This window comes from Hypanus sabinus, chromosome 3 (genome assembly GCF_030144855.1).
Source record: "Hypanus sabinus isolate sHypSab1 chromosome 3, sHypSab1.hap1, whole genome shotgun sequence".
Lineage (NCBI taxonomy): Eukaryota > Metazoa > Chordata > Chondrichthyes > Myliobatiformes > Dasyatidae > Hypanus > Hypanus sabinus.
In genome coordinates, this window is record NC_082708.1 from 18,153,706 (window position 1) to 18,297,884 (window position 144,179).

The 144,179-nt window shown below is 45.5% G+C and overlaps 1 protein-coding gene across 1 annotated transcript; it reads right to left on the reverse strand.

Annotated features, from left to right (window-relative positions):
• Positions 1-6,507: 6,507 nt before the first annotated feature.
• Positions 6,508-83,582, reverse strand: LOC132391075 (interleukin-5 receptor subunit alpha-like). The gene is made up of 9 exons (XM_059963799.1): positions 83,331-83,582; positions 76,866-76,999; positions 50,667-50,787; positions 50,159-50,331; positions 46,756-46,889; positions 41,746-41,890; positions 22,670-22,766; positions 11,233-11,323; positions 6,508-6,602 (listed from the first exon to the last, which is right to left on the reverse strand). The coding sequence occupies exons 2-9, from the start codon at positions 76,951-76,953 to the stop codon at positions 6,531-6,533; spliced, it is 921 nt and encodes a 306-aa protein (XP_059819782.1). The 5' UTR covers positions 76,954-76,999; positions 83,331-83,582; the 3' UTR covers positions 6,508-6,530.
• Between the last annotated feature and the right edge of the window lie 60,597 nt (positions 83,583-144,179).

Here is a 144,179-nt window from a genome sequence, read left to right on the forward strand (position 1 = left end):
AATGCTTCGGAGCCTTTTCCCAGACAGCAGGAGGGAGAAGTTTGTATGAGGGGTGCGTGGGGTCCTTCATAATACTGTTTGCTTCGCGGATGCAGTGTGGAGTGTAAGTGTCCCTGAAGGCGGGAACATGCCATGAAGTAGATCTGTTTTATAATTTGAATTTTATTGGTTAGAACCTGTAAGGAGAAGAATCTCAAGGCTGTATGTAGAATCTCTACTTTGACAATAAATGCACCTTGAACTTTGAGGTTTTACTGGCCACTTACTGTCCCTTTTTCTGATTAGTAACGGGTACTGTAGGTGGAACTCCAGACAGTATCACATTAATTTGGAAGTGTAAAACATATTCACCTTAAAAGCTAATGATGCTGGGGATCAACTGAAACATTTAAGGTTTGATGGAATTTTTCAATGCATGAGTACGAGTACTTAAAGAGCACCAAGATTGTACATGCAGTGGCCACTTCGTTAAGTAGAGGAGTGGAACCCAATGTGGTCTACTGCTGCTGTAGTCCATCTGCTTTAAGATTCAACATGTTGTCCATTCGGAGATGCTCCTCTGTACGTCATTGTTGTAACACGTGGATATTTGAGTTACTGTTACCTCGCTATTGGCTTGAACCAGTCTGGCTTCTCTCCTCTGACCTCAGGTTGTCTAGAGTTGTTCGGGTAGGTTTAAACTAATTTGGAAGGGTGATGGGAGTTGGAGTGATAGTGCTGAAAATGAGGTAGTTTCTTTACAAACAGAGGCAATGTGTAGTAAGACTCCGAGCAAGGAGGGGCTGATGATAGGGCAATACAGGACTGAAGGCATTATATTTGAATGTGCACAATTTATGGAATAAGGTTGATGAACTTGTAGCACAGTTATGTTTTAGCAAGTATAATGTTGTAGGCGTCGCTGAGTCATAGCTGAAGGAAGATTATAGCTGGGAGCTTAATGTCCAAAGATACACATCATATCAAAAGGACAGTCAGAAAGGCAGAGGGGGTAGTGTCGCTATGTTGATTAAAAACAGAATCATTAGAAAGGGGTGACATAGGGTCAGAAGGTGTTGAATCATTATGGATAGAGCTAAGGAACTGTAAGGGTAAAACTTCCTGAAGGGAGTTGTATACAGACTCCCAAACATTGGTACGAACATTATACAAACATTGGATGTGGTCTGCAAATTGCAAAGGCTGGCAGAAAAAGCATGCCAAAAGGGAAATGTTACAATAGGCACAGGGTATTTCAATATGCAGGGAGATTGGCAAGGTCAGGATAGAGCTGGATCCATGAGGGGAAATTTCTAGAATGCCGATAAGATGGCTTTTTAGAGCAACTTGTGGTTGAACCCATGAGAAGATCAGTTATTCTGGACTGGGTGTTTTGCAATAAACTGGAATTGATTGGCAGGCTTAAGGTAAAAAGAAAACCTTAGGGACAAGTGATCATAATACGATCAAATTCACCTTGAAATATGAGAAGGAGAAGCTAAAGTCAGATGTATCAATATTACATTGGAATTATAGAGACACAAGAGAGGAGTTGGCCAGAATTAATTGGAAGAGAACACTGGCAGAGTTGGTAGCAGAGATGCAATGGCTGAAATCTTTGGAAGCAATTTGGAAAGCACAGGATATATACATCCCAAAGAGGAAGAAGTATTCTATAGAAAAGATGACACATCCGTGGCTAACAAGAGAAGCCAAAGCCAACATAAATGCCAAAGAGAGAAATATTCAAAATATTAGAAAAATAGAAGGCTATGGGTAACCCTAGGTAATTTCTAAAGTAAGTACATGTTTGGCACAGCTTTGCGGGCTGTCTTGTGCTGTAGGTTTTCTGTGTTTCTATGAGAGGGCATATTATAGAACAAAAATAGTGGGAAGTTAGAGGATCGGGGAGCTTTTAAAAGCCAACAAAAGGCAACTAAAAAGTCATTCAGAATATAATCATAGAATACGAAGGTAAACTTCCAAATAATACTAAAGAGGATACCAGAAGTTTCTTCAGATACATAAAGAGTAAAAGAGAGGTGAGAGTGGATATCAGATTACTGGAAAACGATGCTGGAGAGGTAGTAAAGGGGGAGAACAAAATGGTGGAAGAAGTGAATAAGTATTTTGCATCAGTCTTCATTATGGAAGACACCAGCTGAATGGTAGAAGTTCCAGGCGTCAGGGATCATGAGGAGTGTGAAGTTACCATAACTATAGAGAAGGTCCTTGGGAAACCGAAAGGTCTGAAAGTAGATAAGTCATCTGGACCAGATGGTGTACACCCCAGGTTTCTGAAAGAGGTGGCTGAAGAGACTGTGGAGGGATTAGTAATGATCTTTCAAGAATCAGTAGATTTTGGAATGGTTCGTGAGGACTGGAAATTGCAAGTGCCACTCCACTCATCAAGAAGAGAGAGAGGCAGAACAAGGAAACCATAGGCCAGTTAGTCTGACTTAGTGGTTGGGAAGATCTTGGAGTCGGTTTTTAAGGATGCGGTTTCAGTGTACTTGGAGCACATGATAAAATAGGCCATGATCAGCATGGTTTCCTCAAGGGAATATCCTGCCTAGCAAATCTGCTGGAATTCTTTGAAGAAATAGCTAGCAGAATAAACAAAGGAGATTCGGTTGATGTTGTGAACTTGCATTTTCAGAAGGCCTTTGACAAGGTGACACACATGAGGCTGTTTAACAAGCTATGCGCCCATGATATTACAGGAAAGATTCCAGCAAGGATAAAGCAGTGGCTGTTTGGCCTGTGAAAAAGTGTGGGAAGTACAGGAGCCTTTTCTGGTTGGCTGCCAGTGACTAGTGGTGTTCCGCAGGGGACTGTGTCAAGACTAATTCTTTTTACAGTATATTTCAATGATTTGGATGATGGAATTCTTACCTTTGTTGCAAAGTTTGCAGAAAATATGAAGACAGGTGGAGGGGCAAGTAGTTTTGAGGAAGTAAAGAGGTTGAGTCTGTAGTGTGGAAGGAAAATGTGACATTTTCATTCATTTCAGGAGGACTAGAATGTAAAAGCAAGGATATAATGTTAAGACTTTATAAAGCACTGGTGAGGCCTTACCTGGATTATTGTGAGCATTTTGGGGCACCTTATCTTAGAAAGGATGTGATGTGCTGAAACTGGAGTGGGTTCAGAGGAGGTTCTCAAAAATGATTGCAGTATTGAAAGGCTTGTCATTTGAAGAGCATTTGATGGCTCTGGACCGGTAACAACTAGAATTCAGAAGAATGAGGGGGTGACCTAATTGATATCCATTGAATAGTGAAAGGCCTAGATAGGGTGGAGGTGGAGAGGATGTTTCCTTTGGTGAGGGAGTCTAAGACCAAAGGTCACAGCCTGAGAATAGAGGGCATCCTTTTCGAGTGGAGTGAGGAGGGATTCCTTCAGCGAGAGAGTGGTGAATCTGTGGAATTCATTGCCAGAAGCAGCTGTAGAGGTCTGGTCTTTATGCATACTTATGGCTGACATTGATAGATATTTGATTTGTTGGGGCATGAAAGGGTGGGGGGGGGGAGTGGCAGGAGATTGGGGCTGAGAGGAACAATGGATCAGCCATGATGAAATAGTGGAGCAGACTCAGTGGGCCAAATGACCTAATCTGCTCCTATATTTTATGGCCATCATTAACAAGGCATTTTCACACACAGCACTGCCGCCCACTGGCTGTTTTTGTTTGTCCCTTGCACCGTTCTCTGTAAATTCTAGAGACTATTGGGTGTGAAGATCCCAGCAGTTTAGCAGTTTCTGAGAGACTCACATCACCCAGTCTTGGCACCAACAATCGTTCCATGGTTAAAGTCATTTAGATCACATTCCTTCCCTATTCAAGTGTTTGGTCAGAACAACAACTGAACCACTTGACCACGTGACTAGCATTAGAAAGGAGACGTACAGAGAAACCAAATACTGTGGTCACTGAGTGTAAATGTTGCCCAGAATACCAGGCATTTGCCTTTCTCTTCCTTTGAGCTCTACCATGGATCATTTACAACAACTGAGAGAAAATATTCCCGTGGGATGGAATATTAGAGAACAAATTCTACTTCAGTTTTTTTAAACAAAATAAACTTTATTTATAATAGAATTATTTACACAAATAAACCATACAGTGCCTTTTTGTTCTTATTTTCATAGTCAATGCTTTCAAGTACTGTTCTATTACAATCCATATAAACACAAGGAGTGTTGTCACTCTTGTGGTGGTACACAACAATTTGAGGGGCTTCCTCACCCAACCAGGCCCCTTCCTATCCAATCGTGGATGTAACTTCTCCTGTGGCCCTTTCCCACGGAGCTCCTACAGTGGCTGGTCAGGCCTCAGTGGATCCCTCAGCACATACTCCTGCAGCCTGGCATGTTGTAGTCAGCAGCATTCCTCCACGGATGTCTTAAATTGATCCACTGCGCACATGGTTAACACCTATTTGTTTAGGCTATGGTTGTTTTGTGTCCCTTCTATGTGAGATACAGGTATTCCTGTGTCAAGCTGACCCACTTTACTGAAAACTGCAGCCCATAGCGAATAAGGAAGAGTGGTATAATTCATTTTTGCAGCCAAAATACAATCCACATAACAGGAAAGTAAGTAACTAAGTATTAAATATATAAAACTTAAACACAAGAGATTCCACAGTTGCTGGAAATCCAGAGGAACACACACAAAATGCTGGAAGGACTCAGATCTGTTGTTTACAATTCTTCTCTTGTACAGCAAATGTTCTGGCTCCAACCCATCCACAACTTGACACATGAACTTCTGTGTATTAATTGTACACTGTGCATAGTGCCAGGACCAAATATGGGAGGAGCGGAGGCGGTCTGCAAAAATTGAACTTTGGAGTTGGGATGTCTGGTCTTTAAGGAGTCACTTTCACTAGCTGGTCAGCTCCCAGAAATGCCAAAGCACTTGTGGTTATAGGGAGCAGTGGCCAGTTGAAATGTGCTATTCACACATGCCTGTTGGGAAGATGGTCAGCTTTACCAAAGTTCATTTTCCATGACAGCCACACAGGGAGCAGCGGGTTGTCGTGGAGAAGTGGGGATGATGTAATTGGGATGGGAATGGAGGAGGGACTACATATTGTGTGAGGGGTTAGGGTGAAATGCTTTTGATGAGGACCCCATACCATGGAGCTACTAGATTTGGCCCCACGTTGTAACCACATGACTGTCATTTGAATAACGGAAGGCATAGTCACTATAAGCAGTAAGTGGAAAGAGAAACAATTTTAGAACATAGACTATAAAACAAAGATCATGGAACAGTACTGGTCACTCAGCCCACAATATTGTGCTGAACTTTCAATCTACTCTAAGATGGATCTAAACTTTCCCTCACACATAGTCCACATTTTCCTTTCTCAGGACCCTTACCACATACATCCGTGCTTCTGTCGCGGGATTGGTACTTTTTTTCAACTATAATGATTTATCAACTTTTAAAGATGCAAATTTCCCCAATAAATCATTTCTTGCTATATTTATCATTACATATATGAATTCCCCCAAACATGTATTCTAAGATTTACACATAGGACAGAGAACACAGTGCAGCCCTCCGGCCCACGATGTTGTACTGGACTTTTACCTACTCTAAGGTCAATCGAACCCTCCCCTCCTACATAGCCCTTCAGTTTTCTTTCTCAGAAATTCTGAGTAATCTTCTCAGAATTACTTAGGTAAAAGAAAGAGCAAAACAAATAAGTGGGTAGGGAGGACACAACAAACATCCGTAAGGTCAACGGTGAGCAGGAACACCTCAAGGTTTCTCACATGGTGCTTGATTTGGTTCCTGTTTTAAGAGGAGGGGAACAACAAAAGCTGAAGGTCACATTGATATTGATACCACTATTGATACAAATCCTCAGGCAAGTCAGAAACCTATGCCAAGACATCTTGAGAACGAAGTTGATCGAAGCAATGACACCTGGGTAACACACACACAAAATACTGGAGGAACTCAGCAGGTCATCCAGTACCTATGGAGAGGAATAAATGGTCGATGTTTTGAGTTGAGACCTTCCGTCAGATCTGGAAAGAAAGGTGAAAGAGGACAATTCAACACATGCAAGCAAGCTGGATGAACTCCTCAGGTCGGGCAGCATCCGTTGATGCTTTTCAACGGACGCTGCCCGACCTGCTGAGTTCATCCAACTTGTTTTCATGTGTCGATTTGACCACAGCATCTGCAGCGTACTTTGTGCAAGAGGACAAAATACCTACAGCCCTAATGAATGGTCTCAACCAGAAATATCAACTCCTTATTCCTCTGCATAGATGCTGCCAAACCTGCTGAGTTCCTCCAGCATTTTGTGCGTGCTACCTTGTACTTCCAGCATCTGCAGAATCTCTTATGTAAATGACATCCGAGCTAGGGCAGAGGGAGACGACAATTCCTGGCCCGATTTCTCCAGAGGGCATCTACCTGGAGTGGTACAGATGCTTCAAATTCTTTTACATGTTAACAAAAATCAGCACATTTACTATCTCTCCAATTCGACATTCGAGATTCCAACATTCCAACATTCGAGATTCTAATCTTCAACAATAGCTATGTCACATTCTTTGGGATCCATTGTCTCCGGGTGAGAGGCATTAATCCATTTCTGTAGAAAATAAAAAGAAATTGTATTACATATTGTCGTGAGACAAAGGGTGTGTCACTAACACACCAAGCTATCCATTACAGGGAGGAGATTTACAGCAAAATTTTGTTTCTGTGGATGGAATTGTTATTTATTTTTATCTTAGACACACTCAGTGGCCACATCTGTACACCTGCTCATTAATGCAAATATCTAATCAGCAAATTAATGCAAAAAAACATTAAGATAAGGTTAAGACGTCCAGTTGTTGCTCAGACCAACCATCAGAATGGGGAAGAAGTGTGATCTAAGTGACTTTGACTTTGGAATGATTGTTGGTGCTAGACAGCATAGTTTGAGTATCCCTGAAAATTCTGGGATTTTCGCACACAGCAATATCTAAAGTTTACAGAGAATGGTTCAAAAAGCAAAAAAAATCCAGAGAGTGGCAGTTTTGTGTATGAAAGTGCATTATTAATGAGGGAGATCAGAGGAGAATGGCCAGGCTGGTTCAAGCTGACAGGAAGGTGACAATAACTCAAACAACCTAGTGGATGGGCTACAGCAGCAGAAGATCATGCACATACACCCAGTGGGCATAAAATGTCAGTGTTACAGAGCAATACAGCGCAGAAACAAGCCCACTGGCCCAAATCATCCATACGGACAAAAGTGTCTACTCCCCCTGCCTGGCTGATATCCCTCTACCCTTTTCCTATTCATATACCCGTTCAAGTAGGGTTTAAATGTTATAATCATACCTGCATCAACCACTTTCATTTAATCAGTTCAATATGCACTCAGTGGCTACTTTATTAGGTACAGAAGGTACCTTTTAAACTTGAATTGAACTGAATTAAATTGACTTTCTTTTTTAAATCTTTCACATACATGAGTAAAAATCTTTACATTATGCCTCCATCTAAATGTGTAATTTATAGTAATTTGTAATAAATAGTATGTACAACAGGACAGTCAATGTAGCATAGAAATGCAATTGTATCAGGGTGAATTAATCCGTCTGATGGCCTGGTGGAAGCGTCTCAGAGCCTGCTGGCCCTGGCGTTCATGCTGTGGTAGCGTTTCCTGGATGGTAGCAGCTAGAGCGGTTTATGTTTGGGGTGACTCAGGTCCCCAGTGATTCTGTGGGCCCTTTTTAAGCAGCTGTCTCTGTAAATGTCCTGAAGAGAGGGAAGTTCACATCTGCAGATGCACTGGGCTGTCTGCTAAGTGTACGTTGGTGGTCTACTGCTCTAGCCCACTCACTTCAAAATTAAAACATGTTGCACACCACTGTTGAAGTGCATGGTTATCTGAGTTACTGTCACCTTCCCGTCAGCTTGAAACTCTGACCTCTGTCATTAACAAGGCACTTTCACTCACAGAATTGCTAATCACTATATGTTTTTTTTTGTTTTTCTCACCATTCTCTATAAACTCTAGAGACTGTTAGGTGTGAAACCCCAGGAGATCAGCAGTTTCAGAGGTACTCAAACCACCCCATCTGGCATTTTTGCTTCCCCATTCTGCTATTTGGTGTGAACAACAACTGAACCAGGTGTATCTTATAAAGTGGTCATTGACTGTATATACTGTCTGTCCTCTGTAGCTGCATCACCCACTTCCTTTTCCAGTTTGCTCCACATACACACCACCCTGAAGATGCCCCTCCAATCCCTGTGGTTCAGTAGCGTTGTGGTTTTTGCACAGTACCAGGGGCCCAGGATTATTTCTTGCCACTGCCTGTCAGGAGTTTCTGCGTTCTCCAACAACATACCGTGGGTTTCCTCCTGGTGTTCCAGTTTCCTCCTATGGTCCGAAAATGTACCAGTTGATAGGTTGTTCGGTCATTGTAAATCATCCTGTGACTAGGCAAGGTTAAATCAGGGGTTGCTGGACTGTGTGGCTCAAAGGGCTGGAAAGGCCCATTCTGTGCTATATCTCAGTAATAAATAAATACATCTTCCACTCTTATCTTAAACCTATGTCGTCTGGATTTCGACTTCCTTTCTCCGCGAGAAACTAATACATGTGTTTACTGTCTCTATACCCATAATAGTCAGTTCTGTGTGGTTCTGCAGAGCACAATGGGCATGCTCTGTTGGCGCCAAAAAGTTTGGCAACATCTGCAAGATGCCCCCAGCACATCCTTGGGTGAGTTGGTTGTTAATGCAAATGGTACTTCATGGTACATGTCCATGTATATGTGATAAATAAATCTAAATGCGAATCTATTACACCTGAAAATATCACCCTTACCTCACCTGTGCACTGATAAACATAATCCAGGCCAACCCAACATCTCCCTATAACTGAAGTCCTCAAGTCCGACAACATTCTTGCAAAGAAGCTTTGCACTCTTTCCTGCTTAATGACATATTACCTATAATAGGATAATCAAAACTATACTCCATTTGATTATTGATTAACATACACAAAATGCTGGAGGAACTCAGCAGGTCTGGCACCATCTATAGAAAGAGTCAACATTTCAGGCTGACAACCTTCATCCCGATCTGGACTAGCAGATGTAGGGTCCTGATCCTGAAGAAGGATCTCAGCCCAAGATGTTGGCTGTTAATTTCTTTCCATAGATTCTGCCTGACTGCTGAGCTCCACCAGCATTTTGAGTCTGTATGTTACTCTGGAATTCAGAATTTCATCTTTTGTTTTTCTGTTTTGTTGGTCATTGGTCCTCTATGTTTTTATGTTATTTAAAAAAGCATATTCAAAAGAGACGATTATGCAAAGTTCATGCTTCCTTTCCACAAAGTCTAAGCAAGTTCTCAGTGCATTCCCCACATTTATTTCCCAATCGCTGCACATTCCCCTCAGAATAGAGGGAAGTCCGTTTAGAACAGAGGTGAGGAAGGATTTCTTTAGCCAGAGGGTGGTGAATCTATGGACATCATTGCCACCGATGCTTGTGGAGGTCAAGTCATTGGGCATGTTGAAGCTAAAGGTTGATAAGTTCTGGATTAGTAAAGGTGTCAAAGGTTATAGGGAGAAAGCAGAAGATCGGGGTTGAGAGGAATAATCAGCCATGATGGAATAGCAGAGCAGATATGACAGACTGAATGGCCTAATTCTGTTCCGGTTACTTATGTTGTCAGACAATACAAATAAGATCCCTTTATTCTATGGGTAGTCTTTAAGTTAATTGTCCGACTTTACGTCGCCTCTTTACTTTTTAATAAACAATGTTTCACCTGTAATTCTCTTTTTTTAAGGATAAACAGCATTAACGTAAAATGCAGGAAAAATAAATCAAATGAACAATTGTCACACACAAAAAATGGTGGTGGAACACAGCAGGCCAGGCAGCATCTATAGTAAGAAGCTCTGTCGATGTTTCGGGCCGAGACCCTTCGTCAGGACTAACTGAAAGGAAAGATAGTAAGAGATTTGAAAGTAGGAGTGGGAGGGGAAAATGAGAAATGAAAAAAGACCGGAGGGGGTCAGGTGAAGCTGAGAGCCAGAAAGTTGATTGGCAAAAAGGGATACAGAGCTAGAGAAGGGAAAGGATCATGGGATGGGAGGCCTAGGGAGAAAGAAAGGGGGAGGGGAGCACCAGAGGGAGATGGAGAACAGGCACAGTGATGGGCAGAGAGAGAAAGAAGAAAAAGGAAAAAAACAAAAAACAACTAAATATGTCAGGGATGGGGTAAGAAGGGGAGGAGGGGCATTAACATTAGTTAGAGAAGTCAATGTTCATGCCATCAGGTTGGAGGTTACCCAGCCGGTACACAAGGTGTTGTTCCTCCAACTTGAGTGTGGCTTCATCTTGACACTAGAGGAGGCCATGGATAGACATATCAGAATGGGAATGGGACATGGAATTAAAATGTGTGGCCATTGGGAGATCCTGCTTTTTCTGGTGGACAGAGCGTAGGTGTTCAGCGAAACGGTCTCCCAGACTGCGTCGGGTCTCACGATTATATAAAAGGCCACACAGGGAGTACCGGACGCAGTATGCCACACCAGCCAACTCACAGGTGAAGTGTCGCCTCACCTGGAAGGACTGTCTGGGGCCCTGAATGGTCATGAGGGAGGAAGTGTAAGGACAGGTGAAGCACTTGTTCCGTTTGCAGGGTTAGGTGCCAGGAGGGAGATCGGTGGGAAGGGATGGGGGGATGAATGAACAGGGAGTCGCATAGGGAGCGATCCCTGTGGAAAGCGGGGGGGGGGGGGGAGGAGGGAAAGATGTGCTTGGTAGTGGGATCCTGTTGGAGGTGGCGGAAGTTCTGGAGGCTGGTGGGGTGGCAGATGAGGACAAGGGGGACCCTATCCCAAGTGGGGTGGCGGGCGGATGGGGTGAGGGCAGATTGCGGGAGATGGCCTATCAGCATTTTGTATGTGTTGCTTGAATTTCCAGCATCTGCAGATTTCCTCGTGTTTGCCAAATGAACAATTGTATCCACTATCACATTTCATGTCAAAATCTTCAGGGACGTCATTGCTGCTAATGTCCACAACTGTGCTGTGCCTCTGCACAAATACAAATTAATTAAAAATGTGTTTTCAGACTTATTTTGAACAACACTTGAAATTCTCTGTTCAAGTTTGTTTTAATAAAAATACATTTTTACCAGCCGCATTATTATTCTGGATGCAGGAATCAAAGATAAATGGGATTTCTACTATTGATTACCTGAAAATCTCCATTATAATTTTCAAACAGACCATGAAATTTCTGTTTCGGTTCAGGAATTTGTTGACCCAGACATCTCAGTGTCTTGCACCTAGAAGAATAGAAATATCTAAATGGAGTGATATAATAACATTTCTTCCATCCAGCCCTACTGCTTAAATAGTTAGAGAAAGCACAATCTATATAAAATTTGCTCTCTGCCCTCCTTTGCTGTGGCACACTTATTTCTATACAGGGGTGCTCGGTATTTGTAGATACAATATCCATTTGTGGAAGTTGTCCTAAAGAGAGCACATAGGACCTAGGAGAAGGATAAATTAATCTCTGGGTGGCACAGTACTGTGCAAAAATCTTAGGCACCTTAGACTTTTTAATATGGTTTCAGTTGGCGTGGCCTCCGTGTGGTATACCACACCAGCCAACTCACAGGTGAAGTGTCGCCTCACCTGGAAGGACTGTCTGGGGCCCTGAATGGTCATGAGGGAGGAAGTGTAAGGACAGGTGAAGCACTTGTTCCGTTTGCAGGGTTAAGTGCCAGGAGGGAGATCGGTGGGAAGGGATGGGGGGGGGGAAGAATGAACAGGGAGTCGCATAGGGAGCGATCCCTGTGGAAAGCGGGGGGGGGGGGGGGAGGAGGGAAAGATGTGCTTGGTAGTGGGATCCTGTTGGAGGTGGTGGAAGTTCCGGAGGCTGGTGGGGTGGCAGGTGAGGACAAGGGGGACCCTATCCCAAGTGGGGTGGCGGGCGGATGGGGTGAGGGCAGATTGTGGGAGATCGGAGCATCATCACGCTGTCTGGGATTACCTGAACAGACAGAAACAGTGAGGCAGCCAAAGTCTGCAGTGGAACTCTGGCAAATTCTCCAAGATACTTGGGACAACCAACGAGCGAGTTTTTCTTATAAATCTGCATGACCTAAGAGAATTGATGCAGTTTTAAAGGCAAAGGGTGGTCACACCAAATATTGATTTGATTTACTTTTTTACTGTTTACTGCTCTCTGCAGAATTTTTTTGATATTTAGGAACCTTACAATTCATTCTTTTTGAAAGTATTCTTGCTTGACAGAATTCTTTTACGTGTACTCAAGACTTTTCCGTAGTATTGTGTATGGAGACATATGTGTAGTTTGGTTATAAATGTACTGTGAAGCTTGACGTTTGAACCTATCTGCTTTTTCAGCATAACCCTTAGCTCACAAGGATCATGGAAGGAAGCTATTCATCTCATTGTAACTCTATTCGGGATTGGTTCAAGTAATCTCAATTTCTTACTCTCTCTCTCTGCAAATCCTTTTCCTTTTCGTACATCTCCAAGCTTCATTTTGAAGTCTGTAATTGAACCTGGCAGTGCAATCCACACCCTAACTGCAAAGTACGTTAGAAAACATGTTCATTGTGTAACCATTGGCACTCTGTGTTTGTCAGGCCATTGCCAGGGAAAAACACTGAAAGAAACATCAGCCATTTACTGGACACAGCTCTGATCTCGATACTATAAGGATGCCTTTGTGCTGGAGAGAATGCATAGGATATTTAGTAGTGGTGTAATCACTCAAGTCGAGCCATCTTCTTCCAAAGGATTATTCCCTTAATAGAGAATACCTATTATTTAACAAGGGGAGGCTGATACATGAGCAGCCACCACACAGTCCTTGACAGATCAGGGTCAGGGTCCACTGGCATGGCATCGAAGACATCTTCACTGCTGCAGCCTTCCTCCATCTTTATTGCCATTGAGATGCATCACCATCTTCTGCCAGGTCCTCCGTTGAGATCTTGGCTCTATTGCTCTTTATCCTGAACCTCCTGCTTGACCTTACCACAATGGAAGATCTATCAGGAGCTAGGCTCCTGATGGCATTGCTCTTAGGATCTCTAGATCTCACAAGCCTCTCCACTACGATAAGGTGACGATCCTCAGAGAAGTAAATGGGATACGTAGCAGGGCGTTGCCTGGTTAGGAGGGCTTTCATTAGGGTGAAGAGATTGAAAGAGACTGCGTTTGTTTTCCTTGGAGCAAAGGAGGCTCCATATATCAGATTATGAGAGGCGCAGATAGGAGAGATAGGTCAAATCTTATTCTTTAAGTCTACCTGAAAACAAGAGGACATTGATTTAAGGTGAGAGGAAGGAGCTTCAAAAAGGATTTGTAGAGCAAAAAATGGAGGGCAATGTGAGAGGAAAGAGTTAGATTGACCTGGAAGTTAGAACAACATCATGTGCCAAAGGCTTGCACTGGGCTGTAATGTTATATGTTGTATGCTTTAAGTTTTTTTTCCGACACAGGGAGTAGTTGCTGACTGGAATGTTATATAGCCATAGAAAAGCACAGCACTGAAACAGGCCCCTTGATCCATCTAATCTATGCCGAACCACTTAACCTGCCTAGTCCTATCGACCTGCACCCAGATCCTAGCCCTCCATACCCCTCGCCGTCCATGTACCTATCCAAACTTCTCTTGAACACCAAAATCAAGCTCGCATGCATCACTTGTGCTGGCAGCTCATTACACACTCCCACAACCCTTTAAATGAAGAAGCTCCCCCTCATGTTCCCTTTAAACTTTTCACTTTTAAGTTCTGCAAGAAGGGGTGAAGGAAGCAGATATGATTACTATTGTTAAGATGAAAACACTTAAACACATGAGGCTTATGATCTTAATGAGAGCAGATAGAATTAGTATACTCTAGGTCATCATGGAAATAGAGTACTAAGGAGACCATTTCTGTGCTCGGTGACTGTGCTGGAAGATTATAAACATGTTATTCTCCTCACTAGGAAAGCCCAGCAGAGGTTGTTCATTCTACGCCAGCTTAGGAAACTTAACTCAGGGCGTATCCTGATGAATTTTTACACAGCCATCTTTGAGAGTGTTGTGATCACCTCTATCATCGTTTGGTTTCCTGCAGCCTCCAAGTCCAGGTGGCAGTGAGTGGCTCACTCAGTGAAAAAGATCATTAGCTGGTAGCTACTGAGATTAGAAGACATAGAACATAGAAAATCTACAGCACAATACAGGCCCTTCGGCCCACAATGCTGTGCCGAACATGAACTTACTTTAGAAATTACCTAGGGTTACCCATAGTCCTCTATTTTTCTAAGACCTGTTCTTTGCCAGAGCGAAGTGAAGAGCTGAAAAAATTACGGCTTAGTCCACGTCCACCTACCCTAGCTGTCACTTATTCACCAAATTGCCATTAGGAGAAGCCAAGTCACCACCAGGAGTACACATCATCTCTGATGTTTCCTTTCTGTAGCTATCCAACTTCAACAAAACTCACTCAAGTGTAACACCCAAAAAGTCCCTGCACAGCACCTGTTAAATGGTCTCTCCTGCTCTCTTTGTTCTGTTGATAATTATTTAGCCTGTTCATAAGTTCACATTTAAGTTTGATTATTGATATTTTCTCTATTTGTTGATAGCTTATGACTGTTTAGACCAATGCCTTGTAAATTGTTGGTTGCTATTGTGCTGTCTGTTATTGTATTTGTGTTATTGTGTTTTATGCTTGGCATTGAACCACTATCAATTCTGGTGTGTTTCTCATACTGGCGATAAAGTGATTCTGCTTCTCAGTGGAAGATGCTTGTTTCCAACACAAGAAGCCCACCTTAACTCAGCGTGGTAGATTGGAACATTCCATGCACTGAGATCAATAACTATAAAGCCTCAGTGAAGACAGAAGACCACTTTTACTTAACAGGAGGGGAACCTGTGTAAAACAAACCTTGGACAGTTTGGTTGAGGTGATTATGTTGACAAAAAGTATATCCTAAACCATAGAACTATAGAACCATAGAACATTACAGCACAGAAACAGACCTTTTGGTCCTTATTGGCTGTGCCGAACCATTTTTCTGCCTAATCCCACTGACCTGCACCTGGACCATATCCCTCCATACACCTCTCATCCATGTACCTGTCCAAGTTTTTCTTAAATGTGAAACGCGAGCCCGCACTTACCACTTCATTTGGCAGCTCATTCCACACTCCCTCCACTCTCTGTGTGAAGAATTCCCCCCTAATATTCCCTTTAAACTTTTCCCCCTTCACCCTTAACCCATGTCCCACCACTAATAAAAGTGATCCTGCAGGTAGGCTCTAGATATCTTTAGGAAAGCACACAAAGTGCTGGAAGAACTCAGCACATCAGGCAGCATCAGTGGAGGGGAATAAATAGTGGATATTATTGCCCTTCATGAAGCCTGCAAGAAAATATCCTGTTATCATTTGTATCTTGTGAATCAATAGAGTCCTACAGCCCAGAAGCAGTCCATTTGACTCAACTGATCTATACCTACCAAGTTCCCAACTGGTCCATGCTCATCAAGATTCCCAGCTGACCCATATCCACCGAGATTCCCAACTGATCCATGCTAACCAACATTCCCTACTGAACAGCTTGCACTTCCAACAGTACAGTGTTCCTTTAATTTGTTATGAGGTATTTCTCCTGGCCTGACATTTGAACAACCTCCCTGCTCAAAAGCAACATCAAGAGCTGGAGGGCCTCTACTGTGTCGCTCTGTGTTAAAAATGGGATTATGTGAGGTTAACTACCCTGGAACGGGTGTTTCAGCTCCTGTCCTCTGGGGGGTGGGGGGAGGCTTATTCTGAGTGTCAAAAGTCATTTCTGTCGTGATTGGTTAATTTAGAAACTCTAGCTGCTTTTCCCATTGGTTAGATGCCTGGTGTCCAGTTTCAACTATCCTGGGTATCAAGAGAGCACATGTGGGAAGTTCTCTCTCTCCCTTCACTCTCCCAAATGGAACACATGATCATTGAGAAGGTATGCTCTGTGTACACTTTCCATTAAGTATATTTGTTGAATATTCATCCTTGTAGTGCCTGTAACATGGGGAACATGAATGTTTGGTTGAATTTTTACAGTTTGCAGATAAATTATTAATATACAAAAACAAAATGCTGGCAGAACTCAGCAGGCCAGACAGCATCTATGGGAGGAGGTAGTGACGACATTTCAGGCTGAAACCCTTCATCAGGAGTGAAGTAACATGGGATAGTCGAGGGGGGATAAGAAGTGGGGGGAGGGATAAAGTAGAGAACTGGGAAGTGATAGTTGGAGGGAAATGGGCTAGGGGGAAGGTGGAGAATTATAGGAAATAAAAGAGAAAGGTAGGGCTGGGGGGAGATTATAGTGGGGGGGGGAAGAGAGAGAAAGAGAACCAGACTGAAATAATAGATAGGGATGGGGGCAAGGGTGGGGGGCAGGGGTATCAACGGAGGTCTGTGAGTTGGATGTTCATGCCGGCAGGTAGGAGGCTACCAAGGCGGGAGATAAGGTGTTGCTCCATCGACCTTTTCCCTCCAACCTATCGCTTCCCAGCTCTCTACTTCATCCCTCCCCCCACTTCTTATCCCCCCTTGACCATCCCATGTCACTTCACTCCTGATGAAGGGTTTCAACCCGAAACGTCGTCACTACCTCCTGCCATAGATGCTGTCTGGCCTGCTGAGTTCTGCCAGCATTTTGTGTTTTTATTTATTTCCAGCATCTGCAGATTCACTGGTGTTGTAAATTATTGACATACCTATTCACAGACAGTGCTTTCTGTCTCACTTGTGAGACCGGTGAACCTGATTCAACACTGCAGCTCCTAATCCCCAAGAAATGTTTTTTTTTTAAACCAGCCAGTAATTTGGCCCATCAAGTTAGCTCAGTCATTCCATTATGACTGGTTTATTATCCCTCTGAATTCCATTCTCCAGCCTTCTCCCTGAAACCGTTGATGCCTTTACTTATCAAGAACCTATTAACCTCCCTTTAAATATACCCAATGATATTATCTTCACAGTCAGCTGTGGCAATGAATTCCATAGATTCATCACCATCTGGCTAAAGAAATTCCTTCTCATCTCCGTTCTAAAGGGATATCCTGTGGCGACCCACTACCTAACACACTCGAACCGGCTCACAAATAGCCAGCGCGCCGGCATAAAGGCCAATCCCAAAAGGGCGCCAGGTCTGCTTCACCAACAAAGGGAAAAGCTCGCGTGGGACTGTGAGTACGTGCCCCCTACAGCATCCACGCGTGGGGAGGGTGGGATCAGGGAGGCTTTAAAGAGAAGCCGCGAAGTTCGAATAAAATCTTCTTTAACTGCAGTTTACCAACTCCGTGTCGTTATTTCAGCGCTGCGTGTAGCACACCGCTGCAATTGGTGACCCCGATGGTCCAAACGATATTTGGACCGGAGATGAACGACGCTGCATCTGTTCATGCAGTTTCGTTGAAACTGCCAAGCTTCTGGACGCTGCGACCTCACCTGTGGTTCCAGCAAGCAGAAGCCCAATTCCATGTTCAGCAGATAACCTCAGATGCCACACGTTACTACTACGTGGTGAGCTCCCTTGACCAGGACACAGCGGCCCAGGTTGAGGAGTTCGTACAGTCTCCCCCAGCGGATGACAAGTACACGGAATTCAAAGCCCTGCTCATAAGGACTTTCGGACTCTCACGGTGCGAGCGAGCTGCCCGCTTACTGCACCTGGATGGTTTGGGGGACAGACCTCCATAGGCTTTAGAGAATGAGATGTTGTCTCTGGCCGGAGGACACAAGCCCTCCCTCATGTTTGAGCAGGCATTCCTGGAGCAGTTGCCTGAGGACATACGCCTGCTGCTGTCCGACGCGGATTTCAGCGACCCCCAGAAGGTGGCAGCCCGGGCGGACTTGCTGTGGAAAGCCAAGAAGGAGAGTGGGGTGTCCCTCACACAGATCACCAGGCCACGGTCCCAGCAGCAAACCAGACTTGGCCCGGCTGCAGAGCCCGCCAACCCCTGGCCCAATGAACAATGGTGCTTCTACCACCAGCGGTGGGGCGCAGAAGCCCGCCGCTGTAGCCCGCCCTGCAAGTTCTCGGGAAATGCCAGGGCCAGCCACCGCTGATGGCTACAGCAGCTGGCCATCGGGATAGCTTCCTGTATGTGTGGGATAAGCGGTCGGGACGCCATTTTTTGGTCGACACCAGTGCCAAAATCAGCCTCTTACCTCCGACGAGTTACGACACCCGCAACAGGGCACCGGGTTCTCCCCGAGGACCGTGAATGGCAGCACAGTAAGGACCTATGGCACCCGTACGGTGCAGCTACAGTTCGGCTTCAGCCGGTTCACGTGGGACTTCACACTGGCCGCCGTAGCCCCACCGCTTCTGGGTGCGGATTTTTTGTGGGCTCACAGCCTACTGGTCGACCTGCCCAGGAAGAGAATGGTCCTCGCCGAGACCTTTCAGACGTTCTCCCTGGGTGAAGCCCAGTTGCCAGCTCCTCACCTCGACTCCATCACGCTGTCCGACAACGACTTCACCAGGATCCTGGCGGATTTCCCATCGGTTCTGGCACCGCAGTTCACAGCGGCCATGCCCCGACACGGCGTACAGCACCACATCCCGACCCAGGGACCACCCCTCCACGCCCGCGCTCGGCGGCTTCCCCCGGACAAGCTCCGACTGGCGAAGGAGGAGTTCCAGAGGATGGAGGAATTGGGGATCGTACGGAGGTCCGACAGCCCATGGGCCTCCCCCCTGCACATGGTGCCCAAAGCGACAGGGGGCTGGAGACCATGCGGCGACTACCGTAGGCTGAACAAGACTATAACACAGGACCGCTACCCTGTGCCGCACATTCAGGATTTTGCAGCAAACCTGCACGGCGCACGGATCTTCTCCAAGGTAGAACTCGTCCGGGGATACCATCAAATCCTGATGCATCCGGACGACGTCCCCAAAACGGCTCTCATCACCCCATTCGGCCTTTTCGAGTTCCTCCGCATGCCGCTCGGCCTGAAGAATGCCGCACAGACGTTCCAGTGGTTAATGGACGTGGTGGGACGTGACCTGGACTTCGCTTTCATCTATTTGGATGACATCCTTATAGCAAGCAGCAGTTGTCAGGAGCATCTGTCCCATCTCCGTCAACTCTACGCCCAACTGAGGGAATACGGCCTGACAATCAACCCGGCCAAATGCCAGTTCGAGCTCGACACCATCGACTTCCTGGGCCACAAGATTACTAAAGACAGGGCAACCCCTCTGCCCGCTAAGGTAGATGCAGTCCGCCATTTTCCCCGACCCACCACAATCAAAGGCCTTCAGGAATTCGTGGGTATGGTAAATTTCTACCACCGCTTCCTCCCTTCAGCTGCCCGAATCATGGGCCCCTGTTCGCCCTGATGTCGGGTCCAGGCAAGGACATTACCTGGGACGAGGAGTCCACCACCGCTTTTATTAAAACGAAAGAAGCCTTGGCAAACGCTGCGATGCTAGTGCACCCCAGAATGGACGTCCCTACCACCCTCACAGTGGACACATCTAACAAGGCAGTTGGTGGGGTGCTGGAGCAACTCATCGACGGTCGCTGGCAACCCCTGGCATTTTTCAGCATACACCTGCGACCACCCGAGCTCAAATACAGTGCTTTCAACCGGGAACTGTTGGCGCTACACCTGGCAATCTGGCATTTCAGGTACTTCTTAGAAGGTAGGCCCTTCACCGCGTTCACAAACCACAAGCCGTTTACCTTTACGTTCATGAAGGTGTCCAATCCCTGGTCGTCCCGCCAGCAGCGCCATCTGTCCTACATCTCTGAATGCACGACGGATGTCCGGCACATCTCGGGTCAGAACAATGTCGTGGCGGACGCGCTCTCTCGCCCTAACATTCATGCCCTTTCCCAAGGGGTAGACTTTGAGGCGCTGGCGGAGGCGCAGCAGGCAGACGAGGAGATCCCTAGTTACAGAACCGCAGTCTCTGGTTTGTAGCTCCAGGACCTCCCCGTAGGCCCAGGTGAGAGGACCTTACTCTGTGACGTCACCACCGGCCAACCCCATCCCGTTGTCCCGGCAAACTGGCGGCGCCGTGCTTTCGACTCCATTCATAACTTAGCACACCCCTCCATCAGGACAACCATCCGGATGGTCTCCAGCAGGTTCGTTTGGCACGGACTCTGCAAGCAGGTCAGTGAATGGGCCAAAATGTGCATGCACTGCCAAACTGCCAAGGTGCAACGGCACACCAAAGCTCTGCCGCAGCAATTCCACCCCACCCACCGGCGTTTCGATCACATTCATGTGGATATCGTGGGCCCCCTGTCAGTGTCGCGTGGAGTGTGGCACCTCCTCACTATCATGGACCGGTTCACCAGATGGCCAGAGGCGGTCCCACTCACCGACACCACCTCCGAATCTTGCGCCTGGGTGTCCCACTTTGGTGTACCGGCCCACATTATCTCCGACAGAGGTGCCCAGTTCACCTCCAGCCTGTGGTCAGCTATGGCCAGCCTTTTGGGGACTCAGCTGCACCACACAACTGCCTACCACCCACAGTCGAACGGCCTGGTGGAGCGTTTCCACCGTCACCTGAAGTCGACTCTCATGGCCCGCCTGCGAGGAGCCAACTGGGCGGACGAGCTTCCCTAGGTCCTACTCGGCATCCACACGGCACCCAAAGACGATCTGCACACCTCGTCGGCCGAGTTGGTGTATGGCGCACCCCTGGTCATCCCCGGGGAGTTCATACCAGCCCCAAGGGGGCAAGAGGAAGATCCCGCAGCAGTCCTGGGCAGACTACGCGAGAGGCTCAGCAACCTGGCCCCCATACCCAATTCGCAGCATGGGCAGAACCCGATCTGCGTACCCAAAGACCTGCAGAACTGTAAGTTTGTGTTTGTACGAAGGGGCGGGCATCGGCCACTGCTGCAACGGCCCTACGAGGGGCCATTTACGGTGCTCAGGAACAACGGGTCCACGTTTGTGCTGGACATTGGGGGGAGAGAGGAGGTTTTCATGGTGGACCGACTCAAACCAGCCCATGTGGACCTGACGCAACCAGTCAAGTTTCCGGCACCGCGGCGCAGAGGCAGACCTCCCAAACAGGGTCCAGCCCAGACTGTGGACATTGGGTGGTGTCTCGCCGGTTCTGGTGGGGGGAGTTATGTGGCGACCCACTTCCTAGCGCACTCGAACCGGCTCACAAATAGCCAGCGCGCCGGCATAAAGGCCAGTCCCAAAAGGGCGCCAGGTCTGCTTCACTAACAAAGGGAAAATCTCACGCGGGGCTGTGAACACGTGTCTCCTACAGCATCCGCGCCTGGGGAGGGCAGGATCAGGGATGCTTTAAAGCGAAGCCGCAAAGTTCAAATAAAAACTTCTTTAACTGCAGTTTACCGACTCCGTGTCGTTATTTCAGCGCTGCGTGTAGCACACCGCTGCAATCCTTGTATTCTGAGGATGTGCCCTCTGGTCCTAGACTCTCCCACTATAGAAAACATTCCTCCTATGAGATCATCCCGATTGTTCTAGACTCCTGTCAGTACAGCCCCAGAGCCCTGGAAACCTTCGCATATGCTAATCAGTGAGCCAGTGCCAGCAGTGGGCTTAAAATAATCACGAGCAGGTCAGGCTGCATCTGTGAGGAGTAAAAGAGAGTTAATGCCTCAGGTCAAAGAGTATGGCAAGGTGTCTTCAGCCTGAAATACTGAGACAATAACTGTTGCCATGGCAAGTGCTCTGCCTGAGACAGCAAGAAATGCAGTGACTTGTGGATACAGCTCCCCTTCATAGTCTGTCCACACTTCTCGCTGCCTCAGTAAAGCAGTCAACATCTCCACCTTCCAACAGGCAGAAAAAGCATGAGCCTGGATGCACCTACCGCCAGGCTCTAGGTTATTGTCACTCAACCGCATGCATCTATACAGCTAAATGAACCATCGTTTCTCTGGGACCAAGGTTCAAATAACAGCACATATAGTTATGATTCAGCACATAGTCATGAAATAATATTGTCACGTCATCTGAATGGCATGGCCTGAAGATTGGCAGGTTGACATAAAGAATGAGGTGGATGTTTATGTAAGACACTGTATGGGGTGGCATGGTAGCATAGTGGCTGGCACAGCACTCTACAGTACCAGCGACCCCAGTTAAACTGCTGCTGCTGTCTGTAAGCAGTTTGTACATTCTCCCCATGACCACGCAGGTTTCCTCCGGGTGCTCCATTTTCCTCCCTGAGACCAATGACGTACCTATTGGTAGGTTAGTTGGTCATTGTAAATTGTCCCATGACGAGGCTAGGATTAAATCGGGGGTAAGGCTAGCATTAAATCAGTACTGCAAGGTGTTGTGCTGACCACTGGGCTACTGTGGCACTCTGTACTGTATCTCAGTAAAAAGGTAAATAAACCCATTTACCTTTCCGCAGATGCTGCCTGACCTGCAGAGCTCTTCTACTGTTTTGGTGCTTTTTTTTTTATTTTTGAATTCCAGCATCTGCAGTTTGTTAATTTTCCACTAACAATGAGTTTGCTTATAGAGAGGGACCTGGCATTAGAAATGATTCCAGGGAGCTCCTCATTTAGCACAGTCAATTCAGTCCTCTCCTGCCCATCAGTGAGTAACAAGCAGAAGTCAACATGAAGCTCACCTTATATAAATGAACATCAGCAGGACCACCAACAGAAATATAATAACTATGGTCACGATAAAGCTTTTCAAAGTTGTGGAAATTGCCTGTTCTTCTCCTGCAAATAATAAAACAGACATCTGTCATTGATTATGTTAACTCATTGCCACATTTCCTTGCAAAGATCAGACAATAGTACAGCACATGAAATGTTTTTTAAGACTATAAGAGCAAGGATGTAATGCAGAGTCTTTATAAGCTGTTAATCAGACTGCACTTGGAGCATTGTGAGCAGTTTTGGGACCCTTATCTAAGAAAGGATGTGCTGGCGTTGATATGCATCCAGAGGAGGTCTACACGAGTAATCCTGAGAATATAAAGGTTTACACATTTAGAAATGTTTGATGGCTCTGGGCCTGTACTTGGAGTTGAGAAGAATGGTGCCGGGGATTTCACTGAAACCCATGATATATTGGAAGTTGAGCTTCAATGACGCTGTTGAAGTAGTCTTGGAGAGTAACTGCAGTGCACTTTGTAGATGGCGTACACCAAGTCGGAAGGAGCGAACGCTCGCGGTGCTTCATGGGATGCCAGTGAAGTGCGCTGTGTCCTGGATGGTGTTGGGACTATTGAGAGTTCTTGGCACTGCACACAACCGGTAAAGCACCCCACTTGAATATACCATAGTCTGAAATGGTAACTGCTCTGCCTGAAACTTCAGAGAGCTCAGCACATCACGGAAACCAGACTCTCCTCCGTGGACTCTGTCTATACTGCTCACTGTCACAATAGCAGGCAGCATAATCAATGACTCCTCCCACCCTGGACATTCTCTCTTCAACTCCCACCCACTGGGCAGAAGGTACAAGATTCTGAAGTCTCTGGACTAGAGGACAGTTTCTATGCTGCTGTTATATCCCCCGGGTCCAAAATATTGATTCAATCACAAAGAAGGCATGCCAGCTGTCATACTTCATTCGGAATTTAAGGAGATATTGAATATCAACAAATGGTCTTACAAATGTCTCCGGATAAACGGTGGAGAGCATTCTGACTGGTGGCATCACTGCCTGGTATGGAGGCTCCAATGCACAGGATTGAAAGAGGCTGCAGTGGGTTGTAGACTCAGCCAGCTCCATCAAGGGCACAGCCTCCCCACTACTGAGGATATCTTCAAAAGGGGGTGGTTCAAGAAGGCAGAATCGATCTTCAAGGACTTTCGCCATCCAAGACATGTCCTCTTCATATTCTAGTACTACCATTAGAGAGAACTAGAGGAGCCTGAAGACACACACTCAATGTTTTAGGAACAGCTTCTTTATCCTTGACATCAGATTTCTGAACAGCCCATAAACCCATGAAATTATCACAATATTCCTCTTTAGCACTATTTATTTATTTATTTATTTGCTTATCTATTTATCTATGTATCTTTCTATCTATCCATCCATCTACCTAGTTATTTATTATTTAACTGATAGTGGTTTTCTATATCTTGCACTGACTGAACTCTGCCATGGTCCGTCCCAAACCGAGCCCTGAGGAGGAGGAGGAACTGGGGTGTTCACCAAACAATAAGAAACAACACAGAAGCAAAAATTGAAGATGTGGTGGTGGCTCTCTCTCCTGACCATAGGAAAGAACCCCATTGACACGCAAAGCCCATACCTGAAATACTTCCATTTCATCTGTAGACCATAGAAAGTAGAGCACCGCTTCTGCCAACAATGTAGTGCCCAATGAATTAAACATAGCTAAACTTATTTCATCTGCCTAAACAATGTCCAAATCCTTTATTCTAGCATATCCACTTGCATATTTGAGAGCCCCTTAAGTGCCTCAATTGTAGTTACATTCATCACACACTGTATAAATAAACTTGCCTCTCATATCTAACTTTTAGCTTACCCTGTCTTTCCTTAAATGCATATTCTCCAGTATAAGATGTTTTGTTCCAGGAATAAATATTCTGTCTACTCTTTCTACTTTTTCTATTCTCTCATAATTATGCGTACTTCTATCAGGCTCCTATTCAACCTGGACTGCTCCAGAGGAAACAGCCAAGCTTGTCCAACCTCTGATCAGCAAATCTTAAGCCAAAGGAGGAAAAATTAACCTAGAGAAGTCGTCATGCTGATGGCTATTTTTTGTTTGCAGTTATGTAGAGATGTGCATAGATAATGAGTAGGCAAATTTCAAGGGCAATAAATATTGAGGTTGAGGTTCTATCTATCATTGAGTTTGGTAGACATGGGTCTGGTCATGGTACCCTTGGTTGCCAGGAAATTTTCCTTTCCATTCGATTCCACTGAACCCTTGTACAAAAGTTTATGATGATAAACACCCAAGTCAGTCAGGCAGTGTCTCAACACCCTGTGAGAAAAGCAGATGCTGGATCCTATTCCCTGAGAAGACCATCAATGCCAATTGGCAAAAGTCCTGAAAAATCAACTATATTTTCCCTCCTTACTTTCTGCTTGACCTGCTGAATTTCTCCAGCATTTTATTACTCCAGATTTCAGCTTTTACAGTCTCTTGTGTCTTTGTCTGGCAAGATATCTCATCTGGTGAACTCTCTTCCTTTTTCAATCTTTTTATTGAATCTTTCAAAAGCAGATACACAAGTCATAATAGTACAAAGGGAGTGAGATTACATTGTTAATAGTTAACACATGAGTAAAATCTATAGGTAACAGCATATAATAGACCTCCCAAACCCTAAATATAAACAGGATACCAGAGAAGAAAAAAATAAAAAGATAGGAAAAAAACCCCAAATTGAAAAAAAACAAAAACAAAATATACTGAACTAAACACAACTAAACCTAAACTAAAAGAAAAGCAAGATGGGCTATTCTATTACATCAAAAAAAAATTATTAGTGTTGTCAACTCCGCTCCACCCCTCAAATTAATGAAAGATGAAGGAATTGGAAAAGGTCAAATCATATTCTGTGAAAGTATTGAATAAAAGGCCTCCAAGTTTCTTCAAATTTAACCAAGGAATTAAAGGTACCACTTCTAATTTTTCCTAAATTTAAACAGGATATGGTTTGAGAAAACCATTGAGATGCAGTTGGAGGATTTATCTCTTTCCAATTCAATAAAATACATCTTCTAGCCATTAAAGTAGCAAATGCAGTCATCTGCAGATTAATCATTCGTAAGCCAAGAGTTGCAGTAGTAGGGTGAGGTTGTAAATCAATATGCAAAACTGTAGAGAATGTATCAAAAATATCTTTCCTAAATTTTTTCCAAAAAAAGGACAAGACCAAAACATATCAGGTGAACTCTCAAACAAGCACAAGACTATGATTCTTCTTCTTCGGCTGTCCATCGATTTCGATGTTGACTGTGCTGAGAGTTCAGTCTCTGCAGGCACGTTTATGGGCCACAAGACCAGCATTGGATCAGCACTGTCCAGAAACTCTACTCCAACATGCCTTGCACAGTAATAAGACAGACAGTGTCGTGCCCCCACCATACAGTCTCTCTGGGCTTCCAAGTCTGATGCTAAGTGGTACACAGGAGTGTAACAAACTTAGCGGATCAGGAAGCTGCCCCGCAGTGACAACTAACCAGTCTGGTGATGCCATCCGTTGACCAGCACTCCGGTTCCTCCGCGTGCCACCAAGGTGGCTGTACCGTTGAGCCTTTTGGATTCATCTGCCACAGACACCATCAGATATGCTGCTGCCAAGTGTCCTCGCTGGGTGCAGCCTTTGCCTGAAGAGGCATAACCTACAAAGTAGCAAAGGCATGACTTAGCCAGCCACGGTCCTACTACTAAATCTAGTCTAGTAGTATACCGATGGAACATCTCCTTCATGGCTAGGTTAGACCTGCCAGAGAATGAATCTCCTACAAAATCCTACCTCGGCGCCTCACTGTGGCGTAGGAGTGACACTGGCCGAACACAAGACTATGATTAGATCGTGGTGAGAAGGGCCCTCCCTATCAGACTCAATACACAAGGATGGAATCTCAATCTCACTGCTCACTACCCTCATGGTGGCTCCATTGTGGATGAGGCCTGCCACTGATCTCCCTCTCAAATGTGCATTTATCAATATTATCTGATATTGGTACTATTATCGGTTTATCGTTGTCACGTGTACTGAGATACAGTGAAGAGCTTTTGAGAGTGTGCCGTCCAGGGAAGATCATTCCATTAAGTACATCGAAACAGTAAAAAGAAAACAGACTGAAGAATATAGCGTGGTGGCATCAGAGTAAATGTACTGCAGGTCAACAAATAAAGTGCAAGGACCACAATGATATTCGGATAATTACAAATTCATTTTTGGTATTAGCGAGGTCTGTTCGAGGGTCTGATAAGATAGGTAGATATTTCATTGATCCCAAAGGAAATTACACTGTCCCAGTAGCATTACAAGTGCACAGATGCACAAATATTAGAAGAGAAGTAAGAAAGAATTAAAAAAAGTTACCACAAGCAGCCGAACAGGGGGGGGTCATCATTTTCCCAGCTATTGGTTGACATTATAGAGCCTAATGGCTGAGGGTAAAAATGACCTCTTATAGTGGTCTTTGTCTTAGTCTATTACTGAAAGTGCTCCTTTGTTCAGCCAAGGTGGTATGCAGAGGGTGAGAAATGTTGTCCAAAATTACCAGGATTTTCCGCAGGATCCTTTGCTCTACCATAGCCTCTAGTGTGTCCAGTTTGACTCCTAATTACAAAGCCAGCCTTTCTAGTAAGGTTATTGAGCCTGTTGGCATCACCCGTGTTGATGCCATTGCCACAGCACTCCACCACATAAAAGATTATACTGGCAACAATAGACTGGAAGAACATGTGAAGGAGAGGCCTGCACACTCCAACGGACCTCAGTCCCCTCAGGAAGTAGAGGTGACTGACAATTCTTGTACACAGCCTCTGTGTTGGTGCTCCACTCAAGTCTGTCATCCAGGTGCACCCCCAGGTACTTGTAGGTTCTCACCACATCTATGTCCTCACCAGCAATATAACAGAAAGCAGTGCAGGCCTCAGCTTCCTGAAGTCCATCATAATCTCCTTTGTCTTACTGATGCTGAGCTGCAGATGATTCAGCTTGCACCGTTTGACAAAGTCCTCCACCAGGGCCCTGTATTCATCCTCCCGTCTTCCCTTTATACACCCAAGTATTGGTGAATCGTCAGAGAATCTCTGCCGATGACATGACTCAGTGTTGTAGCTAAAGTCTGGGGTATACTGGGTAAGCAGGAAAGGAGCCAGTACCCTGAGTGGCCCCAGTGCTGCTTATAACCATGTAGAACAGAGTGATCTAGGAATAATGGTGCAGAGTTCCCTGAAGGTGGAATCTCATGTGGATAGGGTGGTGAAGAAAGCTTTTGGTATGCTGGCCTTTATAAATCAGAGCATTGAGTATAGGAGTTGGGATGTAATGCTAAAATTGTACAAGGCATTGGTGAGGCCAAATTTGAAGTATTGCGTACAGTTCTGGTCACCAAATTATAGGAAAGATGTCAACAAAATAGAGAGTACAGAGAAGATTTACTAGAATGTTACCTGGGTTTCAGCACCTAAGTTACAGAAAAAGGTTGAACAAGTTGGGTCTTTATTCTTTGGAGCGTAGGAGGTTGAGGGGGGACTTGATAGAGGTATTTAAAATTATGAGGGGGATAGATAGAGTTGACGTGGATAGGCTTTTTCCATTGAGAGTAGGGGAGATTCAAACAAGAGGACGTGAGTTGAGATTTAGGGGGCAAAAGTTTAGGGGCAACTCGAGGGGGAACTTCTTTACTCAGAGACTGGTAGCTGTGTGGAACGAGCTTCCAGTAGAAGTGGCAGAGGCAGGTTCGATATTGTCATTTGAAGTAAAATTGGATAGGTATATGGACAGGAAAGGAATGGAGGGTTATGGGCTGAGTGCAGGTCGGTGGGACTAGGTGAGAGTAAGCGTTCGGCACAGAATAGAAGGACCGAGATGGCCTGTTTATGAGCTGTAATTGTTATATGGTTATACGGTTATGTCCGACACACAGCTCTGAAGCCACACAAACTGGTCTGCCAGTCGGGTAGTCCATTATTCATGACAGAGGTTCCAACCTGCATTGTGCGGAGCATTTCCCCCAGCAATGTGGGCTGTGTGGCAGGGGTCACCAACCTTTTTTGCACCACGGACCAGTTTAATATTGACAATATTCTTGCAGACCGGCTGACGGGGGGGGGGGGGGGGGGGTGGGGGTTGTTAATCATGACCAGAATATAGGCCTCTATATTTGACTATAAGTCACTTATAAGTGGCTAATACACTCAATTTCATTTCTAAATGTGTTTATCTAATGAATTTAATATTAAACACAGTGATAAGCATATAGTGATAAGTCAATTAGAAGTCACTTATAAGTCAATAGCATCATAACATTTTAAGTAACGTTTGGATATTATACACACTGCGCACATTTTCCTCATATGAACATATTAAATCATTGCAACACACCAATATTGCTGCATCAGTGGAAGCCCTGGGCTTGTTTCCCTGCATCACCCCTCCCATCGAGGGATGATGGGAGGCAGCGATACTTGAAGGGGGATCCTTATGCCCAGTCTATTCCACAATTTAGTTTTCGTGGCTCTTAGCACTTGCTTGCTGACATTTTTTCAGCTCAGAAAACTCAACGGGTCTGTCTTTACATGCAGGGTGCTTGGACTCAAGGTGCTGAAGCAGTTTTGAGGGCTTCATTGCCTTATTAGACAGCCTCCAGGCCCGAACTCCAGCCTCCCACCCACCACCAGACACCTTAGCCAGGTGCAGCTGGTTGTGGGTGGCGTGAGAGGACAAGGTAAGGGCCGGAGGTCCCCGTGCCTGGGCCGTGACAGTCGCAGTCCGGAGAGAGCGACTGACCGAGCGAGGACTGCGACAAGGCGCGTGCCCGCCCCACTTGTAGGTTGGAAGGATCTATCGGCCAACAAAAGTTTGGCTCGAGGGATGACCTTCAGTAGATCGCAGCGAGGTAGCTGCTCTGCTACTTACGAAACCCTGAGCCCGAATTAGGTCGTCAGTGAATATTTTAGCCCTGGGTTCCCCACAAACATTCGTTGTGCTGAACAGGTTTAGAGGCGGCGCCCATCTGTCCACACTCCAGGCCAGTAGCAATGGCACTTCTCGCCAGCCACATGAGGTGGCTGGTTACCTGAGGCCAACCAGTGAAATCTGGCGTGAGGGTATCACTGTGTTTAGGTGACTGATGACCTTGTGTGCGGTCAAGTTCAACAGTGGGTGTGACAGGAAATGAGGAAAGGTGCAGCTGATTCGTAACGTTAAATATCGCCAAATCATATCATTTTCTTGTGGCCTGGTAGCACGTGCTTTGTGGCCTGGTACCGGTGTGCGGCCTGGTGGTTGTGGACCACTACTGTATGGTATTGAAGGCACTTGGGAAAATCAAGAAATAAGCTGCCTTGCTTATCCAAGTGGGAGTAGGCTCTGTTCAGCTGGTAGATGTCAGCATCTTCGACTCCACTGTGCTCCTGGTAGGCAAACTGCAGGGGATTGCATACTGGGTTTTTAAACAGTCTTCTTTTCATTTTAAATGGGTTCTTTTGGGTTTCTTTGTTTTATGACTGCCTGTAAGGAGATGAATCTCAAGGTTCTAGGATGTATCCATACTTTGATCATCAGGATCAGGTTCATTATCACCGGCATGTGATGTGAAATTTGTTAACGTAGCAGCAGCAGTTCAATGCAATACATAATCTAGCAGAGAGAGAAAATAATAAATAAAATAAAACACAATAATAAATAAGCAAGTAAATCAATTGCATATATTGAATAGGTTATTTAAAAATGTGCAAAAACAGAAATACTGTATATTAAAAAAGTGAGATAGCGTCTAAAGCTTCAAAGTCCATTTAGGAATCAGATGGTAGAGGGGAAGAAGCTATTCCTGAATCACTGAGTGAGTGCCTTCAGGCTTCTGTATCTACTGCCTGATAGTAACAGTGAGAAAAGGGCATGTCCTGGGTGCTGGAGGTCTTTAATAATGGATGTTGCCTTTCTGAGACACCATTCCCTAAAGATGTCCTGGGTACTTTGTAGGCTAGTGCCCAAGATGGAGCCAACTAGGTTTACAACCATCTGCAGGTTCTTTCAGTCCTGTAGAGAAGCCACTCTTTACCAGACAGTGATGCAGCCTGTCAGAATGCTCTCCACAGTACAACTATAGAAGTTTTTGAGTGTATTTGTTGACATGTCAAATCGCTTCAAGCTCCTAATAAAGTATAGCTGCTGTCTTGCTTTCTTTATGACTACATCAATTTGTTGGGACCAGGTTAGATCCTCAGAGATTTTGACACTCATAAACTTGAAGCTGCTCACTCTCTCCACTTCTGATCCCTCTACGAGGATTGGTATGTGTTCCTTCGTCTTACCCTTCCTGAAGTCCACAATCAGCTCTTTCGTCTTACTGACATTGAGTGCCAGGTTGTTGCTGCGGCACCACTCCACTAGTTGGCATATCTCACTCCTGTACGCCCTCTCATCACTACCTGAAATTCTACCAACAATGGTTGTATTGTCAGCAAGTTTGTAGCAGGTATTTGGGCTATGCCTAGCCGCACAGTCATGTGTATATGTGGGCTCTATTCTCTGTACTTTGAATCCCTGCCATTGCCTGTAAGGAGTTTATACTTTCTCCCTGTGGATTTCCTTCATGTGCTCCGGTTTCCTTTCTCACTCCATGGATTTCTGGGGTTAGCGAGTTGTGGCACGCGATGTTGATGATGGACGCTTGGCGACACTTGTGGGAACCCAGCACAATTCCTTGCTGATTTTCTTTTGACATAAACTACGTATTTCACTGTAAAATGACTATTATAAAAGCAGCAAATAGATTAGCACAATTCAAGATTAAGTGTAAAGGAGAACAAAATAATAATTGTTACTCCAGATCTGATGCAGGACAACGATATAAAAGCAAAGTAAAAAAAAACATAAAACATAAATACATAAGATAGCTTATAAAAAAAAGATATAGTCTATGTAGATAAAGTGATCCTAGGCACAGGAGTGTCTGTACATAAGGTGACTGACAGGAAACGATGAAGCAGTGGTGATTGGGGCTTGTGTTGGGTTGGTTAGGTTGCCATGTTAACCAGGTAAAAATACTACAGGGAAGTGTAACATTATGATTTCTGAACAGAATTCATGACATTTTTGAACAGCCACAAACTCATGAACACTACCTCTTTATTCCTCTTTTGCACTTTTTTCCAAATTTTATTGTAACTTTTGGTAATTTTTGCACTATATACTAAATCAGAATCAGATTTAATATCACTGGCATATGCTGTGAAACTAGTTAACTTTGTCACTGAGTAACACATTTTACGACTTATGGCAGTGATAAAAAAACCTGATTTTGAATCGAAATTGGCTTGTTAGGTAATGAAATGTGATAATTCCTGTTTTCTCCATTCTAGGCCCTTCAAAATTATGTCTCAATGGTTAGTAGGTTAATTGGTCATTGTAAATTAGCTTGTTATTAGGCTGGGAGAAAATGGGGTGTTATTGGGTGGCATGGCTCAAAGTGCTGGAAGGGTCAGTTCTGCGTTGTATCACAATAAATAAATAATTACTCAGTATCCACTTCATTAGGTACACATGCACACCTGGTTGTTAATGGAAATATCTGATCAGCCAATCATGTGGCAGCAACTCAAGTTCAAGTTTATTGTCATCTCTCCGTATGTACAGTCATAGGCCATAGCAAGGGTGCCCAAGCCTTTGTCACAGTATTGTATTTGTCAACATGGAGTGAAGAGTGAGTTTGTAAATCTGGCAGGGCAAAGGATATTGGGAATGGTGTGGGACGTGTGTTGCAGGAGAGGTATGGGACAGGTGGCAGAGAAGAAATGTCAGGGCCAAGGATGGTGAAGGTGTAGACACTCCCAGTCCTGAGGCACCAGGAAAGATCATTAGATTCCAAACTATTAGTTTATTAATCATTACAGAATATGTCCCTGGTGCTTCCAGCTCACTTCCCTTTTTCCCAACCATGATTCCTCACTCCTTATCGCTTCCTACTCTGAGTGCACAAAGAAGACCCATAGCAGAGTCAGGTTTATCATCACGCACGTATGTCATGAAATTGATTGCTTTTTGTGGCAGAAGTACAGTGCAATGCATAAAATTACTACAGTACTGTGCATAAGTCTTACGCCCCCTAGCTACAGTGCCTATAAAAAGTATTCACCCCCTTGGATATTTTCATGTTTTATTTTTTTACAACACTGAGTCACAGTGGATTTAATTTGGCTTTTTTGACACTGATCAACAGAAAAAGACTCTTTCATGTCAAAGTGAAAACAGATATCTACAAATTTGTCTAAGTGTATTACAATTATTAAACAAAAAAATTGATTGCATAATTACTCACCCAGTTCAAGTCATTTTTTTAGTAGAAGCACCCTTGCAGCAAATACTGCCTTGAGTCTGTGTAGATAGATCTCTATCAGCTTTGCACATCTGGACACTGCAATGTTTCCCATTCTTCTTTACAAAACTGCTTAAGCTCTGTCAGATTGCATGGGGATTGTGAGTGAACAGCCCTTTTCAAGCCCAGCCACAAATTCTCAAATGGATTGAGGTCAGGACTCAGACTTGGTTACTCCAGACATTAACTTTGTTTTTTTTTAAAGCTATTCCTGTGTAACTTCAGCTTTATGCTTGTGGTCATTGTCTCACTGGAAAATTAACCTTCCCCAAGTCACAGTTCTCTTGCAGACTACATCAGGTTTTCCTCCAGGATTTCCCTGTATTTTGCTGTATTCATTTTACCCTCTACCTTCACAAGCCTTCCAGGGCCTGTTGCAGTGAAACATCCCCACAGCATGATACAACCACTACCGTGCTTCACAGTAGGGATGGTGTGTTTATGATGATGTTCGGTGTTTAGTCTGATGGCCAAAAAGCTCAATTTTGGTCTCATCAGAGTACAGACTTCAGAGTCTCCCAAATGCCTTCTGGCAAACTCTAGCCAAGAATTCACCTGAGATTTTTTTTTTCTAAACTGCTGCTTTCTCTTTGTCACTCTCCCATAAAGCTGTGATTGCCCAGGCAACAGTTGTTGTACGGGCAGTGTCTCCCATCTCAGCCACTGAAGCTTGTAATTCCTCTAGGGTTGTCATTGGTCTCTTGGTGGCCTCCCTCACTAGTCCCATTCTTGCTTTTTGAGGACAGCCTGCTTCAGGCAGATTTACAGCTGTGCCATATTCTTTCCATTTCTTGATGATTGACTTAACTGTACTCCAATGCATATTTAGTGACTTGAACACCTTCTTGTATCTATCTCCTGATTCCCTCCATACCTCTCCATTACTTGAAATCATTCCAATATTATGTTTTTTTTTTCTGTTTGCCAGATCTAGATTCAACTTCATTCCAGCCTCCTCTCATCAACCTGCACTCACCCAAACCCTGCATTTCTGGTTCCCTTTCCAGATCCTCCTCACTACTTAAACCTACACTATTTCCTAACACACCAACCAACAGTTCAATCTCAGCCTAGGTCCACAGTTGGACCTTCCAGATACAGGTGTATTTTTACTCTATTCAATTGAACACCTTGATTGCACACAGGTGATCTACATTTAACTAATTATATGATTTTGAAAACCAATTGGCTGCATCTTTGATGATTTGGGCGAATACTTTCACAATCAATTATTTTGTGTTTTATATTTGTAATTAATTTAGATCACTTTGTAGAGATTTGTTTTCACTTCAACACAGAAGAGTCTATTTCTGTTAATGTGTCAAAAAAGTCAAATACAATCCACTGTGATTCAATGTTGTAAAACAATAAAACATGTTAAGCCCCTGTTTACTGGGCATCTTTGTGAATGCAGCTCGTTAGCCCCCTACAAACAGCCACTGGACTCCATGGTGAAGAAACCACCTTTCTCAGGCTCCATGCATCTAGGGTGTAAATGACTTTGGTCCCACCAAACTCATGAAATTGGGATTTCTTGTCCACCCAAAACCAGTCTGTGTGAATGCTGTGTAATTTACTGCCCCCCTACAATTACCCGTCAACAAGAAATAACAGATTGTACACCGCATGCAATTATAAAGAAGTATATTTAAAAATGTTAATTTAAGTAGCTAGTTATTCGTGGAAAGAATGAAAAAAGCAAAAAGGGCCCATTATACTTAAACAATGACGTGTGCACGGTGGAGCTCAAATCTTCCAGAAGCCACCATTTTCGATGTACACATTGCACCGACTCCTATTCACCACTTCCCAATAAAAGATCACACATTCCCGCCGGACTGAATCCTATGGCCAGTTCTCTCAAGCTCCTTCTCCCTCCATCTCCCACTGAAAATGATCTCGACCCACCTTAGTGTCCATTACAACACCTGTCCCCCAGCGTCCTGATTGGATGGCACACATTTCTAAGCATCCCTTATCTTTAATGGTAACCTAAACAGGTTGAAAGCAGAACAGACTGCTCTTACAGAAATGCTGAAATGAAATACATACAGCATAGTCCTCAGTAAAAATCTGAACCAGGGTGTTACATATGAAAACTTCCAAGTAGGGCTGAATACTTTTTATGGGGGGGGGGAGGGTGTGTGTGTGTGTGTGTGTGTGTGTGTGTGTGTGTGTGTGTGTGTGTGTGTGTGTGTGTGTGTGTGTGTGTGTGTGTGTGTGTGTGTGTGTAAGTACTGTTTGCACAGTACTGGACGCTGTGAACTCTTGTTCTGTTAACAGATACACATCCCGGATTTGAAAATACCGTGACTATAAAATTAAAGCTTGTGAAAGTGCTCTGTGGCTTCAAATGACATTCGGTGACACATTGTGAAAATGATATATAAACATTGAGACATTTACGAGTCTGGGAAGATGACGAGGAATCTTGGCACCTCACCCAACTCTGCTTTGCATTCATTCATGAGCTGCTGACAATGCCAATGTTTAGTACTCATCTGTCATTCTGTCCTCGCCCAGGATATATAAACACCAAAGAGGAAGGAATATTCTAAAGGCAGTATGACATAACTGTGGCTGACAAGAGAAGTCAAAACCAACATAAAAACCAAAGAAAGGGCATACACTCTAATAGAGCAAAAATTAGTGGAAAGTTTTGGAAGCTTTTAAAAACCAACAGAGAAAGAAAGAAAGAATGCCTGGTGGTTGGAAGATCTCCACATGCTCCATGGAGTTCGTAATAATTTTAATATGTATATTTATTTCTTTCCCCTAATAACCAATTGTTTCATCTTAAAAGCATCTATATATTTAATCCTGTCTTTTGTAAATAAGGGCTCCAAATTTTCAAAAATGATTCATGTTAGGGGGGAGGGGTTAAGGGGAGGGGGTATGGGTTATATACATTGTTTTTTCATACTTTGTAATCATTTAAAAATGCAATAAAAAATTATTAAATAGTGACACAAAAAAAAAAAAAAAAAACCAACAGAGGTGAGTGTATTTGCACTCGCTTTGCTTGGGAAACTGAAAGGACCGAAGCAGATAAGTCACTTGCACCAGATGGTCTACACCCCAAGGTTGTGAATGAAGAAGCTGAAGATATTGTGGAGGCATTAGTAATGATCTTTCAAGAATCAATTGATTCTGGCATGGTTCTGGAGGAATGGAAAATTGCAAATGTCACTCCACTCCTCAAGAAGGGAGAGAGGAAATTGTAGGCCAGTCAGTCTGATCTCAGTGGTTGGGAAAATGTTGGAACCAATTTTTAAGGATGTGGTTTCAAAGTACTTGGAGACGCATGATAAAGTAGGCCGTAGTCAGCATGGATAGACGAAGAAGAATCCATGGATGTGTAGTGTTCTTGAATTTTCAGAAGGCCTTTGACAAAATGTCACACATGAGGCTGCTTAACAAGTTAAGAGCCTGTGTTCCTATCTTAATCTTTTTATGTTTTTGTCATTGTTTTGGATAATGGAATGGATGGCTTCATGGCCACATTTGCAGATGATACAAAGATAGGTGGAGGGGCAGGTAGTTTTGAGGAATCAGAGAGGCTATAGAAAGACTTAAATAGGTTAGAAAATGGACAATGAAATGGCATATGGAATAGAGTTTTGGGAAGTATTTGGTCAGCCACTTTGGTAAAAGATCTAGAAGTATAGACTATTTTCTAAATGCAGAGAAAATTCAAAAACCTGAACTGCAAAGGGACTTGGGAGTCCTCATGCAGGATTCCTTAAGGGTTAATTTGCAGATTGAGTTGGTGATGAGGAAAGCAAATGCAATATTAGCATTCATCTTGCGAGGCCTAGAATATAAAAGCAAGGATGTAATGTTGAGCTTTATATGGCACTGGTGAGGCCTCATTTGGAGTTTTGTGACCAGGTTTGAGCCCTTTATCTAAGAACAAATATGCTGACCTTGGAGAGGGTTCAAAGGAGGTTTCATGAAAATAATTCCAGGATTGAAAGGTTTGTCATATGAGGAGTGTTTGATGGCTCTATGCTTGTAGTCACTGAAATTCAGAAGAATGAGGATTGATCTAATTCAAACCTATCAAATGGTGAAAGGCTTTGATAAGGTGAATGTGGAGAGGACATTTCCTACAGTGGGGGATTGCAAGACACAGCCTCAGAACAGAGGGGCATCCTTTTAGAAAGGAGATGAGGTGGAATTTCTTTAGCCAGAGAGTGGTGAATCTGTAGAATTTGTTGCTGCATCTGACTGCAGAGGTCAAGGCATTTGGATATATTTAAGCCAGAGGCTGATAGATTCTTGATTAGTCAGGGCACGAAGGGAGATAGGGAGATGTGCAGAAGGCAGGAGATTGGGGCTGAGAGGGAAAATGGATCAGCCATGATGAAATGGCAGAGCAGACCTGTTGGTCCAAATGACCTAATTCTGCTCCTGTATAATATGGTATATATCAGAATCAGGGTTATCATCACTCACATATGCCATGAATTTTTTTTTGCAGCTCCAGTACAATGCATACATAAAATAGGTACTGTGCAAACATCTTAGATACTTGTGCCTAAAACTTTTGCACAATACTGTATATACAACCAAATGAAACCACATTCCTCTGGATCCCAGTGCAACCATAAAACACATAACACAGAGAACATAAACCAAAATATTACCATAAATAAGTTAATAAAATATAACTACAAAACATGCAGTGCAAGTGAACAGTAAACTATAAACATCTTGCTGTCCTCGTGATGAGACCTTAGTGGTAGCAGAGTATTCAGTCGTCTCATGACCTGGGGGAGAAAGCTATTACTCAGTCTAGAAGTCCTAGTCCTGTTGCTCCAGTACCTCCTTCCTGACGGTAGATAGTCACAGACCATGTGGGGATGGATAGTAGGGATCTTCAGCAATAGTCTAGGCCCTTTGTCTGCAACACTCCCAGTAAATGTTGCAAAGAGGCGGGAGCATGACCGAAACGATCCTCTTGGCGGTTTTTACTATTTGCTGCAGAGTTTTGCGGTCTGATGCCTTGCAGCTTCTGTACCACACAATGCAGCCAGAGAGGACACTCTCAATGGTGCCCCAGCAGACAATTGTTAGAATGGGGTGGGAGGCCCTGCACACTTTCCTCAGAAAGTGTAGTTGTTGCTATGCCTTCTTGACTAGTGAGGTGTTGTGGGTCCAGATTAGATTGTCCATAACGTGCACACCAGGGAACTTTGCGCTCTTCACTCTGTCTACGACAGCCATTGATGTGCAATGGAGAGTGGTCAACCTGTGCCCTTCTGAAGCCCACAATGATCTCTTTTGTTTTGTCCATGTTGAGGCTCAGGTTGCTGTTCTCACACATTTGACAAGGCTCCCTGTCTCCTCCTTGTGTGTTGATGCCTCCTTGTTGCTGATGAGGCCACCCGCTGTAGTACGGTATCAGCAGCGAACCTGATGATGAGATTTGACCTGAATCTGGCAGTGCAGTCATGGGTCAGCAGTGTGAGCAGCAGTGGGCTGAGCACAAAGCCCTGAAGAGCACCAGTGCCCAGTGTGATGGAGCTTGAGATATTGCTATTAACTTGGACTGACTGGGGTATTTCCATTAAGACGTCCAGGATTCACTTACAGAGAGGGTCCTAATGAGAACAGTTTACCCAGTTTACCCACCAGTTTCTGAGGAATGATCAGGTTAAGCTCCAAGCTGAAGTCAATGAAAAGCATTCTGAAGTATGAGGCATCATTTTCTAGGTGGGACGAGACTGAGTGGAGGACAGAAGCTATGACATCATCAGTGGATCGGTTTAAGCAGTAGGTGAACTGGAAGGGTCCAACGTTGCTGGAAGATGGCATTTTATATGATCCATTACCATCCACACATGATTATTGAAGTCAGTACCAATGGATGATAATTGTTTAGGGTAGAGAACATTGTTCTTTTGGGCACTGAAATAATGGTGGCTATCCTGAAGCCTGCAGGGAGAGTGGACTGCTTCAAAAAGATGTTAAAGATGTCAATTAAGATCTCTGTTAGTTGATCTATGCATTCCTCAACACCTCCAGGTATGCTGTCCAGCCCTACAGTTTGCTTGGGTTTACCCTGGCTGTGAACCTCCTCACCTCTGCTGAGCTGGTGAAGTGTCTATTCTTCATGGGGAGAGGGGGCTTTCCTCAATGTCCCAATGTTCAATGCATCAAATTGTGCATAGTGCATAAAAAAAAACACGGGCAAGAGGTTCAGTTGTTGTTCAGACCAGACATTAAAATGGGGAAGAAATGTGATCTGAGTGATTTTGACCGTGGAGTGATTGCTGGTGCCAGATGGGGTGGTCTGAGTATTTCAGAAACTGTTGAACCCCTGTGCTTTTCTTGCACAACAGTCTCTATGTCCAAATACTGTTACTGCATTTCAGTTCACCATTCAGCACGATTGTACTATAGACCTTGGTGAACAAAATCCTATTCCTCAGTTTAAATGCACCACTGTGCAACTGGGTGCTGGACTTCCTGACGAACAGACCTCAGATAGTCAGGATGTACAACTGCCCTTCCCTCTTCTTCATGCTCAGCATGGGTTCTCCCCAGGGCTGTGTGCTCAGCCCATTGCTGAACACTCTGCTCACACTTGGCTCCATGGCCAAACACCCGAACAATCACATTGTCAATTTCGCCAGCGACATAACCTATCAGAAACAATGATGAGACGGGTACAAAGAGGAGGTGGCTGAAGGCCTGGTGCCTGTCAAATAACCTCTTCCATATTGCCAACAAGACCAAACAGGAGAACTCATACCACTCACACCCCTTCCCCCCACTTCACTTCAGTGGTACAACAATGAAAATTGCAAGCAGTTCCAAACTCCTGGGAGTGCACATCTCACACAGCCTCACAGAACACATCCTACACAGTCAAGAAAGCTCACCAATGCCTCTACTTTTTGAGGAGGCTGAAGATATCTGGACTCTGCATACCTATACTCATGTCTTTCTACAGATGCACAGTAGAGAGGATTCTAACAAGCTGCATCATGGCTTGGAACATAAACTGTACAGTGGCAGACAGGAAGGCTTGACAAAGGGTAGTCAGAACCGCCCAATGAATCACCTGCACAGGCCTACCCACCATCAAGGACATACGTACAAAAATCAGCCAGAAAAGAGCCAGAACATCAGGAAGGATGGACTAAAAAACACAAAATGCTGGCAGAGCTCTGCAGGCCAGACAGCATCTATGGGAGGAGGTAATAACAAAGTTTCAGGCCAAAACCCTTCATCAGGAGTGAAGTAACATGGGATGGTGGAGAGGGGATAAGAAGTGGGGGGAGGGATGAAGTAGAGAGCTAGGAAGTGATAGGCTGGAGGGAAATGGGCTAGGGGGAAGGTGGAGAATTATGGGAAATAAAAGAGAAAGAAAGGTGGGGCTGGGGGGAGAGATTATAGTGGGGGGGGAAAGAGACAGAAAGAGAAACAGACTAAAATAATAGATAGGGATGGGGGTAAGGGTGGGGGGCAGGGATATCAATGGAGGTCAGTGAGTTGGATGTTCATGCCGGCAGGAAGAAGGCTACCTAGACGGGAGATCAGGTATTGCTCCATCATCTTGACGGTAGAGGAGGCCATGGACAGACAGGTTGGAGTGGGAGTGGTCTGTGGAATTGAAGTGTGTGGCCACAGGGATGGACTGTTTTTCCCACTTTCAACAGGGAGGAGGCCATGTATCATCCATGTCAGGACCATCAGATGCAAAAAGAATTGCTGTCCCCAAGCAGTGAGGCTGATCAACACCTCCACCCAGTAACCCCTCTCTCCGTGCCCCCCAACCGCCACAACTTTATCATTTCCTGTCAGTACAGACACTCCTGTGCCTCATGTCACTTAATGCACGTACTGTCAATCTATGTGTAAAAGTGATCTTATGTATTTAAATTTATTGTGGCTTGTCATTTTGTGTCCTTTAACTTTTGTGTTTCTTTTTAGCAATACGGGATCTGGAGTAACAACTATTTTATTCTTTACACTTATGAACTGGTAATATCAATGAAAAAAATCTTGAATTCAGAGCTTACAGAAAATGATGCGAGAGACAAAAACAATCCAGTGAGCATCATTTCTGTGGTTGAAAACACCTTGTTAATGAGAGAGGTCAGAGGAGAATAGGCAGACTGGTTCAAATTGACAGGAAGGTGACAGTAACTCAGTTAATCATGTGCTACAACAGTGGTGTGCAGAAGAGCATCTCTGAATGTGCAACACATCGAACCTTGATGGGCTACAGCAGCAGAAGACCATAGTCAGTGGCCATTTTGTTAGGTACAGGAGGTAGCCAATAAAGTTGCCACAACGAGTATTTAGCTTGTGTTTTGACCATCTAATTTTTTATTTTAATTTTATTAAGATATGCATAGAACAGGTCCTTCTGGCCCTTCGAGCCATGCCTCCCAACAATCCCCTGATTTAATCCTAGCCTAACCACGACACAATTTACAATGACCAATTAACTTCACAACCAGCAGGTCTTTGGATAGTGGGAGGAAACTGGAACTCCCAGAGGAAACCCACACAGTCAAGGGGAGAATATATAAAGTTGTCCTTACAGGTAGCGACAGGGTATTGAACCCGAGTCACCTGTACTGTCAAACGTTGTGCGAGCTACTATGCTAGCATTTCTGTTACCTGTAGTGACAGAATCAGTCCAGTCACTCCATACAAAATCCTTCGCTTCTTGTTCAAGAAAGTGCTCAATTCTCGCTCTCACTTGCACAGCATAGTTTCTAGTCAGATCTTTGATGGCCCATTTTGCCAGATGCAGATCTTCAACCTAAAACAGTACAACAATCATTAGAAGAACTGGAGGGCCAGTCAGGTAGAAAACAAGATCTGAATATAAGGAGGCTAATGTTGGCAGTGTGATTAAATAAATGGGCTGATATTTTGCTTAAAATCATACAGCCCAGAAATAGGCCCCTTGGCTCAATGTGTCCATTACAATCAAGATGCCGTTTGCTTGCAATTGGCCCTAATCCCAAATAAAGCCAAATAACTTTTTAAGTGTTATTAGTGTGAGTGTGTGTGTGTATATATATACATATGCACAGTAGTTGGGCTGCCTAAGACTTTTGCACAGTACTGTACTTGTAAACATAGAGCAGACAGCGAGTTTGTAAATCTGGTGGGAGCAAAGAATGTTGGGAATGATATGGGTGGAGCGCCACAGGAGTGGTGTGGGGGCAGAGAAAGAGCGCCAGAGTGGGGGGGTTTGGCGTGGGTGCGGATACATCCAGCCCCCAGACACCAGGCAAGATCATTTGATTCAAGACCATTGGTTTATGCAGAACTGGGCTGTGAAGTGTCAGATGAAATTCAACCTAGATAAGCGTGAAGTGGTTCATTTTGGTAGGTCAAATTTGAAGGCAGAATATAATAGTAATATAACCAAATAATCATATAACAATTACAGCATGGAAACAGGCCATCTCGGCCCATCTAGTCCGTGCCAAACGCTTATTCTCGCCTAATCCCACTGACCTGCACTCAGCCCATAACTATCCATTCCTTTCCTATGCTTAAAAAATTTCTTTTTAAATGACAAAATCGAACCTGCCTCTACCACTTCTACTGGAAGCTCATTCCACACAGCTACCACTCTCTGAGAAAAGAAGTTCTCTTTCGTGTTACCCCTAAACTTTTGCCCCTTAACTCTTAACTCATGTCCTCTTGTTTGAATCTCCCCTACTCTCAATGGAAAAAGCCTATCCACGTCAACGCTATCTATCCCCATAATAATTTTAAGTACCTCTATCAAGTCCCCCCTCAACCTCCTACACTCCAAAGAATAAAGACCGAACTTGTTCAACCTTTCTCTGTAACTTAGGTGCTGAAACCCAGGTAACATTCTAGTAAATCTCCTCTGTACTCTCACTAATTTGTTGACATCTTTCCTATAACTCGGTGACCAGAACTGTACACAATACTCCAAATTTGGCCACACCAATGCATTGTACAATTTTAACATTACATCCCAACTCCTATACTCAGTGCTCTGATTTATAAAGGCTAGCATACCAAAAGCTTTCTTCACCACCCTATCCACATAAGATTCCACCATTATTCCTAGATCACTCTGTTCTACTGCATTCCTCAATGCCCTACCATTTACCATGTATGTCCTATTTTGATTAGTCCTACAAAAATGTAGCACCTCACACTTATCAGCATTAAAATCCATCTGCCATCTTTCAGCCCACTCTTCTAACTGGCCTAAATCTCTCTGCAAGCTTTGAAAACCTACTTCATTATCCACAATGCCACCTATCTTAGTATCATCTGCATATTTACTGATCCAATTTATCACCCCATCATCCAGATCATTAATGTACATGACAAACAACATTGGACCCAGTACAGATCCCTGAGGTACACCACTAGTCACCGGCCTCCAACCTGACAAACTGTTATCCACCACTGCTGTCTGGTTTCTCCCATCCAGCCACTGTTGAATCCATTTTACTACTTCAATATTAATGCCTAACAATTGAACCTTCCTAACTAACCTTCCGTGTGGAACCTTGTCAAAGGCCTTACTGAAGTCCATATAGACAACATCCACTGCTTTACCCTCGTCAACTTTCCGAGTAACCTCTTCAAAAAAATTCATTAAGATTTGTCAAACATGACCTTCCATGCACAAATCCATGTTGACTGCTTCTAATCAGACCCTGACTAACTAGATAATTATATATACCATCTCTAAGAATACTTCCCATGAATTTACCCACCACTGACATCAAACTGACAGGCCGGTAATGGCTAGGTTTACTCTTAGAACCCTTTTTAAACAATGGAACCACATGAGCAATATGCCAATCCTCTGGCACCATCCCTGTTTCTAATGACATTTGAAATATTTCTGTCAGAGCCCCTGCAATTTCTACACTACCTTCCCTCAAGGTCCTAGGGAATATCCTGTCAGGACCCAGGGAATTATCCACTTTTATATTCTTTAAGTGCTCTGGTACTTCCTCTTCTTTAGTCATCATAGTTTCCATAACTACCCTACTTGTTTCCCTTACCTTACACAATTCAATATCCTTCTCCTTAGTGAATATTGATGAAAAGAAATTGTTCAAAATCTCCCCCGTTTCTTTTGTCTCCACACATAGAAATTGGTCCATCTCTAAGGGATGAATTTTATCCCTCACTATACGTTTGCTATTAAAATAACTGTAGAAACCCTTTGGATTTATTTTCAACTTATTTACCAAAGCAACCTCATATCTTCTTTTAGTTTTTCTAATTTCTTTCTTAAGATTCTTTTTACATTCTTTATATTCCTCAAGCATCTCATTTACTCCATGCTGCCTATATATATATTGTAGACCTCTCTCTTTTTCCGAACCAAGTTTCCAATATCCCTTGAAAACCATGGCTCTCTCAAACTTTTAACCTTTCCTTTCAACCTAACAGGAGCACAGAGATTCGGTACCCTCAAAATTTCACCTTTAAATGACCTCCATTCCTCTATTACATCCTTCCCATAAAACAAATTGCCCCAAATCCACTCCTTTTAAGTCCTTTCGCATCTCCTCAAAGTTAGCCTTTCTCCAATCAAAAATCTCGACCCTGGGTCCAGTCCAATCCTTCTCCAGAATTATATTATGATAATATAATGATAAAACTCTTGGCAATATGGAGGAACAGCGAGATCTTGGGGTCCATGTCCAGATGACTCTCAAAGCTGCTGCACAGGTTGACAGTGTGGTTAAGACAGTATGGTGTGATGGCATTCATCAGCTGTGGGATTGAGGTCAAGAGCTGTGAGGTAATGTTAAAGCTATATAAGACCTTAGTTAGACCCCACTTGGAGCACTGTGTTAGGTTCTGGTCACCTCACTACAGGAAGGATATGGATACTATAGAGAGAGTGCAGAGGAGATTTACAAGGAAGTTGCCTGGATTGGAGAGCATGCCTTATGGGAATAGGTTAAGCCAACTTGTCCTTTTCTCCTTTGAGCAACAGAGAATGAGAGGTGACCTGATAGAGTTGTATAAGATAATGAGAGGCATTGAATGTGTGGATAACCAGAGGTTTTTTTCCCAGGCTTTTTCCCAGGGAGCATAGTTTTATGGTGCTTGGAAGTAGGTACATGGGGGATGTCAGAAGTAAGTTTTTCACAGAGAGAGTGGTGGGTGCCTGGAAAGCATTGCCAGCAATGGTGGTACAGACTGATACAATTGGGTCTTTTAAGAGACTCTTAGATAGGTACATGGAGCTTAGAAAATAGAGGGCTATGTGTTAGGGTAATTCTAGGCAGTTTCTAGAGTAGGTTATATAGTTGGCTCAAAATTGTGGGCTGAAGGGCCTGTAATGTGCTGTAGATTTCTATATTCTATGTTTCCTACTCCCCTCCCCTTTTCTCAACCATGATTCCCCTCTCCCTGCCCCCTTTCTACTCGCAGTCCATGATACAGACCCATATCAGAATCAGGTTTATCATCACTCACATATGTACCATGAAATATGTTTTTGTTGTGGCAGTATTACAGGGCAATACATAAAATTACTAAGGTATTGTGCAAAAGTCTTCGATACGCTCAACATATATATGTGGCTAAGACCTTTGCACCTTACTGTACCTGATCAACTATTCCCTCTGGCAGTTCATTCTATATACAGAGCACTCTGAGGATGAAAAAGTTACCCCTCAGGTTCTTAGTAACTATAACCCATGTTCTCATTAATATTTACGTGCTTTGTTTTGTTTGCAAAGTTTGTCTTCTTTTGCACATTGTTTGTCAGTCTTCGTGTGTAGCTTTTTAGTGAACTTACTGCAGAAAATGAATCTCTAGGTTGTATACAGCATACATACTTTGAATATAAATAAACTTTGACTTTGACCTGCTTTTGTTCACATACATCTCTCTACCCCATCCTACTGCAGGGCCCGAATATCTGCACCACAGTATACCTCCCACCTATGTTTACCAAAGCAACACACAAGAAAAGTACGAGGAACTCAGTAGATCTGTCAGTATCTATGGAAAAGAGTAAACAGTCAACATTCGAGCCAGGACCCTTCCTCAGGAGTGAGATGTCACCTCTGCACCATCTGCCAAAAGCAGGACTTCCCAGTGGCCAAGCATTTTAATTCTGATTCCTATTCCCATTCTGATGTGCTGAGATAAGGCTACCCTTAGGGTGTTGGTAGTTATTGGGTACCCTCAGACACAATGTTATGAATATAGATTTCTCCTTCTGGTGAACAAAACTTACCCCTCCTCCTCTGTTCCTCATTCTGACCTCTTACTTCTCTCACCTGCCTATTTCCTTTCCCTGGGTCCCATCCTCCTTCCTCTTCTCCCATGGTCCACTCTCCTCTCTGATCAGATTCTTTCTTCTCCAGCCTTTGACCATTCCCACACACCTGGCTTCACAGATCACTTTCCAGCCAGCCTCTTTCCCCTTTCCCCATCGTTTAGTTTAGGCATCTACCTCGTTCCCTCTCAGTTCTGAGGAAGGGCCTCAGCCCAAAACATCATCTCTTTGCTCTTTTCCATGCTGCCTGCCCTGCTGAATTCCTCCAGTGTTGTGTGTGTGTTGCTGGGATTTCCAGCCTCCACAGATTTGCTTGTGGATGCCTGTAACACTCTTCTGGTGTTTTCATGCCACAGGCGGTGGTTATTCACCTTTGTCCCTTTGCTGCGCAAATCTTTAACCTGTATTTGATAATTAAATCTTCCTGAAGGATGTTTGCCAATTGGTGGCTCCCATACCACTTCACTTCCGTTCACTGTGACATTAACGGGGCGGCTGACTTTATCTGAAAGAAGAAAGATAATGTTTATGGAAGTACCCTCTTTATCATCCATTGCTAAAGCTTATACTTATTGAATTTTTATTCATGGCAAGAAGGAGATGCACAGACTAAGTTCAAGTTTTAAAATTTAATGTAACGGCTTGTGTAAGAATTGGCACAACCAGGGGTAGATTTTTTTTAGTGAGCATGTGCATTGTATTTTCTCAGTGTCACCTCATGGGTGTGCAGTGTTCCTTGGACTGTTTACATTTTATGTCTAATTGTTTGTCTTTGGACTAACTCTGGTTTTTCACTTTGTTTTATTTGGTATCATGGGGATTGTTAAGCTCTCTTTGTATTGATCACTTTTATGCCATTTGAGATAATTTAATTAGCATGGTATTTTCAATGTCTTGTTTTGTAGTTGTTCCCTTTAGGAGTTATTGCTTTGTCTGGACACCTATGTTGTCTGATTGCTCTGGAATTCCCATGTGCTCCAGGGTGGCATGGCAACCCCTCTTAGTTGTTTGTTGAGGATCCTTATCTGGTGAAACTCAGACTGAGTTCTTTTGTGTATTGTGAGTGATTTCAGTTCTTCAAGATTCTGTACAGTTTGCCTGAGCTCTTGTTGTTTTTGCCGGATAATTTCTGTAACAAATCTTTTGTTCTGTTTCAATTGGTGAAGGCACTGTGATTCCTGCACTTGAGTTTGCTAGAGACACCCACAATAATAGTGCTGGAGGTGGTGCATAGAAGAGAGAGCAGGATTTAACTTTACGTTGCATTTTCCTTATGGAAAGTTCCTCAAGAAGGCAGTATCCATCATTCAGGACTCCCACCACCCAGTGTATGCCTTCTTCTCATTATGACCATCAGCGAGGTGGTATAGAAGACCCACAACCTATGGACTCACTTTCAAGAACTCTACAAGTCCATTTTCTCAGTATTATTTATTTTTTATTAGTTTCTTTTGTATTTAAACGATTTGTCTTCTTTTGCACATTGATTACTTGTTAGTCTTTGTGTGTAGTTTTTCATTGATTCTATCATATTTCTTTGATTGCAGAAAATGAACCTTAAGATATTATATGGTTATATATCATACTTTGATAATAAGTTTACTTCGAAATGTGCACTTGAATCACTCACACATTGAAGACCAAGTGCTTAAAGATGGAATTAATATGGTTGGGTTCTTACTGGCCAGCATGTGTAAGTTGGGCTGAAGGGCCCATTTTCCCTGATATATCACTCTATTGCTGAAATGTATTAAGTAAAAATGCAGCATAAGAATGAAGATGGACTTCTGACCTCACTATCTAACTATACAATCTTCCACTTCACTGTTTACCTGCACTGCATTTTCTCAAACTTCAAAGTTCAAAGTAAGTTTATTATCAAAGTACATATACAGTATGTCACCATATACAACCCTGAGATTTTTTTCTTGCAGTCATACTCAATAAATCCAATAACCATAATAGAATCAATTGGGTCGGCACAACATTGTGGGCCGAAGGGCCTGTACTGTGCTGTACTATTCTATGTTCTATGAAAGACCCTAAAAAACAGGGTGGACAACCTGTGCACAAGACAATAATAATAACAAATAAATCAGCAATAAATATGAGATCAAGAATCCTTAAAAGTGAGTCCAAGGATTGTGGGAACAGTGCAGTGATGGGGCAAGTGACATTGAGTGAAGGTATTCCCTCTGTTTCAAGAGCCTAATGGTTGAAGAGTAATAACTGTTCCTGAACCTGTGGTAAAATCTGTAAACTGTTGTGCATGAAAATGAAAATCCCAAGAGATCACCAGTTTCTGAGATACTCAATCCACCCTGCCTGAGGCTCCTCTACCTTCTTCCTGACGGCAGCCATAAAAAGAGAGCATGACCTGGGTGTTGGGGATCCCCAATGATGGCTGCTGCTTTCCTGCAACAACGCTCCATGTCGATGAGCTCAATAGAGGGCAAGGCTTTATCCATGACTGGGCCATATCCACTACTTTTTGTAAGATATTTCCATTCAAGGGCATTGGTGTTCCAATACCAGGCTGTGTTGCAGCCAGTCAATATACTCTCCACCACACATCTATCAAGGTTTGTCAAAATTTTAGATTTTCTTTGTAGCTTTTACATCTTTGTTTGTCAGTTCGATGTTGGGTGACAAGTACGATCCAATAGAGCCCTACACTAGATATGGATACAATTGGACAGATGGGCTGCTCCTCAATCAGCCATGATAGACTAGTGGAGCAGGCTGAGTGAGCTGGATGGCATAATCCTGTTCCTATGTCTTATGGTGCATTCTACAATTCCAAGTTTCATGTGGGGGCACTTATTACTACCTGGACATCCCCAGTCATAACCCAAGGTTATGGGGAGAAGGCAAAAGGGTTGAAAAGGAAAATATATCAGCCATGCTTAAATGCTGGAGTAGGAGCTAAAGACTCATTAGAGGGAGAGTCCTTCCAGTTCATCCACTAAACAGTTTAATTTCTTCTCTTTAATGATTTTCTTTACTTTTCAAGGTGGCAGGGGACTAGTCAGTCCATGATCTACATCTGCAGTTCTTCACAACAGCGGGTTCTCATGTTTGGAACTCGCTGAGTGCCCTAGCATTTGCAATATGGCGGGAGATCAAGCCATCAGGGCAGCAATGTATCATGTGGTCAAAATAAGTGACACTGCAGACTGTAACACCGAAACAGCAAGCTGTTGGCCTCCCCTCCCACTGTGGCAGAAGCGATACCTCTCTCCCCCTCATTAGAGAGAGAGACAGCATGTGGAATGTCGATGTGTTGCGATGAACAGTGGTTTGTGATAGAGCTTATTTCAGGATCTCTGTGCTATTGCATGGTCGAAGGCGGGGACTGAGGCTTTTGCTGAGGCAGGTAGGGGTAGGAGGAGGGGAGGGTCCATACTTTTGCAACTGTTTATTTGTGGAAGGGAGAGGGGAAGCTTTGGAATTCTAATGTTTTCCTATCTTTAGTTTTTCTTCCTTTTTCTGGATGCCTGTGAAGAGTAAGAATTGCGGGTTGTATTCTGTATATGTGTTCTGATATTAAACTGAACTGCTGAGCAGACTTGATGGGCCAAAAAGACCAATTCTGCTCCTATGTCTTATGGTCTTAATTTGCATTGCTATTGTTTTATCTTGTTCTACCTCAATGCATTGTGTTGTCTCATGATTTGATCTGCATAATAGCACTATGCACAATAAGCTCCTCACAGTATCTTGGCACAGGTAGCAATAATAAAGCAATACCATCACCAAGAGAGTTGGACTTACAGTACAGTACTGGTACAATATCTCTGCAGTGAGTAGCGTTTGATTGTTGACTGGAACCTATGGCACAAAATGAGATTGAGTCGAAGGGATACTCCTTAAAGCTGTGAACATGACAAGCAACTTTTCCCAGTTCAATCTTGTGACAAGGAGCGAAATGCACTTGGTTTCCTAACCTGGAGAAAAATATGTTAGAAACAGAATAAGTTCCTGTAAAGATGAGCCATCAACCCAGATGACTGGATGCTGCCATTAGAATGAAGGTCAAATACAAAGGTACAGGGGTAAAACTTTAAGCGCAGAGCACTGAAAGGGGCTAATTCAGCAAGTGGCACGTTCAGGTAGTTTGAAACCTGGCCCAGATTAATAAAAAGCTAGAGTCTTATAGTTTAACCATCAAATGGAGTAGTCTTTGCAAAGCAAGTCAAAGGAAAGTTTTATTGTATTCCTTGACCAGCTTCAGCAGGCACTGCAGACTAATGCCAAGTATTTGAATAAATGTTTTGCTTACCCATAGGACAAACAGTACTGTGTCTCTGGTGGTGCTGTCCCAACAACATCCCAGGTACAAGTCATGTGGTTTTCGTTATAAAACAACCAGCTCATGTTGCGAATCGAGAAAGACAGATTACCTGCACACAAGAAATATTTTAATATTTATGTGCTTGTATGGATAGACTGAAGAACAGCTTCTTCCCCCGGTGCTGTAGGACTTTAACAAAATGATCGTTTTCACATCCTTTTCCAGGTGGTGCTGCACATTCTCTGACTCTTCATTCCACCTCTCTTAGTTATATTCTCTTTTAGTTATCCACAACAGGCAGGATTTCCTAATGGTGCAACCGATTTAATTTCACTCCCCATTCCCATTCTGAGATGTCAGACCATAGCTTCCTCTACTACCACGATAAGGCAACTCAGGTTGGAGGTGCAAGACCTCTTTTCCCATTTCCCATTTTCCTCTCACCCCTACTCTTGTCTGCCTATCACTTCCCTCTGGTGCCTCTCCTCCTTCCCTTCCTCCCACAGTTCACTCACTCTCTGATCAGATTTCTTCTTCAGCCAAATTTACCTTTTCCACTAACTACCTTCCAGCATCTCACTTCATCTCACCCCACCTGCCTTCTCCCTCCACTGGCTTCAGTTCCACTTCCCCTCCCCACTTTCATATCCTGGCTTCCTTCCCCTTGCTTTCCAGTCCTGATGAAAGGTCCTCAGCCCAAAGCATCGATAGTTGCTAACTGACCTGCTGTCTCCATAGATGCTACCTGACCTGCTGAGTTCCTCCGGTGCTTTGCGTGTGTTACTTATTCTGATATTGACACTTCAGCGTTTCTTTGCACTATTTCATCTTGCACCAGTATCCTTGCACCATTCTGTTTCTCAATGTACTTATTATTATGTCATTATTAGATGTGCTGACGCATGGCCAAGAAGTTAAGGCGTTAGTCTGGTGATCTGAAGGTTGCTAGTTCGAGCCTCAGCTAAGGCAGCATGTTGTGTCCTTGAGCAAGGCACTTAACCAGTGTCAAGCTGTATTGGCCCTTGCCCTTCCCTTGGACAACATCGGAGGCATGGAGAAGGGAGACCTGCAGCATGGACAACTGCCGGTCTCACATACAACCCTGCCCAGGCCTGCACCCTGGAAACTTTCCAAGGTGCAAGTCCATTGTCTCTGGAGACTAAAGGATGCCTATTACTATTAGATGTGCAACCCCCTCACTGGGGTCTCGTATACAAACTTGGCTCATTGAGCTAACTTTGCTAACTGCCACGTGACTCAGCGGTGAGGAGGCCTTCTTTCAGAAACAACATGCGATTTGGGTTCAACCAAACAGGAAAGTTCGGATGTTCTGATTAAGGAGCATTGTTTGTTGTTAATGCTGTGTAAATACTGCCCCATACAAAATGATCTTTCACCAGAGAAATATCAGGTCATATATCAGTACAAAATTACAAAAGAAATATATTTACCAGTATTTCAGCTTTAACAAACAGCTAACAGAAAAAGTAAACATGGGAGAATCGATGGCATTGGCTTACTTGGAAAACAAATCACCTCTCTCTCTCTCTCTTCAACTCAACTCAATATTATTAACTGAACTGACTTCATTTCTATACCATCATAAGACTGTATCATTTACCACCTAAGCTTGAAGGAGTTTGGGGTTTTATATTTACACACTTATATATGCATAAACTCTGCTAACCTGTTTGATTTATCTGGTTTTATATTACTGATTTATGTAGATACTAATAAATAGTGTTTTGTTTGTAGTAAAACCAAACTCCAGGTGTATTCCATTTTTGCTGGTTCTTTTAACCTGTTACATTGTACGTAACAAAGGCAAATCTGTGTGATGGGGGTCCTTAATGAGGCACCACTCCTTAAAGATATCCTGGTTACTACGGAGGCTAGTGCCCATGATGGAGCTGACTGATTTTACAACTCTCTGCAGCTTAATTCGATCCTGTTCAGTAACCCCTCCCCCCATATCAGACAGTGATGCAGCCAGTTAGAATGTTCTCCATGGTACATCTGTAGAAATTTGCAAGTGTTTTTGGTAACATACCGAATCTCCTCAAACTCCTAATGGGATATAGCTGCTCTCTAGCCTTATTTATTTATTTATTTGTTTATTGAGAAACAGTGCAGAACAGGCCTGTCCTGAGCTTCAAGCCACACCACCCAGCAACCTCCAATTTAACAACCCTAGCCTAATCACAGGAGAATTTACAGTGGCAAATTAACTTACTGTTGGCCATGGTGGAACTAAAATATGGATGAAAACGTCAAACCCGAATGGGTTAAGGGCAGTGGAAGCAGACAAACTAATTGTTTGTTCTTGCCATGTGCATGAAGGGGATGGATGCTGCCATTTTGTTAGGTGTTCTGTGACTCTCTCTTGTGAATTGTTGGAAAACTGATTTTTGCTCTGGGATACCCTTATCAGAGCAATTGAATGTGGACACAGGAACGGTGAAATCTGAGATCATTCTCAGATGAACTCTGGATTGTGTACAAAGGCAGGTTTGTAGAACTAATCTCATTAGACTCAGGGTCTGGGTCATCTGGTTTGACTGCTTTAAAACATTCGGAGTCGAAGGGAACAAAGAGCCAAAAATTACTAGTTGTCACTCCTGGATCAAATAAGAAGGTGTAAGAGGTCAGTCAAATCATCTATAGCCAACAAATCTGAAAGGGAGCCGTTGAACTGGGAAGGAATGGATGTAAAAGCAAAGGTTTTTGGATACAAGATAGCGATAACTCTCCCCAGAGACCCACCATTGCGAGGAAGAGCTGCCACACCAGGGGCAGGGAGAAGAAAGACTCAATCATCTGGCCAACGGAATTTCCCGATTTTGGTGTTATAAATTGGAGAAGTGGTCTGAGTGAGTACTGGTTCAGTAGAATTCATGTTCTAAGTTGTTGGCCCAGGGTCAACATGGTTATGTTGTTGTTTGTGCAGAGACAGTAAAGTGTGAGCTTTGATTAATTAGGGATTGCTTGGTGAGTTTTCTAACTAGTTCCATTGGTGAAAGGCCAACACTGCTCCCTGGTTCCTCTTTGGGCTGTAGGATAAAACCAGAGCACCCAAAGAAACCAAGAGAGAATGTAAAGGTGGTGGGAATTGAACCTGGTTTGGTGGTACTGTAATGCATTGTGCTAACCACTACGCTACCGTGTTTCCCCTGTTCCCTTCCACATACAACAGTACGCTGATAGGTTAAGTGGTTACTGTAAACTGCCTCAAGTGCGGTAATTCAGTATTTGCAGTAATTTGTACAATAAGTATAGAAATCGAGCTCATGTTCATCACTTATGCTAGCAGCTCATTCCACACTCCCATGACCCTTTGAGAGAAGAAGTTTCCTCCTGTGTTCCCCTTAAATTTCTCACCTTTCGCCCTGAAGTGATGACCTCTGGTAGTAGTCACAGCCACCCTCAGTGGAAAAAGCCCACATGCATTTCCCCTGTCTATACCCCTCATGATTTTGTATGCCTCTATCATATCTCCTCTTGACCGTCTACGTTGTACAGAAGACAGTCCTAGATGATTCACCCTTTCCTTGTAACTCAGTTCTTCCAGACCAGGCAACATCTTCGTAATTTTTCTCCACTCTTTCAAGATTGTTTACATCTTTCCTGTAGATAGGTGACCAAAACTGCACACAAGTGTCTGCCTCAACCACTTCCTCTTTCTGTACATTCCATATATATATATCTATATCTATAGAAAACATATCACCCTTATGGAAAACAAGTTGTCCTTAAAGTTCCAATTAAACACTTCCCCTCTCATTTTAAACCCACGGCCTCTAGTTCTTGACTTTTATACGTACTTACTTACTGCCCGTTATGTCACTGGAGCTTCATTGCTGTTTCCGAAACAAGTGTTGTCTTCTGACCAGTTGGGGTTGTTAGCCCTGAGCTGAATCGTTAAAACTGGAGGAAAGAGGTGGACCACTCTTAATCAGGCCTCTACCCTTTGACATGTTTGGCATGGGTGACCCGACCAAGAACCATAGCACAAGGCCCTGACTTCAGCCAACATAGATCTCCAGGTGATCGAGGCACACAAGCCTCCAAACCCTATGATAAAGTTGTAGTCCTCTTGGAGGTCTTGAGTAGCTAACCCTGAGAAAAAGACTCTGCATTCACCCTACGTCCCTCATGATTTTTCATACCCCTATAAGATTACCCTTCAGTCTCGTACACTCAAGAAAAAAGTGAAGCCTGACCAACCTCTCCCTAGAAGTCAATTCAATGTGTCCTAGTCACATTTTTGTCATCCATTCTTGGCTTAAGTCATGCTTTAACTCCAAGTTTTAGACTAGTGTCATTGGATGATTTCATTAAAAATGTTGTCAAATCTCCCAACAAGGAATTCATTAAGAAAATGCACACATAATGCTGGAGGAGCTCAGCAAGTCAGAACTTATTTCGGGCTGAGACCCTTCACCTGCACATCACTATTTCAAAAGATGAGGGAAGGTCACATTTTATTTCCCATTGCCAATTCTCTCAATATCTCAGGTTTATGAGGAAAAGGCAGGGAGGATGGGATTGAAACAAAATCAGCTGTAATTGAACGTGGGATCAGACGCAATAGGTGGCAATAGCTCAGTGGCCACTTCATTAGGTACACCTGTAGACTGGCTGGGGAATGTAAATTTGTAATCAGCAACTCAATGCATAAAAGCATGCAGACATGGTCAAGAGGTTCAGTTGTTGTTGAGACCAAACATCAGCATGGGGAAGAAGTGTGACCTAAGTGCTTTTGACCGCGGAAAGATTGTCAGTACCAGAGGGTAGCCTAAATAGCTCAGAAACTGCTGATTTCCTGGGATTTTCACACACAGCAGTCCCTTGAGGTTACAGAGAATGGTGTGAATAACAAAAAAAAAAAAAAATCCATTGAGTGGCAGTTCTGTGAGCAAAAATGCTTTGTTAAGAGAGAAGTCAGGGGAGAGTGGCCAGACTGATTCAATCTGGCAGGAAGGCAACAGTAACTCAAATAACCACACAATACAACTGTGGACAGCAGAAGAAAATCTCCAAACATGCAAAGCTGAAAACCATGGACAATCCTCAGCAGCCGCTTTATTATATACAGCATCAATCAGTTGATTGGTTGTCATTATGGAAACTCAGTTTTGAGGAACAGAGGGGGTCTCGCTGTTGATTGGTTGAGAAGTGAACTCTGTGCATTGTCCAGAATTTTGCCCACACTAGCTTATAAATGGGATTGAAGGCTACACGTCTTGTAATATCTTAGAAATGACAGCCTGACTGCTCCAAGAACATAGAAATTTGGTTGTGCCTAAGCCAACAGCAACACTGAGGGGAGTACTCTGCAGATCCCAAGAACAAGCCAAGCTATTGAACAAGACCAATATGGTCTACAAAATCTAAAAGGGGGACTGCAGAAAATATTACATTGGTCAAACTGGGAGAAAGCTAACCACAAGGATCCATGAATATCAACTGGCTATCAAGCACCATGACCAGCGCTCCCCAGTCTCTACCCATGAAGGTCGAGAGGGGCACAAATTCGACTGGGCATCAGTAAAGTTATGTCGCAAGCAAAGACACAGCATGGAAGAGAATTCTTAGAAGCATAGTTTTCTGCAAACAATTCTATAAAGAGACATGTAGACCTTGATTCCATTTATAAGCAAATTTGGGGAAAATTCCAGACAACGCAGAGAGCTCACTATGCAACCAAAACCCTCAGGTCACAATTAAGTTTTCGTAATGACGACCAACCAACTGATTGATAAATACCGTTTGTATCTAAAAGCCGAGCATTCGGAGGACTCACAAGTGAACAGCACACTGATGTTGTCTCCTTGTATGCTGATGAAACGTTTGCAAATGGATTACCAAGATCGGAAAACAATTCAACCCAACCAGTTACAGCATTGTGCAGGCCCCTCAGCTCCCGATGTTGTGCAAATGAACCTACCTCCATCTCCTCCACTGGCAGCTCATTCCACACTTGCAATACCCTCTTTGTCCAACCAAACTGTACTTAGCAGTAACCCTGTGTTGAACCTCAATTACATCTTCATTCAGCAATTGTGATGGAACACTCTACAGCCGTCACTGTAGTGCCCAGTACAGCGAGCAGCTTCTGTTTGCTTACTTGTTATGCCTCAATGACCTCCTGTTTTATTCTCTCCACTCTCTGTATTGTATCTTTCTAACAGCTGTTTAAAACAAACCTTTTTTTCCTATATCTAAAATAATTGCTAAGAGATACAGTACATAAATCACCAACCCTCTGCATCTGCCTGCCATCATCGATGGTCTGAACTCATCCCCTCACAATACTCAGAGTATTTCGGTTTCTCTTGTATGCATTGTAGATTTCTCCTCTCTATAAATTTGTGCTGCAAGATGCAGAAGCTGAGGTAAAATCTATGCCTGAGTGTCAACGGCTTTCAGCTCGGCATCAAAATATCAAGCATTCCTGCACTACGTGTAAGGTGAACGTGCAAGATTGACTAACACTGAGGTTTCGAAGCAGAACTGAGAGAGTGTTGCGCCGTTAGAGATGCTGTTGCTGTGAGAAATCAAAGAGTAGAGGTTCTTTCTGCCCTCCTAGCCATGACTTGGCTGACACTTAGCAAAATCTGAAAGTTGTCTGATTATCAGTGAACTGTGAATAGGTTAAGGGTTCAAGATTCAAGTTTATCATGTGTACAGTACTATGCAAAAGTCTTAGGCACATATATGGAGCTAGGGTGCCTAAGACTATCACACAGTACTGTATAATGTTTAAATCAGCAAGGTGGTTGGGAAACAGAAATTAGAGTACTTAGCTTTGTATTTCCTCAGTAGAATTAAGTGTTATTTGGTAACTGAAAAGACATAATATACAGTACTGTGAAAAAGTCTCGGGCACCTCAGTTATATATATATGTGTCCAAGACTTCTGCTTGAAAACATACAGTGAAGTGCATCATTTATGTTAACCAGGGATGTGCAGGGGGTAGCCCACAAGTGTCTCCACTCATTCTGTCGACAAAATAACATGCACGCAATGCATGGCAGAACAACAGCAAAACAAGCCTCGCTCCCCTCGTGCACTCACGCAGTCTAATGAGCACAACACTAAAACACATACTAGAGCAAAGAGATATAGGAGTATGTTTGAACAGATCTCTGGAAATGGGAGAGCAGACTGAGGACGTGGTTAAAATAAAAACGTTTCCAGGATTCTTATCTTTGTCAATAGTGGCAGTGAGTACAACAGAAAAAAAGTCAATAAACAGCTTTAAAATATTGGTTTGGAACACAACTGAAGTGTTGTGCTGAAGAGTGTCACATTGAGGAAAGATGTGAAGACCCTGTATTGAATGTCTGATATCTGATGTGTCTACTACACATTAATTTACAGTGATTCATGTGCAAGATCAGTTAGGACATTTTGAAAACACACAAGTGCCTTTAACCCTTTCATCATTTAAAAAATATTCCAGTCTCATCTGTCTATCACTTCCCCCGGGGCCCCTTCTTCTTCCATTCTTCCTATGGTCCACTCTCCGTTCCTATTATATTCCTCCATCTCCAGCACTTGATCTTCCCCACCCACCTGGCTTCACCTATCACCTTCCAACTAACCTTCTTCCCCTGCCCCCCCCCCCAATTTGAGCCCTAACAAGCTAATTAAGGTCTGAGACCTTGGTAAAGTTATCTGAAAGCGCAAAACTCTTGGGGTGCCCAAACATTTGCATGGTTCTCCTTTCCTTTCTCTCTACTCAAAAATTGTACAAAACAAAAATAGTACACTAATCTTGCTTAAAATGTTGAAAAGAATGTTTCATCTTTAACTTGATGACTTTCGGAGATCAGTTCATCTTCTACTCAACTATTCACAGCAACAGAAATTTTGCCCAGGAGTGGCCAAACTTTTGCATGCCACTGTATATATATCCTTTGATCCTACAGGATCTGCATCATTTTATTAGGCTGTTACTGCTGGGGGGGTGGGGGGGTCTAATGTGTCATTTCAAACAGACCCAATCGCTGAAGGACATTGGTGAACTAGATAGTATCTTTATTCATTTTATTGGTAGTAACCTTGCCTAGTCAATTACCCTACCCACCCTGGGCATTCCCTCTTCTTCCTCGCTTCCATCAGTAGAGGATACAAAAGCCTGAAAGCACATACCATCAGGCTCAAGAAAGCTGATAAGCCTTCAAGAGGACCACAACCCTGTTATAGGGTTTGGAGTCCTCCATGTCTCAATGATCTGGAGAGCTATGCTGGCTGAAGTTAGTGGTTTATTTTTTGGCTTCTGTTATGGTCACCCATGCCAAACAGGTCACAGGTAGAGGCCAGACTAAGAGTAGCCTACTGATCCTCCAGATTTGGGGGTTCAGCTCAAGGCTAGCAACCCTAGCAGTAAAACAAAATTGTTATGGAACCAACAATGAAGAGTCCTTCTGCATCTGAGTAGCCAAGGTATATAAGATAATGAGAGGCATTGATCATGTTGATAGTCAGACGCTATTCCCCAGGGCTGAAATGGCTAGCACAAGAGGGGTAGTTTTAAGGTGTTTGGAAGTAGGTACAGAGGAGGTATCAGGGGTAAGTTTTTTTTACACAGAGATTGGTAAGTGTGTGGAATGGGCTACCGGCGGCGGTGGTGGAGGTGAATACGATAGGGTCTTTTAAGAGACTTCTGGATGGCTACACGGAGCTCAGAAAAATAGAGGGCTATGGGTAAAGCCTAGGTAGTTCTAAGGTAGGGACATGTTTGGCACAGCTTTGTGGGCCGAAGGGCCTGTATTGTGCTGTAGGTTTTCTATGTTTCTATGACAGTCAGAGGACCTTTATTGCTATCCTAAACACCAGCAGCATAATGAACAGTAAGAAAGTGGTATGGCAAATTGGACTCCTGACAAAACAATCTCGTTATGAGCCAAAACATTATTATTTACCTATACAGCCCTTTATCTGTAGTTCTTACACTTTATTCTGCATTGCTATTGTTTTACCTTGTTCTACCTCAATGCACTGTGTAATGAATTGATCTGTATAGTTTGAAAAATAAACTTTTCACTGCACCTTAGTCCGGGGACAATAATAAACCAATGCCAAGGGTGGAGGAATTTACTTCTTCACTGGAATGATATATGCAAAGTGAGTAATCTTTGGCTGCTGACAGGAACCAATGCACAAAGTGTGACGTCTCATCATCATCATCATCGTTATGTGCCATTGTCCCTTGACATTCAGTCGCATTACCATCACTGAATCCCCTGCTATCGACATCCTGGGGGTTACCATTGACAGGAAACTAAACTGGTCTAGCCATATAAACACCATGGCTACCAGAGAAAGTCAAAGGGTAGGATTCCTGTGGCATCTAACTTACCTCCTGACTCCTCAAAGCCTGTCCACCATCTGCATGGCTCAGATAAGGGAATACTCACCACTTGCCTGGATGAGTGCAGGCCCATCAACACTCAAGAAGCTTTCCACCATCCAGAACAAGGCAGCCCACTTGATTAGTACCCCTTCCACAAGCACCCAATCCCCCCATCATCGATGAACAGTTGCAGCAGTGTGTACTATCTACAAGTCGCACTGCAACAACACACCAAACTTCCTAGGGCTACACTTTCCAGACCCACGGCCACTACCATCTAGAAGGACGAGAACAGCAGATACCTGGGAGCACCTGCACTTGGAAATCCCCCTCCAAGTCACTCACCATCCTGACTTGGAAACATATCGCCGTTCCTTCATTGTTGCTGGGTCAAACTCATGGAATTCCCCCCCTAACGGCACTGTGGGTGTACCTACACCTCAGGGTCTGCAGCGGTTCAAGAAGGCAGCTTATCACCACCTTCTCAAAGGCAGCTAGGGATGGGTAATAAATGCTGGTTTTGCTGGCGAGGCCCTCATCCGTGAATGAATGAATAAAATATATAGTTAAATGACAATAAATTAAACTTGACTTGACTCTAACACCTAGCCTAAACTTCCCTCCCCTCACTTTAAAAGTTGTCCTCTCATATTAGCCATAGTTGCGGGTAGCTGCTGCCCTTTTGCAGACCAAACAGATGCAGCCAAATTCCCCAGTTGGTGGAGGATAGAAGGAGGTGCCTGATAGATGGGTTGCTTTGGAGTTTTTCTTAACTGTGCTCCTCTGAGAAGTGTTATGTCCTCCAGCACTCCCCTGAGTCCTTTTGAAAGGCTTTAGAGCACAAGATGCAAAGGATTTTCTGGAGAAGCAATTACCACAATCACACACTGTGGGACTTCCCATGAATGAAGCTGGTTCCCATTACTAAAGTCAGCACTCTATAGCCTTCTAAAGATAGCGTGATGAGATCTCTTGGCAAGTATAAAGGAAGTTCCCTCAGTGAGGCAGGGAAATTTGGTCCAAAGTGTCTTGAAGAAAGAGGTAGTTCCCAAGGTCACTCAGCAAGGAAGTGATGACAACAGCAGATCTTACAGATCTTAGAAATGTTACTTATATTGGAGAGTAAAAAGAAAACAAAATGAGAATGTAGTGTGTTTACAGAGAAAGTTCAGGGCAGCAAGACAAATAAAGTGCAAATGGGAATTTAAGGCTTCATCTTTCAGTGCAGGAGTCCGATAACGGTGGAGTAGATACTGTCCCAGAGTATGGTGGGTAGAGCCTCTCTTGCTGGAGATGGTCATTGCCTGGCACTTGCATGACTCGAATGTTACTTGCCACTTGTTAGCCCAAGTCTGGATATTGTCCAGGTCCTGCTGCATTTGGGTATGAACTACTTCACTATCTGAGGAGTCACGAATGATGCAGAACATTGTGCCGTCGTCTGCGAGCATCCCCATTTCTGACCTTATGATGGACGGAAGGTCATTGATGAAGCAGCTGAAGATGGTTGGTCCTAGGACACTTCCTCGAGGAACTCTGGCAGTGATTTCCTGAGGATGAGATGATTGACCTCCAACCACCACAACCATCTTCCTTTGTGTCAGGCATGATTGCAACCAGCGGAGGGTTTCCCCCTGATTCTCATTGACTCCATTTTAGCCAGGGCACCTTGATGCCATACTCAGTCAAATGCTGATTTGAAGGTGAGGGCTATCACTCGACATGTATATCATCAAATATGACAATGTTTCTCCGGATCAGGGGTAAAGCACCAGGGTACACATGGCACACAAATAACACACAATAACTTTGAAAAGGAAGAATGAAGTTTACAAAAGAATTACGCATAAATAAACAAACTGAAGTCCATAAATTAAATACAGGCAGTCCCTGGGTTACGTATGAGTTCCATTCCTGAGTCCGTCTTTAAGTCGGATTTGTATGTAAGTCATAACAAGTACATCTGGTATTATTTAGTATCAGTTAGTCAAACGTTTGTCTCAGTATATACCATATATTTCTATGCATATAAAACAATTGAGAAACGTATGTATTCCAATAATTAAACCACTGCATTGCTTAGTAATAATTGTAGCTTTCATCAGGGCAGGGCCTTTCACATGCTCCATTATTCTCACTTTACCCGTTATCCTTTAAAACTGTTCTGATCGTTGACCGACTGTAGCCTAATGCTTTTCCGATTACCGATGGCGTATCACCTCTTTCCAAATGCTTTATTATTTCCACTTCATTTTCAATCATGATCGCTTCGCGTCAATGGAACAGAAACGCTGTGGGTGGTGGGTCCCGAGCTGCGCTGGCTCCCGAGGTCCACTGGATCCTCAACACCACTGCACTGAGCCAGATTAAATGGGATAAGTGGGGGCTGTGCCAGGTTTGGGTATTTGATCCTCCACAATATTCAGCGTGGGAATTTAAACTGGAGGTGGCAGTGTCTTTTTTTACGAGGTCGAGTTGTGAACTCGACATTGACCCGGCACGGACGGCACGGGAGTCACTGGATCGAGATCGACCCGGCACGGACGGCACGGGAGTCACTGGATCGACATTGACCCGGCACGGACAGTACGGGAGTCACTGGATCGAGATCGACCCGGCACGGACAGTACGGGAGTCACTGGATCGAGATCGACCCGGCACGGACGGTACGGGAGTCACTGGATCGAGATCGACCCAGCACGGACAGTACGGGAGTCACTGGATTGACGTCGACCCGGCACGGACGGTACGGGAGTCAGTGGATCGAGATCGACCCTGCACGGACGGTACGGGAGTCACTGGATCGAGATCGACCCGGCACGGACGGTACGGGAGTCACTGGATTGACATCGACCCGGCACGGACGGTACGGGAGTCACTGGATCGAGATCGACCCGGCACGGACGGTACGGGAGTCACTGGATCGAGATCGACCCGGCACGGACGGTACGGGAGTCACTGGATCGACATCGACCCGGCACGGACGGTACGGGAGTCACTGGATCGAGATCGACCCGGCACGGATGGTACGGGAGTCACTGGATCGAGATCGACCCGGCACGGACGGTACGGGAGTCACTGGATCGAGATCGACCCGGCACGGACGGTACGGGAGTCACTGGATCGAGATCGACCCGGCACGGACGGTACGGGAGTCACTGGATCGAGATCGACCCGGCACGGACGGTACGGGAGTCACTGGATCGAGATCGACCCAGCACGGACGGCACGGGAGTCACTGGATCGAGATCGACCCGGCACGGGCGGTACGGGAGTCACTGGATCGAGATCGACCCGGCACGGACGGTACGGGAGTCACTGGATCGACATTGATCCGGCACGGACGGTACGGGAGTCATTGGATTGAGGTCGACCCGGCACGGACGGTACAGGAGTCACTGGATCGACATCGACCCGGCACGAATGGTACGGGAGTCACTGGATCGACATCGACCCGGCACGGACGGTACGGGAGTCACTGGATCAACATCAACCCGGCACGGACGGTACGGGAGTCACTGGATCGACGTCATCCCGGCACGGACGGTACGGGAGTCACTGGATCGAGATCGACCCGGCACGGACGGTACGGGAGTCACTGGATCGAGATCGACCCGGCACGGACGGTACGGGAGTCACTGGATCGAGATCGACCCGGCACGGACGGTACGGGAGTCACTGGATCGAGATCGACCCGGCACGGACGGCACGGGAGTCACTGGATCGAGATCGACCCGGCACGGACGGCACGGGAGTCACTGGATCGAGATCGACCCAGCACGGACGGTACGGGAGTCACTGGATCGACATCGATCCGGCACGGACGGTACGGGAGTCATTGGATTGAGGTCGACCCGGCACGGACGGTACAGGAGTCACTGGATCGACATCGACCCGGCACGGACGGTACGGGAGTCACTGGATCGACATCGACCCGGCACGGACGGTACGGGAGTCACTGGATCGACATCGACCCGGCACGGACGGTACGGGAGTCACTGGATCGACATCGACCCGGCACGGACGGTACGGGAGTCACTGGATCGACATCGAACCGGCACGGACGGTACGGGAGTCACTGGATCGACGTCGACCCGGCACGGACGGTACGGGAGTCACTGGATCGAGATCGACACGGCACGGAAGGTACGGGAGTCACTGGATCGAGATCGACCCGGCACGGACGGTACGGGAGTCACTGGATTGAGGTCGACCCGGCACGGGAGTCACTGGATCGACATCGATCCGGCACGGGAGTCATTGGATTGAGGTCGACCCGGCACGGACGGTACAGGAGTCACTGGATCGAGATCGACCCGGCACGGACGGTACGGGAGTCACTGGATCGAGATCGACCCGGCACGGACGGTACGGGAGTCACTGGATCGAGATCGACCCGGCACGGACGGTACGGGAGTCACTGGATCGAGATCGACCCGGCACGGACGGTACGGGAGTCACTGGATCGAGATCGACCCGGCACGGACGGTACGGGAGTCACTGGATCGAGATCGACCCGGCACGGACGGTACGGGAGTCACTGGATCGAGGTCGACCCGGCACGGGAGTCACTGGATCGACATCGATCCGGCACGGGAGTCATTGGATTGAGGTCGACCCGGCACGGACGGTACAGGAGTCACTGGATCGACATCGACCCAGCACGGACGGTACGGGAGTCACTGGATCGAGATCGACCCGGCACGGATGGTACGGGAGTCACTGGATCAAGATCGACCCGGCACGGACGGTACGGGAGTCACTGGATCGAGATCGACCCGGCACGGACGGTACGGGAGTCACTGGATCGAGATCGACCCTGCACGGACGGTACGGGAGTCACTGGATCGAGATCGACCCGGCACGGACGGTACGGGAGTCACTGGATCGACATCGACCCGGCACGGACGGTACGGGAGTCACTGGATCGACATCGACCCGGCACGGAAGGTACGGGAGTCACTGGATCGAGATCGACCCGGCACGGATGGTACGGGAGTCACTGGATCGAGGTTGACCCGGCACGGGAGTCACTGGATCGACATCGATCCGGCACGGGAGTCACTGGATCGAGATCGACCCGGCACGGACGGTACGGGAGTCACTGGATCGACATCGATTCGGCACGGACGGTACGGGAGTCATTGGATTGAGGTCGACCCGGCACGGACGGTACAGGAGTCACTGGATCGACATCGACCCGGCACGGACGGTACGGGAGTCACTGGATCGACATCGACCCGGCACGGACGGTACGGGAGTCACTGGATCGACATCGACCCGGCACGGACGGTACGGGAGTCACTGGATCGAGATCGACCCGGCACGGAAGGTACGGGAGTCACTGGATCGAGATCGACCCGGCACGGACGGTACGGGAGTCACTGGATCGAGATCGACCCGGCACGGACGGTACGGGAGTCACTGGATCGAGGTCGACCCGGCACGGGAGTCACTGGATCGACATCGATCCGGCACGGGAGTCATTGGATTGAGGTTGACCCGGCACGGACGGTACAGGAGTCACTGGATCGAGATCGACCCGGCACGGACGGTACGGGAGTCACTGGATCGAGATCGACCCGGCACGGACGGTACGGGAGTCACTGGATCGAGATCGACCCGGCACGGACGGTACGGGAGTCACTGGATCGAGATCGACCCGGCACGGACGGTACGGGTGTCACTGGATCGACATCGACCCGGCACGGACGGTACGGGAGTCACTGGATCGACATCGACCCGGCACGGACGGTACGGGAGTCACTGGATCGACATCAACCCGGCACGGACGGTACGGGAGTCACTGGATCGATGTCGACCCGGCACGGACGGTACGGGAGTCACTGGATCGAGGTCGACCCGGCACGGACGGTACGGGAGTCACTGGATCCTCATCGACTCGGCACGGACGGTACGGGAGTCACTGGATCGACATCGACCCGGCACGGACGGTACGGGAGTCACTGGATCCTCATCGACTCGGCACGGACGGTACGGGAGTCACTGGATCGAGGTCGACCCGGCACGGACGGTACGGGAGTCACTGGATCGAGATCGACCCGGCACGGACGGTACGGGAGTCACTGGATCGAGATCGACCCGGCACGGACGGTACGGGAGTCACTGGATCGACATCGACCCGGCACGGACGGTTCGGGAGTCACTGGATCGAGATCGACCCGGCACGGACGGTACGGGAGTCACTGGATCGAGGTCGACCCGGCACGGACGGTACGGGAGTCACTGGATCGAGATCGACCCGGCACGGACGGTACGGGAGTCACTGGATCGAGATCGACCCGGCACGGACGGTACGGGAGTCACTGGATCGAGGTCGACCCGGCACGGACGGTTCGGGAGTCACTGGATCGACGTCGACCTGGCACGGACGGTACGGGAGTCACTGGATCGAGATCGACCCGGCACGGATGGTACGGGAGTCACTGGATCGAGATCGACCCGGCACGGACAGTGCGGGAGTCACTGGATCGAGATCGACCCGGCACGGACGGTACGGGAGTCACTGGATCGAGATCGACCCGGCACGGACGGTACGGGAGTCACTGGATCGAGATCGACCCGGCACGGACGGTACGGGAGTCACTGGATCGAGATCGACCCGGCACGGACGGTACGGGAGTCACTGGATCGAGATCGACCCGGCACGGACGGTACGGGAGTCACTGGATCGAGATCGACCCGGCACGGACGGTACGGGAGTCACTGGATCGAGGTCGACCCGGCACGGGAGTCACTGGATCGACATCGATCCGGCACGGGAGTCATTGGATTGAGGTCGACCCGGCACGGACGGTACAGGAGTCACTGGATCGACATCGACCCAGCACGGACGGTACGGGAGTCACTGGATCGAGATCGACCCGGCACGGATGGTACGGGAGTCACTGGATCAAGATCGACCCGGCACGGACGGTACGGGAGTCACTGGATCGAGATCGACCCGGCACGGACGGTACGGGAGTCACTGGATCGAGATCGACCCTGCACGGACGGTATGGGAGTCACTGGATCGAGATCGACCCGGCACGGACGGTACGGGAGTCACTGGATCGACATCGACCCGGCACGGACGGTACGGGAGTCACTGGATCGACATCGACCCGGCACGGAAGGTACGGGAGTCACTGGATCGAGATCGACCCGGCACGGATGGTACGGGAGTCACTGGATCGAGGTTGACCCGGCACGGGAGTCACTGGATCGACATCGATCCGGCACGGGAGTCACTGGATCGAGATCGACCCGGCACGGACGGTACGGGAGTCACTGGATCGACATCGATTCGGCACGGACGGTACGGGAGTCATTGGATTGAGGTCGACCCGGCACGGACGGTACAGGAGTCACTGGATCGACATCGACCCGGCACGGACGGTACGGGAGTCACTGGATCGACATCGACCCGGCACGGACGGTACGGGAGTCACTGGATCGACATCGACCCGGCACGGACGGTACGGGAGTCACTGGATCGAGATCGACCCGGCACGGAAGGTACGGGAGTCACTGGATCGAGATCGACCCGGCACGGACGGTACGGGAGTCACTGGATCGAGATCGACCCGGCACGGACGGTACGGGAGTCACTGGATCGAGGTCGACCCGGCACGGGAGTCACTGGATCGACATCGATCCGGCACGGGAGTCATTGGATTGAGGTTGACCCGGCACGGACGGTACAGGAGTCACTGGATCGAGATCGACCCGGCACGGACGGTACGGGAGTCACTGGATCGAGATCGACCCGGCACGGACGGTACGGGAGTCACTGGATCGAGATCGACCCGGCACGGACGGTACGGGAGTCACTGGATCGAGATCGACCCGGCACGGACGGTACGGGTGTCACTGGATCGACATCGACCCGGCACGGACGGTACGGGAGTCACTGGATCGACATCGACCCGGCACGGACGGTACGGGAGTCACTGGATCGACATCAACCCGGCACGGACGGTACGGGAGTCACTGGATCGATGTCGACCCGGCACGGACGGTACGGGAGTCACTGGATCGAGGTCGACCCGGCACGGACGGTACGGGAGTCACTGGATCCTCATCGACTCGGCACGGACGGTACGGGAGTCACTGGATCGACATCGACCCGGCACGGACGGTACGGGAGTCACTGGATCCTCATCGACTCGGCACGGACGGTACGGGAGTCGCTGGATCGAGGTCGACCCGGCACGGACGGTACGGGAGTCACTGGATCGAGATCGACCCGGCACGGACGGTACGGGAGTCACTGGATCGAGATCGACCCGGCACGGACGGTACGGGAGTCACTGGATCGACATCGACCCGGCACGGACGGTTCGGGAGTCACTGGATCGAGATCGACCCGGCACGGACGGTACGGGAGTCACTGGATCGAGGTCGACCCGGCACGGACGGTACGGGAGTCACTGGATCGAGATCGACCCGGCACGGACGGTACGGGAGTCACTGGATCGAGATCGACCCGGCACGGACGGTACGGGAGTCACTGGATCGAGGTCGACCCGGCACGGACGGTTCGGGAGTCACTGGATCGACGTCGACCTGGCACGGACGGTACGGGAGTCACTGGATCGAGATCGACCCGGCACGGATGGTACGGGAGTCACTGGATCGAGATCGACCCGGCACGGACAGTGCGGGAGTCACTGGATCGAGATCGACCCGGCACGGACGGTACGGGAGTCACTGGATCGAGATCGACCCGGCACGGACGGTATGGGAGTCACTGGATCGACTTCAACTCGGCACGGACAGTACGGGAGTCACTGGATCGATATCAACTCGGCACGGACAGTACGGGAGTCACTGGATCGATATCAACCCGGCACGGATGGTACGGGAGTCACTGGATCGAGATTGACCCGGCACGGGAGTCATTGGATCGAGATCGACCCGGCACGGACGGTACGGGAGTCACTGGATCGAACTCAGGAACCTCAGTTCTTGAGCCTGGCTCCGATCTCTCTGTGCCACCAGCCGACTGGAAAGGAAGGGGCGGGGTCAGGGTGAATCTTACTAAGAAAAATATAAGCCAAATACCAAGTTAAACACTCAACACAGTGTCAACTGCAGCGACTTAAAATGGTGGAGGGCGTTCTCCTTCCCCGGTTCGTAAGTACGAGTTGTCCGTAAGTCGGACGTTCGTAACTCGGTGTCTACCTGCACAGTAAGGAATGGAGTAGATTAACCAGTGAATGTGGTTTGAATGTGATGCAGCAGAGAGTTCAGAAGCCTGAGAGAAGAAATTGTTTCCGATCCTGATCGTTCTTGTTTTTATGTGTCTCCTGTCTGATGGCAAAAAGTCAATGAGGATACTGGATGGACGGGTGGGATCCTCGATAATATCAAGGGCCCTGCATACACAGTGCTCCTGATAAACGTCCCTGATGGATGGTAGGGAGACCCCAGTGTTCCTCTCAGGTGGTTTTATTTAAACACTGAGTACCAAGAGCTTTGGGGATTGTAGTAGAGCTGATTCAACAGGGACTTTTAAGAGATTTAGAGAGGTAACTGGATGAAAGAAAAATAGAGGGCTATGGGCTGAGTAGGAGGAAAGGGGTAGATTGATCATGGACTAGGTTAAGAGGTCTGCACAATATCATGGGCTGAAGGTCCTGTATTGTACTGTCCGTACATGTTATTTAGCCTTGATCAGGTTAATAACGTTACTATAATTTCTCTTGATGATGTCAAGTGAATGGGTAAAGGGTAATGGAAGTTTCAACAGCCTTTCTACTGCTCTTGAAGATATTGAGCAGCAATAAGCATTTTGAACCTTGGATATCTTTCATCTGCTGTGTTACAAAGGATAATATGAGCAATATGCATTTTGAACAGTTAGCATCCATCATACCTACACCTCAGTTTTCTCCTTCTAGATCCCTATATAGTGAGAGAGGAATCACTAGGTTACCTATGGATCACTTTATTATTTCAGTCAACTTAGAGACTGACCAATGCATTCATAGAGATTACTGATAGAACTGGTACAAGCCAGGTAGGATAAGAACAAGAAATTTACTTCCCTGTGATTTTTATTTAAATTCCAGTTTAATAACTTGAATCACAGCCTGAGATCCCCACCACCCAGGACACACTCTCTTCTCGCTGCTGCCATCAGAAGGAAGGTACAGGAGCCTCAGTACTCATACCACCAGCTTCAGAAACAATTGTTACCCCTCAACCTTCAAGTTCTTGAACCAGAGGGGATAACTTCACTTAACTTTACTTGCCCGATCACTGGATTGTTCCCACAACCTATAGGTTCATTTTCAAGGACTCTTCATCACATGTTTCCAATATTTATTCCTTATTCAAATTAAATTTATTCCTTATTCAGATTAAACAAAATCTTTTCTGCCTGCACATGATCCACACCCCTCTTTTCCTTGCATATTCATGCGCCTGTCTAAAAGCTTAATACCACTTTCCTATCTGCTTCTGCTATTGCCCCTGGTAGTCAGTTCCAGGGTATCTTCCATTCTTTGTCACAAAATATTATCCTGCACATCTCACTTGTGCTTTCCCTCTTTCTCCTTAAAAGCACAGCCCCTAATATCTGACATTTCAGCTCGGGGGGTAAAAAGATTCTGACTGGCTATGTTCTCAAGGCCTCTCATAATGTTACAGAACTGTGCAAAAGTCTCATGCACCAATAGTGTATACAGTCGTCCCTCCTTATCCGCGGGGGATTGGTTCCAAGACCCCCCGCGGATACCAAAAAAGCACAGATGCTCAAGTCCCTTTTTTAACCTGGCTCTGTGCGGCGGCCATTAGGACCTGGTGGTGCATCTTTGAATCCGCAGTGTTTCTGCTCACGAAGATAATCACGATCACAATTGAAAATGAGGTGGAAGTAATAAAGCGATTGGAAAGAGGTGAAACGCCATCGGTCATTGGAAAAGTGTTAGGCTACAGTCGGCCAACGATCGGAACGATTTTAATGGAGTATGTGAAAGACACTGCCCCGATGAAAGGTACATTTATTACTAAGCAACACAGTGGTTTAACTATTGAAATACATGTTTCTGAAGTGTTTTATATGCACAGAAAGGTAAAATATGTACTATATACTAAGAAAAACATTTGACTAACTGATGCTAAATAACACCGGATGTACCTGTTGCGACTTCAAATCCAACTTAAAGCTGGACTCAGGAATGGAACTTTCATTACCCGGGGACTGCCTATACTTTTAAGTCATCTCTAGATTACTTATAATACCTAATACAATGTAAATGCTATATAAATAGTTGTTATACTGTATTGTTTAGGGAATAATGACAAGCAAAAATAGCCTGTACATGCTCAAACCACAAGTGCTGGAGAGAGAACTTCCGGGTTTTCCCAATTCGCGGTTGGTTGAGTCCGTGCATGTGGATAAGGAGGGCCAACTGTGCGGCTAGGGAGCCTAAGACTTTTGCACAGTATTTGTCAATGTGGAGTGGAGAGCGAGTTTGTAAATCTGGTGGGCGCAAACGATGTTGAGAGTGGAAGGACGGAGTATCGCAGGACAGTTGTAGAACAGGTGGCAGAGAAGGAGTGCCGGGGTGGGGTGGGAGTTGTGTGGGTGCAGACACGCCCAGCCGTGAGACACCAGGCAAGGTAATTTGATAACAAACAATTGGTTTATTGATCATTACGGAATGTCTCTCTGATGTTTCCTGCTCCCTGCCCTCTTCCCTCTCCTTTTCTCAACTGTGGTTCCCCTCTCCTTGCCCCCTTCCCACTCTCTGTCCACAATAGAGACTCATTTCAGAATCAAGTTTATTATCACTCAAGTATGTCATGTAGTTTTTTTTGTGGTAGGAGTACAGTACAGTGCACAAGCCTTAGGCATCCCAGATATGTAATACATGAGCGGAAGACTTTTGCACAATACTGTGTAAACTTCTTTCAGGTCTGCTTGAACTCTCCTGAACTCTCGAGAAAACAATCCAGGTTTGTCCAACCTCTCCTTATAGATCACACCCTCTAATCCATGCAACATCCTGGATAAACTTTTTCTGAAGCCTCCAGAGCCTTCCTGTAATGGAGGAACTGGAACTCCACGTACTAACTAACCAAAGTTCTATAAAGTGCAACACCAGCATACAGGTTTAGACCATGAATGATATATAAATTATAAAAGTCAGTGATTTTCAGGAATCTAGTGGTAATAGAGTCATGGAGAACTACAGCACAGAAACAAGCCCTCTCGGACCGTCTAGTCAATGTTGAGCTAGTAACTACTGTCCTGCCTAGTCCCATTGACCTGCAGCTGGATGAGAGCCCGTTCATCTTTGACGCAAAAATCCAAACTTCACTTAAATGTTGAAATCCACCACTTCCACATGCAGCTCGTTCCACATTCTCACCACCCTCTTGAGTGAGGTTCACCTTCATCTTCCCTTAACCATGTCACTTTTTACCCTTAATCCATGACCTCTAGTTCCATTCTCACTCAGCCTCTGTGGGAAAAGTCCGCTTGCATTTGCCCTGTGTATACCGCTCATTAATTTTATAGGAGTACGTTCCAAGCTCTTCATCTTCCCCTATAACTCAGGTCCTCAAATTCTGGCCCGTCCTTCTAGATTTTCTCTGTGCTCTTTCAACCTTATTAATACCTTCCCTGTGGGAGGGTAACCAGAACGACACACAATATGAGACAATGTTCACCCTGCAATAAATTACAGCATCAGTCTGTGTACTATATGTTGTAGCATACCCACTGCTGTCTGTAAGGAGTTTGCATGTTCTCCCTGTGACTGTGTGGCATTTCCGCTGGGTGCGCTGGCTTCCTCTGACAGTCCTAAGATGTACTGTACCAATTGGTAAGGTTAATTTGTCTTTGTGATTTGTCCAATGATTAGCCTGGGGTTATACTGGGGGCAGCTGGAAGGGCCGGAAAGGCCTACACTGCGTTGTATCTCAATAAACAAGACAAATAAGTCAATAAATATTATTATAATTTATTGTATATTATAATTTATGAGTGCTGCCACAAAGCCACAAATTTCACAACATAGCTCTTTGTCAGTGATAATAAACCTGACTGATATTTGTGTAGATCTTTACATAGTTTGACGGAATCTTTATGTGGTTTCTATAACTGGATTACTTCATTTCCTATATGATAGCAAAGGTAGTGCAAATGAAGCTGAACCACAGCTGAATCACATAATGCTGAAAAACATGTTAAGAATGTGTCACTTGTAGAGTACTAACAGCAACATGTGAAGCTTCAGATCAAATTTATTTCCTCTTGGATGCCTTCCCTCAAGTCATAGGCACGTCTCGAGTAGTTCATACAAACAACAGCATTACTCAAAGCATTTCGCTGGATGTTTTGAGTCACCTATGTTGCTTTCTCTGTGTGTTTTCATTAGCATTAGAGTCGAGCTGCTCTGCCACAGGAGCAGTAGATACCCGCGTCCTCTCACAGAGAACAAGTGATATTGTCCTGGCTTTTCTTCCCACAACCTAGCACCAGGCGGCAGATAAATATACGTCTCATTAGTCAGTTTGCAGATGAGACAGAAGTTTGTGGAGCTGCGGAGGGTGAGAAAAGTTGTCAAGGGAGACAGTAGGGTCCCAGATCAAGTTCTAGCTATTCTCCTTTCCCCTCCACCCACCTTTTGATTCAGACTTCTTCCCCCTTCCTTTCCAGTCCTGATGAAGGGTCTCGGTCCAAAATGTCGACTGTTTATTCCTTTCCATAGATGCTGCTTGTCCCGCTGAGTTCCTCCAGCATTTTGCGTGTGTTGCTTAGGATATGGAACAGTTTGAAATTTGTGTGGAGAAATGGCAGAGGAAGACTAATCCCATGTGAAGTATTGCTCTTTAGGAGGTCAAATGCAACAGGAAAATATACAGTTGCTAGCAGGGCCCTAAGGATACACAGAGGAATCTTTAGGTGCAAACCTAGAGCTGTTTGAAAGTTATATATGAATTGTGATGGTATTGGGCTCCCTTGTCCTCAAAGCCCAACATTCACGGTGCTGTAGCAGTTAAAATGCAGCTATTGCACCTCAGGACATCAGTTCAATCCCAGCATCCTATGCAAGGAGTTTATGCATTCTCTCTGTGACCGTGTGTTTCCTCCAGGTGCTCCGATATCCACCCACAGACCAAAGACGTACCGGTTAATCGACTGATTCATTGCAAATTGTCCTGCGATTAGTCAGCAGTGAAATATTTGGGTTGCCAGGCAGAATGACTTGCTGGGCCAGAAGGGCCTGTTTTATATTATATCCACAAACAAACCCAAAAGAAGACTTTAAGCCCTATCTGACCTATGAATACTTTCACTTAGTTGCAGGAGGGGTGGGACTGGGAGCTCATTGTTATGGGGTTAAGTTGTTTTGGACGTGATAGAGCAGGAGGAAGTTTAGGGGAACGGGTGGCATTACTAGTCAGGGAAAATGTCACAGCAGTGCTCAGTCAGGACAGACTGGAGAGCTTGTCTCGTGAGGCTTTGTGGACAGAACTGAATAAAAAGAAAGATATGACCACAATAATGGGATCATATCATCGATCACCCAGTGGTCCTTGGGATTTGGAGAGAGATTGCAGACTGTTGCAAAAAACATAAGGTTGTTGTAATAGGTGATCTTAACTTTCCACATATTGACTACAAGTCCCATACCATAAAAGGGCTGGATGGGAAAGAGTTTATCTAATGTGTTCAGGAAAGTTTCTTTAATCAGTATGAAAAGACCCAAACAGAAAGAAAGTGATACTAGGTCTCCTATCAGGGAATGCGACAGGGCAGGTGACAAAAATTTGTGTCAGGGAACATTTTGCATCTAGTGATCATAATGCCATTAGATTCAAGGTAATTATGAAAAGGGAGAGGCCTGGTCTAAACCGAGATTCTAAACTCCTGCGTTTAGCTGATGGAGACAAATCTCTTAGTCACTTTCCTTTGCAAAGATGTGTCTCCATTTTCAAACTGCTTGCTGCTTGCAGTTTACATTAAGAACTGAGAATGGGTTCTCACTTGCAGCATAAAGCGAAACAAAGAATATTTATGATATATTTCATTTTATCACCAACAGCTCTGGCCCTTTGGAAAGGTTGTGCTGCTTTGCCAGAATGCCAAGCTTAACAATAAGCTTCCTGGGCCCTGCAAAATGAACATCCATCACAGAATCAGGTACAGGAAGAAGTGAATTTGGTATTTGGCATTGCTTTGAAAAAATGAGCTTACTTACTACTGATATATGGACAAGTACATGTATGCACAGGTCCAATGAAAAACACTCCTGCAGAAGCATCACAGAATATAGCATTGTATAAGCAGCATTGACAAGAAAAAACACAATTAGATGAAAAACAAAAGAACACGTGGAGTTGGGAGACTGAGGCATGTGGATAAAAGAAGGACGCAGCCAATAAAAAGGAGGCAGATGGAGCTAGGAGGATGCACATGGAATTGGCTACTGTAGGGAGATAAGCAGGAGCAAAAGACTACCATTTCTGTAACCTACTTAGGTGATCAGGTGGAAGGTGATAAGAAGGTGTGGTGGCACGTTAGCATAGTGGTTAGCACAACGTTTTACAGTGCTACTGACCTGGAAGCAATTCCTGCTGCTGCCCGTAAGGAGTTTGTACGTTCTCCCCGTGAGCATGCTAGTCTCCTCTGGGTGCTTCAGTTTCCCCCCACAAACCAAAGACGAACTGGTTGGTAGGTTAACTGGTCATTGTAAATTGTCCCGTGATTAGGCTAGGTTTAAATTGGGAGACTGCTGGGCGGCACAGTCTGAAGGGCCGAAAGGGCTTACTCCACACTACATAATTAAAAACTTTTAAAACTAAAAAAAAAAATAATTCAGGAACTAAGGGTAGCGAATGCTTGGATTTCATTATAACAGAAAGTTGTAGAGGCAAGTCACTGAATATACGTAGATAAGAGGATAATGTCTAAATACCAAAGGCATCAGGAATGGAGAAAAAGAAATGTGGCGTTGAGCAATAATCATATTAGATGGCAAAGCAGGCTCCAAGGATTGAAGGGCCCATTCCTGTACTTATATGTCTTATATTGTAGGGCGGCAAGATAGTGTAGTGGTTAGCGCAGTGCTTTACAATGCCAGCAGTAGGAGCAGGTTTCAATTCCCACCAATGTCTGGAAGGATTCTCTACTGTATAGGTTTCCTCTGGGTGTTTTGGTTTCCTCCCACATTTCAAAGACATTCAGTCTGGGTTTAGTAGGTTACAGGTGTGCTGTGTTTGTGCCAGAAGTGTGGCCACACTACAGGCTGCTCCACAGTATTTTCTTGGACTGTGTTGGTTGTTAACACAAATGATGCATTTCACTGTATGATTCGATATGCATATGATAAAATAAAGTTAAGCTAATCATTTCTATGTTGTTTCAATCATTATCCTTTTAAACTTAGATATAAAATTAAAATAAAACAACTCTAGTAAATGATAGAATACTCATTAATTATGTTGAAAGAATTATTTCTCATAATTCTGTTTGCAGAGCAGAACAACCCTGTAAGACTTAACCTCAAATATAGACTTCATCATTACAAATAGTAACAGTTATTTTGTGGGTAACAAGATCATTTTGCTGCATCATTCATGCAAAACATTTACTTCAGCTTTGCAGACTGCACTGGCTTATACATTTCACTGTTATTATTCAAGGAATGGTGCATTTTTTGGAATCGCTGTTTTTCTGCACAAACCTTTCAAAGGATTAACTACTTATGAAAAGGAATATTGATGTCATCTTTCAGAAGGTGACAAAGTAGATTACAGATATTAACTCTGGATCATCTGACATGTATGAGATGTGATTACTCACCCATTTCTACCGCTGAAGCAGAAGGAGACCCATTCATGGTGATCATCCAAATGAAGACCAATTGTAGTGAAGGGAGGATGAGCGACATGGTGATGAGTCTTCAAACTCATGTAGAACGATGGCACCACCAAAAACTAAGGAGAATAAATATATAAAATAGAATACCTTGCAATTTTTTCTTGCTTAACCTTTGAAGGTTTGCCATCCAGCTTTACTCTTTTTGAACTTTAATGGGTGTGACTTTTGCATCTAACAATGGCTTTAACATATAGTTGGAAGTTTATCCTACGACCAAGTATTCTTGATATTATGATATTTATAATATACAATCTAAAGCTTATACATTTGTCAGAACATTATCAATGGGAAGGGTAGCAATCATGTCAGTGCCATTCTATCTTATCTTTACAATTCTCCTGAACATAAGGGTCACAGGGAGAGTTTGAACAGGCTGGAACTTTATTCCTTAGAGCATAGAAGGCCAAAAGATGATCTCATACAGATGCAAGAAAAAAACTAAAAGGGTCATGTACAAAGTCTTTTTTCCAAGGTTGGAGAATAAAGAACTATAGAGCATAGGTTTAACAAGTGAGGAGAGAGACTTGAGGGGCAACTTCTTCCGCACAGAGATTGGCATGCATATGGAGTGAGCTGCTAGATGTAGTCAATGGGGCAGGCACAATAGCAACATTTAAAACACATTTGGACAGGCACATGGATTGGAAATGTTTAAATGAGTATGGTTTAAATGTGAGCAAATGGGATCTTCCAGTTTACAGTGGTACTGGTGAAGTCGAGCAACTACTTATTTGCAGTAAAGAAAACAATGCAAAGCAATACTTTATAAATAACAGTTTTCTGGTAAAATTAATTGTAAATGATCACTGTAAACAATGGGGAAGCAGCAGAGGTGTGGATTAGTCGAGGGTTGAAGTGAGGAGCTATGAGGTGAATTCAAAGTGAGGTCGAAGTGAACAAAGGTGAGACAAATTTGCAGCAAGCAGAGATAAGGAAGAGTCGAGGCCCAGAGCATATTGAAGTGACAGGGCCTGAGTCCTAACGCAATGTTTAGAGGATTTAAATGTTGGGCCAGTTTGAAATGGCTGAGTGTTGGGACCAGAGGCCGGGGCTGGACTGCTTCTGTCTGCTGCTCCGCGACGTTTACTCAGCTCTGCACTGAACTGAGACTTGGGCTGTGGCCTACCCTGGCTGGTTCAGATGACAGTGGACTCACTTTCATCCCAAGTGCTATTTGCTTACTTTTATTGTTTATATGATTTGCTTTCTTTCTCTGCACATTGGGTGTTTGACCTTCTCCTTTCTTTTGATGGGTTATTTTGGGTTTCTTAGTTTTGTGGCTGCCTGAAAGGAGATGAATCTTGAGATAGCATAATGTATACATACGCTGATAATAAAGGTATTGAGAACTTTGATTTGGATGGGACAAATTGAGCCAAAGGGCTTGTTGGATGACTCTGGCTCTGATTGCAATTGCTGTGTGCTGATATGAAGTCATACAAGACAAACGATGGCAGTGAAATTACTGTTGGCTGCACAATTTCGTAATTCCATATGATCCATGCTCCAAGTTCATCTGTCTTATCAAAATAACATAGACAACATGATGGAGTGACTTAGTAGTTCAGGCAGCGCCATTGGAAAGTCTCTATAAGGTCGATGTTTCAGGCCACGTCCCTTCATCAGGATTAGAAAGAAAGGAAGGAGCCAGGACAAAAAAGGTGAGTGGCAGGGGAAGATGGACAAGCTAGAAGGTGATAGGTGAAGTCATGTGAGTGGGAAGGAAGGTGGGCAGGGGTGGGGTAGTGAAGTGAAAAGCTGGGAGGTGATAGATGGAAAAGGGCTGAAGAAGGAGTCCAATAGGGGATGAGAGTGGACCATGGGTGACAGGGAAGGTGAGGGGAGCCGGAATAGAGAATGGAAGAAGAGGGATGGGGAAGGGAGGAGAAATAACTGGCAGTTAGAGAAATCGAGCTTCATGTTGCAGGTTGGAGGCTACCTAGACAGAATATGAGGAATGGCTCCTGCATACCAAGAGTGGTCTTATCTTGGTAGTAGTGTAGGCCATAAGCTGACGTACAAAAATGTACCTTGCACTGAAATGGAGGCAACTCAGGTCATTAGTCTCTCTATGCTCAGCCTTACAGCTTCCATCTTTGCATATAGGCAAAGATGGAAGCTTTTCCCACTGCTGTTCCACTTGTGTCTGGCCACTTTGGTTTCCATCCCACCACAATTCTAGCTTAAACCGCTATGATCTGTCCCAGTAATCATTCCTATAAGCTTTGGGTCCCCCTCCAGCCCAGGTGCAAACTGTGGAATTTTTACAGCTCTTCCTGGAAGCCCAATGATCCAAAACTCTGTGGCCCTTTCTCACATTCCCATGTTAAACTGCAACATCATCTTATTTCTCGCTCACTAGCATGTGGCATGAGTAGCAATCCTGAGATCACTGCCCTGGAAGTCCTGTCTTTCAGCTTAGCACCTAACTTACTTATCAGGACCTCATCACCCTTCCTGCCTTTGCTATTGGTCCAATGAACCCAAACTGCATGCCATCCCCCTTAGCATCGATTAGAATGCCATGGAATTGATCCAAAAAACCATCATGGAGGCACAATACCATCCAAGAGTCTCATTCTCATCCACAGGGTGTCCTATCTACTCTTCAAACCAATGAATCCTCTATCAGTGTCTCTCACCCCTTCATGCCCATTCCTTTCTGAGCCATAGAGCCAGACTCAGTGCTAGTGAGCTGGCAACATTAACTTTCATAAGATCATAAAACATAGGAGCAGTATTAGGCCATTCAGCCCATCCAGCTTGCACCACCACTTGATTACGGCTGATTATTGACCCTCTCAGTCCCATTATCCTGCCTTCCTCAGACAAAAGTAAATGGACTGCGCAAGGAAGAGAAAAAGATAAAAAGTCAAGTTGCAGTTTCAAAAAGCCCACTAATCTGAGGGCTGTTGATGAAAAAGTGACGCAATGTGTATTCTAACCAGAGATAAGCAATATGGCTTACACCAGAAATGAATGGCAAATTAATTGAAATGAAATTGGACACTGGGCTCGGCTGTTTCAGTCATTCCACAAACTGAGGTTGAATGACATTTCAAAGATACTGAACTGGAGCCTGCAGATATCCAAATGAATAGTTATACTGGAGAAAATAAAATTCCTGTGGGAACGACATTTGTAACAGTGTAATACAACAACCAACAAGCCACATTGGGCTTGTGTGTAGTAAAAACAGGAGGGCCAGCATTGTGGGGGTGTGAGTGGCTGAGAGTTGGGTGGAGATCCTTCCATCATTTGCATGATGTGGAGTTAAGAAAGGTACTTGATAATGCCACAACAGTGTTCAGAGATGGCATTGGAAAACTCAAGCATATCAAGGGTAAAGTAGTGTTAAATAAAAATGCCGTACCCATGTTTTACAAAGCCCATCTGGTTCCTTATAGCATCCATGATAAAGTAGCCAGTGAGCTAGATTGCATGAGGCTGAAGGAATTATTTCCAAGTTTGAATGAAACCCATGTACAATGTCAGTGGACCCAGCAGTCAAGAAGAATTGTTCTGTCAGGATCTGCCTTGATTTTAAAGACAGTGGAGAAGCAGATCAATGCCATCTGGCCAGTATAGAGTATAAATATACAAAACTTTTTGGAGGGAAAAATATTAGCAGAGTGGACTTCACTGAGGCCCACCTACAAATGGACATGAAAGAAGAGTCCAAAATGCTTCTCAACATAAGCATTCACAATGGGTTTTATCGCTATAAGAGGCTTATTTTTGGAGTAGCAACTGCACCTGCACTCCGGCAAAAAGCTATGAACCAGGTGCTGCAAGGCTGCCCAGGACTCAGTGTTACCTGGATAACATGTTTGTTACTGAAAATGATGACAAAGAACATCTCCAAAATCTCAAGACACTGTTAAAAAGATTTGAAGATTGTAGGCTCCGAAAACAATGCAACAATTGTGAATTCTTTAAACCAAGCACCACTTAACTGTGGTCATTCTGTTGATGTACAGGGGCTACACAAGTGTGCAGAGAAAGTTCAAGAAGTGGTAGATGCTACAAAGCCAAAGCAAGTGCCACAATTGCTGTTCTTTTTAGGATTTATCAATTACTATTACAGGTTCCTGTGCTCCACCCCTTGAACTCATTAGTACAGATTAGAAAGAAATGGCAATGGACAAAGCAATATGAGGTGGCTTTCCAAAGGGTAAAAGAATGGTGACGTCAGACAATGCACTCACACGTTATGATCCACATCAACCATTGAAGTTTGCTTGTGATGCCTCACCTAATGGTACATGTACAGGCATGTCACTTATTCAGAGTGAAGGAAGTGAATGCTCCTTACTCTTGACATTATGTTCCCTTAGGGCTGTAGAGAAAAATTCTGCACAAACTTACAGAGAGGCCTTGAGTCTGGTTTGGGATGTAAAGCATTTCGACCAGTACTCCTATGGGACAGATTTTACCTTCATCAGCTACTAGTGTTCATTTTAAATCCACCGAAAGGTGCTTCAGTCACACAAATGCAGAGATGGGCTGTGCTTCTTGGAGGATTTATAATTACAAATCTGATTCAAGACAAATCTTGGAAATGCTGATGGATTGACCTGTTTACCTTTGGAAAATATAATAGCTGAACAATTTACTAAAAAAGACACCCCTCCTGACAACATTGGAGTTGCAAAACATAACAAAAAGCTTTCTGAGAATCCAAGTAAACAACATCCTCCAACTCTCCTTCCATCTATCAAGCCCTCCCGTTTTTACCACATGCAAGCCTAAATGTGGCTCTGTGGTTGTTGTACTTCGTTATTACGAATTTCATTCCCACTGGAGTCATCTTTTCTCCAGTATAAGTTCTTAGCTGGATGGTGGGCAGGTAGGAAAATTGGAAATCAGGGAGAAAATGATATTGGTGACAGAGAACAATGATCAGCTGGAGGGAGAGGAGTTTAAATTAATGTTTAAGTATAAGCAAGGGAGTAAAGTAAATGCACTGAGTCCAATAGCATTGACTAATAATCTAAAAAAGTTAACAGGGAGATACAAGTATGGTAAAGATTCCACATGATTGAGAGCACAGTTGGTTGTTTGAAAAAATTCAGAGCTGAGGGACGAAGCAACTAAGGTACTAAACATTGGCAAATGAGCAGTTGTAGAAAAGATAGTGTAAGGGGAAAATTGCATCAAAGGGCTGTTCAGGGCATGAGGAGATATGGGGAGAAGGCAGGAGATGGAGGCTGAGAGGAAAAGTGAATCAGCCATGATGAAATCGCACAGCAGACCCCATGGGCCAAAATGGCCTAATTCTGCTCCTATATCTTAGCGGTCTTATTGCTTTAAATATAAAGTGCAAAATACATGTTTTTTTTTTCCAGAGTTTGATACAAATATAATTCCGTAGGATTTAGATATCTGACCCATGCTCCACTTCAAAAGGTAGCAGTAACACACCTTAAAGCTGCTTGCCAACTGAGGAGGAAGAGGAGGAGGAAGAAAAGGAGGAGGAGGAGAAGAAGAATTTATTGCAGGATCCTGGTGTTTCAGGAATGGGTCTGTACGATTTTGTATGGATGAACTCTTGTTTCAGTCTCAATGGGGACCTGTCGTTCCTCTGCACCTGGGTTCAGTTGTTGCCAATGCTCCCTGTGACACACAGTGATACCAGTGTGAATTTCTCTGTTGGAAAAATCCTGTAAGTTCAAGTAACAGCAGTGGTATCACACATAGCAATAGGCAATAGACAACAGACAGTAGGTGCAGGAGTAGGCCATTCGGCCCTTCTAGCCAGCACCACCATTCACTGTGATCGTGGCTGATCATACACGATCAGTACCCCATTCCTGCCCTCTCCCCATATCCCTTGACCCCTCTATCTATAAGAGCTCTATCTAACTCTCTCTTGAATGCATCCAGAGACTTGGCGTCCACTGCCTTCTGGGGCAGAGCATTCCACATATCCACCACTCTCTAGCAAAGGGATCAATATCAAAACTGGGTGTTCAGAACAATAGATTAAACAACAATATTATTATTTTTTGTCCGATGCCGATATCAAAACGAGAAATGCTATTGAAACATTAATGTCCGTGACAAAATACAGGAGATGCTGAGCGACCACAGCATCCGTGGAGTCAGATGGTCAGACCATTCATGTGAATCGTCTGGCTCCTTGAGTTCCTCCACTGTATCGTGTGTTGCTCCAGATTCCAATATCTGCAGTCCTCTGCTGCCGCTTAATAAGGGAAATGGTGATATTCGTTAATTCTTACAGTAAATTATTAACACGAGGGATGCAACTTGCGAAACAGGAAGACTGAATGACAGACTTTCACGAGACGAAATGATAAAGTTATCTAAAGCAGGAGTAATCGCTCTCCTTCATTCGGCTCGTTATTGGAGCTGTAAGTTACTTACAGTTTAAAGCAGGTGGCGATTGACTGGTGGGACCTTGATCCGTTCAACACGTCGTTGATTTGAGAGAGAATCAGCTTTTCCAGCGCCAGAACCCGGGGGAGGGGAAGCCGGTTTTGACACAAGGGCAGAGATGGGACGACCCTAACGCTGGAGGTTATGCCGATAAAGTAAACACAAACTCTGCGCTACTTCCAAAGGGCACTCTCTGACGGCGAGCTGGGTAGTGGTGGGCGTTTGGGAATCAGAACATGACGAGTCAGATCAGCAGGTAAAAAGGAGGCGGGACCTGAAATTCTAAGAAACAGCCAATTTGGGAATCCACCCAGTGACACACCACACAACGACACAGTGCAAGGCAGATAACGAGTATCAGCAGGTACGGGAGAGTTATACCTGTACACCCGCCGGCTCTGCTGAATTTAGTAATTTGGGAGCAAGGCTCGTGTACCCAAGAAGCTTGCGCATGAGGTGTACTTAGTTGTAAAATATATGATCGCAGAGTGATCATACACCCGCAAACTATTTGGTGGACGTCTTCTACCTCTCACCTCCCAGCTTCTCACCTCATTGGCACACCCCCCCGCCCCCCGTCCATCCAACCACCTTTCCCCTCACCTGCTTTCATCTATCACCTGCCAGCTAGTATTCCTCACCTTTCCCCACCTTCTTACTATGACTCCTTCCCCCTTCCCGGCCCCACCAAGGGTCTTGTTTTGAAAGGTTGACTGAACGTTCCTCTCCAGATACTGCCTGACCTATTGAAGTTCGTCGAGAGCATTTAGTGTTTGTTCCTGTGGATTTCCAGCATCTGCAGAATCTCTTGTGTTTATGCTGTTCCATTGAATAGGAAGTTCAAATGTTGTGAATGTCTTTTATATAATAATTTTTTAAATGTTTGTGATATTCAGAAGGTCAGTCGGGGAGGGCCAGAGTTAATATTTCAAGTCAGAATGAGGAAATGTTGCAAAACTAACCCGTTTAGTTATGTTGGGCAACAGGGTTCAGGAGACACAGAGTCATCCACAAGAAAACTTGCCCAGCTTGTCCCTTCAGGTATCGTGAGATGCCCCAGTCACAGAATGAATAGAGGACAGAAAGGGGCCATTGTGCTTGCTGGCTTTCTGTCAGAGCAAAATTCATTACACACCCTCCAGCATCTTCTTTCTGTGCAGTCTTGCAAGCTTTCCTTTGCTCTGTTAAAGGCCTCAAAGAAAACTATTCCCCTCGCATCTGCAGGCAATGTGTTCCAGCTTCCAACCAGATGTTCCACAGAAGAGGTTTTATTCTTAAAGAAACACATACAACATGCAGGAGGAACTCAACAGATCAGGCACCATCTATGGAGACGAATAAACAGTAGACATTTTGGGCTGAGTCTCTTCATCAGCGCTGGACTTCAATGCTTCATCAGTCAGGACTGACAAAGAGCATCAGCCCGAAACTGTTTATTTTTCTTCATAGATACTGCCTTATTTGCTGAATTCCTCCAGCATTTTGTGAATGTTTACCCTGGATTTCCAGCATCTGCAGAATCTCTTGTGTTTATGGTATTTTTCTTAAATCTTTTCTTTTTTAGTTTGTAAGTGTGACTCCGGGTACTTGGTCTGTGCACCAATGGAATCAGCTTGGTCTTTCCACAGACCTCATCACTTTGTACATTTCTTCTTTGTCTCTGATACATTCCATAATTGCTGGGCACAGATCCCCAGCTTTCTCAGTTCTTGAACCCCCTTGAAAAAGATGGATTTTGTTGAAAAACATTCTGACCGGCTGCATCACATGCAGGTATGAAGGCTCCAATGCATAGGATTGCAAGCATCAGAATCAGAATCAGATCCATTATCATTGACATATGCACTGAAATTTGTTCATCAATGGGTAAAGTCAACAAGGGTAGAGCAGTGGATGTTGTCTATATGGACTTCAGTAAGGCCTTTGACAAGGTTCCGCACAGAAGGTTAGTTAGGAAGGTTCAATCGTTAGGTATTAATGGAGTAGTAAAATGGATTCAACAGTGGCTGGATGGGAGATGCCAGAGAGTAGTGGTGGATAACTGTTTGTCAGGTTGGAGGCCGGTGACTAGTGGTGTGCCTCAGCAATCTGTATTGGGTCCAATGTTGTTTGCATATACATTAATGATCTGGATGATGGGGTGGTAAATTGGATTAGTAAGTATGCAGATGATACTAAGGTAGGTGGCATTGTGGATAATGAAGTAGGTTTTCAAAGCTTGCAGAGAGATTTAGGCCAGTTAGAAGAGTGGGCTGAACGATGGCAGATAGAGTTTAATGCTGATAAGTATGAGGTGTTACATTTTGGTAGGAATGATCCAAATAGGACATACGTCATAAATGGAAGAGCATTAAAGAATGCAGTAGAACAGAGTGATCTAGGAATAATGGTGCATAGTTCCCTGAAGGTGGAATCTCATGTGGATAGGGTGGTGAAGAAGACTTTTGATATGTTGGCCTTTATAAGTCAGAGCATTGAATATAGGAGTTGGGATGTAATGTTAAAATTGTACAGGGCATTGGTAAGGCTGAATTTGGAGTATTGTGTACAGTTCTGGTCACCGAATTATAGGAAAGATGTCAACAAAATAGAGAGAGTACAGTGAAAATTTCCTAGAATGTTACCTGGGTTTCAGCACCTAAGTTACAGGGAAAGGCTGAACAAGTTAGGTCTTTATTCCTTGGAGCGTAGGAGGTTGAGTGGGGACTTGATAGAGGTATTTAAAATAATGAGGGGGATAAATCGAGTTGATGTGGAAAGACTTTTTCCATTGAGAGAAGGGGAGACTCAAACTAGATAGTTTGACCAGTCTGAACTATAGTCTAGCAGGATAGTCTGAACTATTCCTGGTAGTTCAGTGTCTGTGTCTTGCTTTTGGGTCCACTCCCAATGTCCTCCATATGACATTCTGCTGTCCCATTTTGCTTACAATTAATTTCCAGTTCTTAGAGTGAGACCTTCATCTTTGTAAAAGTTCTTCTCTAGCTTTATTTCAATGGCTTCATTCCCCAGAGATCATATGGGACTTAGGATAGCTGGCACTTACAGAAGATATAGCAGCATACAGTATATCGGGCAGACAGGTTGCATTGTGGTAACCCACATCAAGGAGCATAGGAGGTGAATCAGTTCGGGTTACCCGGAGAAATTGGCGGTAGCAGAACATTGCATTCACAATGGCCATAGGATTAGCTTCAATGCCACAAAACTACTGTGCCGTGCCAATGGCTTTGGGACCACTTGCTGAAGGAAGTCACTGTTAATATGACAACTTACCTTAAGCAAATGTTCTATTGAATTGTTTAAAAATGATTTGCTTTATGTAAATTAACTCTAGCTTGACATTTTTTAATCCATTTTCTTCCAGGTGATTATTAGCCTTGTCTCAGTCAATTTTTCTATAAACTTTCTCCCACCAAGTTTCATGGACCATTCAGAAACCTGATGGCAGAGGGGAAGAAGCTGATCCTAAAATGTTGAGTGTGTGTATTTAGGCTCCTGTTCTTTCTCCCCCCCCCCCCCATTGGTGTTAGTAATAAGAAGAGGATCTTCATCATCGCCATCATTATGTGCTGTGTTGTTGATGTGGACGATTATGGTCTTGACCGAGATTGTTCTTGGCAAATTTTTCTACAGATGTGGTTTGCCCTTGCCTTCTTCTGGGCAGTATCTTTACAAGATGGGTGACCCCAGCCAATATCAACACTCTTCAGCGATTGTCCGCTTGGCATCAGCGGTCGCAGAACCAGGACTTGTGACGTGCACCAGCAGCTCGTACAACCAGCCACCACCTGCTCCCATGGCTTCTTGTGAGCCTGGTCAGGGAGCCAAGCAGGTTCTACCCAAGGGTGACCCGCCAGCCAGCAGAAGGAAGAAGCACCTTACACCTCTTTTTGAAGAGATGTATCTCAACCCGCCACCCAAAGAAAAGGGTACTTGCTAACGTTGCAGTAGCAAATGCCGTACATAGATATTGGTCCCAGTCTTGCTGGTGCAGTAATAGTGCAATCACTTGAGTCAAGTGTGATGTTTTCTTAAAAGGTCGTCTGTTGGTGGGTCTTCAGAAGGCTGGAGAAACCTAACTGCGATCCACATGTTCTGAATCCTGGCTCTTCACCACTTGCTGATCGCCATGTGACTTAACCTGGGATGTTGGGGTGAACTCCCTTAACGGAGAATGCCTGTGTATTACTTGTGTGCTGTGGGGGAGCCGATGCACGAACAGCCACCACACAGCCTCTGACAGTTCGGGATCAGGGTCCAGTGGTATGGGATGCAAGGCAACAGGTGACCCTTCACTTCTGCAGTCATTCTCCGCCTTTGTTGTCATTGTAATGTGTCATCATCTTCTACACCTCCGCCACTCTTAGTCTGGAACCTCCCTCTTGACCATAACACCATGGATGACCCTGTGAAATGGCTGACTTCCAAATGGTATCACTCTGGGGATCTCAGGAACTCTCAAAGCCTCTCTGGTTGCATCACCACCTGGTATGGAGGCACCAATGCACAGGATCAGAATAAAACAGCAGAAGGCTGTAAATTCAGCCAGCTCAATTATAGCACAAGCCTTCCCATCAACAAGGACACTTTCACATGATTCAAAAGGTATGAGCGGGAGGGGGCAGGGCAAAGGAAGTCATAGTCGGGAAAAGGGGACGGGAGCAGGAAGCACCATAGAGACATTTTGTAAAGATCAAATAAAACAATTAATTTGAATCAAATCAAATGACCTTGCCTAGTGTCTTGGTGCTAGGTGTATTAGCACTCATGCCACCCACCCCATTGGCACTCCTTCTCTGCCATCTGTTCCACATTCCTCCTACCGCACTCCACCCTCACCGTTTCCAGTATCCTTTGCTCCCTTCAGATTTACAATCCCACTCTCTGCTCTACATTGACAAATACAGTATCGTACAAAAGTCTCAGGCATCCTCTCAATTTCTCTCATATATATTATTGTGTGTGTGTCTGCTTAAGACTTAGGCATACTATTGCAAGATTTGCTGGACTATATTTATTGAGGCAGGTTACCATGTTTTTCTTAAAGCACCAGTATAACTATACGTGGAGCAGAGAGCGAGTTTGTAAGTAAAAAGTCTCTACTTCCTGAGGAGACTGAGGTCCTTTAACATCTGCCGGACGATGCTGAGGATGTTCTATGAGTCTGTGGTGGCCAGTGCTATCATGTTTGCTGTTGTGTGCTGGGGCAGCAGGCTGAGGGTAGCAGACACCAACAGAATCAACAAACTCATTCGTAAGGCCAGTAATGTTGTTGGGGTGGAACTGGACTCTGACAGTGGTGTCTGAAAAGAGGATGCTGTTCAAGTTTCATGCCATCTTAGACAATGTCTCTCATCCACTCCATAATGTGCTGGTTAGGCACAGGAGTACGTTCAGCCAGAGACTCATTCCACCGAGATGCAACGCTGAGCGTCATAGGAAGTCATTCCTGCCTGTGGCCATCAAACTTTACAACTCCTCCCTCGGAGTGTCAGACACCCTGAGCCAATAGGCTGGTCCTGGACTTACTTCCACTTGGCTTAATTTGTTTATTATTATTTAATTATTTATGGTTTTATATCACTATATTTCTACACTATTCTTGGTTGGTGCGACTGTAACAAAACCCAATTTCCCTCGGGATCAATAAAGTATGTCTGTCTGTCTGTCTGTATAACCAGAAGTTGTGCAAAAAGAAATGCTAATGTGACTAGGGTGAAATGACCCCAGGAGGTAAAATTAATAGTCCCAGGCTTTGGCAGCACAATTGGGAAGGAGGTTTGAAAGATGTGTTTGGTCCTGAAGTCTGACAGCCGTTTTTTTTTAAACTGGTCATTGCAGCTTTCAAGCTCCTGTATCTATTATTGGAAGACAGGAGAGAAAAAAATGGAATGGCCAGTCTGACAGAATCCTTGACGTTACTGTCAGCCTTCCTGAAGCCATGCTCCATGAAGATAGGATGGATGGATGTGATGAGCCATTGATGGACTGAGCAGTGATGTCCACTAGTTGCCTGAAATGCACCCTATCAGGATGCTTTCTGTTGTTTATTTCATCATTCCCTCAATCTTCTATTGATTGTGTTATCTATGATATGCCACTGGTACTAACTTGGGGATTACTACCTTCAACATTTTGATCTTTAGCCTTTTTCATAGCTCCCTGGACAGTGCCTGGAATCTTCATTTTACTTATAATGCCTGGACTCATCTTTTTATTTATATTGTTGATATTGATAGAGACATGTGTATGTATAACTTCACTCACCTCAATGCAGAACTGACCCCACACCCTATGGACTCGCATTCAAAATTTCTACAACTCGTATTCTTAGTATTATTTATTTACATTTTTTAATTGCATGATTTGTCTTTTGCACAAAGGAGGTTTGTCAGTGTTGGTTTATGTACAGTTTGTCATAGATTCTGTTGCAATTCTTTATTTTCATGTCCTCCCCACTACTGAGCACACTTACATCAAACATTGTCATGGGAAAACAGGATCCATCACCAGGGACCCCCCACCAACCAGGACATGCAGTCCTCGCACTGCTGCGACAGGAAGAAGCCTTGGGAGTCTCACCACCATGGTCAGGGACATTTATTATCCAACATCCATCAGGCTCTTGAACCAAAGAGGATAACTTCACTCACCCCAGCACAAAACTGTTCCCGCAACCCATGGACTTACTTTCAGGGACTCTTCATCTCCTGTTTTCGGTATGTATTGTTTATTTATTTATTACTATTATTTATTTCATTTTTTGTATTTGCACATTTTGTTGTCTTTTGCAGATGAGTTGAATGCCTAAGTTGGCGTGGTCTTTCATTGATTCTATGGTTATTAGTCTATTATGGATTCTTGCATGCAAGAAAACAGATCTTGGGTTTGTATATGATGAAAAATATGTATTTTGATAATAAATTTACTTTGACCTTGACTGTGACCTTCTACACTTCCAGTTTGAGGTGTTCTGAGGTTGCTTATTCAGTTGAGAAATGTGCAAATATCATGATTTCACAAGAAGTGTAAAAATTAACTGCACATCCTTGTATTGAGCAATTTCAGCAAGGGAATAAGGCATCTATTTGATCGTTTTAGGGGTCAGTACAAGGTTATCTTGCAGAGGAGGAAGTGATGAATTCTTATATGTCATCTGGGCTTGTTATCTGGTCTGATAACATTAACAACTCGTTCTCAATTTTACTTATTTAGATTTTGATTTAATATTATTATTACTTGTTTCTTTTTGTATTTACACAATTGGTCGGTCACCTGCATCAAATCAAATCAGCGAAGTCTGCGCTTGGCAGCCTGCAAGTGTCTAAACATTTGTGGTGCTGACTTACCAACCCTCACCAGTATGTCTTTGGAATATGGGAGGAAACTGGAGCACCTGGAGGAAACCATACAGTCACAGACAGAACATACAAACTCCTTATAGACATATAGACATGGTAGCATAGCACTTAGCACCATGGTATTACAGCACCAGCAACCCAAGGTCACTTCCCACTGTTTTCTGTAAGGAGTTTGTACATTTCCCCTGTGACTGCATGCTGTTTTCACCAGATGTACAAGTTAGTAGATTAATAAATCATGGCTGTAATTGGGCAGTGCAAGCACATTGGGCTGGAAGGGCCTGTTTGCTTGTGGTATCTCTGAATAAATAAATAAGTGGGAATTGAACACAAATCTTACAGCAGGCACTGTAAAGTATGCGACTAATCATTCTTGATGATCTTCTGAAAGTATTTTCTGTGGGTGAGTATCATCTCAGGGGACTTACTGTTCTTGCTGATAGAACCTCCTGGAAGGTTGGTGGTAGACTGAGGTCGTGGATAGTAGGAAGCTCAGGCAGTTTGTCCAGGATGGTGGGGTCTGCGTCAGAGTCCTGATTAAGCAAGGTGTTAAACTGCTCAGCCCACCTCAGCAGAATGGTATTCTGATTCTTCAGAAGTGTTTGACCAGCTGCTGTTTTTAGGGGAGTAACGCATCGATTTATTGGGCCGAAGATGGTTTTGACAGCATTGTAAAAATTATGCATGTCATTTTTATCGGCAAAAGGACTGGATTTCACGTGCCTTTTCAGTCCACCACTCATTTTGTATGGCCCATATTGCCTTTTGAACTTTCCTCCCCACTGCCTGCCAATGCTGTCTGATGCTGATGGATGATGGGTTATCTAAAGTTGCCTGGTAATTCAACACTGTGCAAGGAGAGCTCTTATGGGATGTCCTCCTCAGGTCTGGCTGTCCTAATAAATTTGTTAACATCCTCCACCAGTTCCACGATGGGATGACTGCTCAGGTGACCAGAGGAGGACAAGAGTCCGAGCCCTTCCTTGTACGCACAGGGGTGAGGCAGGAGTGTGTGGTAGCGTCAGTGCTCTTTAACATCTTCCTCCTGTGTGTTACCAAGCTTCTCCACAATGAGATTGAGGATAGCAACGGTGTGGCAGTGGATGTCAGATTAGATGGCAAACTCCTTAACATCAGGAGGCTCCACGCAATCACCAAACTCCGTAGAGAGCGGGTCCTGGAGCTGCAGTATGCAGACGACTGTGCTCTTGTGGCCCATACTCCGGAGGATCTTCAGACTGTCCTCGCTGTGGCATTAAGAGCGTACAGCAGGATGGGGCTGACCGTCAATACCACCAAGACAGAAGTGGTTTGCCAATGGAATACCAGTATCCCACCCACCCTATCTGCCTTCACTGTTGGTGATGAAAAGCTGTCAGTAGTGCCATCTTTCAAATATCTGGGGAGCATTCTCTCTAAGGATGGCGGCATTGACAACAACATCCAGAGCCACATTAAACAGGCATCAGCTGCCTTTGGGAGACTTCAGCGTAGAGTCTTCCAGAACAGGAGACTTCGTCCCTCCACAAAGGTCACTGTATACCAAGCGGTCTTCGTCACCACCCTCTTTTATAGCTGTGAAGCTTGGGTAACCTACAGCCGTCACATCAAGTCCTTGGAGCGTTTCCACATAAGCTGCCTTCAGCGCATCCTGGGAATTACTTGGCGTGAGCGGGTACCTCACACTGAAAATACTTGTAAAGACCAACTGCAGAAGTGTTGAGGCCATGATCACCCAGCGTCAGCTGCAGTGGCTGGGACATGTGATGAGGATGCCCCCATGTTAGCTACCCCGCAGAGTGTTATACGGTCAGCTACAACATAGTCGACTCTCAGCTGGAGGGTCGAAGAAGCGCTAGAAGGATCAGATGAAGAATGATTTAATGAAGTGCAAGAGGACCTGGAGGATGTTGCTGCTGACCGTAACACTTGGTGACAGCTGTGTAAGGACGGGGTTTGTATTCTGGAGATGGAAAGAACAACCAGAAGACAGAGGAAGGGAGCCAGAAGAAATGCAGCCATGGTTGCCAACACTACCACCATTACCACATATACATGTCCCACCTGCAATAGAGCTTGTAGGCCCAGGATAGGACTGTATAGTCATCAAAGATCTCACCGTTAAAGGAGTGGACATCATCATTGGATTCTGATGGACAACCAAAGAAGAATCACCTCAGCTTGGAAGGAGAGATTGCAGAACCTGGAATGAGTACAGGTTATACAACCCTTTGGGCTTTTTCCTGGCTGATCACCTGATCAATAGGATGTCCAGTTGCCATACACCTCACCCCCACTAGAAAGGCCTCAAAGCTCTTCACTTCTTTCTGGACACCAGACCCCTCCACCACCATTCTTCTCCACCTAGCAGAACTTGATCTCACTCTTAATAATTCCTCCTTTGGCGCCTTCCACTTCCTTCAAAATAAAGGGACAGCCATGGGCACTTGAACGGGTCCCAGATACGTCTGCCTGTTTGCCAGCTACGTGGAATAGTCAATGATCCAGTACTGGCGACCATCCCACCCTTTTCCTATTCCACATCGACAACTGCATTGGAGCTGCTTCCTGCACCCGCACTGACCTTGTCAACTTCATCCACTTTTCCTCCGACTTCCACTGTGCCCTCAAATTCACCTGCTCCATTTCCGACACCTCCCTCCCCTTTCTTGTTCTCACTGTCTCTATCTCCAGAGATAGTTTATCCACCGATGTCTATTGCAAACCCACGGACTCTCACAGCCCCCTAGACTACACCTTGTCCCAACCTACTACTTGTAAAAATGCCATCGTCTTTTCTCAATTCCTCTGTCTCTGCTGCATCTGCTCTCAGGATAGGGCTTTTCATTCTAGAACAAAGAAGATATCCTCCTTTTTCAAAGAAAGGGGCTTCCCTTCCTCCACCATCAAAGCTGCCCTCAACCACATCTCTTCCAGTTCATGCATATCTGCTCTTATTTCATCCTCCTGCCTCCCTACCAGGGATAGGGTTCCTCTTGTCCTCACTTATCACCCCACCAGCCTCCGCATCTAGCACATAATTCTCCAAAACCTCCACCACCTCCAATAGAATCCCACCACCATGCATACCTTTTCCTACCACCCTTCCCTCCACATTTTGCTTTCTGTGGGGGTCGCTCCCTATGCAACTCCCTTTTCCATTCGTCCTGCCACACTGATCTTCCTCCGGGCACCAGCCTTGCAAGCAGAACAAGTGCTACACCTACCCTGTACACCTTCTCCCTCACTACCATCCCGGGCCCTAAACGGTCCTTCCAGGCAAGGCGACACTTCACCGGTGAGTCTGCTGGGGTCAATTACTGTGTCCGGTTCTCCCGGTGTGGCCTCCTTACATTGCTGAGACCCGATGTAGGTTGGGAGATTGCTCGACCGAGCATCTAAACTCTGTCCACCAGAACAAGTGGGATCTCCCAGGGCCACCCATTTTAATCCCACTTCCTATTCTCATTCAGATATGTCCATCTATGGCCTCCTCCACTATTGTGATGAGGCCACACTTAGGTTGGGAGAATAACACCTTATATTCCATCTGGGTAGCCTCTAACCTGATGGCAAGAACATTGATTTCTCAAACTTCCAGTAATGCCCTCCAATCCCCATTCTCTTTTTTCTATCCCCTTTTCCCTCTCTCACCTCATCTCACCAATCAACTTCCCAGCTCTTTACTTCATCCCTCCCCCATTTTAAATCTACTCTTCAGCATTTTTTCTCCAATCCTGCCCGAAACGTCTACTGTACTTTTTCCATAGTTTTCATGTTTTCATAGTTTTCCATGGTTTTCATGAAACCATGACTCTTTATTTCTTTCCATAGATGCTGCCTGGCCTGCTGAGTTCCTCCAGCATTTTGTGTGCATTGCACCTGATCAATACCCCGTTTCCCATTTTCCCATCACACATCTTGATCCTTTTAGCATTTAAAAATATATTCACTTCCTTCCTGAGAGCACAGAATCACTTTTCCCCCACTGCCCTTTGTAGGACTGAATTGCACAAGTCTACCACACTCGGGGTGAAGAAATTCCTCCTGTTCTAAGTACAAGCAATTTTGCAGATTCCGGAAATTCAGAAGAAAACAAACAAAACACTGGAGAACCTCAGAAAGTCAGGTAGCAGCTATAGAAAGGAATAACAAATAGTGATCAGGGCCTCAATGAAGAGTCTTGGCCTGAAACCATGACTCTTTATTTCTTTCCATAGATGCTGCCTGACTTACTGAGATCCTTTAGCATTTTCTGCTTATTCATACTGTTCTAAGTGACCCTATCTTGAAGCAGTGATTCCTGATTCCAGCCATAAAGAACATTCTTTCAGTATCTAGCTCTGTAAGAACCCTGTAGTTTATTTCTAATGAGATACACTCCTAGTTCTCTGAACTCCAGTGAATATCAGCACAAATGGCTCAATTTCACTTTTCTTCTCACTCCCGCCACCTCAGCAATGAGACCAAGCTGATTGTATTCCATCTATGGCAAGAACATCCATCCTCAGGTAAGGAACCAGAACTGCATGAGAGAGCTTAGACAGGGTCTCAAGCAACCCTTTCACAGCCACATGAAGACATATTTGCTCCTTTACTTACATTCCCTCGCAGTGAAAACCATCCCTCCCCACCGACCTCTCTCCAGGCCCTTATCCCTGCAAACAGAAGAAGTGCTACACCTGCCCCCACACTTCTTCCCTCACCACCATCACAGGCCCCAGACAGTCCTTTCAGGTGAGGCACCACTTCACCTGCGAGTCAACTGGGGTAATATACTGTATCCAGTGCTCCTGATGTGGCCATTTATACATTGGGGAGACCCGCCGCAGACTGGGAGACCGTTTCGCCGAACACCGGCGTTCGGTCCTCCAGCAGAGGTGGGATCTCCCTGTGGCCACACACTTCAATTCCACAGACCACTCCCACTCCGACATGTCTGTCCATGGCCTCCTCTACCGTCAAAATGAGGCCACACGCAGGTCGATGGAGCAATACCTTATCTCCCGCCTAGGTAGCCTCCTACCTGCCGGCATGAACATCCAACTCACAGACCTCCGTTGATACCCCTGCCCCCCCGCCTTACCCCATCCCTATCTATAATTTTAGTCTGGTTCACTTTCTCTCTCTTCCCCCCCCCCCCTCACTATAATCTCCCCCCAGCCCTACCTTTCTTTCTCTTTTATTTCCCATAATTCTCCACCTTCCCCCTAGCCCATTTCCCTCCAGCCTATCACTTCCCAGCTCTCTACCTCATCCCTCCCCCCACTTCTTATCCCCTCTCCACCACCTCATGTTACTTCACTCATGATAAAGGGTTTTGGCCAGAAACGTCGTCACTACCTCCTCCCATAGATGCTGTCTGGCCTGCTGAGTTCTGCCAGCATTTTGTGTTTTTATTTATTTCCAGCATCTGCAGATTGTACTAATGTACCAATGTACTACTTTCTTTCCTAACTACATGTTGTGACTGTGATCGAGGTCACCAGAGAGGCACTGAAGCCGATGATACAAGAAGTCTTTAATCACCATGGTAAGCAGGCAGTTTTCTCAGGAGCCTCTCAGGAGGGTTCCGCAAACTCAAAAATACATCACATTTTTACACCCTTAAGATCAAAGGTACCAGTAGGTGATTCAATACAATTTTGTTTGTTACAATGACATTGTTTGCTTCAATGTTTGGGGCTGACAATGCTCCCGTTGAATTATGTCTACATCTACAATGACAGATGTCACCGAGTGTTGAAACAGCTTTGATGAGACAAAGCAATTCACACAAGCTGAAAAGCTTGTTGGGACAATGATTCCAGATATCTAAACTATTGATAGATCAGCTATTTGATGTGCTAAGTTATATTTATTGCTTATTTATTATTGCTGTTTCTTCTTTTTACACTTGCACAGTTTGTTGTCTTCTGCACTCTGGTCGAACACCCTAATGGGATGATCTTTCATTGATTCTGTTATGGTTATCATTCTATAGACTTATTGAGTATGCCCACAAGAAAATAAATCTCAGGACCATACATGGTAACATATATGTACTATTGCAGGAGGGCAGCCTAAGTTGCTCAGGTGAGGCTGTTGGTCGCTCTGCGAAGCCAGTCAATCTTCTGACCCCGGACAGATTTGACCGTAACCTGGGTTCTTGCCGCGGCTTCCTTGTACAATGCTCATTAGTATTTGAACTCCAGCTGCCCTGGTTCCCTTCAAAGCACAAAAAGGAGAACTTAATTATCTCTCCTCTGACTGGAAGAGCCCTGGCTTGGGCCAATGCACTTTGGGAATGTAGGTCAGATACTTGCTTGGATTTGAAGGAATTCATGGCTGGTATCAGGAAGATGTTTCATCACCCTGCCAGAGTCAGCAAAGAGTTAGACCTTCTGATGAAGATTCGATGGGGAGGACAGTCAGAAGCTGACTATACCATTGAATTCTGGACCTTGACCCAGGAGAGTGGTTGGACCAGGGAGGTCTTGGTTATGCTGTACTGCCACAGTCTCTGAGATGAACTGAAGAATGCCCTCACCTTGGGAGAGACAGCAGAGAACTTAGAGGTTCTTGTCGACCAGTCTACCAGTTTAAATATAATTGCCTGGCAGAGTAAAAGTAGGACCGCGCCAGGGGGTTGAAGAGAGGCGGTCCGAACCCAGTCCCTACACGTGCCAGTTCCACTCCCCAACCTCAAAACCACGACCAGCCGGTCGTCTGCTCAAGATCGAGTCAAACCCCATGCAGGCCAGTGACACTGTAATATCCGCTGATGCGAGGTCCCAGTGTTGGAGTCAAGGTCACTGCTTTTACTGTGAGGAAGCAGGTCATCTGTGGGCCGAGTGTCCCAGGCTGCAACTGTCAGGAAACTGCTAAGAATGCCCGGTGTTGGGAGGATTATGACAGTAGCAGCCACCCCTCCCAGTTCCACAGATTCTGGTTTCATTCTGAAGGCAGAGTTCACCTGGGGCAAGTGAAGGCTTTTGTGAACTCAGGGGCAATGGGTAATTTTCTGGATTTGGGAATTGCCCATCAGTTTGATACACCACTGTGAGAGTTGAACCAGTCCTTGCCTGCATCTGTCTTGGACATCAGCCCACTAGGGTCAGGGCAGATCCAGCAACAGGGTGGTTTTGCAGATGAGGATGGGTGATAATGTGGAAGACATTAGTTTCTACATTATTGACTCTCCACTCATACCCCTGATCCTCAGGTACCCTTGGCTTTCCCCGCTTAACCCATCTGTGGACTGGAGAGAGGGGAGAATAACTGCTTGGTCCAGATATTGTAAAAGGATTTGTTTGTGGCATGGTGTTCCGACACCCAGACTCCCTCGTGACCAGTGATCAGTAAGGGTATGGACTTCACTGTGAGGGAACCTGAGACCTTCTGGAGACCTAGTCCTGTCCTCAAGAGCTGACAAGCCAGCTCCGGCCAACGGGACTGTGTAAGTCCTGACACTGTCTCGTCAGGATCCCACAGGAACTAGAGAAAGGAAAGTCTGGGAAACTTGCCGCTAAGCTTAACGAATCCAGCCTTTCAAGGAAGGGAAAGTCACCTTTACGCCTATTCCCAGGGTGGGGGGGGGGCAAAACCCTCTGAAACACATCACTGCTGTTGCCAGAGGATACAGACGGGCATTTGGACTCTTGATTTGGCCGCCATTTCTACAAATGATCTTTGTGAGCTGAAGGAGAGGACTCAGAGGTCTGAGGTCTGTTGAATATCCCTTATCACCTAAGAAAGCCTTATCTCCAAAGGAGATAGCAGTACTCAAACTGGTCGAAATCCCCTCTGCTTACAAAGACTGAGTGGAGGACTTCAGCAAGGAAAAGGCCTCGATGTACCTGTTGCCCGTGGGGTCGATTGTACATACTCTCAGGCCCAGAGACAAGCACAATGGAAGAGTATATAAAGGAAGCTCTTGCCATAGGCTTCATTTGGTTGTCTACCTCACCTGCCAACGTAGGCTTCTTCTTTGTACAAAAGAAAGGTGGGAACCTATGGCCACGTATTGATTATAGGGGATGAAATGACATAAAGGTCAAGAATTGCTACCCTCTTCCAATCATGGCACGGCTTTCAAGATGCTCGAAGGAGTAAGAGTATTCACAAAACTAGACCTACAGAGTGCCTACAATCTGGTCTGTATTAGGAAAGGTAATGAGTGGATGACTGCATTCAAAACACTGATAGGGTACCTGGTACCCTATGAGTACCTGGTTATGCCTTTCACCTGGAGTCCAATGGCCAGATGGAGCAGAGCAACCAAGATTTAGAATTTAGCCTAAGATGCCTGGCCTCGGAAAGACCAGCCAACCAGTGTGATCATTTAATGTCGGCCAAAGCTGCTCATGACAGTTTACAGCATTCAGCACATGGGATGTCACCGTTCGAGTGCTAGTTTGGTTATCCTCTGCCTTTCTTTCCAGAGCAAGAGGCTGAGGTTGGGGTCTCTCTGGCTGAAGATCTCATCCAACACTGCAAGTAAAAATTGGATTAAGGCAAGACAGATTTTGCTGGAATCTACCGGAAAGTGGAGACCAAGGTGAACTGAAAGAGAAGGCAGGGGCTTGCTTTACAGCCTGGGCAACAGGTCTGGCTGTCCACTTATGATTTGCCTCTCCGAGTGGAATCTGGGAAGTTGGTGCCCAAGTTCATTGGACCCTTCAAAATGCTGAAGAAAGTAAACCCAGTGACTTACAACTTGCAGCTCCCCAAGACCCTAATGATCAATCCCAACTTCCATATCTCTAAATTAAAACCTGTCTATACCAGCCCCTGAGCCCCATGACTATCCTGCCACCACCCTGGTTTATTGAGGAGGCACTGGTCTTCACAGTGTGAAGACTTTTAGACTCACGTACTGTTTGAAGTGTTCAGCAATACCTCGTGGACTGAGAAGGATCCAGATGCTAGGAGAGGAGCTGTGTGCCCGAAAGAAAAATCTGGGATCCAGCTCTCATCCACGATTACCATCACTGTCTCACCGAGCAACTCAGGCTGTCAGGAATCAGCCATAGGGGAGACATCCTGTACGAGAAGCTCCCAAACCTCACTGGCTTCTGGGATTTAGACATTCTAACTCCCCAGACTACTGATAGCTGGAGCAAACCCTTTAAGGGTTCAAGACAGTCCCACTGATTGATAATCAATTTCTGGGCACCAAGAACCGAGTATTAAAGGAACCTCTGAATATAGGTTCAGTGCTCAATCGTAAGCCTTCTAGCGATATCATCTAGCTCCTGTTTTGTGCTCGCATCAAGTGTGATACCATGTCTCAAACCTTACTCTGAATACCCCAGCATTTGGGTCCAAGCCATCCTTGTTAAGGACTCTTGCCACTGATAGATCAGTAGTGTCACAACAAAACCTTAGCACTCAATGTCAGTAAGCCCAAGGAGTGATTGTGTACTTCAGCAAGAGGAAGGGTGAGCAGTTCCTGGGTATCAACATCTCAGAGGATCTACACTGGTGAGACCCAATGTATTGATGCAATGTCTCCTTCATTAGGAGTTTGAGGAGATCAGGTATGTTACCAAATACTCCAGTAGATTTCCAGAGTTATGGAGGCTTCAATGGATAGGTTTCAAAAAGACTGCAGAGTGTTATAGACTAAGTCACTGGACCCACTACTATCAAGGACAAAATGCAGCTCCTTAATGAAGGTGACATCGATCAGTAAGAACCTCACCCATCCAGGACAAGCCACAGTCCATGTGGATCTGCAATAACATCTCCTCCTTGATGACAGTCAGTGCAGACACACCTCAATGATGCACGCTTAACCCACTGCTCTACTCTATCTACACTCGTGTCTGTGTGGCTAGGCAGAGCTCAAACACCATCTATAAATTTGCCGGTGACACCACTGCTGTTGGCAGAAACTCAGATGGTGAACATGTGTTGCTTCAAGGTCAAAGTAAAGTTTTTTTTTTATCAAGATACAGATATACTACCTTGAGATACATTTTGTTCCAGGCATTCACAGTAGAACAAATTGTACACAGACAAAGTCTGATAAACAACTAATGTGCAAAAGAAGACTATCTCGAGTACAATAATAATGATAAATAAATAGATAGATAAATAGTGAGAACATGACATGTACAGTGCAGTGCAAAGATCTTAAGCACAAATATACATAGCTAGGGTGCCTAAGACTTTTTCACAGTACTGTATTTGTCAACGAAGAACAGGGAGCGAGTTTGTAAATCTGGCGGGATCAAATGATGTTAGAGATGGTGAGAGTGGAGAGCCATGGGAGGGGTATGAGGCAGATGGCAGAGAAGTAATGCCAGGGGCTGTGGGGTTGCGAAGGTGTAGACACTCTGAGAAATCAAGCAAGGTCATTTGATTCCAAACAATGAGTTTATTGATCAGAATATTACAGAATATCTCTCTGATGCTTCCCACACCCTTCCCTCTCCCTTCTCCTTTTCCCAACCATGATTTCCCTCTCCCTCAAGTTAAATATGGCCCTTGTGGCTAAGGGGATTGAGGGTATGGAGAAAAAGCAGGTACAGGGTTCTGAGTTGGATGATCAGCCATGATCATACTGAATGGTGGTGCAGGCTCGAAGGGCCAAATGGCCTACTCCTGCACCTATTTTCTGTTTCTGTGTTTCTGTTTCCCTGCCCCCTTCCCACTCTCAGTCCACAATAGAGACCCATATCAGAATCAGGTTTATCATCACTCACATATGTCACAATATTTGTTTGTTTTGTGAAAGCAGAACAGTGCAAGACATAAAATTTCTACAGCACTGTGCAAATGTCTTAGCGTATTCTGCAAAGTACTGTATTCGTCAAGGAAGAATGGTGAGCAAGATTGTAAATCTGATGAAAGCAAAGGATGTTGGGAATGATGAGAGTGCAGCCCCATGGGTGGGGTGTGGGGCAGGAGGCAGAGAAGGAGTACTAGGGTCAGGGAAGTGGTAAGGGTACAGACACACCCAGCCCTGAGACACCAGGCATGGTAATTTGACTCCCTCCAACTGGTTTATTTATCATTTCAAAATGTCTCTGGTATACCTAAGACTTTTGCCAAGTACTATAGTTACCCTATAAGCTTGTGGAATCAGTTCAGTGTTGAGGTGGGTGAAGTTATCCACGATGATTCAGGAGCTTAATGGTTGAAGGGTAATAACTGTTTCTGAAGCTGGCTTTGTGGAACCTAAGGCTCCAGTTCTTCCTTCCTGAGGGCAGCACTGAGAACAGAGCATGGTATAGAGAGTGGGGGGCTTGGATGATGGACTCTGCTTAATGTTGATGCTTGTAGATGTGGGCAATGGTGCGGAGGGGTTTGCTTGTGATGGACCAGGATGTATCCACCACCTCCTGTGGGCTTTCCCATTCTTGGACATTGGTGTTGCCATATCAGGTCATTATACTATCTACTGTGCATCTATTGAAGTTTGTCAAGTTTTAGAAGACATGCCGAATCAGTGTCATTGTGCTTTCTTTGTAATGACACTTACGTGATAGGCTCAGGAGAGATCCTCTGATTTGATAAACACAAGGAATTTGAAGTTACTGACCCTCTCCAGCTCCAAACCCCTAACGAGAAATGGATCATGGACTCCAGGTTCTTCCTCCTCTAGTCAATAATCTGCCCCTCGGTTTTGATGATGTTGAGTGATGTCATTTCAATGGGATCCTACCACCAAACACATCTTTACTTCCTCTTATTATCTACTTTCTGCAGGGATCTCTCCCTCTATGATTCTGTTGTCAATTTACCCTTCCCTACTAATCACCCTCTTGGCACATATACCTGCAAGTGAGAGAAATGCTACACCTGCCTATTCCCTTCCTCTCTCATCTCCATTCAGGGCCCCAAACAGCACTTCCAGGTAACACGTCACCTCTGAATCTGTTGGGCTTGTCTAGTGCTGTCGATGTGGCTTCCTCTACATTGGAGAGATCCAATGCAGATTGGATGACGGCTTTGTTAAACACCTCCACTCCATTTGTCACAAGTGTGACTTCTTCCTGGCCAAATATTTTAATTTGGATTCACATTCTCATTCCGAAGTGTCAATCCATGGCCTTCTCTTGTGCCAAGATGAGGAGCAACACCTTATATTCTGTCTGGGTACTCCCCAGCCTGATGGGGTGAATATCAATATATTGATGTCTCCTTCCAGTCAGCAAATATCACCCCCCCATTCCTCTATTCCCCCTTTGACTTTTTACTTCTTCTCACCTGCCTATCACTTCCCCCAGGTCCCCTCCTCCATCCCTTTCTCCTATGGTCCACTCTCCTCTCCTATCAGATTTTTTCCTGTCCAGCCCTTTACCTGTCCTACCCACATGGCTTCACCAATTACCTTCCAACTAGCCTCTTTCCCCTCCCTCAACCTTTTTATTCTGGCATCTTCCCCCTTCCTTTCCAATCCTGAGAAAGGTACTCAGCCTAAAATGTCAACAGTATACTCTTTTCCATTGATGCAGCCTGGCCTGTCGAATTCTTCCCGTATTTTGTGTGTGTTGCATTAGAGACACAAGATTCAGAAGAAAAACATAAATTTAACATAAATTGTACAGAATCTTGACAAGAAAGAACATAGAAACAGAAAATCCATTGTGAAAAGTGATCAGAAACTGCTCACAAGAGAGTCTACAGATATTGGAAATCCTGAAAAACACACTAAATGCTGGTAGAACTCGACGGGTCAGTCAGTATCTATGGAGAAGAGTAAGCAGTTGATGTTTCAGGCTGAGGCCATTCCCCCTCCCACCTTCCCCCTCATCTGGTTTCACCAATTACCTACCAGCTTACCCTCCTTCCCTTCCTCCCACATTCTTATTCTTGCTTCTGCCCCCTTTCTTTCTGCCCAAGATGAAGGGTCCCAAAACATTGACTGATGATTCCTCTCCATAGATGCTGCCCGACCTGCTCAGTTCCTCCAGCATTTTTGCTGAGTTACTATACTGAGGTGGTGATTACGGCTGTGCAGGATGGCTCAAGAAGGGAAATAGCTGCTCTTGAGGCCCAAGCTGTCCAAAAAGTTATCAGTTGTTTGCAGAACAGGAAGTTGATTTATTCTTGTGCTTTTTGACTTCATGGGGGAAAGAATACTGTCAACAGGCCTGAAATTATCCTCCACATAATAACACCAAAGTCTCGTTAAAACAGGGAATAGAATTCCACACCCCTTTCCACATGTGGTTGAGCACTTGTAAATGAAAACCCTTCCACATGAATGGCTTTTCAAATTAACTCTTTGTATGGTTTACAAGGGTGGCTTAACTTTGAGGTGTTAGGAGGCGTTGGGCGTATGAAAGTTGATTAGGGTGTACGAGATGGTAAGCGGCATAAATCAGGTGGGGGAAGGAAACACTTCAGCTACTGATGCACTTTATACAAAAACTTAAGAGTGCCACATGAGTGACAGTAGTGTTAGAACCGAAAGGAAAGCAAGGACCATGTATGCGAAGAGTGGAGAGTCATGAAAAGGTTTATCCTTGTAAATAATTTTTATTGTGAATAAAGTTTATTTTGTTAAAAACAAATTAATATATGTAAACTCAGTGGATAGCCAGAGACACTTTTCCCAGGGTGGAAAGGGCATAGGTTTAAGCAACGTGTAGGGAGAATGTCGGAGGTATTTTTTACACAGGGAGTGGAAAGGGCTTGGAACATACTGTCATGGGTGCTAGTGAAGACAGATACATAAGATACATTAGAGACATTTAAGAGACTCTTAGATAGGCATATGGATTACAGAAAAATGAAAGACTATGTGGGAGGGAACAAAAGATTTGATCATGGTGTAAATTAAAGGGCTGAGTTAACACCGTGAGTTGAAGGGTTTGGATTATGCTGATAAGTTTTGTGAATTTCCTGGGCCCCTCATGTAACAGAAGCAACAATCTTTTTGGGGGATTAAAATATTTTAACCTCTTCTAAGAGAGGTGAGCTGCCAGCTCTTCTTTCCCTCCTTGAACATGTTTGGCTGAAAGCATTAATTCCAATTTTAGTTGTTATTCATGTAGCATGACTAATTTCCTTTCTGAAGGTGATGCACCGCAGAAAGGTGATTAACGCAATCTTGTATGACAAGGCAGATTTAGCAAAACTGAAGTCTTTGCTGAGATAAAGACCGGTTTAGACTCAAACTTCAGATCTTAACACTACACACCAACTTACACTAACAAAAAATTTTGTTCTCTTCACAGCCCAAAAATTCCTCTCAGATTCTACAACTCGTTGACACATGAGAGACAATTTACAATGGCCAATTAATTTACCAACCCGCAAATCATTTTTAAGGTACTGGAAGAGCTATTTTCAATTTCTTTGATGGATAGTGGACAGAGCTAGTTCCTCTTGTCCACACCAACCACCTCATGAGCCTCCGCATCCAACACATCATTTTCTGAAACTTCTGGCATCTTTAATGGGACACTACCACTAAACATACGTATCTTTAACCCTTCCCCAATCTCTGTTTTCTGAAGGGATTGCTCCCTCCATGATTCTCTAGTCCATTTGTCTCTCCCCAGTAAACTACCACATCATCAAGTTCGCCGCTGACACGACCGAGGTGGGTCTCATCAGCAAGAATGACGAGTCAGTTTACAGAGGGGAGGTGCAGCAGCTAATGGACTGGTGCAGAGCCAACAACCTGTATCTTAATGTGAACAAAACAAAAGAGATGGTTGTTGACTTCAGGAGGGCATGGAGTGACCACTCCCCGTTGAACATTGACGGCTCCTCGGTAGAGATCGTAAAGAGCACCAAATTTCTTGGTGTTCACCTGGCAGAGAATATCACCTGGTCCCTCAACACCAGCTCCATAGCAAAGAAAGCCCTGCAGCATCTCTACTTTCTGCAAAGGCTGAGGAAAGTCTATCTCCCACCCCACCCCCCCCCCCATCCTCATCACATTCTACAGGGGTTGTATTGAGAGCATCCTGAGCAGCTGCATCACTGCCTGGTTCGGAAATTGCACCGTCTCGGATCGCAAGACCCAGCAGCGGATAGTGAGGTCAGCTGAGAAGATCATCAGGGTCTCTCTTCCCACCATGTGGAATGCTCTGCCCCAGAAGGCAGTGGAGGCCAAGTCTCTGGATGCATTCAAGAGAGAGTTAGATAGAGCTCTTATAGATAGCAGGGTCAAGGGATATGGGGAGAGGGCAGGAACGGGGTACTGATTGTGTATGATCAGCCATGATCGCAGTGAATGGTGGTGCTGGCTAGAAGGGCTGAATGGGCTACTCCTGCACCTACTGTCTACTGTCTATTGTCTATTGCCATCACGGACATTTACATCACACGCTGCATTCACAAAGCAAACAGCATTATGAAGGACCCCACGCACCCCTCTTACAAACTCTTCTCCCTCCTGCCATCTGGGAAAAGGCATCAAGGCACCAAGGCTCTCACGACCAGACTATGTAACAGTTTCTTCCATCAAGCCATCAGACTCCTCAATATGCAGAGACTGAACTGACACCAACTTACTGCCCTCTACTGTGCCTATTGTTTATTATTTATTGTAATGCCTGCACTATTTTGTGCACTTAATGCAGTCCTGGGTAGGTCAGTAGTCTAGCGTAGTATTTTTTTTGTTTCGGCCCGAAACGTCGTCACTACCTCCTCCCATAGATGCTGTCTGGCCTGCTGAGTTCTGCCAGCATTTTGTGTTTTTATTTATTTCCAGCAGCTGCAGATTTACTTGTTTCTTTTTTTTTCTGTGTTGTTTTTACATAGTTCAGTGTAGTTTTTGTAGCACCGTGGTCCTGAAAAACATTGTCTTGTTTTTACTGTGTACTGTTCCAGCAGCTATGTTTGAAACGACAATAAAAAGTGACTTGACTTGACTCTTGGCGCTGATCCCTACAAGCAGCATAAGTGCTACACCTGCCCATTCACCTCATTCAGGGCCCCAGACAGTTCTTCCAGGCGAGGCTAAACTTCACCTGTGAATCTTCTGGGGTCATTAACTGCACCCGGGGCCCCCAATGCAGCCTTGTCTACATTGGGAAGACACGACATATATCGGGGAACCGCTTTGTCGAGCACTTCTGCTCCAGCCACCAAAAGTGTAATTTCCTGGTGGCCAGACAGTTTAATTCCTATCCTAATCCCCGTTCTGACACATCTGTCCATCACCTCCTCTTCCGCCACAATGCGGCCATGGTCAGGTTGGTGGAGCAACTTCATATTACAACAAGGTAGCTTCTAGCCTGATGGTATGAACATCGATTTCTCTTTCTGGTAAGAATTTCCCCTCCCCCTTCCCTGTTCTTCTATTCCACACTCTGGTCTTCTACTTTTTCTCCTCACATGCGTATCCCCTCCCCCTGCCGCCCCTCCTTTTTCCCTTTCACCCTTGGTCCACTGTCCTCTCCTGTCAGATTCATTCTCCTTTCCAAATCCCTTGGCTTCACCAATCATCTTCCAGCTAGTCCTCCTTCCCAAACCCCACCTTTTTATTCCGCCATCTCGTCCTTTCCCTTGCAATCCTGAAGAAGGACCTCGGCCCAAAACATGGTTTATTCATGTGGTGAACTACATATACCTGTCTGGATACGCCCCCCGCCCCCCCCCCCCCCCCGCTGACTGCTCCTGTTGCTCCTTCCACAGACCCCTGTATACAGGCGATTGAGGCCTGAGCCCTGCCCTCAGTCTCCAGGATGCAGTATGGTGGCCGACTACTGCTTGTTCTTTCTTCCAGTCAATAAAAGCCGATATCTCGCCTCACGTCTCAGAGAGTTATTGATGGTGCATCAATTTTATTGACTGGAAGTTTTACAACATGGTAAGTATTTTACATCCAGAAAAATTGGACTTGGACCCCCAAAAAAGTTTATTCATTTATCAGAGACCTGCCGACCTACGAAGGGGCACTGGACGCCCTCAAAAGACAGTACCTGCGGCCGGTGAACACTGTCTACGCAAGACATCACTTAGCTATGCAGCGACAGTGGGCTGGAGAGTCGAGCGCTGTGTTTCCCTGAGCCCTACAGACACTCATGCGAACTTGCGACTGCAAAACTGTGATGGCGGAGCAGCATTCGGAGCTCTTGGTAAGAGATGCCTTTGTTACGGGGATCAGGTCAGTGTACGTGCACCAGCGGCTGCTGGAAAATACCGATCTTACCTTACACTCGGCGATCGAGATGGCCGACACGCTGGAGGCTGCTCTACACAGCGCTGACACTGTCCAGCTGCGTGGTCCCCTGCCGGTTCTGTGGACGCCTCAAACCCTGCCGCCGCCGGTTCCCGCAAGTGAATTTGCCAATGCCGCTGCCAGTCGCGATTCCACGAACTCACCGAACCCGACCACAGCTGCTGCCAATCGCAAGCCCGCGCAATGTTACTTCTGCGGACTTGAGCACCCCCGAAAACGCTGCCCAGCCTGAGAAGTGACCTGCTCCAGCTGCGGGAAGAAGGGCCATTTTGCCAAGGTCTGTAAGTCTAAACCATGAGCGGGGTCGGGCAGCGCTGCGTGTGAAGCATGGGGGCCGCCATCTTGGTCGCCGCCATCTTTCCTGCCCGGATGGGGGCGGCCATCTTTGTCGGCGCCAACACGCCCTGCCCCCAACCCACCGGTGCTTACCGGGCGCCAAGACGGCAGATCAACTCTGGCCACCGTAACCCTCGACCAAAGCGCCCCACGCCAGCTTGCAAGGTCAATGATGGACATCCTGGTGGAGGGGCACAGGACCAGCTGCCTGTTTGACACAGGCAGCACTGAGAGTTTTATTGACACGGTGCAACGCTGTGGACTCATGACACGGCCGATAAGCCAGAGGGTCACCATGGCTTCTGGGTCGTATTCCACAGACATCCAGGTGGGTTGTGTAGTGACATTGGTGGTGCAGGGCACAGAATATCGGAACGTTGCGCTACTGGTCATGCCTCAACTGTGCGCGCCTGTGCTATTGGGGCTGGACTTCCAGAGCCATCTCGAAAGTGTGGCAATGGAGTATGACGGGCCCCTCCCACCAATCACTCTCAGAAATCCTCAGTTTTGTGGGACTTCATTATATACCCCGCTACTGACCACACACACACACCGACCCACGCATCCCGCCCAGCACCATGACGACAGCTGTGCTACTGACACCACTTGCAGCCTCTCCACCCTCAAGATCCCTCCCCCACCGCTGTTCGCCAACCTGACCCCCGACTGTAAACCTGTGGCAACTAAAAGCAGGAGGTACAGCGCAGGGGACAGGGCCTTCATTCAGTCAGAGGTGCAGCGGCTGCTCAGGGAGGGGATCATTGAGCCAAACACAAGTCCTTGGAGGGCCCAGGTGGTTGTTGTTCGGACTGGGCAGAAAAATAGGATGGTCGTGGACTATAGTCAAACCATCAATAGGTTCACGCAGCTTGACGCATACCCCCTACCCCGCATCGTGGATATGGTCAACCAGATAGCTCAGTACAAGGTGTACTCGACAATAGATCTGAAATCCGCTTACCACCAGCTCCCCATCCGCCCAGAGGACCGTCCCTACACTACCTTCGAGGTGGGTGGCAGGCTCTATCACTTCCTGCACGTCCCCTTCGGTGTCACGAATGGTGTCTCTGTCTTCCAGAGGGAAATGGACCGGATGGTAGACCAGTACCAACTGCAGGCCACATTTCCCTATCTGGATAACATCAGCATCTGTGATCACGACTGGCCGAATCAGAATGCCAACCTCCAATGATTTTTCCAAGTGGCCAAAGCACTGACCCTTACTTATAATAGGGACAAGTGTGTGTTCGGAACCACCCGACTCGCTCTCCTTGGGTATGTCATGGAAAATTGGGTCATTGGCCCTGATCCCGACCGTATGCGCCCCCTGTTAGAACTCCCTCTTCCCACCACCCTCAAAGCCCTCAGACGGTGCCTGGGCTTCTTTTCCTATTATGCCCAATGGGTCCCCCATTACGCAGCCAAGGCCCACCCCCTGGTCAAGTCTACCACATTTCCCCTCTCTGCCGAGGCCCGTGTGGCCTTCAGCTGCATTAAAGGGGACATTGCCAAAGCAATGATGCATGTTGTGGACAAGAACTTTTCTTTCCAAGTAGAGAGTGAAGCCTCCGATTTCGCGCTGGCTGCTACCCTCAATCAGGCAGGCAGGCCAGTAGCATTCTTTTCTCGTACCCTTCAAGGCCCTGAAATTCAGCACTCCGCGGTGGAGAAAGAAGCCCAGGCCATAGTGGAAGCTATTAGGCACTGGAGGCACTATCTTGCCGGCAAAAGGTTCACCTTGCTGACCGACCAGCGCTCAGTTGCGTTCATATTCAGCAACCAACAACGGGGCAAATTCAAAAATGATAAAATTTTGCGGTGGAGAATAGAACTCTCCACCTACAACTATGATATCCTGTACCGGCCTGGAAGGCTCAATGAGCCCCCTGATGCCCTATCCCGGGGAGCGTGTGCCAGCGCACAGCTCGACCAGTTGTACACCCTCCATGCACATCTTTGCCACCCAGGGGTTTTACCATTTTGTGAAAGCCCAGAACCTGCTGTATTCCCTTGAGAACATCAGGACGATGACCAGGGACTGCCAAGTCTGCGCTGAGTGCAAACCGCACTTCTACCGTCCTGAAAAGGCGCAACTTATCAAGGCCACCCGCCCCTTTGAGTGACTGAGTGTTGACTTTAAGGGTCCCCTTCCCTCCACCGACTGCGATGTCTACTTTCTAACATTATCAACGAGTACTCGCGGTTCCCCTTTGCCATCCCCTGCCCCGACACCACTGCCACATCCGTCATAAAAGCCCTGCGCCAGCTCTTCACTCTGTTCAGATATCCCTGCTATATCCTCAGTGATAGAGGGTCCTCCTTTATGAGTGATGAGCTGCACCAGTACCTGCTGGCTAGGAGCATTGCTACTAGTCGGACCACGAGCTATAATCTCTGGGGAAATGGACAGGTGGAGAGGGAGAATGCCACAGTATGGAAGGCCACACTTTTAGCCCTTAAGTCAAAAGGGTTGCCGGTCTCTCGATGGCAGGATGTCCTCTCTGAGGCACTCCACTCTATCCGCTCCCTGTTATGTATGTCCACCAATGCCACCCCTCACGAGCGCCCATTCTCTTTTCCGAGGAAGTCTGTCACTGGGACCACCCCACCAGCTTGGCTGACAACCCCAGGGCCAGTGCTGTTCCAGAAACATGTGAGGAGCAATAAATACTCCCCGCTGGTCGAGAGGGTTCACCTTCTACATGTGAACCCCCAGTATGCCTACGTGGTCTTAACTGATGGGCGGGAGGACACGGTCTCCGTCCGCGACCTGGCGCCCGCAGGAGCAGCAGACCACTACCCCGAACACTCCACGGTAACTACGAACCCTGTACCCGAGGTGACACCGCGCACACTGAGCCCTACACAGACTCCTCACGACACTCCTATACCAGGCATCTCGAACGTGCATATACCAGGCGCCTCGCACACGCGTGAGGGATCACTGACGCCGGGTGGGCTGACACCCCCAGTTAGGCCGGAACCAGCACAACCTCCGTCTCCGGTGCAAGCACCACCGGCACCTGTGCAATCACAGCCGGTACTACGTAGATCGCAGTGACAGATTCGACCACCTGATAGACTTAACCTGTAAATATACTTGTATATTTCACCCCATGGGGACTCTCTTTTAAAACAAAGGGGGGGTGAATGTGGTGAACTACATATACCTGTCTGGACACTGCTGACTGCTCCTGTGGCCCTTCCCACTGACCATGGCTCCTCCCACAGACCCCGGTATTAAGGCGATTGAGGCCTGAGCCCTGCCCTCAGTCTCCAGGATGTAGTATGGTGGTCAACTACTGCTTGTTCTTTCTTCCAGTCAATAAAAGCCGATATCTTACCTCAAATCTCAGAAAGTTATTGATGGTGCATCAATTCATTTCCATAGATGCTGCCTGACCTGTTGAGGTCCTCCAGCATTTTGTGTGTGTTGCCTTGGAATTTCACTATAAAAAGATTGTGTGAAGATAAAGGAAGCCGTACTTTTTGTCTCATGTGAAGAATTTTCAAAGTAGCAGGCATGGTTTGCGCTAAACACTTTTGCTCAGATGAGCTGACGTGCAGCTGATTACAAATGACACACTTCATTCTTGTATGAGTATCGAGTTCTCAAGAACAAAGCAACAATTGCTACTATTCGTGTAAAACTGTTTCTAATACACATACATGAGGAAATCTGCAGATGCTGGAAATTCAAACAACCCACACACAAAATGCTGGTTGAATGCAGCAGGCCAGGCAGCATCTATAGGAAGAAGTACAGTCGACGTTTCGGGCAGAAACCCTTCGTCAGGACTAACTGAAAGAAAAGATGGTAAGAGATTTGAAAGTGGGAGGGGGAGGGGGAGATCCGAAATGATAGAAGAAGACGTGAGGGGGAGGGATGAAGATGAGAGCTGGAAAGGTGATTGGCAAAAGGGATACACAGCTGAGAAGGGAGAGGATTACGGGATGGGAGGCCTAGGGAGAAAGAAAGGGGGAGGAGATCACCAGAGGGTGATGGAGAGCAGGCAAGGAGACTCTGGCAAAAATGCCATCCTTTTCCCACAATTCTTCCGTCTCCACCACATCTGCTCTCCGGATGAGGCTTTTCATTCCAGGACGAAGGAGAGGTCTTCCTTTTTTAAACAAAGGGGCTTCCCTTCCTCCACCATCAACTCTGCTCTCAAACGCATCTCTCCCATTTCCCACACATCTGCTCTATTTTAGTTTGCAGTGAGTAACTGAAAACAAGCAAGCTTTCTTGTGGGCTGATAGATCCAACTCAATTCAAGTTCAACCATACATGAAAACTCATGGATACAGCCCAAGGAGAGAGCATTTTTCTGGGACCAAGGTGCAAAACACTACCAAGAGTCAAACACAGCACAAAACACACACAGCATGTACAAGATATCAGCACATGCTGGTTTCACAGCTACGCAATAAAAAGGTCAAACTCGAGACATCTAACTACGGTCGACTACAGCAGAGCTTGTCTTCTATGGAGCAAGCATTGGAGGCAGCAGCATGAACTCCAGCCTGAATGCTACACCATGCTGCCCCCAGCAGAGCGCACCAGCTCTAACACCTCTCTTCAGACGGCCTGAGGCCCCCGAGTCCATCTGAGTGACACTGGAATCTGCCATTGATCACAACAAAGCTTGTCTTCCTCTGAGCAAACACTGGGGTCAGCACCGACTCCAGCCCTGAACCCCTGATGGGGCACATTGGCTTCGATGCTTCCATCTGGTGGCTGTAAACTTTAGCTGACACCACATTTTGAGGCCTAGATCACAAATGGAAACTCTTAAACTGTTTTGCAAACTCTATCAGCTTCTTCAATTCATTTTCCCTTTCTGCAAAACACCCTCTCTCTTTGATTGACTTCCTACTTCTTCTTGTTGGCTGAATCACAGTTAGTAACAGAGAGATGTACAGGAGCAAGGTGGATCAGCTGGTTGAGTAATGTCGCAACAACTCCCTTGCACTCAATATCAGCAAGACCGTGGAATTAATTGTGGACTCCAGAAGGTGAGGTCGGGAGAACAGAGATTTGTCCATGTTGAGGAGTTATTAGTGGAAAAGTTGGGCAGCTTGAGGTTCCTATGTGTCTCAGAGGATCTACCCTGAGTCAGTGGATAAACTCCTGTGCACTGCTTCAACAGGTGGGCTACATCAAGTGAGTGTAGGCAGGAACGTCCAATCCCAGAGAGATAGGGATACGCCTACCCCAGCATGTAAAGCTAGTTTCTTTGGACTAGGTGGACAAGATCAACTACAAGATCCAACAGCCAAGAAGAGGGTTCTGCAATGATTCATGGAGAGTGAAGGGCATGACAAGGCACAGAGGGCATCATGGATATTCAATGCGGCTGACAAAGTCTCCATGACGATTTTTCATAGCATTGGACCAAGGTTTCTGAGGCCGAGAGAATGGAACTGCCCCAGTGCAATGGCTTTTCTCATTCTCAAGCTCCTCCTGCAGAGGTTTCTCTCCATGTAGCTCCTTACCCAATAATTGATGAGCTGCACAGACAAACGTCATCAGAAACAATGGACAACCAACACACATATGGCGCTCCCGGTGTGGCCACCTGTATATCGGTGACACCTGATGTAGATTGGGAGATGGCTTTTCTGGGTATCTATGATCTGTCCACTGGAAAAAAACAGGATCTCTCAGTAGCCACTTCAATTCTACATTACATTTCCATTCCAACATGTCAGCCTGTGGTGTCCTCTACTGCCACAATAAAGCCCCATTTAAGTTGGAGTAGCAAGAACTTATATTCCATCTGGGTAGCCTCCAACTAGATGGCATGAACATCGATTCCTCAAACTTCCAATAATTGCTCCCCTTTCATCATTCCCCATTTCTGTTGCCCTCTCCCACCTCGTCTCCGTACCTGCCCACCACCTCCCACTGGTGCTCCTCCCACTTCCCTTTCTTCCATGGTCTTCCACACTCTCCTGTCAGATTCAGCCTACTCCAGCCCTTTATCTCTTTCACTAATGAACTTCCCAGCTCTTTACTTCAGCACCTTCCCCTCTCCTGGTTTCACCTATAACCTACCATCTTATACCTCTCCTTTTTTCCCCCCAACTTTCTTACTCTGACATCTCGTCTATTTTTCCAGTCCAGGGTCTCAGCCTGAAAAGTTAACTTTTTATTCATTTCCATAGCTGCTGCCTGGCCTGCTGAGTTCCTCCAGCATTTTGTGTGTGTTGCCATGTACTAATTATTTATTTATTTATCTGTCTGTTTATCTACAGTATCTATCTAACTCTCTTTTACCTAACAGTTCTTTGCAAGTGGGCAGTTTTCAGACTGCTGTGCGGCCTGGGGCTTTGCTGTCTCCAGGAATGGCCTGGATGACGTGTACCTTCGGGGAGCAGCCCTGTAGATAACCCGGTTCCTCACTGGCTTCACCGACTGAAGCATCATGGGAGACTGTAACATCGAGACCATGGGCTGTACGTGCTGCTGTCAATGAAGGCCTCTGTGCTTGAATGATCTCTCTCTATCTCTCTCCCCCTCTCTCCCCCACTCTCCCCCTCTCCCTCTCTCTCCCTCTCTCCCCCCTCTCCCTCTCTATCTCTCTCCCCCTCTCTCCCCCACTCTCCCCCTCTCCCTCTCTCTCCCTCTCTCCCCCCTCTCCCTCTCTCCCTCTCTCCCCCTCTCCCCCTCTCCCTCTCTCCCTCTCTCCCCCTCTCTCCCCCCTCTCCCTCTCTCCCCTTTCTCCCTCTCTCTCTCTCCCTCTCTCCCCTCTCCCCCTCTCTTCCCCTCTCTTCCCCTCTCTCTCCCTCTCCCTCTTTGATGGAGAGTAAGAGCCTGTCAGTCCCTGAAAAGTGACACACAAGATTGTAACATTGGAACAGTGAGTTGCTGGTCTCCATTCTTGCTGCAGGAATGATCTCTTGCTCCCTTGAAGGACAGGGAGAGCTTGTTTGAGGTACCAAAGTGCTAGTATAGCTCTGATGGACTCTGGATCAAGGTGCATATTTAGACGGAGATGTAACGCAAAGATTTTTACTCCTCATGTATGTGAAGGATGTAAGAAATAATTCTTTGGGGGCTTTTGTTATTGCTTGTATGGTGGGGGGGGGGTGGTTGTTCAGTGCTTCTGCTGGTGAAAGTGGGGGGAAAGGTGAGGAGGAGGGTCAATGCCTCTGCTGCTGGTGTTATGGTGGACTTCAGTGCTCTGATATTTCTGTCATTCATTCTATGAGATTTCTTCTTTCATGGATGTTTGTGAAGAGTATGACTTTCAGGTTGTGTACTGTATGCGTTCCCTGATATTAGCTTGAACCATTTGAACATATGTCAATGGTAATAATAATAATAAACATGATTCTGATTCTAAAATTGGAACAGGATGGAATTCATCTGTGTTCATTGCAATTAGCAGCCTCAGATGTTACACACATGGTTTCTAAAGATCAGTCACTGATTGAAGACAGGAAATAATTAAAGTTCTCAGATGGCTTTACAGCATCTGTGGAGAATTAGTTATAAATTCATTTAGATTTTTCTTCTTCTCTGGAATATTATTAAACGAGCTGAAATATCCTGAATACTCATCATCAATGACCTTCGCCTGGTCAGGGAGAGTGATGAGGTGATGGAGAGGAGCAGAAGAAAGTAGTCATACTGAGGCCAGGTTCAGGCGGATTGGAGGGTTGCAGATGTTGTTCCCTTATTCAAGAAAGGGAGTAGAGATAGACCAGGAAATTATAGACCAGTGAGTCTTATTTCAGCGGTTGGTAAGTTGATGGAGAAGATACTGAGATGCTGGATTTATGAACATTTGGAGAGGCATAATATGATCAGGAATATTCAGCATGGCTTTATCAAAGGCAGGTCTTGCCTTGCAAGCTTGATTGAATTTTTTGAGGATGTGACTAAGCATATTGACGAAGGTAGAGCAGTAGGGATAGTGTATATGGATTTTAGCAAGGCATTTGATAAGGTACCCCATGCAAGACTTATTGAGAAAATAAGGAGGCATGGGATCCAAGGGGACATTGCTTTGTGGATCCAGAACTGGCTTACTGCAGAAGGCAAAGAGTGATTGGAGACGCGTTATTATCTACATGGAGTTCGGTGACCAGTGGTGTGCCTCAAGGATCTGTTCTGGGACCACTTCTCTTTGTGATTTTCATAAATGACCTGGATGAGGAAGTGGGTTAGTAAATTTGCTATGACACAAAGGTTGGAAGTGTTGTGGATATTGTGGAGGGTTGTCAGAGGTTACAGCAGGACAATGATAGGATGCAAAACTGGGCTGAGAAGTGGCAGATGGAGTTCAACCCAGATAAGTGTGAGGTGTTTAATTTTGGTTGGTCAAATATGATGGCAGAATATAGTCTTAATGGTAAGACTGTTGGGAGTGTGGAGGCTCAGAGGGATCTCAGGGTCCGAGTCCATAGGACACTCAAAGCTGCTGCGCAGCTTGACTCTGTGGTTAAGAAGGCACGCAGTGCATTGGCCTTCATCATTCATGGGATTGATTTTAAGAGCCGAGGGGTAATATTGGAACTATATAGGACCCTGATCAGACCCCACTTGGAGTACTGTGATCAGTTCTGGTCATCTCACTACAGGAAGGATGTGGAAACCATAGAAAGGGTGCAGAGGAGATTTACAAGGACGTTGTCTGGATCGGGGAGCATGTCTTATGAGATTAGGTTGAGTGAACTCGGCCTTTTCTTCTTGGAGTGACAGAGGATGAGAGGTGACCTGATAGAGGTGTATAAGATGATGAGAGGCATTGTTCATGTGGATAGTCAGAGGCTTTTTCCCAGGACTGAAACGGCTAGCATGAGAGGGCACAGTTTTAAGGTTCTTGGAAGAAGTTACAGTGGAGATGTCAGGGGTAAGCTTTTTATGCAGAGAGTGGTGAGTGCGTGGAATGGGCTGCCAGTGACGGTGGTGGAGGCAGATACAATAGGGTCTTTTAAGAGACTCCTGGATAGGTACATGGAGCTTAGAAAAATAGAGGGCTATGGGTAACCCTAAGTAATTTCTAAGGAAAGGACATGTTCGGTACATCTTTGTGGGCCGAAGGGCTTGTATTGTGCTGTAGGTTTTTGATGTTTCTATATTTCTAACTGTCTCAATCCAACGATGACTACTAAACCAAAGAAAGTGGCAGCTATAGGAGATGCCTGAGTGGTAGAGTAGTGTAGTGCTTAGCACACGCTTTACAGTACAGGCGACCCGGTTCAATTCCTGCCGCTGCCTGTAAGGAGTTTGTATGCTCTCTCTGTGACTGCATGGGTTTCCTCCGGGTGCTCTGGTTTCCTCCCACAGCCCAAAGACATACCAGTTGGTAGGTTAATTGGTTAATTGTAAGTTGCCCTGTGATTAGGCTAGAATTAAATTGGGGGATTCCTGGGCAGCGTGGCACAAAGGGCCAGAAAGAAGGGCCTGTTCAGCACTGTATCGTAATAAAATAAATTTTAAAAAATTAAAACTGTATTGAGCAACAGTACAAAAACAGCTTGTTTTGCATGGCAGTCATACAGATTTTTTCCTTGCATCCGTGCATTATTTGTTATACAAGGGAAAAGCAATACCAGAATATAAATAAGTGTCCAAGTCATTATCAAGTGCATTGTGAGGTTAAGAATCCACCTTATTGTACAAGGGGACCATTCATTAGACTTGTAACAGTGGGATTGAAGCTCCCCTTGAGCCTGGCTGTACGTGCTTTCTGGCTTTTGTATCTTTATCCCAGTGGGAGGAAGGAGATGGAAAATGGGATGAGGTGGGGGGGGGGGGGGTCTTTGATTATCTTGGCTTCTTTTCTGAAGAAGTGGGAAGTCTTGATTTGGCCGAATTGGAGCATTTTGTGTGCTTGTATGCCCAAAGTCCCCAGCACAGGAATAAACTGTAACGTGGTTTAGAAAAGCGATAGGATATTTGCCTTATGGAGACACAATGCAGACGCTGGAATTTTGACCAACACACAAGATGCTGGAGAAACTTAATGGATCAGTGAGCATCTATGGAGGAATGTGGACAGTCAACATTTCATCATTAACTATACTGTAGAAAATAAGATCAGAAAGGGCTATGGAGTAATTATATAAAACATTGGTTACATTCCATCTTAAACATTACCACACTGTAGGAAGGATATGATGATAAATTTATTAAAGAGAGATTAGAGATAACTCTTTTTGTAATATATGCACGGGAACTTTGAAACATGCAGTGAAATGTGTCATTTGTGTCAACAACCCACATAGTCAATGGTGTCCCACGGGCAGCCCGCAAGTGTTGCCATGCTTCTGGCACCAACGTAGCATGCCCAAGACTCGCCAACAGTTACTAATCCATACGTCTTTGGATTGTGGGAGGAAACTGGAGCACCCAGAAGGAATGCAGTCACGGGAAGAAGACAAACTCCTTACAGACAGCAGTGGGAATTGAACCCCAGTCGCAGTTGGTGTAAAACATTATGCCCAGGTCCAGAATCTATATGAAAAATAACAAATTATAAACACAATTTTTAAAAATGTCTCTTGATAAAAGTGCAGACGATGTGGGCTTGCACTATGGGAAATCATGAAACAGGCATTTTCCCAGGAAGCTCCATCATGGGCATTGGCCTTCGTAGCATCCAGGACATCTTCAAGGAGCGCTGCTTCAGAAAGGCAGAATCTATCATTAAGGACCCCCTTCACCCAAGTCATGCCTTCTTCTCTTTGCTACTATTGAGAAGGAGGTACAGAAGCCTGAAGGCACACACTCAACGATTCCGGAACAGCTTCTTCCGCTCTGCCATCTGGTTTCTGAATGGACATTGAAGCCATGAAAACTGCCTCATTAACTTCTTTATTCGTTTTTTCACTACTTACTTAATTTAACTATTTTATATATAGATTAACTGTAACTCACAGTTTTTATTCTGTATTGCATGGTACTGCTGCTGACAAAACAACAACTTCCATGACATATGCCGGTGATATTAAACCTGACTGATTCTGAACACAACTGCAAAATCCCTCTTCATAGTGCATGGTTCATCAGTGCATTACCAATCTGGATGTGAATGTCAGAGGTTTGACTTGTAAGTTTACAGCTGACGTGACACTTGGTGGTGGTGTTGATCGTGAGGAGATTGGTCTTTAGTTACATCACAAAATTGATGAGTTGCTGAGATAGGCATTCAATAGCAGATGGAATTTTATCATTTAAAAAAGTGATACTCGGGGAAAAATCGGCTGGATCCAGAGCTAGAGACACTCCTAAAATTACTCTCTTGGCTGCATTTATCTGCAACCCTCTGAATTCTGGATTTTCTTAGCATCTGCACCCAGACAGTCAGACAGGCAAGTACACATCAACCTCCCTGACCCTGAACACCAGGCACCACAGGGATGTGTACTAAGCCCAAATCCTTTACTCTCTTCTCACACACGACTGCCTCCTGCCTATGCTACCAACTCCAAGTTTGCAGATGACATCACAGTGATTGGATTAATTACCAATGACAATGAAACAGCATACAGAGACTGTCTGAAAGGTACAATAGCCATAACCTTTCACTCAACATTATAAAACAAAGATATTATTATTGACTTCAGGAAATCAAGGTTTGAACAAGCTCTACGACTGAAATGGTGAAGCAGGTGAAATGGTCACCCGCTTTAGGTTCTTGGGAGTGAGCATCACAGAGGAGCTCTCTTGCATCACCACCATCTCCTTGATCGTAAGTAATGGTCAGCAGTGCTTATTCTATCTTAGGAATTTCAAGAGAGCATTTCTGCCCCAAAAGCTATTGGTAATCCTTTATTGATGTGTAATTGAGAGCATACTGACCTACGGCATGAGTGTATGATGCACTAGTTATAACAGTTTGACCAGAAAGTACTCCTACAAGTGACCAGAGCTGCACAGAACATCACTGGGACACAACTATTGGATATGGAGACCATCTACATGTAACACGCTGTAAGGGTTCACTGCTAATGTAATGGCTTCTCTGTGATGTTCCACTGCTGAGGTAATGGTTTCTCCATAGCAGCAAAGTTTGGGTTATGACTAGAGATAACAGGGGTTAGCCAATGAGCAGGATGCTGTTCTTTCTTGTGTGCCTGGAAGCAGTCTTTTGTCAGGGAGCGATGAAGAGAGAGGACGCAAATGGAGAGGGTTGGTAGACCAGCGGGCGGAGTGGACTTGGATTGAGGGTCCGAGGGTCGGCTACACTCGCAGGAGGTCAACAGGAACAAATGGACAAAACCGTGAGCTCCAACGTTTGCGCATTAGACTGTTTCATGAGAATGGGCCTTTTTCTTTTCTTGTTTCTTTATTAACTGTATAGTCAAATTAATAATTATAAAGCTCAATTACTTAATCGCATATTGTATACTGTTTGTTATTTCATGGTACTGATTTGTAAAAGGAGACACAGCGCAGCTTCCACCCAAGTGACATTTCTTAAGTTTGGCCGGGCCAGGGGCGATCATCCCCTAGATTAAGCCGCTAGCCGAACCGAAGGTAACGTACAACTTGCTGTCTATGGCAGGATCACAAAATCATGATTGGCACGTCCTACCCGAGTAACCAGCTGTTTAACCTCCCTCCATCCGGCAGCGGATTCAGAAAGATCTCTGTGCAGACATCCAGACTGAAAACAATATTTTCCCCAGGGCTGTGGCGCAACTAAAAAAATACTGCATTACAGAGTTGTTTATTTTTAATTCATTTGTAACCTAGATGTCACTCTAAATAACCCAGACATTATTTTTAATTTAGTGATTGTGTTTTTGGTAATTGAATTGCCAGTGTGTTGTGTGGCACTGAATGGAGTAGCACTGAAATCTCATTGCCCTCAGCAATAACAATAGAGCTCTAACTAACTAATTAAGTAATATCATTAATTAATGCTTGGACAATTTCTTCAGTTCAGCCAAGTAAGCTGAAATGGACTCCCCCGCCTTTTGATTCTACGTATGAAACCTAATGTGTTCTGCAATCAACAATGGTTTTCTTTCTAAATGTTCCTGCATTATGTTCAGCAAAGCTCATGTTGATTGGTTTGGTTGGGGCAGTCAAACTTCTAAGTAAACTTTATCCCCTACCCCCACATTTTTATTCTGGCATATTCCCCTTCCTGTAGTCCCGAAGAAGTGTCTCAGATTGTAATGTCGATTGTTCATTCATTTCCATAGATGCTGCCTGATCTTCTCAGTTCTTCCAGCATTTTGTATGTGTTGGTCTGGATTTCCAGTATTTGCAGAATTTCTAGAGCTTATGTTAAACTTCTATGCTTTTCTACCTTTTACACGCAGCAAAACTGGCACTCGCTTTCCATTGGTTATTTCATTTGCTACAAAATATTGCTGAATTTGTTCAGTACACGTCACCCAGTTATCTGTTGCACAATCAACTTTGTCTATCTTTCTTAAATAACCTGCATTTTTCTGCTTTTTAAAAATTTACTATGATTATCGCCTGGTAATCACTATTTATGAATGCGTGGACTTTATCCATTTTATGCATTTTTTTAAAAACTCAAGCATTTCTCTTACCATTCTGAAGAAAAAAATGTGCTGCAGTTCAACTGGTAGGTAATCGTCTTGGGCTTTTTATAAAAGTTACTCATTGCCACTATTGTTTTGTAACTTCAAATCATAAAACTAAATTGAAGAAAGCATGGGATCCAGGGTAACTCACATATGTTTAGTTTTACTTTGATGAAGCATGCACTTATGACATGGTGGCATAATGACATATGACATTCATCTATTTTTACATATAACTCAATAAATTATGTAAACAAAAAAGATTGTTTAATCAAACAGCAAACATGAGGAAATCTGCAGATGCTGGAAATTCAAACAACACACACAAAATGCTGGTGGCACACAGCAGGCCAGGCAGCATCTATAGGGAGAAGCACTGTCGATGTTTCGGGCCGAGACCCTTCGTCAGGACTAACGTTAGACTTTGTTAGTCCTGACAAAGGATCTCGGCCTGAAATGTCGACAGTGCTTCTCCTTATAGGTGCTGCCTGGCCTGCTGTGTTCCACCAGCATTTTGTGTGTGTTGCTTAATCAAACAACATATTTACAATATTACTCAAATATTACTGAAATATTAAATATACAACAGGCAGGGTTTACTCTCACTGGATGGTAGAAGGCTGCAGGGGTGACATTATGTATGTTTACAAAATTACAGATGTCATAGATAGCACATATAGTCCAAGTTTTCTCCTAGGAAGGGGGAGTGTAAATACTGAGGGAAGAGGTTTAAGGGGAGGAGTGGGAAATTTAACAGAGATCTGAGGGGTACATTTTTTACACACAGCATGGGTAAATATCTGCAATGAGCTGCCAGGAGAGTTCATAGGGACAGATACAGTGGAAAATGTATTTGGAGAGTTTGGATAGGAAATCATGGACAGAGATGAGCCTGATGGGAATTGTGTAGAAATGCTCCATGGTCAGCTTTGATGAGGTGTGCTGAAAGAGCCCCTTACTATGATTGTATATATTTACTTTGAGTTGCTTTTTTCATGGACTGAGGATATCACTGGAAAAGCTAGCATAGTTCACCACCCATGATTGGAGGAGTGAGGGGTTAGGCATTTCCATGGCTCTGGATCCATCTACTGGCCAGAACAGGTAAGTGCAGCTAGTTTTCTCCCTCAAAGATTATTGGCGACATTGCACAGCACAGAATCAGGCCCTTCAGCCCTCTACCTCCATGCTGGTCACTTTCTACTCTACACTAATCCCATTTCCACATTAGGTCCATATCCTCACTAACTAGGACATTCCCTCTTCTCATTGTTACCATCAGGAAGGAGATACAGAAACAAAAAGTACACTGCAGATGCTGTGGTCGAAGCAACACATACAACACGCTGGAGGAACTCAACATGTTGGGCAGCATCTGTGGAAACGAGCAGTCAATGTTTCAGGCTGAGACCCTTCGTCAGGACTGAAGAGGGAGGGGGCAGGGGCCCTATAAAGAAGGTGGGGGGAGGGTGGGAAGGAGAAGGCTGGTAGGTGCCAGGTGAGAAACCAGTAAGGGGAAAGATCAAGGGGCAGGGGAGGGGAGGCAGGGAGGGGATAGGCAGGAAAGGTGAAGAAGGAATGTAAGGGGAAAGCACGATGGGTTGTAAAAGAAGGCAGAATCATGAGAGAGGTGATAGGCAGCTGGAGGAGGAGGCAGAGTGAAACTGGGATGGGGAAGGGAGAGGGAGGGAATTACTGGAAGTAGGAGAATTCAAAGTTCATGCCAAGGGGCTGGAGACTACGCAGACGGTATATGAAGTGTTGCTCCTCCAACCTGAGTTTGGCCTTGTCATGGCAGTAGAGGAGGCCATGTAGGGACATATCTGAATGGGAATGTGAAGCAGAGTTGAAGTGAGTGGCAAATGGGAGATCCTCTCTGTTGTGGTGGACGGAGCGGAGGTGCTCGATGAAGCGGTTCCCCAATCTGCGTCGGGTCCCTTTGATGTAGAGGATTCCGCACCGGGAGCACCAGATGCAATAGGTTACCCCAACAGACTCACAAGTGAAGTGTTGCCTCACCTGGAAGGACTGTTTGGGACCCTGAATGATAGTAAGAGAGGAGGTGTAGGGACAGGTGTAGCACTTACGCTTGCAGGGATAAGTGTCAGGTGGGAGATCTGTGGGGAGGGACATGTGGATCAGGGAGTCACGGAGAGAAAGATCCCTGCGGAAAACAGAGAGGGGTAGAGAGGGAAAGATGTGCTTAGTGGTGGGGTCCGAATGTGGCGGAAGTTGCGGAGGATAATATGCTGGATCTGGAGGCTGGTGGGGTGGTAGGTGAGGACAAGGGGAACTCGGCCCCTGTTGTGGTGACAGGAACTTGGGGTGAGGGCTGAAGTGCGGGAAATATAGGAGATGCGGGTGAGGGCATCATTGATGATGGCAGAAGGGAAACCACACAGGAAGAGGATATTTGAGATGTCCTGGGATGGAAAGCCTCATCCTGGGAGCAGATGCGGCGGATACGGAGGAACTGGGAATAGGGAATAGCATTTTTGCATTTGGCAGGGAGGGAAGTGGTATAGTCGAAGTAGCTTTGAGAGTCAGTGGGTTTATAGAAGATGTCAGTGGACAGTCTATCTCCAGAGATGGAGACAGAGAGACTGAGAAAGGGGAGAGAAGTGTCTGAGGTGGACCAAGTGAACTTGAGGGATGGGTGGAAGTTAAAGGTAAAGTCAAAGAAATTGACGAGTTCAGCATGGGTGCAGGAACAACACCAATATAGTCATCAATATATCGAAGGAAAAGTTGGGGAGCAGTACCATTATAGGTTTGGTGCATAGACTGTTCCACATAAACAATGAAGAGGCAGGCCTAGCTGGGACCCATTCGAGTGCCGATAGCTACACCCTTGGTCTGAAGAAAGTGGGAAGAGCCAAAAGAGAAGTTATTAAGTGTGAGTACCAGTTCCACCAACCGGAGGAGTGTGGTGGTGTTCAGGAACTGGTGAGGTCTATTGTCAAGAAAGTAGTGGAAGGCTTTGAGGCCTTTTTGATGGGGAATGGAAGTGTATAAGGATTGGACGTCCATAGTGAAAATGACGCAGTTGGGACCGGGGAATTGGAAGTTATTGAAGAGGTGGAGGGCATGGGATGTATCCCGGATGTAGGTGGGGAGGTACAGAAGCATGAAGGCACAGACTCAACGATTCTGGATTTTTTTTCTATGTCATGCATTGCATTGTACTGTTGCTGCAAAGTTAACAAATTTCATGACACATGGTGGTGATATTAAACATGATCCTGTTGTTATATCTCACTTTTCTGAGCAACTGGCCGAGCACATTGAAAATTAAAGAAAGATTACTTTATTTGTCACGCGCGCATCAAAAACAGACAGTGAAATGGGATGTTTGCGTCAACAATCAAACCAGTCCAAGGTTGTGCTGGGGACAGCCCAATGTGTCACCATGTTTCCGGCACCCACAACCCACAACCCTAACCCGTATGTCTTTGGACTGTGGGAGGAAACTGGTGCACCCAAGAGAAACCCACGTGCTCAGAGGGAGAATCTACAAACTCTTTACAGATAGCAATGGGAATCGAACTCCGATCAGGGATCGCTAATGCTGTAAGGCGATTGCACGAAACGCTATGCCTCCGAGCCACATGATGGAAATTGCAGAGGATGGTCCATGGAAATTGGAGGTTGGTGGGATGCAAGGAAAGCACATGGGAAACCCAATCCGTGCTCTGTGTCAGAGAGGAAGTATTGAAAGCAGAAGTGAAACAGATGTGGTCAAGACACATGTCTCTAAAGGTGGAGGGAAGCAATGGTTTACAAATACTAGTACAGCCAAGTTTAATGTCAGAACTTCTCTGATAGAGACTTATGAAAATTATATAAATAATAAATTAAGAATTGTTCATAAGACGTTAAGAAATACATAAAATTGTCATTCAACATTACACAGTAATACAGTCAAACAAAACTCTTTTCCTCTTGGACCAAAGTGCAAAACATAAAACCAATTTTCACACACATCACACAGCATGCATAACACACAACAGCAGAAAAACATAAAGTTAGAAAAAATTATAATAATAGTATAGCCCAATTCCCTTAGTTTCATGGCCTGTAGATTGATGATGCATGGATGTTGTCCAGGAGCCATGTTTCTGCAAGAACAAGCCCGTGGCTGTTCATATATCCTGCAATGCAATCCCGCTTGCCTTCCGCCAAGTAAGCACTTGAGTGTAGCACTGATGAGAAGGGCCAGCCCACAGCCCAGTGCAGAATCCAGCAGCACAAAGCTGGTGCCTTCTTCCTCAGCAGCTGCAACAGGCAACCCCGAGGTACAACTGGGGCCTCGTCCATGGCACATCCGAGGCCACGCAGCTCTCCATCGTTGGTCTCACCAATGGACTAACGAATCAGACTTGCAGTACCAATGGCCAACAGGGTCCTGCGATCACAATCAAAATGTCCAAGGCAATCACCCACACCACCTGCTACACAGCCTGAAGCATTCTTCCCTGGGTGTCTGAAGCTGGTTATAGCACGTTGCACAACAAATCCAGCTCCTTTGCTCTCTAGCAACTCAGTAGTGCTCCAGACCTGCCATACTCGATATTCTTGATAAACACCAGTGAATTGTGATCGTGAAAAAGACATTAAGGATGAAATCTAAACTTTGGTTGTACTCAGTGAGGCTACTACATCCAAAAGCACCGCCTTTATTATAAAAGAACAACTAATGCTTTGAAACATTAAGTGGAATAAATGGAAAACATTCTTTGCACTGAGCTGGTGTTTATAGAAATTGAAGGGAATCCTCTGAATGCTCTGGTTTTCTCCCATATTCTGAGGGAAGGGTGACCTCACTGAAACCCAACGAATGGTGTAAGAGCGGATAGAGTTGATAGAGTGGATGTGGGGAGGATGTTTCCTATGGTGGAAGGGTATAGGGCCAGAGACACAGCCTTAGGATATAGGGGTGTCCTTTTAGAATGAGGAGGAATTTCTTCAGACAGAGAGTGGTGAATCTATGGAATTTGTTGCCAGAGGTGGCTGTGGAGCCCAAGTCTTTATGCATATTTAGGGCAGAGGTTGATAGATACTTGATTGATCAGGGCATGAAGGAATACAAGGAGATGGCAGGAGATTGGGGCTGAGAGGAAAACTGGATCAGCCATGATGAAATGGCATAGCGAATTTTGCTCCTATATCTCATGGTCTTCTATGCCAAAGACATACTGGTTAGTAGGTCAACTGGACTTTGTAAAATGTCCTGTGTTTAGGCTAGAGTTAAGTAGGTGGGTGACTGGGTGGTGAGGCTTGTTGGGCTGGAAGGGCCTATTCCACACTATCTCTGAACAATTTTTTAAATTGTACTTTTTGTCGACTTTCCAGAGTGCAATGCTAAAGAGTCTGTATGAAAAGATCACTTAGATCAGGAGTTCCCATCCTGGGGTCCACAGACTCCATGGTGAATGGTGAGGCTCCATGGCACATAAAAGGTTGGGAAGCTCTGACCTAGACTGCCTGCAGGACATTGATATTCTGCAACTGTTTACATTAGATTTTACGATTTTCAGAATGGATCGAACCTCGAAATCTGGTGGCGACGTATGCTCTTTAATTAATTCTCGTTGGTGCATGGACATTGGGATTATGTCAGCTTCTTGTTCTCCTGACTTAGAACAACTAAAAATTAAATGTAGATCACTGTACTTGCCCCAAGAGTTCCCATCTATGATCCTGATTGCATACCACCAGCGGCCAATTATAAGCAAGCACATGTGAAATTGCACAATGTGTCTGTAAAGAAGAAATGCTCCATCCTGACCCATTTCAAATTATAATCAGTGACTTTAACCCTGCCCAATTATCACCAGAAAGTCATTTGTTGCACCAGAGATCCCAACACTCTGGGCCACGGCTACACTACAATGAGAGATGCCTATCATTCCTTCCTGAGACTGCATTTTGGTAAGTCTGACCATTTGGCTGTACTCCTACTACTTGCATACAGACAGAGCCTAAAGAGCAAGGCTCCAGAGATCAAAACAACAAAGAGCTGGTCACAGGAGGCTGAGGAATGGTTACAGAATTGCCAGTGTTAGTGGACTGGACTGTGTTCAAGCACACATCTGAGGACCTGAATGATTACACCAGGGTCATTATATTCTTTATTAAAACAGCTGTAGATGAGTGCGTTCCCACAAAATCATTCCAGATTTTCCCCATTCAGAAGACCTGGATGCACAATGAAATCCAGAACCTGCTGAGAGCCAGATCAGGCGTGCCCAAGACAGGAGATCAAGAACGGTACAAGACGTGCAGGTATGATCTCCAGAAATTCATCTCTCAGGCAAAGTGGAGATTCCAGACTAGATTGGAATCAACGGGTGTGGCAGGATTTGAATGCTGTAACCTCTAACTTGCAACATAGGGGACAACAGAGCTTCACTTCCAGATGAGCCCAATGCCTCCTATGCTCGTTTTGATGACCAAAGCAGGGAGGAACCATCATGCTCCTCCATGTCCCCTGATGATCCATTGGTCTCAGTATCTGAAGATCATGTGCCTTCGAGAGAGTGAATCCAAGGAAAGCATCTGGTCCGGATGAAGTACCTGGTCCAGTACTGAAGACCTGTCCCAACCAACTGGCTGGTGTATTCCTGGATATCTTCATCCTCTTGCTCCAGCAGTGTGTGGTACCCACCTGTTTCAAGCAGGCTTCAATTGTACCAGTGCCCAAGAAGAGCGTGATAGCCTGCCGAAATAAATATCACCCAGTGGCACTTAAATCCACAGCAATGAAGTGTTTAGACAGGCTGGTGTTGAAGCATATCAGCTCCAGTCTGAATGGTGACTTGGATCCACTCCAATTCACCTACTGAAGCAACAGCAGATGTATCTCATTGGGTCTTTACACAACCCTGGAACATCTGGACAGCAAAGATGCATACATCAGGATGCCCTTTATTGATTTCAGCTCGGCATTTAACGCCATCAGCCCTTCAAAACTAATCAGTAAACTCCAAGACCTGGGTCTCAATACGCCCTTGTGCAATGGATCCTGGATTTCCTCACTTGCAGACCCCAGTCAGTATGGATTAGCAAAAACAGCTCCTCCACAATCTCCATCTGAACAGGAGCATCTCAGGTATGTGTACTTAGCCCCCTGCTCTACTCGCTTTATAACCATGACAGTGTGGCTACGTACAGCTCCACCACTGCATACGAGTTTGTTGATGATGTCACTGTTGTGGACTGTACCGAAGCTAGTGATGAATCACCATACAGGACGGAGATTGAAAATTTGACTGAATAATGTAATAACAACAACCTCTCACTCAATGCCAATAAGACCAAGCAACTGATTGTAGCCTTCAGGAGAGGGAAACCAGAGGTCCATGAGCCAGTAATCATTGGAGGATCAGCGGTGAGAGGGTCAGTAACTTTAAATTCCTGGGAGTCAACATGCCAGAGTGACGTTTGTCATGGACCTACCAGATAAATATTATTGCAAAGAAAGCACAACAGTGCCTTTGTTTCCTTAGGAGACTGCGGAGTTTCAGCATGTCATCGAAAGCCTTGTCAAACTCCCATAGATTTGTGGTGGAAAGTGTGCTGACTGGCTGCATTATGACCTGGTATATTCAAGGCAGTAGTTGATAGATTCCTAATTGGTTGGGGCATCAAGGGATACGGTAGGAGGGCAGGAGTATGGGGTTAAATGAGCAGTCATGATGAAATGGTGGAGCAGACCCGATGGGCTAAATGGTCTAATTCTGCAACTTATTGAGATACAGTGTGGAAAAGGCCTTTCTGGCTCTTTGACCTGTGCCCCCTAGCAATCCCCAGATTTACCCCTAGCCTAATCACTGGACAACTTACAGTGACCAGTGAACCTACCAACCGTTACATCTTTAGATAGAGGGAGGAAATCGCGGCGCCTGAAGGAAACCCACGTGGTCACCCGGTGAACGTACAAACTCCTTACAGGCAGCGTCGGGTATTGAACCCGGGCCACCTGTACTGTAAGGTGTTGTGCTAACTACTAAGCTATTGCACAGCCTCAAAAAAAAGAGCTGTACCACCAGGTTCAAAGACAACTTCTACCTCACTGTTAGAATATTATTAAACGGTTGGCTAGTGTGATAAATGTGATCTCACAATCTATCTCATTATGACTTGCACCTTATTGTTTACCTAAGCTACTTTAATCTACGTTCTATTATTGTTTTAACTTGTTCTGTCTTGATGCTGTATACTGTGTAATGACCTGACCTCTGTGATCAGTATGTAAGACCATCTCATTATTACTGTCAGGGAGGAGGTATAGCAGCCTGAAGACTCACACTCAGTGTTTTAGGAGCAGCTTCTGCCCTTCTGCCGTAAGGGTCGTGAATGGTCCGTGAACCCATGAACACAGGCTTCCTATTCCCCTCTGGCATTACGTGTTTATTTATTCATTCATTCATTGACGTAGTTGTGGCATGAGCTGAGGAGCCTGTGTCTGTGCTGTACGTTTCTATGACTCTATCATTCTACTCATTCCTTCTGGGCAGTTGTAGTAATACTTATGTCTTGCACTGTGCCGCTGCCCCAAGACACCAAACTTCACAACATATTTCAGTGGTGACAAGCCTGATTGAGAGTCTGAAGCTTTTCATTGTACACATACAGTAATACTTGTACTGTACACGTGACAGTAATAAACCAATAACAATTCACCTCATGTGTAAATATCAGAGTAAAAGGGGCCCCTTTTGGCAACTGTACAGCTTTTGAGCACAAGGCTGGTTCCTGTTCAATGATTCAACATTCTCTGAGTCATTGTGATGGCAGCTGAAAATGTTTGGCTTTATAAAACTTTCCTGTGAAGTCAGTGACTAGAAATATTACTTGTGTATGTGTTGGCAAGTGTATGCAAAGGATTCACCCTCATCAGATTTCCTGCAATTTTGTCATCGATGCGTCAGCACACTTAATGAGTTGGACAACATCACAGCATGCACTGCAAACAGAAGGGCCTCAGAAGTAACGTTTTTATTTCCAAGAGAGGTCACATGTAAAAAGTTTAGTCTTCATTTCTGAAGTTTGTCGTCAGTTTCGTAACTGGTTACATCCTGAGCGAGTAAGGAAACACCGATGCCAAAGAATGGAAAATTCGACAAAAGGTGATGAGTATATTTCAATCCATCACAGTCCAAACACGCCACATCACTGTGCACATCTACAAGAAGGGCTGACATAAGAAAGCCACGTCCATCATCAAAGGAGCCTTGGGCCCCACAATACCAGGTTCAGGAACAGTTCTTACCTTTCAATCATCAGACTCCTGGACTGGTGTGGATAACTTCACTCATCTCAATTCTGAACTGACTCACAACCTATAGAATCAACTTGAAGAACTCTACAACTCATGTTCCCAGCATTATTTATTTACATACTAATCTGTTTATGCTTTTTGTATTTGTATGGTTTGTCTTCTTTTGCACATTGGATGTTTGTCAGGCTTTGTATATGTGCAGTTACCCATTGATTCTATTGCACTTCTTTGTTCTACTGTGAATGCTGCAAGAAAATAAATCTCAAGGTAGTAGATGGTGACATATGTTTCTTTTAATAGTAAATTTACTTTGGACTTTGAATTATAAACTTGTACAGCATGGAAATAAGCTCTCCAATTTCCCTTCCTCCACCATTGATGCTGCCCCCACACATACCTCCTCCATTTCTCAAACATCGGCCTTCACTCCATCTTCCTGTTGCCTTAACAGTGATAGAGTTCCTCATGTCCTTACCTACCACTCCATGAGCCTCTGATCCAAAACATCATTCTCTGCAGCTTCCACCATCTCTGAAAGGATCCGACTACCAAACATACCTTTACCTCCCCCTCTCTCTGCTTTCCACAGGGCTCACTCCCTCTGTGATTCCCTTGTCCATTTGTCCCTCCCCACTACTCTCCCTCCCGGCACATATCCCGCCAAGCGGTCAAAGTGCTACACCTGCCCATTCACCTCCATTAAAGGTTCCAAAGAGTCCTTCCATGTGAGGCAATACTTCACCTGAAAATCTGCTGGGGCCATCAATTGGGCACTGTGCTCCCAATTTGGCCTCCTCTACATTTGTGAGACCTGTCGTAAATTTGCGGTGGTGGGGGGGGGGGGGGGGAGGCGCTGCTTCATCGAGCACTTCCACTCTATCCGCCAAAAGCAGAACTTCCCGACAGTCAAATATTTTCAGATTCAGAGATTCAGGTTCAGATTCAGTTTATTGTCATTTAGAAACCACAAATGCAACACAGTTAAAAAATGAGACAATGTTCCTCCAGAATGATATCACAAAAGCACATGACAACACAGACTACACCAGAAAATCCACATAACGTTTGGCAATCCCCAATCCAGAGTCCGGAGAGGCTGCTGCATATTTATATCACGCTACCATCTTAGCGCGTTCCCCGGAAAGGAGCTCCAAATCCACCAGACAAAACAAGACCAAAAACTAAAGCTACAAGACCTGCACAAAACAACATAGTTACAACATATAGTTACAACAGTGCAAACAATAGCATAATTGATATAAAAAAAACAGACTATGGGCATGGTAAAAATAGTCCAAAGATGTTAAAAGACTATAAGTTCAAAAGAAATCACCACACAGTTTCCAGAAGTCCTCAGGGTCCCGAAAGACTTGTCATCCCACATTGGCGGCAGAAAGGAATACCCCTGCTATGGACTTCCACAGCGCCGCTCGACTCAGCCTCGCAGATGCAGCACACAATGAAAGCTCCGTTGAACCCAGCCTTACAGACACAGCACACAGTGAAAGTGACCTGATCGCAATGGACTCCAAGTCCGTCGAATCTCCGAGCCTCTGACTATCCCCTCCGGCACAACTTCTCTGAGCACCATCTTCTGCCGAGCGTATTAAGACGCCCACGCCAACGGCCATTGGCAACACGACCCTGAGGACTGGGGGCCTGTTCTTCCCAACAGAGACCCGGACCTCAAAGCAGCAATGAAGAAGGTCTTCCTGGAGATATCCAGATGTTCCTCCATGCTCCCACATCCGTTTTTCATCCAATTATGATTGCGCATGGCACCCAGCTTCACAAATAACAGATAATCAGCTCTGGAGTGGCCGCTGCAAGCTGCGTCATGCCGCCATCTTGGATCGTAAAAAAAAATTGAATTCCAATTCCCATTCTCATCGGTCCATTGTGTCCTCTTGGGAGAAACACTTTATATTCTGTCTGGGTAGCCTCCAACCTGATGGCATGAATATCAATTTCTCTTTTTGGTAAGGAGAAATTCCCTCCTCTCCCCCTCTTCTTTTATTCCTCACCCTGTCCCATTACCTTTTCTCACCTATCTATCACCTCCCCTTGGATCCCCTCCTCCTTCCTCTCTCCTATGGTTCACTTTCCTCTCCTATCAGATCCTTTCCTCTCCAGCCCTTTATTTTTCTAACCTCCTGGCATCATCTATCACATTCTAGCCATTCTCCATCCACTTCCCCACCTTTTTGTTTTGGAATCATCCCCCTATCTTTCCAGTCCTGAAGAAAGGCCTTGGCCTGAAATGTCAACTGTTTATTCATTTCCATAGATGTTTCCTGACCTGCTAAGTTCCTGCAGTACTGTGTGCATTGCTTTTAACCATTACTCCAGTTCTTATGGCTGAATGATACCCTTAATGACCTTTTTGCATGATTGGTCAATCATTGACATTTAGCAAGGTTGACTTGTGTCATGTATAGTTGCAGGTGCATGTGGAGCCAGAGTCACAGGAACTGTTGACCATATTGACTCACAAAGAAATGTTCAGGTATCGAAAACTTCGTTTGACATCTCCTCGGCTCCTGCACTTTTTCGGCCAACAATGTTGATGGAGTGGGTTGACAGAGCTGCAATACTATTTGCATGACTTACTCATTACTGAGAAAAATGGGCATGGTCAACTAAAAAACATGGATGCTACACCTCAAAGACTCAAGGAATGGAGGTTAAGCATCCAGAAGGACAAGAGTGAATTTGTTTGTCCTTCAGTTGAATATTTGGGATGAAACACCCCCATCTGCAAATACATGGCTCCTCCGTAGAGTGTACCAAGTTCCTGGGAGATCACATCTCAAACGACGTCAACTGTTCCCTTAATATCACCTCCCTAACAAGAAGGCACATAAATGCCTGCACTTTCTAAGAAGATTGAGGCAAGCAATACTCACAACCCCCATCTTAACTGCGTTTTACAGGAGCACCATTGAGAGTGTCCTGACAAGCTGCAGCTCCATCTGGTATGGGAGCAGTCGAGCATTGGACCAGAAGTCCCTACAAAGGACCGTGAGAACAGCTGAGAGAATCATAAGGGTCACCCTGCCTGCTATCGGGGACATTTATCAGGAGTGCTAAGAAGACAGGCTTTTGAGTACTATTAGGGATCCCAACCATCCAACCAGCATCCTCTTTGACTTTCTACCATCAGGCAGAAAACTATGATGCATAAAAATAAGAACAGCCAAGATGAGAAACAGTTTCCTCCCCCAGGCCGTTAGGCTTCTGAACATCCTACCACATCGTATCCAATTAATCTGTTCAGTAGCTTGCAATATTTAATATTAATGCACTTCAGTTTGTTATTTTTGTGTGATTCATCTGTAGATTTTATCCTTACCTTCAAAAGTTATCATGTGTTATGTTCACCACAAGAGAGATGGTTGTTGACTTCAGGAGGGCACAGAGCGACCACTCCTCACTGAACATCGACGGCTCCTCGGTAGAGATCGTAAAGAGCACCAAATTTCTTGGTGTTCACTTGACAGAGAATCTCACCTGGTCTCAGCACCAGCTCCATAGCAAAGAAAGCCCAGTAGCGTCTCTACTTTCTGCGAAGGCTGAGGAAAGTCCATTTTCCACCCCCCCATCCTCATCACATTCTACAGGGGTTGTATTGAGAGCATCCTGAGCAGCTGCATCACTGCCTGGTTCGGAAATTGCACCATCCTGGATTGCAAGACCCTGCAGTGGATAGTGAGGTCAGCTGAGAAGATCATCAGAAGAGATCAGAAGATCTCTTCCCGCCATCATGGACATTTACACTACATGCTGCATCTGCAAAGGAAACAGCATTATGAAGGACCCCATGCACCCCTCATACAATCTTTTCTCCCTCCTGCCGTCTGGGAAAAGGCTCTGAAGCATTCGGACTCTCACGACCAGACTGTGTAACAGTTTCATCCCCCAAGCTATCAGACTCCTCAATACCTGAAGCCTGGACTGACACCTTGCCCTATTGTCCTGTTTATTATTTATTGTAATGCCTGCACTGTTTTTGCGCACTTTAAGCAGTCCTGTGTAGGTCTTACTCATGATGCCATCTATTTTGTGAAATGCACCAGTCCCTCCTGCAGCAAAGCACCCCCACAACATGATGCTGCCACCCCTATGCTTCACAGTTCAGTTGGTGTTCTTCAGCTTGCAAGCCTCACCTTTTCTTCTCCAAACATAACGATTATGGCCAAACGGTTCAATTTTTGTTTCATCAGACCAGAGGACATTTCTCCAGAAAGTAAGATCTTTGTCCCTAGTGCACTTGCAAACTGTAGTCTGGCTTTTTTATGGTGGTTTTGGAGCGGTGGCTTCTTCCTTGCTGAGCAGCCTTTCAGGTTATGTCGACATATGGTTCGTTTTACTGTGGATATAGATACTTGTCTACCTGTTTCCTCCAGCATCTTCACAAGGTCCTTTGCTGTTGTTCTGGGATTGATTTGCACTTTTCGCGCCGAAGTACGTTCATCTCTAGGAGACAGAATGTGTCTCCTTCCCGAGCTCTGACAGCTCTGTGGTCTCATGGTGTTTATACTTGCGTACTATTGTTTGTACAGATGAACATGGTACCTTCAGGCATTTGGAAATTGCTCCCAAGGATGAACCAGACTTGTGGAGGTCCACAACTTTTTTTCCTGAGGCCCTGGCTGATTTCTTTTGATTTTGCTTGTAAACTTCTGACCCACTGGAATTGTGATATTGTCAATTAAAAGTCAATTGTCTGTAAACAATTGTTGGAAAGATTTCTCGTGTCATGCACAAAGTAGATGTCCTCAACATCTTGCCAAAACTATAGTTTACTAATATGAAATCTGTGGAGTGGTTAAACAATGAGTTTTGATTACTTCAACCTAAGTGTATGTAAATTTCTGACTTCAACTGTAGTCAACTGACAGTAAACTTTACTTGGTATTTGATACTTGATGGGATCAACAACTGAGGGCTTCATAACATACCACATTATATATATCATCTAAGAACATAAGTTGATTAAGATCTTTAATTGAACTACTAACATACTATACAAAGTTTGTCCTTAACTTAGCTAACATGCTGAAACTACTTCATGAGACTTTAAATAAATCAACACACTGGCTGTGGACAGATCACTGTGAAGAGGTTTTTATAAAGGCCAACACAAGTTTGTCACAATCTGAAGCACTCACACGTTTCAACCTGTTATTATTCATACTTTCGGACTATGACACATCACCCTGTGATGTGAAGAGAAGTATCACTTCTTTAAAGGAGAAGTAAGACACTGAATTAAGATAGGTGAGAGTAACTGGGGAACAATAATATCAGTAGTCCAGAGAGTTGATGTGGATTATGCAGAATATAAATATCGAGCGTATGAAGAGCACTCAGGGTTTGATAATCTCAGGAGGGATGACCCAGTCTTCTTGAAAATGCTGAAGGAAATCCTGAGCTCAGCCCACCTGGAAGCTTTCAACTTGGGGACAGCAGTGGGATTGACCTAACCTGCAAAAGAATCATTGGCCAGTGATAACATTTATTAGGTTCAATAACAGCCATTCTTCAGATTTGAATGTAGATTGTAGATGGAATTTAAAATACAACCCTGAACCATAGTTATCTTGAAGCACTGGACTGGAGTTAATATCAAAAATGACAATGCTGATTAACCTTCATTTTGAGGGCAAAGAAGGAGTTTGAAACTAAATATAATTCAAAGGAAGTATTGTAGATACATTGTAGCTATAGAATTGTCCTGCTGTTACCTTTGATCTTTAATATTTAAAAATGTCATGCAACATCGGGTCGAAAGGCCTCTTCCTCCAAGATTGTCTCATTCTGTTGGATAAAACACTTCTGTGTTTCAGTACCTCTCTGGTGACCGAGTGTCTCTCTGTAGCTTCAGTATCTCTGGTGACCTTGCTCACATCACAACAGTGGGAAGCAGCAGAGATTCTGTAAGATTAATGAGCTAATCATTGGAATCAAATGACCTTGCCTGGTGTCTCCAGACGAAGTGTGTCTGTACCCATGCCATTCCATGCCTCTGGCACTTCTTCTTTTCCACCTGTCCCACACTGGTGCAGGTACAGACAGGTAGGGAAAAGTGAGGTAATTGAGGAGCATAAGGAATGCAACAGAAAATATAAGACGGAAATCAGAAGGGCTAAAATAAGATAAGAGGCTGCTCTAGCATACAAGGTGAAAGAGAATCCTAAGAGCTGCTACAGATATATTAACAGCAAAAGGATAGCTAAGGGGAAAAAATTGGTCCTGAAGATCATAATGTGTGGAGCCAAAAGAGAGGGGAAGATCTTAAATGGATTTTTTGTATCTTTATTTACTGAGGAGATGGACACAGAGTTGATAGATATGAGGAAATGCAGCAGAGACATTTAGGAACCAATACAGATTACAGAGTTGGAGGTGCTTGCTTTCCTGAGGAGTATTAGGTAGATAAATCCCCGGGCCTGACAATGAGCTCCTTCAGATCCTGTGAGAGGTTCAGGCAGAAATTGCAAGGGACCTAACAAAGTTATTTAAAACAGCCTTAGCTACTGGAGGATAGCTAATGTTGTTCTATTGTTTAAAATTCCCTAAAAATAAGCCAGGTGAGCCTAACATCAGTTCTGGCAAAATTATTAGAAGGTATTCTAAAAACTGGATATGTAAGTATTTGGATAGACCATAAGACCATAAGATATTCAGATTCAGATCCAGCTTTAGTTTATTGTCATTTAGAAACCACAAATGCAATGCAGTTAAAAAATGACTCAACGTTCCTCCAGAATGATATCACAAAAGCATTCACTCAACCTATTCTTATAAGGCATGCTCCCCAATCCAGGTAACAACCTTTGAAATCTCCTCTACACCCTTTCTATGGCTTCCACATCTTTCCTGTAGTGAAGCACCCAGAACTGAGCACAGTACTCCAAGTGGGGTCTGACCAGGACCCTATATGGCTGCAACATTACCTCTCGGCTCCCAAATTCAATTCCATGATTGATGAAAGCCAAAACACCATATGCCTTCTTAACTGCAAAGTCAACCTGTGCAGCCTATGGACTTGGACCCCAAGATCCTTCTGATCTTCCACACTACCAAGAGTCTTACCATTAATATTCTGCCATCATACTTGACCTACCAAAATGAACCAAAGTCCTTCAGAATTTTGTGTGTGTTGCTTAGATTTCCAGCATCTGCAGATTTTTTCATGTCAGTGAACACTTCAGCCAGTTGATTAGCACTGGTACTTAGTACTTGGCCAGGTACCCCTCTGGGCTGGATGCCCTTTGTGGTTCACCCTCCTGAAGGCTGCTCACATGTCGGCCTCAGAGACTGAAATCACAGGATAACTGGGGCTGTGGGAATTTGTGATGGTTCCTCCATCTTTTGATAGTCAAAGCGACCATAGAAGGCACTGAGCTCATCTGGAAGCGAAGCCCTGTTGTTGCCTGTGTTGTTTGGTTTAACTTTATAAGAGGTGATATCATTCAAGCTCTGCCACAACTATCGAGCATCCTTCACTGATTAACGTTTAGCCCGGAATTGTCACTTCACCCGTGAGATGGCTTTTTGGAGATCATACCTGGACCTCTTGTAACTTTCTTGATCACAAGACTTGAGTGCCTTTGATCTGCCTCCCAGCAGATTGTGGATTTCAGGGTTCACCCAGGGCTTCTGGTTGAATTATTCTGTAGTGACTCACTGGTCTGCGACTGTCTTAATCCCTTTGCTATCGGGCTTGATGCCTTAATCTCTTTAAACTGGCTCAACATTTAAATTGGCAAAGCATCAGTTGGTTTGCTCTCGAGCCTGGACCCCATTGCTTCAATCCAGCCCAAAGTTTCGCTTTGGCCTGAAGTCCACTGCAGCAGAGGCTGTGTGATTGTACCTGCAATCACGAAAGTCCAGTTCTCTGAATCCTTCAGGGTACTGCAAAAACATCAAATCATCCAGACGGTACAAAAGCACAACTCCCAACATGGAATTACAGGCTGTGGATTGCACAGGTCATAGTCCAGAATAAGTGGCTTTAGTAGAATTGCTAGTAGTCCTATTAGCTACCTGCAAAACTTTGCCGTTCATTGCCAGGACTATCTTGTAAGGCAAGGCAGTGAGAAAGAACCTGCTAATATAACTTGAGGTGCAGGTGTTCAGACTTCTCTATCTCTTGCCTGATGACAATAAAGATAAGAGATTGTAGCTCAGATGATTTTTTCTCCACGATGAATGTCAAATCCTGAAATGGATCTGGCTGAGTCTCTGTAACCTCATGTACTTCTATGCATTGGAGTTCCATGCCAGGCCCTGCTACAACCAGTCAAAGCTATTTCAACTGTGTATCTGTCGCTGTTTGACAGAATTTTTTAGGACATGCCAAATCTCATTAAACTCCCAAGGAAATAGAGACATTGGCACTCATTTTATGTGAGGCTCTTGAGGGTGTAATTCAAGAGCAGCTAAGAGATGAACTTTTTGCTGTGGTGCATTTGGTCTTTCAGATGGCCTATTTTAAGATACAATACAAGAGATTACTAAATAAAATTGGACTGAAGATTACTGATTAGACAGAAAAGAGTCAAATAACAGTTTTGAATCAGGAAGCTGTGACCTGTATCATCCCCCGAGATTGGTGTTGAGGACCCAACCGTTAGAATTGAGATGAAATATTTGGGGTACCACGCACTAAATGTTGGTGGAACTCAGCAAGCCACATTTCAGGCTGAGACCCTTCATTAGGACTGGAGTAGAATGGGGCCCAAAATGTTCACTATTTAGTTCCCTCCATAGGTGCTGCCTGACAGGGGCATAGGATGTGCTGGCACTGGAAAAGCTCCAGAGAAGATTCATCAGAATGATCCTGAAGGATTGATGAATGAGGATGTTTGATGACTGTACTCGCTGGCGTTTAGGAGAATGAATGGTGAATCTCATTGGAACCTATCGAATATTGAAAGGGCTAGATAGAGTGGACATGGAGATAGTAGGGGAGTCTACGATCAGAGAGGACAGCCTCAAAGTACAAGGAAAAGTCAAGTCAAATCAAGTCGTCACTTCTGTGGTAATTTCGACCATTACTGCTGGTACAGTACATTGTAAAAATGAGACATTTTTCAGGACCATGGTGCTACATGACACATTACAAAAACTAGGCTGAACTACGTAAAAAAAAACAACACAGAGAAAAAAAAAACACACCCAACGACTATACTAGACTACAGACCTACCCAGGACTGCATAAAGTGCACAAAACAGTGCAGGCATTACAATAAATAATAAACAGGACAATAGGGCAAGGTGTCAGTCCAGGCTTCGGGTATTGAGGAGTCTGATACCTCAATAACAGGGGAAGAAACTGTTACATAGTCTGGTCGTGAGAGCCCGAATGCTTTGGTACCTTTTCCCAGATAGCAGGAGGGAGGAGATTGTATGAGGGGTGTGTGGGGTCCTTCATAATGCTGTTTGCTTTGCAGATGCAGCGTGTATTCTTTTAGAATAGAGTTGAGGAGCAAGTTCTCTAGCTAGAGGCGAACAAATCTGTGGAATTCTTTGCCGCAGTAAAGTGTGAAGTCTAGCCATTTTATTGGGTATTGTAGCGGTGTGCTACATGCAGCGCTAAAATTATGACACGGAGTCGGTAACTGCAGTCGAAGGAAAAACTTTATTCGAAATCCTCAGCCTCACTTTTAAGCCACCCTCAACCTGCCCCCCGTGGCACAGCGGCTCCAAAGCTCTGTGCTTGCAAACCCCCGTAGGCTATCTCCCTTAGCCGAAAAGCTGGCTAATTGTGAGCCGGTTCGGATATGCCAGGAAATGGGTCACCACATAACCCCCCCTCAGAACCGGCGATACACCCCCCCAATGTCCACAGTCTGGGCCAGAACCTGCTTGGGAGGTCGGCCTCTGCGCGGAGGTGCCGGAAACTCGACCGGTTGCGCCAGGTCCACATGGGCCGGTTTGAGTCGGTCCACTGTGAAAACCTCCTCTTTCCCCCCAACGTCCAGCACGAACGTAGACCCGTTGTTCCGGAGCACCATAAACGGCCCCTCGTATGGCTGCTGCAGTGGTGGCCGATGCCCGCCCCTTCGTACAAACACAAACTTACAGTTCTGTAGGTCTTCGGGTACGCAGGTCGGGTTCCGCCCGTGCTGTGAAGTGGGTATGGGGGCCAGGTTACCGAGCTTCTCGCGTAGTCTGCCCAGGACTGCTGCGGGATCTTCCTCTTGCCCCCGTGGGGCTGGTAGGAACTCCCCGGGGACGACCAGGGGTGCGCCGTATACCAACTCAGCCAACGAGGCGTGCAGGTGCTTTGGGTGCTGTGCAGATGCCGAGTAGGACCCAGGGAAGCTTGTCCGCCCAGTTGGCTCCTCGCAGGCGGGCCATGACGGTGGAAACGCTCCACTAGCCCGTTCGACTGTGGGTGGTAGGCAGTGGTGTGGTGCAGCTGAGTCCCCAAAAGGCTGGCCATAGCTGACCACAGGCTGGAGGTGAACTGGGCGCCTCTGTCGGAGGTAATGTGGGCCGGTACACCAAAGCGAGATATCAAGGTGGTGATCAGGGCTTGGGCACAAGATTCGGAGGTGGTGTCGGTGAGCGGGACCGCCTCTGGCCATCTTGTGAACCGGTCCACGATAGTCAGGAGGTGCCGCGCTCGGCGCAACACTGGCAGGGGGCCCATGATATCCACATGAATGTGGTTGAAACACCGGTGGGCGGGATGGAACAGCTGCAGTGGGGCTTTGGTGTGCCGCTGCACCTTGGCCGTCTGGCAGTGCATGCACGTTTTGGCCCATTCACTGACCTGTTTGCAGAGTCCGTGCCAAACGAACCTGCTGGAAACCATCCGGACAGTAGTCCGGATGGAGGGATGCGGCAAGTTATGAATGGAGTCGAAAACACGGCGCCGCCAGGCTGTTGGGACGACGGGACGGGGCTGGCCGGTGGCGACGTCAGAGAGTAAGGTCCTCTCACCCGGGCCCATGGGGAGGTCCTGGAGCTGCAAACCAGAGACTGCGGTTCTGTAACTCGGAATCTCCTCATATGCCTGCTGCGCCTCTGCCAGTGCCTCAAGGTCTACCCCTTGGGAAAGGGCATGAACGGTAGGGCGAGAGAGCACATCCGTCACGACATTGTCCTTACCCAAGACGTGCCGGACATCCATCGTGTATTCAGAGATGTAGGACAGGTGGCGTTGCTGGCGGGACGACCAGGGGTCGGACGCTTTCGTAAACGCAAAGGTAAGCGGTTTGCAGTCCGTGAACGCGATGAAGGGCCGACCTTCTAGGAAGTACCTGAAATAGACAATAGACAATAGACAATAGGTGCAGAAGTAGACCATTCGGCCCCTCGAGTCTGCACCGCCATTCTGAGATCATGGCTGATCATTCACTATCAATACCCAGTCCCTGCCTTGTCCCCATATCCCTTGATTCCCCTATCCATCAGATATCTATCCAGCTCCTTGTTGAAAGCATCCAGAGAATTGGCCTCCACCGTCTTCCGAGGCAGTGCATTCCACACCTCCACAACTCTCTGGGAGAAGAAGCTCTTCCTCAACTCTGTTTTAAATAACTGACCTCTTATTCTCAATCCATGCCCTCTGGTACTGAACTCTCACAACATCTGGAACATATTTCCTGCCTCAATCCTATCAAATCCTTTAATTATCTTAAATGTTTCAATCAGATCCCCTCTCAATCTCCTCAATTCCAGCGTGTACAAGCCCAATCTCTCCAATCTCTCTGCGTAAGACAGCCCTGCCATCCCAGGAATCAACCTAGTGAATCTACGCTGCACTTCCTCAATTGCCAGAATGTCCTTCCTTAAACCTGGAGACCAAAACTGTACACAATATTCCAGGTGTGGTCTCACCAGGGCCCTGTACAAATGCAAAAGAACATCCTTGCTCTTGTATTCAATTCTCCTTGTAACAAAGGCCAACATTCCATTTGCTCTCTTCACAGCCTGTTGCACTTGCTCATTCATCTTCATTGACTGGTGAACTAGGACTCCTAGGTCTCTTTGCATTTCTCCCTTACCTAACTCGACACCGTTCAGACAATACTCTGCCCTCTTGTTCCAGCTTCCAAAGTGGATAACTTCACATTTATTCACATTGAATGACATCTGCCAAATATCTGCCCACTCACTCAGCCTATCCAAGTCTCCCTGTATTCTCCTAACGTCCTCTTCGCATGTCACACTGGATTGCCAGGTAGAACGCCAACAGTTCCCGGTCGAAAGCACTGTACTTGAGCTCGGGTGGCCGCAAGTGTTTGCTGAAAAATGCCAGGGGTTGCCAGCGACCTGCAATGAGTTGCTCCAGCACCCCACCGACTGCCGTGTTAGATGCGTCCACTGTGAGGGCGGTAGGGGCGTCCATTCTGGGATGTACTAGCATTGCGGCGTTCGCCAAAGCTTCCTTCGTTTGAATGAAAGCGGCGGCGGACTCCTCGTCCCAGGTAATGTCCTGGCTCGGACCCAACATCAGGGCGAACAGGGGGCGCATGATCCAGGCAGCTGAAGGGAGGAAGCGGTGGTAGAAATTGACCATACCTACGAATTCCTGAAGGCCTTTGATCGTGGTGGGTTGGGGGAAGTGGTGGACCGCATCTACCTTAGCGGGCAGAGGGGTTGCCCCGTCTTTAGTAATCCTGTGGCCCAGGAAGTCAATGGTATCGAGTCCGAACTGGCATTTGGTGGGGTTGATTGTAAGACCGTACTCACTCAGTCGGGCGCAGAGTTGACGGAGGTGGGACAGATGCTCCTGCCGACTGCTACTGGCTATGAGGATGTTGTCCAAATAGATGAACGCCAAGTCCAGGTCCCGTCCCACCGCGTCCATTAACGGCTGGAACGTCTGTGCGGCATTCTTCAGGCCGAACGGCATGCGGAGGAACTCGAAAAGGCCAAACGGGGTGATGAGAGCCGTTTTCAGGACGTCGTCAGGATGCATCGGGATTTGATGGTACCCTCGGACGAGGTCTACCTTGGAGAAGATTCGTGCGCCGTGCAGGTTTGCTGCAAAGTCCTGAATGTGCGGCACATGGTAGCGGTCCGGTGTTGTAGCCTCGTTCAGCCTGCGGTAGTTGCCGCACGGTCTCCAGTCTCCCGTCGCTTTGGGCACCATGTGCACGGGGGAGGCCCATGGGCTGTCGGACCGCCGGATGATCCACAATTCCTCCATCCTCTGGAACTCCTCCTTCGCCAGT

Excerpts from the sequence above, each read along its gene's own strand:
- LOC132391075 (XM_059963799.1), bottom strand. The coding sequence starts at position 76,953 with ATGTCGCTCATCCTCCCTTCACTACAATTGGTCTTCATTTGGATGATC. Across the intron at positions 22,767-41,745 it reads GACTGATTCTGTCACTACAG|GAGAAGAACAGGCAATTTCC; the intron begins GTAACAGAAATG and ends TATTATTTGCAG. Across the intron at positions 11,324-22,669 it reads CTGATGTTCATTTATATAAG|GTGCAAGACACTGAGATGTC; the intron begins GTGAGCTTCATG and ends CTATTCTTCTAG.